We start from the raw sequence: 114,801 nt of genomic DNA, 5'->3' as shown, positions 1-114,801 counted from the left end.
TTTATGGAGGACGTTTTACCCCTAAACTATTTGATAGTATATTTTAAAGGTATATATGTGTCACGTGGACACATTACTATTTATAATAATGTAATATCTTTTACATCCACGTGAATATATATATACCTTATAAATATACTATTAAACAGCACAGGAATAAAAGTGTTCTTTTCAAAGTTTTGTTCCGTAACAATAATTTTGATCAAACTTTTTCCCCTATTGTTTATAAATGCATAATTATTATAACATTAATTCTACTAGTAACACTACACCTAACTGTCTCTACTGACTATGAATACGCCAAATGACCATCAAATTTTAAGTAGACTGACCCGCCCTATGCGTAGTTGAAAGACGCGTTTATATATTATATCGTGACAATCAATTTTTCGAGTAACTAAACTAACCCACCCTGTGCGCGGTCAAAAAACACGTTTATATATTATACCTAAAGATAAATTTGAAAAATATGATTTTTTTTCTATATATACGCAATGTAAGGAGGGGCATTTTTAAAACAAAACATAAAATACAAATCGATAAACAGAAAGCAGATGTGTAAGATGATTGACTACCGACTAAACAAATGTAGCAAATACACGTTAAAACGTGTTTGGTTAAATGACCAATTGACTACATTAATGTATAATACCAATTGCAACTTGTCTAAATAATTGACCGTTTACACTTTATACATAAAATTTCTTTTCGGAGTTTTTCAATTATTTAACCAAAATAGGAAGTGCTAAAACATTTTTACGAGACACACTGACTGACTCAATAGTATCAGTTTCGACACTTCAATCCAAACATATAACGACTTGTTTACAAAATTAGGTTCAACACCAAAAGGTTTTACTTGGCTAACACAATGTTTGGCTCTTGCTACACAGAGTCGGGATAAAGCATCCAAATCAAGGTAAAACAAAAGCAAAATCTCGAGTCCACGACGAAAAACAGAAGTCGGAAATATAGCTGGAGTGAGAGAAAGATAAGACTATGAAAGAGAACAATGGAAAGAAGAGATGTCATCTTCCATCGATTTCGGTCCTTTATCAATAGCATTGGGAAGAAAGGGTATGGAATTCAACCTTTAGGCTCTTCTATCTGCATAATCGTTGGAGTCATTGTCATCTCTGTAATTTTCACCTGCATCAACTGGGCTATTAACATCAGAAGCTTCTGCTTGGTTGCTGGTAGTGTCGTTGCCGAAGCTGAAGCTGTTGCTAGCAGCAGCATCAGTGCTTCCACTGGCATAGTTATCACCACTTGTGCCAAAGCCAAAATTGCTTTCTCCGCTTCCATAACTGCTGGCGATGTTAGCATCAACACCACCTGCGCTGCCATAATTGCCACTGCTACCATAACCAGAGGCACCATAATTGCCACCACCAGACCCATAATTGCCACCACCACCACCATAACCACCAGACCCATAATTGCCGCCGCCACCATAACCACCACCGCCTCCAAAGTTACCGCCACCGTAACCGCCACCGTATCCTCTTGTCCTGTCATTCGCTACATTTACTCTAATCCTACGACCATCAAGCTCCTGAAAGATGCATAGAAAAAGTTGTCATAATCCAACCAGCAAACAGAAATACATGGGATGCATACAGGCACATCCAAACGTAAACCCTCTCCCGTCCCCACAAACATACCTATCATTTGCTTATTTAAGCACAATATCTGGATAAAACCAGTGCCAGATACCATAAAAGAACATTCCTTTGAAGTTGGTTCACATGATGTGAACCCAAATAAAAAGGGAACACGGGTCTTTTCATTCATGGAGTAGCAGAGTGAAGAGATACCTGTCCGTCCAAAGCCTGGATGGCAGCACTGGCATCCTCAGAAGTATTGAAAGTAACGAAGCCAAATCCCCTAGATCTCCCAGACTCACGATCGTAAATGATTCTTGCTGCAATATGCATTGGAATTTTTTCAGTAATTCCAGATAGAACTAGTGCCCGGACACATGCCTTTGTATACAGATATGTCATATGTTCACACAGCTAAATATGAATGAGCAAGCATTCACGGAATACAGCTAGAACAAGTGCCCGGACACATGCCTTTGTGTACAGATATGTCATATGTTCACACAGCTAAATATGAATGAGCAAGCATTCACGGAATACAGCTAGAACAAGTGCCCGGACACATGCCTTTGTGTACAGATATGTCATATGTTCACACAGCTAAATATGAATGAGCAAGCATTCACGGAATACAGCTTCAAACAGTAAAAAATAGTGAAGTAACTCTTCCATTACTCTAAGTGACTTCACTTACTAAATCCAACCAGTAATACAACTACTTTTGATAAGTCCCAATCAGCAACACAATTGTCACTCCATCATTAAGACCCTCATTTGGACACAAAATGAGTGTGTCTTTCATCCTAACATAACATCTGGAAATTCATATTGAGAAATATCAACTAAAAAGTATTCCCTACTTTATCATATACTTTTCCTGACAATTACTCAAACTCTGCCCAGACAATCTTTATTATGTGCAAGTATAATCTCCATAATAACAAAAACATGCACTAGGGACCAGCGAATGTGATCATGAGAAAGCACACCAGCAGTGTCCAGTTTTAACCGCAAGGATTCTAAATGAAAATTCGTAAACTTAAACAAGTATGAGAAAGGATTTCTAGTAAAAAATAACATTTAGCTTTAAATTAGACAAACCTTCAACGACTTCTCCATACTTGCTGAAAGCTTCTTGGAGAGAGTTGTCATTCGTGTTCCATGAGATTCCTACATTGCCAAACTAGAGAAGGTCGGCAGAAAATCGAAGAAATGTAATGAATACTGTTCTAGCATAAGAGTAACTGCATGCACCTCCAACAAAAAGTTTTGAAGACATGCATCTAATAAGTTGAAAAATTGAAGGCTTGGATGCAGATATTTCGTGATTGATGTGCTGCTTGCTAACAGCCTGCCGAAGAATGCTCCCAGCTTTGTTAAAGAAAGCCATTCCTGAAAAGCGGAAGAACACCACATATCAGTTAATTAATGAAAAAAATGTGATTATCATGATTAAAATTTTGATCAAGGAACATTTTGTTTGTCAACTTACACTCTAAAACCAAATTTTAAATATTGCACAACTACTAAGCTACATAAGAACATGTTTCGATATAATAGTCAACTACTTCAAGTTTAAGAGGGAGTGGGAAGCAAAACAACAGAATCCAAGTAAACTTTAATTCTCTTCGAGACTGGTCAAGTCCATTCCCAAATGAGCGGAGAGAGCCAGGAGACGGATGAAAAACATTTTCAGCAGCAATTTTTAGAGCCAAACGTAACATTAAGATTTAACAGTTTCACAAACCACTGCTTTAACCTTAGTTACTTTGTGCAAATGAGAAAGAGTACAAAACACCAAGACAAAAGTAAAATATGAATGGGCTAAATTTTTCTTGTTTACTAATTTAGGGCTGTAAAACCCTAGTGATAATTAATCCACAGGTTATACACAACTTATCAAGAATAATACTCCAAGCTCTGGAACCCAAGGGCATCACATGTAGTCAATAAAGAGAATTAAGAACCATGAGGTTCCACATTCAAATCAAAGAGACGGCAAAACTACTAGGTCACTGTGGAATTAGCATGTTATTGCAGGATTAGTAAAAGTGTGCCTAAGCAAACCTAGACACCATGGTTATATATATTCCACGTTCTACACTAGGGATGATAATTACTCCAGGTTCTACACAACTTATCACGACTAATACTCAAAGTTCAGGCATCCAAGGGTGTCGCATGTGGTCAAAGCGAAATGAGAACCATGAAGTTTCATGTTCAAATCAAAGAGGAGACCGAAACACTAGGTAACCATGGAATTACCAGCTTATTCTGGGATTAGTATAGGTGTGAGCAAGCTACAACCTACCTTAGACACCATGGTTACATATCACATTATACACCATATTATCATGTACATTTTCTTCCATAAACCAGACTACTAACACTCGAAAAGATAATTATACAATCAAAAAAATTTCTAAAACCATTATTACATGAAAGTCAACACTAACGCATACCAGCTCGTAAAAAAACCTGCCTAAGCAAAACAAACTAGTAAAAATCACATCGAACATACAAATAGCTTGAGTATCTTCCCTCAATCATACAGAATAAATATAATCATAGCAAACAAATCGACAGTTCCTATATTCAACACTAAAAATCAGTGGAAATGAGATTAGGGTTTCTTACAAAAGCGAAAAGTATAATAAATCATGTAAAAATACACAGCAAAGGATAAGTAAGAGAGTGAACCTACGAGCTTAAGCTCAGTTTCGCCAGAAAAAGAGACGGAGATGGAAAAACGCTGTGTGTTTTCAACTTTCTACTTTTGGCCGGAGAAGACTGCCGTAATTTGAAAGTAGGGCGGAAATGATCAATAAATAGGGCGGTTAGTGTATGGGCTCAGTGTGACCCGCTAGATAGGAATTGGGCCTGTAGGTTTGAAATCTGGATGGACTAGTAGTATCCTATCAGGCCCAAAATGATTTTTTTTTCTTTTCGAGAAGTTACACATTTAGCCGATTAGTCAAAATTATATTCATATTCGCGCTAACTAAGGGAAAAAGGACAAATATACAATTCAAACTATTGTAAATGGTATGTAAATATCCTTCGTCGTACTTTTCTTACATTGGTGCCCTTGCCGTTCAAAAACGAGAGCATATAAATTAACAGACATGCACGTGTCATAATCTTGTCTACCAATCCGATACTTATTAAATATAAAATCGAGTGATATCATTGTGCCACGTGTCTCTATTTCGTCTTCCGTTAGATTGAAGGCATATATGCTCTAGTTTTTAGACGACGGTCACACCAACGTTCCGAAAATATGACAGAGGGTATATATACCATTTACGATAGTTTGGAGGTATAATTGTCATTTTCCCTCGCTAATATACATGTGTGTGTGTGTTTTTTATACAACTCTAGCTATTTAGGGGGAGGGTATCTTTTTATATTGTGATAGTATGAGGTAACAATATTTTTTAAATAATTTAGAATGTTAAATCTAAACCATATAAATACTTAGTAAAAAAAATTAAAAATTAAAATGGTAACCGGTTATTATCATCAATTAATGTCATTTAATAGTGTAAAAAAAGCTTACACAGTCAGTGAATATTAGTTAAACTCACTGAAAATTAAGATGGTAAAAAACTATTATATATAAGTGTTACTCGAGCATAACTTTTTTTAAAAGATATATCGCTAATGAATATTAGTTAAATTCATTATAAATTATTGAAATTACGTGAATTTTGTAATATTTTAATTTTGGATTTTATGTACACTTGGATGGATCAGATCTTTTTTTAGTTAATTCCTCATGAAATGACATTTGCTAAGTTTACGTAATTGTTTTGGCAAAGTTTGTCACGTCTGTTAATTAATTCTATACACGTCGAGATTGAAAGTGAAAAATCAATTAATCTAGGGAAAATACCCAAATACCCTCTCAAACTATGCCCAAAATCTCAGAGACATACTTATACGATATTAAGGTTCTATTACCCCTGAACTTATTTTATATGTAATTTTCTACCCCTTTTTAGCCTATGTGGCACTAGTTCGAAAAAAAAGTCACGTAAGCTAAAAAGGGGTAAAAAATTATTAATAAAATAAATTCAGGGAGGTAATAGGACCTTAGTATAGTATAAGTGTGTCTCTGAGATTTCGGGCATAAGTTGAGGGGGTACTTGGACATTATCCCATTAATCTACTATATTAAGGCTGAAAAAATGATTTATAACACCAAAGATCTTTTCCACTATTTTTTGTGTATTTATCAATATTCGAAAACTTTTAATCATATTCTATAGATTTTTAGTTCAAATAAATTATATTAACAATATGATACAATAATAAAATAAATTAATAAATGTAGGATAACTAAAAAATAAATAAATAACAATAATACAAAAATTAAAGAATGATACAATACTGATATAATAATTATGAAAAGAGAACTAGGTAGCGCTCGACCTACTAATAACTACTTAATTTTTATCATAAATCTTCGATATCAAATTCTTCTTATCTTCAATAAGTCATATTATATTCTATCATTTTTTTCTAATTGGACATCGATCTATACGTCTTCTCTTCACGTATTTAAATCGTCTCAATTCTAACTCTCTCATTTTTTATCAATAATTTATTCATTCAATCTTATAATTTTATGAAGTAAAAAAAATATATCAGATTTTATAAATAAAATATATAAATATTTCCAAAAAGCCACATTAACAAATTACTTTATCTTCATATTTTTTATATAACTATTTATGATTTTTTATCATTACAAAACTTTTAAATATACATAAATTTATCATATTTATAATTCTTTATCATTACAAACTTTTAAATATACATAAATAAGTTTATCATAGTTTAGGTTTAGAGATAAACAAATTCTAATTATTCATTGCTTGACATGACAATCTAGAAATTATACTAATCCTTTATTCTTTTCTTTTGGGAGTATATATGCTCTTAACTTTTTATACAATTATTGTTTGCTAATCCAATTTAATTAATTTTTTTTGGTCAAATTCAAATTAAAAAACAAAAACAAAAAGGGATTCCACTACTAAATAGGAAAGTTTAGGCAGGGAGAATAATTTTTTTTTTCAAATTCTCCTTTCACTTCAACTAAAAAATAAGATTTTGTTTTACTTATATATGTTAACAATCTTTTTTAAAAAAAATACTTTTTCTTGTACTAGTTTCAATCAAAATTTAGAATTTTAGAAAATTTAATAAAATATATTTCTAATTAACTTTTTCAAAAGAGCATGTCATTGTCATTTCAAAATCAAATAAATATGAAATAAAGAAAGTAAATACATATAAATATAAATTGTGGTGCATATAAAGTTTTTCATTCTTAATCATAGATTTCGAGTTCAAGCTTTAAATAAGAAGAAAATCTTATTGGAAGCGATACACTTGAATGGGGTGCATGAGGGTAAAATTTTTCCGTACCAGGTGTTTACACCAAGTTAATACATGTGTTTAAATTTATAGTTCATTTTACTTTATTAAATCACGTAATAATGAAACTTGCATTGATTTGATGTAAACACCCGATGCAAGTAAAATTTTCTCCGCTTTGCATTATTCGATTTGAAATTAGTCAAAACTCCAATACGACGTTCGGAAAAATCCTACGTGGCAGCCACGGTTTGCTTTTTAAGTCAATGTAAGCATTCCGCGTATGGAACGCGTAACCGCGTTACTCCTCTAATGGAAGAGAGAGAAAAATGGGCCCTTTTTATTCTTTTGTTTTTTTAATTTTTTTTTTTCTAAAAAATAAAAATAAAAATTGATAAGTCATTTTCTATGGAAAAAAAAATATGAAAAGATCTAAAACACACGTGGCATGCAATGAGTGGTTTCATAGATGATATATGGACCTAATGGTTTGCACTATTTTGTTTTCTTTTATGTTTGACTTGCTTCTTAAGTTACTATTTTACCCCTTTCGTATTAGTTTATCGTATAGTTTTTTATTCTTTAATGCATATTTTTACTGGTTACAGTTGCTTTGTATCTTGCTACTTTATCTTCTCTATTTTTTCAATTATGTGTCGATTACTCACTTTTTTAAGTGAAGGGTCTTTTGAAAATAATTTTTTTATCTTACAAAGGTCTTTAATATTTACTGGTTTTGCTCTTTTCAAAACCTACTTGTAAGACTATTTTCAGTATACTGCAACTGTCGTCGTTGATATTAATGTGTTTTTTATTCTTTTTTTCTCGGTGTATGCATAATGCCTCACTGATCTTGATTAACTCCATTAAAACATTCTTTACTAATGACTATTCGATTTCTAACATTTGAATAATGAATTTTTAATCAAAACCGAAGGAGTAGTTACAATTTTAATACAACATTTATCGATTCATCTAATGATAATATTCTTTTATGAAGAGCAGCTCAAATCAATTTGTAAGTACGAACTTAACTGACTTTTACATCTTAAATATTTATATATTTATTTTAGAAAAATATGATGGATTATTTTATTTAGAAAATCGGAAGTCACATTTGATATGATAACTTGATAAGCACAAAAGAGTAGAGAATATTGGAACTAATGAAAAAATATCAAGTTTGTTAAAGAGATACTTATATAAATATAATATAGAATTTTATAATAAATGTATAAGATCAATATAGATTATAATGAAACTGTCTCAACGATATTTCTTTATCTATCTTCAAATGGGATAACAAATGAGATCATTTTTATCTAATCTCATATATATATATATATATTATAAAGTATTTATCGATTCAACATTTATTTTCGTATGATATTATTTAATCTCTATTGAGGGGTAAAGAGGGAAAAACGGACACATCGAAATAAATAAATCAATCACTATCCGTATTATAATGTAAGGAGAGAGAAAACTTTTTTCTATTTTTATTATTTATTCTTCTTTTTTTTAATTCAAATTCATTTATTTTTTTGAAAATTATACTTTAAATTATATTTACAATGAAATGAAATCTGTAGTTTTTGGTATAAAAGCAGCAATCTTCTCATAATTCCAAAATCCAAACAGAGCTGAAGAGATTTTCAAAAAAAACTAAATTGTGTGAAATTCTAGAATCATCTTCTCTGTGATTAGTAGAAGAAGAAAAATGGCGGATCAGCTGACGGATGACCAGATCTCTGAGTTCAAAGAGGCTTTCAGTTTGTTCGACAAGGACGGAGATGGTTTGGCGCCTTTTTTTTTCTCTTTAAATGTGTATATTTTTTTGTGTTTTTGATGCTTATAGGTGTATGTAGAATCTGTTTGTTGTAGATCTGATGTTTGATTTGAAATTTTGAATGAACTGGTTGATTTTGTTTTGGTGACAGGTTGATATTTGAGAATATTCAGTTAGTAAATAGAGGAAAATTGATTTTGTAGCTTGTTGAAACGTTAAATATGAATTAGAAAATATGGAAGCTATGTAGTTTGATGTTACGTTGGTGAATTACTGTTTTTTGCTTATTATTTAAGATTTTTTCCTGTATCCTGTTTTTTTTTTTTTCCTTTTTGGTGAATAGAGTTATTTGATATTCGTATCCGAAGGTTTATCCGTTTAGTTAGGTTGAGAACCACAAAGTATCAAGGTGCTTGGTTGATAGACTTACCTAAAGTGGTTGAGAGAATCGAGGTTCAAATTCCAAGTGATTTCCTTCCATAGAGTTACTTGATACTTGTTGCTGGTAGTTGTGGGAGTTGAGAGGTATTTTATGGAATACGTCCAGATGTGTGTAGGTTGGTTGGGATATCACGGTTATAGAGTTACCCCGTACTTGTGTTGATGGGAGGTAGTGGAATCAGTGAACTTGTAAATTGGATTATACATGGATTGAGAAGTGATAAGTTAATTTGATGAAAAATTTGGCCTGTATAACTCTTAACTGGCTTCGATTTGTGTTAAATGCTAACAAAATCCTCCTTTTTTTGTAAATCTGTAGTAACTTTATCTGAACTCATTGATTGGGACGAACAATTAGATGAATGATTGTTGTCATTAGTTATTAGTGAAATGCATTTTCTGTTTTCTTCTGTGGATAGGAGCTTTACTGATGTTAGGGTCACAACGTGTAGTTTGTTTAGTTTTCGTTCAGTAAGCTAATCGTGAAGCTTTGTATATAGGTTGCATCACGACTAAGGAGCTTGGGACTGTGATGAGGTCGTTGGGACAGAACCCTACTGAAGCTGAGCTCCAGGACATGATAAACGAGGTGGATGCAGATGGTAATGGAACCATCGACTTCCCAGAGTTTCTAAACCTTATGGCCAGGAAGATGAAGGATACTGACTCTGAGGAGGAGTTGAAAGAGGCATTCAGAGTTTTCGACAAGGATCAAAATGGCTTCATCTCCGCTGCTGAGCTTCGTCATGTGATGACTAACCTTGGAGAGAAGCTTACTGATGAAGAAGTCGATGAGATGATTAGGGAAGCTGATGTTGATGGTGATGGACAAATCAACTATGAGGAGTTTGTTAAGGTCATGATGGCCAAGTAATTCCATTATCCTCTTGTTACATTTGAAGTTTAGACTTGTCAAAAATGTGAAAAAATCCAAAAATAATTCATTGGGTAGGCTCTTGTCTAGTATAATGTTAGTCTTACCATCTCGATGTATTGAACCTTCATTGAATGTAATGTTTTATTGTATGAGTGGTGTGATCTCTACTTATTTTCTTTAAGTTTGTGTACTTTCTTTGATCCTCTTAGAGCCTGTTTGGCTCAGCTTAAAAACTGGTCAAACTGACTTAAAAAGCTGGTTTTTGACTTATTTAGCTGTTTGACAATACTCAAAATAACTTATTTTAAGTTAAAAAAAACTTATTTTAAACCAAAAGTTAAAAGCTGGGGTAGGGATGTTTTTTTTTTTAGCTTATAAGCTGTTTTTAATTGACCACATTTTTATCTTTTTGCTCTTAATATTTTTATACAATCTCCAAATTACCCACATATAACCCTAACATTTCTTTCTTCCATTTTTTCCTTTTCACGTTTGACATAACAACTTCAGCACTTTTATCCAAACGCATAACTGCTTTCAAAAGTACTTTTTTAAAGCTGTTTTTATTAAGCCTATCCAAACGGGCCCTTAGTCAATGAATGCAATTCGTCATCGTGTATTGACTAGCTTAGTACACAAAGTAGTAAAATGCAGTTTAACTTTACTGTTGTTTTAAGGTTCTGTTGGTATCAACCGTTACAACGTTTAATAACATATCCATTTATACAAAGGACTATGTATATTGCACATTAGAGACTGATGATTGATCATATAAAAAAACAAGAAAGAAAACAACTGAAATTATCAATTTCATTTATCAGGGCACAATACAAATTTAATTCTGCAGGATTGATTCTCCCATCTATCAAACAAAAGCAATAAAGAACAAAGGATTTTAGTCATATTATCCATTCAAAAACAAGTTTATAATCTCTTCAAGCTTTTCTTTCTCGCGTCGATCTTCTTTTTGTCTGCAGGGAGTTTCGCCAATCCAGTTTCCTTCTTCATAGTCAGTGATGGTGGTGCTGCTGACCCACTAACCGCTGTATCCGCAGTTAGTGGCTGGTCAAGATTGTTTCCTCCTTTTACAATGTTAGCTGTAGGGGACAACGGAGAAGGCTGTTGGAGAGGTGCGACTCCAGATACCACAGTCTTCTGATCAACGTTACACAGTGAAGTATGTGTCTGGCCAACATTTAGGGCTGTCGTTGATTCGGAAATAGCTCCTGTTTTTAACTTAGTCTTTGGTTTAGCATGAATACTGGTATAAAGCCTGCATGTTTAAACACCGAGGGAGCATTAGACGGACAGGTCAGGAAGTGCATTCAAAGTGCTAAACAATACTTGAAACTACAAAGGTAGCCTATTTTTTCATCTATTAAGAGTGGATGACGCAGGCATAAGTTGAACCTTCGACCACATAAACTATGCTAGTCAGCCAGAGTGGCTTAAGTCTGTATTAAAACGTAGTCATTGGATTTACGAGCAGGAATTCCAGGTTTTTACATCTACAAAGAGGAAATGAGCATGAGTCGGTTCACTTGGATCTTCTCGTTTTGGTTAATACTAGATAGATGTATGATCGTCTACCAATTTGATTTCTATTGCAACCCTTCTAAAATGTACTGTAGCATTTACACTTAATGCACAAAAACATGTTTTCACCATAAATATAAAGACAGTTATATGTAGGATAATCAAGCAAAACAGTACCAAACAAATGCAACAAAACTCAGGCATGGTGATGCCAAATAATTATCGAGGTGGCATAAAGTGAAGCTAGTCGGGCTAACTCACCTTGCATGTCTAGCATACTCATCATAATTATCAAGAAGCATCTTGCCAGCTTGCTCATTTAGCGCAGATTCTGGAAATGGCTCGATTAGTAAACATCTTACCACCTGTTACAAAACCATCAAGGAAAGGATAATGTCAATTCAAACTTGTATCTCCGTATCTCCAGAGGTGACTCAATTTTTACTTGAAAGAAAACAGAAATTTACCATGAGAACATGTCGTAGGCCCAAACTAGGACTCCAATCTTTTTTCAAAGCATTTACACAAATCTCGCCATTGGAAGCAATGTTGGGATGAAAAATCTTGGTCAGAAAATAACCTAGAAAAAAAACAAAAATGTAAATTATGCACTCAGCCGTAATTGCTTAGCAATTGGCATTGAGAGATCTCCCAGAGATGCCGAAAGTTGCAACGCTTCAAGTGGTAACTGCTCTTAAACTTTTCCATGAGAATTGACTAAGGAATTGCAGCTTATCCCAGAGAGCAATATGCTCACAAAGATAATGTCAAGAAATTTATAGAATTTAATCAACAGCTGGAGAGTTCATGTAGAACCAAGGTATCCCAGAAAGTAAAGTTACTTGACCTATTTTAATGAGTAGAAAGTGAAAAAAAGTTCCTACAACGAAATAAACGGGGAAAATTCAACTTAGGCTCTTGAATCGTGATCAATACAGAACCAACTGATTGAAACATAAAAAAAAACCCGATACAAGGACTACAAAACACGTTACACTGGTAAAACTTGAAAACATTGCAATGTTGAGACAAACCTTTGGGTGGGGAATGAGGGAAATCATGTGTCAAAATCAACTTCATGCGGAATACCCCATTCTCATAAGGAGTCCCAGCTGCAAGGTAGATGAGGAGAAATTAGAACAAGTGTCATGTCTCAAGAACTGAAATATATACAACAAACACAACATACCTGGACCCTCAATATCAGCAAATATGGTTGAAAAATCATCATCATTTACACCTACTTTGATGCCCTCAGGAGGGGAATCATCAAGATTTTTCAATTCCTTCGCCAATTGTTTTATCACGTTTGGTGGCAGATTTTCATTAGTTGCCTATGCCAAAAAAAAACAACCAAATTTTGGACAAAATCAATTGACAAATGACAAATAAGCATACCAAATTACTTATCACAAGATAAGGAAACAGAAAAAAAGAAGTAATTCATTTGGATCCAGGAAGAAAATGACATAGAGAAACCTAGTAATAGCAACACTTTGAATTCAATGAAATACCATAGCCAAATATAAGTTGATGTCCTAGGAGCAGTTGGCAACTTTGCTGATGAGTTATCAGTGAAGCACGTACTTTTAGCTGGTAGTTATATGTTGATAAAATCAAGCTTCTGAAAGAATCCTGCTAAAGGGCCAGAAAAAGATCATCAGAATACAATCCTTCAATTGTCCAATCAATCACAAGAAACAGGCAAGTAAAGAAGGCCATCTTCAAGAAAATTGTGTCAATCCACCAGATGTGGATAATATGTCAGAGAATCACAAAATTGTCAATACAAGTACAAGTCCATAGACTCCTCTTCTCCATATTAGTCCATACAATAAGCCAAATGTCTAAGCAAGTCTCTGATACTCACATACAGCTCTACTTTTCTGAACTTACACTAACTACTTGGTGCATATTTACCCTCACAGGGTAGGGGTAAGGCTGCGTACACACCACCCTCCCTCGTTCCCAGTTGTGTCAACCTAATTGGTAGCACTAGGGCATGGTTTTTTGGTTAACAAGCTCCAAAGAATGCAACTCTTGATTTTTAATACTGTTCCACTACATAAATAAAATTCCCTTCATAATCGGACATCAAAATCATGAAATATGGTAGCTTGACTAGTTTCAGTGTTAAGTCAAACGTAAAGACATCACGCAGTGATACTTATAAGAGAAATGTTAGATGCCAAAGTATCTACATCCTCACTTCGTAAAAGAGTGGTCTAAAACTACTTGATCTCAAACATCAACAGAAACAATGGTAGTTCTGAAGCTAACAGTGCTACAAAGAATGATTAGTCGAAGAATATGAGCGCCCAGACAAAAGATTAGTCAAGTGGACCATTGATATCTAGAATGGAAAAAATCATAGTCGATCACATATTCCCCAATCTGGTAAATTCCAAAGTGGATATTGTTAAACACTAAAGCTCACTTTGGTACTTCAACTTAGTACACAAGAATCACCAGTATGGTAATCAGAGACTGACAGAACTAACAAAATTATTAGGATTTTTGCTGCCTGACCCTTAAAACAATAGACATCCCTTAAACAGCAGGAACACACCAGTTCATATAATCTCCCTCAAAGAAGGTGCTCCAGTTAAATAACTATCACAAACATTAAGATTACAAGAATGATTACTTCAAATGAGCAAACAACATAATAGCAGACATTAAGAGAACTAACAGCACATCCAGAGAAAGATAAGATTGGGATCCTAAGCCAATAGTTGGACACCATGGAACCGGTAATCAAAAGGAGCAATTTTGAGCTGAAAAACCCATCAAAATTAACCAGTGCCAAAATCATGTATGCACAAGGTTGTCTAACCACGTTGACACTAATCCACCAACCTTTCTCAAAATTCAACTCCAAATATAATACTTCATAAAACAAACTAAAACCCTAGAAATAAGACATTTCAAATGCTTACTGGTGTGGGTGATTGAAGACTCAAAAGGATCTTGCACTTTGGTGATTTCATTAAAGGGGGATAAAAACACAAAAATTGCTCATCACAACCAAAGTCAAGACTTGAAACAGACACTTATCTGTAACCACTTTAAAATCAAATTCAAAATCGAACACCCAATCTTCCTATTTACACATATCACAATGCAGCAAAATAAACATTGAAGAATCAGTAAAACACACACAACACAAACACAAACACAAACACAATTGGAATCTTCACCAACTGAAAACCTAATCAGACAAGCAAAGAGATCCTAAACCTGAACAATCAAAACTCAAAACACAAAATCCAACCATGAAAGCAATCAACTTTTACACACAACCCTTTTACAATTAACATCAAATGAAGCACCGATCTGAATCAAAACTCCACGAAATCACAACCCCATTTCTAAAAATCAAATCTTTATTACTCCCAAGTCAAGAAATCAGGCACCCACAATCAAGATTGATGAAAAACAGCCATCTAGATAGTGCTGGAAACAAAATTCAAGAAATTTAAAGGAACCCCAGATGGCAAAAACTCACCTTTAAGCCTCTAGAGAGAGAAAAACGAAAGGAACAGCAGTGGGTAAAGTGGATTAGAGGAGTAAGGCGTCTATTTGCTTTCCCTTTCTCTAACTTGGAACAACACCCACAAAAAATCCAGAAAGTGATGCCTTTTTAATATATCATTTCATGAATTTTGGATTACAGAGACATTGATTGATGTATATGTATGTATACGTTACACACCAACAAAGTCCAGAGAGGAAAGTACAGAATATAAGAAAGAAATAATGAGAAAAAACATTTGTCTATACATTTAATTTTCGAAAAAAATTAACCTAAATAACACCTCACTCAAAATCGTCGGGCTATTCGTGTAAAGATCTCTTTTTGTTTTAAGAGGATATAAACTCGTGAATGAAGGTGGAAAAACATCATTTAAGTTTGACCTAAAAGTATCGTCTTAACTTGAATTTGCTGAAAGAAATACAACGGAAGAAGATAAAAATATATAATTTGAGGTTTTATTATCGTTCTCAATGGTTTTACTACGATGAGGAAAACATTCATAGAGTTCGATACAGTGAAACTGAGTTTTGATCTAGTTTCATAGATAAGTTAGGTTTCACATGATGTTCATAGTTTTAAATTTATACGTGAATCAGAAATAATGTGTAAAATGTAAATAATTTATGTAACTTCGACATCTCTTGGCCAAAGAAACCGCAAGATGAAAATCTTAGTAGAGAGAAGTAGAAATATAAAGTAGCGAGAACTGAGGGGGAAAATTCATTCTTTTACTGCATTTTCTTGTTTGGGGATTCAAATTTATAGAGCTCAACCAGCTTCCTGAATAAGTTATGTTTTACGTGATGTTTGACTAGATTTATAGTTTTTAAAAATTTATAATTGAATCGACATACAATATCTATAATGAAATTAATCTATATAACTTATGACATCTCTTGGTCAAGAAAATCTCACGATGACAAAATCTTAATAGAGTGAATATGGATATGAAATAGCAGAAATAACGAGCAAAAGACAACGAAGGTTGACAATAAAAACGTAAGATAGAATCTTCAATCCTTTAAAAAACGTAATTATCATAATTCGATATGAAAATAAACTATCACATTAATTGCTAATAATCCTTTTATAACTACCCTTGATTATACTGAATTTTAAGTTAAAATTTTAACAAATAAATTGAAAATCAATAGCAATTATTTGTCAATTCAATAAGGATATCTAAAATAGTTGGTATGGTCATTATGTCACAATCTATTTGACAAAAGTGCCTCAATGTTCCAATTGTAGGTCCATCTATATGAACAAATAATTGGGTAGCTTGTATTTAAATTATTTTTTTTTGCTAAAAATATCTCTCAATATATTTTTATAACAATTTAATTCAATATGAAAAAGATGTAATTGAATGTCTAACTTATACACGATTGACGAGACTTATAATTTTTATAAATTTAGAATATATTAAATAATGTTCAGATCAACTTATATATACATTGACTAATACAATAATAATTCAGTTATCAAGCTTATATAACATCAACAATATCACCAAATTCAAATAACATATTTAATTTTAAATATATAAAAACAGATATAGTTAAGTTCATTAAATTAAAAAATAATTAATTCCAATTAACTATGATAGGAAAAGTTTTACAATCATTGAGAAAGAGAACTAATGTCTAATTAATTAATCAATAATAAGGATAAGGATGTAATATTAATTAAGTCCTTTGGTAGTTGACTCATACAAAAAGCTAGCTGGTTAAATTCCATAAAAAAAAATAAAAATTAGAGATTATATTTATTTGAATTAAATATTATAATAATTATACTATCATCCGTTTTGTTCGTCTTACCTACCGTTTAGATAATTAAATATATTTTTTTCAAATAATATTTAGATATTTTGAATTTTATATATTTGTTATACACTTTTTAATATGTATACTTTATTTTCAAACGTTGTACTCGAATTTACATCGAACGTATTTAATTTATTTTTGTAATCTGAATCGAGTCAAATAAAGAAAAATAAATAAAGAATAATTTAATATTATAAAATAAAGTAGGTATTTATTTAATATATTAAATTAATGAATTAAAGGGGCCATACTATAAATACTGTTTAGAAATTCAAATTTTGCCGACACTTTTGGGCTATTTATTGACCGTTGGAAAGTCCAATTCAAAAACTAGCCGTTGCCCTCTGCCAGCATTATATTATTATTTTGCATTTAAAAAAAAATAAAAAAATCAAAAATTTTATGAGGAAACGTTAAATGATTATCGAAAGTTTTTTTTTTGAGTAAACTGAAATTGTATGAGAAAACGATTAGATTATTGTCTAAATTTTTGTAAATAGTAGTGCAGAACAATCTAATGTATTGTTTGAAAGAATGAGTAATGTATAAAGAAAACGACACATGATAAGTAGTGTCACCCGAAAGGGTAATTACTCCAATGTTATATTTGTACGAATTTAGATGATAGAAACGAAATCTAAGTGGTGGTGTTGATAAAAAGGTTTATCAGGCGTTGAAATATGTATGTGGTCGGATTGTATTATGTATTTAGTTGTTTTCTGTTGAGGGTTTGTGACGATGATTTCTCTATTTCTATGAGGTGAGGATAAGACTGGTGTATATAAATCCTCTCCAAATTTCATCAATGTGATTTCGCTGATTAGTTAAGGTCTTTTAGAATTATATATATATTTTTTTGAAGTGTGGTGGTCAAATTGAAAATACTATGTATTCTTGATTAAAAGTTTTGAATTTGAGCCTTGAAATAAAATCACCTTTGATAAGACGTATTTTATCCCCAAAATAGGTCTTCCGAATACGAATATGAATACAAGGACTTTAAAGTGAATAACGAATACCGAATAAAAAGAATAGAAAAATAATTATAATTCTGTTAGAGATCTAATTTGCCCTTATACTATATGAAATTGAACAAATATGCCACGTGTTATACAATAGGTATGACCTCGCTCAGGGTCGTGACAATTAGGAGCTCCAACTTGAAGTATAACTAACTAGAGATAATTTATATTAAGTTCAGAAGTAAGAAAGTAAATTTGATTTTTTTACTCGAATCATCTCATACATGGAGTTAGCCATTTCATATTAAAACTTCATTAATATCGTGATAAATACAAAACGATTTGCTAATAATAAGATTAAAAATTAACCAAAAGCATATCTAATTGTTCCTTTTGAATGGTGTAAGCATATATTAGGACTTCTTCAATAAAATAAAATAAAATTTTAAAAAGGAAAAGTTTATAAAATTAATTTGAAGCATCTAATCTCTTCCAAATAAATATTAGGATTTTGTTAGTTGTTAAAGAGACAATGTGACAAGAGCTTTATTTCATTTCAACTATTAATGGCATCATTTGCTTAAAAAAAAATTAAAAACAGAAAGTAGGTTGATTAGGGAAATAATAAGGCATTAATTTTTAATTACCATTAATCTGCATAGAGATTCCATGTTTCAAATATATTTAAATAACCATCAAACTTTTGCATCCATATTTGGTTTCTATTTCAAATTCAAGTGCACTCATAATTATAAAGATTAATTAAATTAGACTATTATTTGCTTATACTATTCGATATTTACGTTAAATTATAATCTTAACAATTTTAAAATTAAAGAGAATATACTTCACTTAATTATGACTAAATGATAAACATGTGTTGTGAGATATACTTGAATTTGTTGGTTTGATTTAAATACTTTTTTTAAAGAATAAATAAAAGAAATTAGTGACATCAAATAACCTGGTAAAATAAATTTAGATAGGAGTAAAATTGATGTCACATTTCTTGTTGCTTATATATAAGCTTCAACAAGAAAAGGTACAATCTATCCAATAATTGGTTTTTCTTTAACAAAATCATTAAAGTCAGGATAAAATCATACACGATTAATAATATAAATTATCGAGTTTATTACAATGGACACCCAATAGGACAACAATAACATTACGATCACTACTTTCAATTATGGTTACCATAAACTGAGTCAAACTATAAAGGGTATTAACAGTAAAAATATTTTTGAGTCAAACTATACATGAATGACATTTTTGTTCCTTTCACATAGTTTAAGAACATTTTTTACTCTTTTCCCTTATAATAATATTGGTTGTTCGAATTCTTTTGTATTGAGTCAAAAAACTATTTTTCAACGAACCTTTTAAAGTAATATACCATTAGTTTCAAAGTAAAGATTATATTTTTGGCTAAATGATAATTGTATTGTGAAAATTTATTGGTTTGATCTAAATACCGATTAGGCGATAAATTCTAACCCCTTATATATCAACAATAACAATTATTACACCTCAATCTCAAACAAGTTAAGATTAACTCTATGAATCATCCTTTCAACATTTAAGCTCATATCATATCATCGTCGTCATTATAATAAACAAAATAATTTGGTAAAATCAATTTCTATAAGCTCACAGCTTGTAAGAGATTGCATCAAACAAAGTACTCAAATTCTTAAAATTTCATAAAGAGATCAATTGAAAAATTGAGGATGGGAAGTACAAAGAGCTAAATTTGTAAAGTTGAAACCATAAATAGAGAAAACTCTTTTCTTCTTGTCCTCCAGTTCACTTTGTAGCTTGTTGCTAATCCTTATAATAAAAAATAAATAAAATAAACTTCAGTTGAACACTGATTTTACCCCACTTTGTTGCTAATGGTTTGATAAAGAGACTGAAATTGTGTGTTCCATTTATCAATAGCTGTATACTTCTTCATCCCCTTTGACCTGAAATAGCAAATATCCAAGGAAGTTCAATATATTAGAGAAGGAAAGAAAAAGGGGAACACGCGGTTTAAGTTATATACACTGGCAGTGGTTTAACGTGGGATAAGTAAGTTTAGTACAATCTTTTGCTAGGTTATTGATTGATGGTTATCAGAGAGATTTATATGTAACTACATTTCGTGTGATGTGATGTGATGTGCATAGAACTTAAACTCAACGAGAGGAAAAAAGACAGTGGATGAACCTGTCGCAATGCTCCAACAATTTGTTTACTTGGTCAATATGACCTTGTATCCGGTTATCCAATATCAGTGACACCAATAACGTTTCCACTTCACCTTCCGGTACGTTAATCTCCTGAATGTAGATGAACATGGCAAATTTCAGTTCAACAGAGGAGTTCTCGGATACATATGAGCAGTAACACACGAATAAAGAATCGACTACACAAATGGGAGGGGGGGAACGGAAGCTGGATAGAAAAAGGCATGAGGATTACTCGTACCTTCGATATAAAAGGAATCCTGATCCGTGTGTATGGTTTAATGAGTTTCAGCAACACTTGAGTCCTTATATTCTTCAACAAGTCCTCGATATAATTTCTAATGAATGGATCATCCATGATAGTTTTTCTATTGCTCTGCAAAAATCCAAATTTTTAGATCTGTTTTTCTTTCTAGACTAGATGTGATAACTAATTAAAGGGCCCTAATCCTCACCTTAAGGATTTTCTCAAACTCCAATATCTCATTTCGTTGATATGCAGCAATCAAATTAGTCATGGCCAAGATTTCTGGGTCATTTTTGTACCTGGAATACGCTCTTGCAAAGTCAGAATATGATACAAAATAAGGATAATAAACTACATGCTGAATGGAGGTTTACATACGGTTTTGCCTCCTGCCCATCAAACGGATTAACTTGTGATTCCATAAGCATGTTGGCCAGCACTAAGTATCTGCAATGTTTTTTTTAAAAAAAATTTGAGCTCACACAACTTTTGAAGGTGGTGAAAAAAAACTTCTGACTGTAAAAATGCTGAAATCTCAGAGCAAAATCATATCCTAAAACTTAGGTGGTGCAAGCTCTCTTTTAAACTTTTTAAGACGATAAATATTGAAATTCCTAGAGAGGCCTTAAAACTATTGGGCGCACCCTGAAAATTGAAGCTCCGACAGATTTTTACATGTTCAAGAGCTAATTTTCACTAGCAAATTGAATAAACCCATGATTGCATTAGTGATGAGCACTTCTAGTGATGCTCAAACTAGTAGTTTCTATCTCATACTTGTATAATTCACCACTTTAGTATAACTGAAGTTCTTATTGCCTATTAGTTATTCAACCAATTAACAAATATAATTTATTGCAGAAGCTCTAGTCACCCCATGGAGAGGTCTTCCTGAAACAGAATAAGAGAAACAACTATAAAGCAACTTTTAACTTACTTCAGGCACTGTATGCGCCGTTGATTACCAGCTTCATCGTAATTCTTAAAAGCTTCAAAGAAGTCAGTCGCTGCCTCTGCCCACTGTCTTTGTGCCATATGCATTTTCCCACCACACTCACGGATTATTCCCATTATTCTAGGATGGGGGATAGCTGATTTGATTGTAAGAGCCTTCCCATACAATTCCTATCATTAAGCATTTTACCAGACATGTCAAAGGAAATTAAACCTAAGAGCCACTACTTGTAAAAAATACTTTACAAAAAAGAAGAAGCTAAACAATAGAGCATAAATGGATAAAAATATACTTAAAGCTCTTGGAAACAAATGTTTAAGTATCTCCAACAATATTAATATAATCACCAGCACAAAGTGCAATGTAATCGCACAAGTAGGATTTGGAGAAGGTAGAGTGTATGCAGACCTTACCCCTACATTGTGTAGGTAGAGAGGCTATTTTATTAGACCTCAGCTCAAGGCAAGCATTTGTGTAGGTAGAGAGGCTGTTTTATTAGACCCTCAGCTCAAGGCAAGCATTTGAGTAGGTAGAGAGGCTGTTTTTATTAGACCTCAGCTCAAGGCAAGCATTTGTGTAGGTGGAGAGGCTGTTTTAATTAGACCCTCGGCTCAAGGCAAGCACACATAGCATATATGCAAACATAATTAAGTAATTTAATAATGTATATTAGCTATGACAGCCTGTGCTGACATTTTAGTTTCAGAATAATTTTGTCATGTGCTGAAACATTTTAAAATAATACTTTAAAAATCAGAATTGTAAAAATCATGTGTTTTACAAGAATATCATGATACATGTTGGATATTCAGTATTGTAAGATATCAATGGATCCACAGAATCAATAGGTACAACCACAAGATACCTATGGTTAATGATTCTAATGATATCATAGTGTACCTATCACCTATAGAAAAAATATTGCTTTGGATAAAGCAGTTGGCAAGAGATACTAAAAAAAACCACCAATTTAATCACGTAGATTAATTAAAGACAAGAGATGAAGCTAAAGGATCTCTTATTGGTTGGACTAAAGGTTACAAAGGAAAGAGGTTAACCCACTTTACAATGTAAAGTTATCAGATAAAGTCCAACTCCCGACATCCCCACACCCCCATCCCCCAAAAAAACAACTTAAGCACTTAAAATCCTAGACACCTATTGATTGTTTGATCAATAGTAGCACTAGTAAGAATCAAATAGTAGTGTTTGCTCTAAAGATTCTGATAAGTGGTTGGAAGTTCGTGAAACCAGAAATTGCTAAAGATGGAAAGTAACTTGACATACACATACTAAATTATGTCAAAGATAGGGTTTCCTCAAATATAAGATTTCGTGGGAAAAAAAGAGATACCTATATTATATCTATTATTATCAAAGGCCACACAATATATTAGTTTGAGTACCACCACATATGGCTGAACTGTTCTGCAAAAGTATACACACTTCAAATCCTAGAGTACAGATATGAAGTGATATAATAGTCTTCAGCATTTAGAAGAAGAAAATGTGCTTTTACAAAATTTAATGACAACCAAGTCATCTGTATGTGAAAAGCACTTCAAACAAGTTGCTACAGTTATGTTCATCTAGAATCTTCAATTATACAAATGGCATATTAATTTGTAAGTTATGATATGTTTGTGAAAAATTCAATAGATATCTCCCTCGAATTATCAAATAAAAGTGAATAGGAACTGGAGTTACTCAAAGTGACTTACCTTCAGCTTTTTGTTGTTCTTTGTCTCAGTGTACATTTGAATTTCAATAGCATAAACCTCCAAGAGCTGAGTCCCTTTCTTTTGATCATCGGTACCATCAGCTTTTTGACAAGATCTGTGAAGCTCCTTCATAATCTTCCGTGAATAAAATAAAAGGAATCATAGAAAAGAGTCAACCATGATAGCTTTGTAATATGTGAAAAACTAAGGATGCATATACAAACACACCATACCTTGTTCATTTTACCATACTCACCCATGTCAAACCAGATCTTGCAAAGCTTAAGATTTGTCTTAAACCACAATCGCTGCATATTAATAATTATTTCTTTAGCAAAACATCCATGAATAGCAAACCAACCTTCACCCTGGAAAGGGAGCAGATATATGTTGTAAACAAATAATGTCTTATCTTACTTCATTTTTAGCCTCTTCAAGGGCTTTCAGTGTGGTTTCGTAGAACTCCCTCAACAACCCAACATTCTGACTAGCTGAGCCAGAGACAAAATCCATTATGTTGTTGATGCACTTCTCGCTGTAATTTCGCGTTACCGCTGATATAATATAAGTAAGCATTTCTCTGTAAGAGTCCATCATCTGCTTAAACCTCCCTAAACGATAATAAATTTTGACTGTCTGCTTAAGAGCTTTAAAACCCCTAATCAAGACACAAGAAGGAAGATCATAAGCCATGAACCAATTGAAATCATAGTGTAAAAGCAGTTCAATGTTGAAATTGGGACTGATAAAGATAATGCAATATCCTAAAAACAAATTCAAATTAAAGAAGAGAAATACACTGATACTAATCAAATGGAATATATGCCAAAAAAGGAGCCAAGACCTAGAAGATTGTTAGCAAAAATGCTATGTCGTGTCTTACAACTCACTACAAACATCGCCATATTATGTTTCAAACCATACGCTTTGGTAAGAATGGACCTTAGGTCTAAGTCAATTTTAGAAGCTAGCTCATGAGTTGAGAAACACCCTAGAATATATAAGAAGACCAGATACCCACCCCAAAAACAACGTGAGAAATCAACACTCCCGCACACCCAGGTTTAGACATCTGAAGCATGGACATTATAAGATGGGGCCATGGACAACCAATGAATTGGGATGGGACAAACTTCGATATCATGATAAGAAAATGGACCTTGGGTCTCTCCATCAACCCCAAAGCTAGCTGCTAAGGTGAGGATTGCCTTAAGACTAAAAGGAGACTAGATACCCATCCCACAACCAATGTGGGACTCAACAAGCTTAGTATAGTTTATCCAAAAGATATTAAAATCATATCACATAGGAACACATAAAATGTTTTACTAGATTCAAACTCCCTTTTCTAGCTGATTTGATATGATAAGGCTCGAGTTACTAAAAGACGCGGAAGACATCATGACATAATTATATAAACGTTACTCGATGCATCCTCTATTTGACTACTTCATAAAATAGTAGATATCTAAAGTAAATCCACAAAATTGAAGATAGGAAAATGGGTAGCATGGAAGAGATCTAATAAGTAATTAAAAGTTGTTAAAAGGACTACCAAATCCTTTTCGTTGCACCATTAATAGGTAGTTCTCTAACAACTTTATTTACAAGGTCAACAGTCAACTAATAAGAGGATTTATGTCAGTTGACTCTATCAACCTACAAAGTTGACTGTTGTTTCAGCACTTTATTCAGTACTCAAGTCCTTTGTTTACTTGGTTACTTTCAGTTAGAATATTATCTAAGGCAGTTTCTTTTTGGCCTCTTAGGCTTTTCGTTTTGCATCTGATAGTTGTTTTGGCATGTAGCATCCCACTATAAATAGCTTGGGCAGCAAGCGTTAGAGAAACTATCACAACCCAACAAGTTTCGATGTCCAGCCAGTGAGCTCAGTTCAAAAGCATGATTTTTCTTGGGGCTCAAATGTTAAGTAGTCAATGGGTTAGATAGGCCTACAAACTTTTCCATCTATTAAACAGATTTTGTATGTAGCATAGTTTATGTATGGGAAACCAACCAACAACACCGATTTCTAAAAGAAAATTAGTACGACCATTGGAATGAACTTTATACTCATAGGCTGTAAATTACCATTCTGCCTTCTCAGGTTCCATTCGTACCACCTCTGCGAATCCCTCAAGTGCACCCTCTGGATCCGTTTCAACCATACCTGGAAATCAGGGCAATAGAGAAGAAGCTCTAAATTTAGAAAGCAGGAACGAATCTACAATCAATGTAATATATGTCGTACTAAAAATGACAAAATAATGTATCACATAAAGAAAAGTTTCAATTTACATAATCAGAAGTGGATACTGAGTTAGCCAGCACATACATGACACAACTGTGCCCCAATCACACGTATAGTAATGACAATTTCATCCTCGTTATGACTTATGATGTTATCTGTAGAACTCAGTTTCTTCACCGAAGTTCTAAAAAACATTTGTTGAATTCTTCACCGAAGTTCTAAAAAAACATTTGTTGATGAAATTCATTTCAAACCTCTGCTGGAATCAAGAGAAATCAAGGGAATGGAAAGTTGCATAATTTTCCTTTTTAAGCAATAGATTTGCAAGGAGAAAGAGGAAATAATGTAGAGGAATCCAATATTTGTTGGACCAACTTCTTTAATTGAATAAAAAGAGTTAAAGTTAAAATCTCATAAAAAGCAAACTCAAGTTACTTCACGACCCAGAGATTAAGGAGGCTTCTCAAAAGTTTAAGGGAATGATCAAGTCAAGAGAAACATTAAAAATATTGTGCAGGAAAGTCTTAACGACTATAACGCAACTATTTGGAATCCCAAGAATTAGAAAACTTCCATTTACATGTAGCTTAAACTCCTTTATAAGAAGGCCTTGTACATGTTATTAACCACTCAATTCAATTAGAAGTTCTCTCCTTTTCTTCTTGTTTTTTTATATAGCAAAATTGTTAAGTAGAGAAACTAAGAAAAAAGTTGATAGGAAGTGACCTACCCACTTCTATAGTTGAGCACCGATGGAGTGAATAAATTTAGGAAGTAAAAATAATTTCATTTGGAAAGATGGAATGTAATGGTGTTAAGTAAGTACAGAGTAGTATGATTCCGTTAAAAAGTTAAGATAGATTGTATTTCAGATTTTTCATTTTGGTATAAAGAAGTTTGGGTAGATTATACTGAAACAGTCTCACAGTTTTTGGATCTCTATTTATGTGTTACAAAATGATGCCTAGTTTTGTGTAAATACTGCTTCCATATTGTTACCTTTATCAAAAATAAAAAAGGAGAAGTAAGAATGGAGTAGCAATGGGGTCGGAAAACAGTAAACCCTTGTGACACTTCATTTGTTTAAATGACTATGGAGATAAAGCATTGATGAGGACAGGTGATAAAGGAAAAGTATGAGGAAAAAGATTTTTCAGTACAAGAACAGTAAATACTATCCAAGTATCTATGGTCCAGGACAACCTAATTGAATCTAAGTAAAAGCTAACCAAATTAAAAGTTAAACAATTAATGGAGAGACACTCATGTGTTCTGATTCAACTTTAAGCTATCTATTTCACATGTACCCTGTTTTCACAACACTATCACTAGTGGACAGGGGCGAAGCCAGGTGGGGTCAAGGGCGGTGAAAAACTATATTGTATATGGTTAAAATTATATTTCATGTATATATACTAGATGTTGGATAATGTATTTACTTATGTGTTTCTGAACACCCTTAGTGAAAATCTTGCTACGGCATTGATATTAGCCTCCGAATTTCTTAAGATGGATAACCAGACAGTAACTCAATCAACAACATTAGCTTGTGAATTATAGATAGACCATTGATCATCATCAACATCAACAACAACAACAACAACATACTCAGTGGAATCCACAAGTGAGGTCTAGGTAGGGTAGGACGTAAGCAGACCTTACCCCTATCTCCCTACCTTTGTGAGGGTAGAGGGGTTATTTCCTATAGACCATTGATCAATGTTTCAAAACAACAGATCACCCATCAAATTAGACCAGAAAACCAAACTAATGTGGGATGTTTTTAGCTGATAAATTTCGAAATTACCTTTTGAATTATAATACTGATTCTCAATATCAACATCCTGCTCCTCCTGATCCTCGTCAGAATACTCAAATCCGTAATCCTCCATATCAGCATCTAACACATACAAATAATATCAGTATATACGTAAAGAAAACCAAAACCCATGTCTCAAAATTTCATCTTTTTTCTATATATACACCAAAAAATTTACTTTTTTCATAAAAGAAACTGATCAAAATTTGCAGAAATTTGGGTAATATAACGTAAAAAACTCCAATCAAATTAAAACTTTTCAATGTAGAATTGAAATTCTGACCTGAACCCATGTTTCGTAGAAGAAGTACAGAGCCCTTTGATTTGCTTCGTTAGGGATTCGTTTATCACTGTGAGAGAATCCGAGTGAATGAAGCTTCGGGGGATTTTGTGTTCCTTTATATTACTTCTTCTTTCTTTTTTTTTGCCCAAAGGCTATATATAGTACTAATTTTTTTATATAAAAAATAATAATTTTTTTTATTTAAGTTGCACTTTGATATTTATATTGGATTAGTAATATTTTGATCTAAAAAAATAAATTATAATTATGATAGTGTAATTGAAAATATAAAATATTGAGACTTGAATACAAAGATAATTATCGAAAGAGGGTAGTATAAGTAATTGTTAACACATGAAAATATTGAATAATTGTAATAATTATCGACGTCGTTGTTATTATTATTATTATAGAAAGATGATAGCAATAGATAATAGAAGTAATAATTACCGACGTCGTTATTATTATTATTATTATTATTACAGAACGATTATAGCAATAGACAATAGGAGCAGTAATAACAATTGTTGCCAAAGCTAGACTGAGAGGGTGATGGAAGAGATGACGGAGATGGGCTGATACGAGAGTTATTGCGTGTTATATGTACTGTGTATTTAATTTTGTATTTTTTTAATTTCTTCAAACCTACTAAATAGTTATAATAAAAAATGCAATATATATATATATACACACAAAATCTAAACTATCAAAATTAAAGTATTCATGAATCGCAAATAAACGAGACTTTGATGGGTCTGAATAGTTTAAATAATTAGGCTATACTAAGGTCTTAATATTTATTTAATGTTTTATAATAAAAAAAGTGACAAATTATTTTTATTTAATCAACTTTCATTACTAAATATTGTCATCTATTATTCTTAACTATATCATTTACAATTATTAAAATTACTATCACAAATCAGTTAGTCATCACGATTACGATATCACACACCACTGTTATATATCACCATTTGTCATCATCGTCGTCAATTATAATTATCAGTTTTTATTGTTAAGTTATCACTATTTTTAATAAATAATATCATTTTCAATCGACGAAGCACAATAAACAGACATGTATAATTATATTACTTTAATTTAAAAACAAGTTTTATGTGTATTTAGAATTTGGTGAAACAAGTTTGGCTTAATTATTTAGTATCTAGAGTTTAATACAACATTTTAACTTTTAAATTCATATTTCTAAAATTGTGTACACATCTTTACTATTTAGATGTGTATTTAAATGTTTGATTTTTCTTTTTACTAACAAGTATTATAAACAAGGCTTTTGCAATAATATAAATGAAAAGAGGAGTCGAAATAAAAAGACATAATAGATAGATATACACTTTAATTTGATTTTAAATTACATTTATATCCTTTAATTTCGAGTGTGCACAATAGACACTTAAATTTGTATAAAGTTGAACAAATATACACGCGTGTGCGACATAGCATCTTACATGTAATTTTTTGTCTTACTTGATGTCCTACGTGTGATGTGTCACGTATGACTCATGTGTCTTCTTTTCAAATTTATACAAGTTTAATTAATTACTTACTTGTATATATCCAAAATTAAAGGGCATAAATATGTATTATGGCAAATAAAAATTATACTTGTCACCATTATTAGAAAATATTGCTCTTTTAAATGGGGTAAATATGATTGCATCAAGCTTAAAAGTTGGGTATTCTATATTAGCTCGGGTAGACTAAAAACTGACAAGCGTTGCACCTTGAACTTAAGAATTGAGTATGATGTATCAGTGTATTGTCATGATCATATATTAGCTCAATTTTAAGGCGAAACAAAATATTTCTTAGGGCAAAAGAACATATCATTCTCTCGACTTGGACCCAAAAATTAGAACATACCTTCAGGAAAGGAGTTATTGGAATTAAATCAAATTCAATTAGTAGTTGATAATAAAATAAACAACAAATTAAATATTCAAGTAAAACTAATAAAGAGAACTAGAAAATAGTTTTTTTAATTAATAATCTAGTTGATCAACAGCAAATAATATGTCTGTGGTTATCGACATAATGAAATGAAATTTTTAATGTTTCAGAATTAGATGACGTTGAAATGACGATTGTATGGGGACCTTGAATTTTTATGTAAATTGTCACTATCTGATTCAATTTTTGACTATATTAACTCATAAATTATAAATTTCTTCTGCGTTTATCATGTATCTGGTCAAATAATATTCAATTATTCATTTTGGTTCATTAATAACAAATACAATCAATCAAAATATATATATATATATATATATATATATATATATATATATATATATAATTTACTAAACTATCCCTATTTAGTAAATATTTTTTGAGGACTGAATAACATTAAAAAGATGAAGGATAAGGAATTGTTTGGTACACATAAAATGAGATAAAATGAATATATGAAAATTGAACTCGAGATATTTCATTTTGTTCCGCATATCAAACAACTTCTAAGGGTATAAATGGAAAAAAATATACTTATAACTTTTTTTGTCTTAAATTTTGAAGGTGATATGAATTTTGAAACAAATTTTTTAATGGTCAAAATGACACTTATTTTGACGCGGAAGGACTAAATATAAAATTTATTGAAAAACTTCTTAAATAAACAAATATACTCTTATTTATTGTATCTTTAAAAAAAAAAAACATTATCAGAGAGAAAACTGCAAAATAGATGAATTTTTTTGAAGCTGATGATCTGAAGCATTTCGGTTAAAGTTTCATTCTTTTTCTCCATAATGGAAGGTACTAAATTCTTCTCTCTCTGGTTAGTTGAAACCCTTTAATTTTTGTGTACTGTTTGACTTTGGGTTTAGTTTTTTTGACTGAAAATGGACTTCATGTTGTTGAAGTAACAAATGTCAATCTCTGTTTTTTTATTTATTCTTTTTTTTTTGGTGATTTTTTTGATGGTTAATGGTTGGTAATCTCTTGTATTTTTAGTTTGTGGAAATGGGTTTGGACTGAATGTTTTTTTTTTTTGTGAGGAAGGAATAAAAGTTGCATCTTGGAATCGGGATATTTCTGATTTTTTGTGATGGTTAACGGTTGGTGGTTGTTATTTTTATGAGTTCTCTGATTTTGGGTTTCTGGGGTTTAATGAATAGAGTCCCTGCGTGGAGGGAGCTGAGTTTTTCTGCCTCTCTATACGTGTAAGGCAGCGGTAAGGTCTGCGTACCCTCTAAGCTATCCATAATCCACTTGTAGGATTCATTGGGTATTTTGTTGTTGTAGACTCCATGTAGGAAAGGAACAAAAGCTTATTTTTGAATTGGGATCTTTTGAACCTCATGGCAAGCCGGCTTGAGTCCCACGTTGGTTTTAATGAGGTGCTGATGCGGGGCTTGTAAGCTTTGGGTTCACCCACCTTAATAACTAGCTTTTGAACGTCATAGCAAGGTATGAGACTTGAGTCCCACGTCGGTTTTAATGGGGTGCTGATGTGGGGCTTATAAGCCTTGGGCTCTCACACCTTAATAACTAGCTTTTGAACCTCATAGCAAGATATGAGACTTGAGTACCACGTCGGTTAATGGGGTGTTGATGTGGGGTTAATATAGCCTTGGGATCTCCCACCTTAATAGCTATCTTTTGGGGGAGTGGTTCTCGCCCTTCATGCTCAGCGTGCCTTGGACAGTGATGCTGATATTGTATTGCTGACTCGGGGCTAGAAATGATCGACGGCTGCATAGCATGGTGGTTTGTTAAGATCTTATTGCAATGCATGGGACTTAAGTTCCCTTGTCTGTTTAATGGGGAGTTGATACGGGGCTTATATAGCCTTGTGCCCTCCCACCTTAATAACTAGCTTTTGTTGGGTAATAATTGGTGTCTTTTGTAGCTTTACAGTGGTATGGTACAGAAATTATGGTTAGATCCACTTTTTGAAAGAGAAATTATATCGTGACCATTGTCTGAAGATGAGTTTTCATCTTACTCTCAGAGTATGTAGCTCTTGGAACTTTTTTTGCTTCAGAAAAAGGAGAAATTTGTTGAATTGTTCTTCTGGAAAAAGGAGCGCAGTGATTACAGAGAATTTGTGAAACAGACCCAATTAAAATTTTCTCCTCCCACTGTCCTGACCCTAGTCATGGTTCCATCCTACGTCCTCAATCGTCTTAGTGTACGCCACAAGTACACCTTTAGTCTCCAATCATCTCCATAGAACCTCCTTTGGGGCTACTCCACGAGTCTCACAAGGTGAATGACTTTTGTAGTTGATAAACCCCACATGAATCCGAACTGGTTCCTCAAAAATAGGCACACCCCTTCTCACCCTCATATAACACCACCCTCTCTCACACTTTCATAGTATGGCTTAGCAGCTTGATACTCATATTATTTACTTCATGCTGAAATAAGTAATTTTAGTTGATGTAATTGAATTTTTTAGCCTTCTCATTGTTTTGTGCTTTTCATCTTTAATATTGATGTTTTTGCTTTAGACTTTTTTTTGTTTGAATGAATAATTGATAATTGTTCATATTTTTGTCTGTTCAATAACATCTCTTGCATTCGTAACTATAATAACCTTCTTTGTCTCTTATTGAAATTGAGCCTATTATTGTCTTGAAACAGGCAAGGAGTGTGTATAGTATAAATTATATCGAATGCATCGACTTTTTAAGTATTGTTAGTAGATTCTTATCAGTAAAATCCTGTAAATAGGCTATACCATCAGCTTCTGATTATTTGCACTAAATTGACAGGTGGATCCCCAGATCGAGAATCCGTGGAATCTGGGACAAAAAAATCTAGTATTTCTTCAGGTGGGAGAGTCCAAGATCGCAAAGAATTTCTCCGTAGGTTTGTAGATAGCAAAAGCCTGATTGAAAACCTTAAGACATGGTATGAAGAGTTACGAGAGGAACCTCCCTTTGATGTTCCTTTTGAATTGATAGATCTTCAAAAGTTTGATTATGCTTTGGAAGGAGTTCCATTTCAGCAGCTGATTCGAATGCCTAGAGCGATCTATGACTCGGCTTCTGGTGCTGTAGAAGCAACTGCTTATCTTGCCCTTGAAGATTTCCTACATGCAAGTGTGAAGAGTTTATGGGAGTCATTTTGGGGTCAGGATGAACCTCTGCCTTTCTGTGTTTCTAGTATCTACAATTCAAACTTGAGATTTTACCAGGCTGAGAAAGCCATCGCTAAAGGGAGAGTTGGAGGTCTTTGTGCTACAGCTATAATGCTAAAGAACCCAAAGCATCCACAAGGGAAGTGGGATGATGTTTTGCAACTTGCTATTCTAAGGCCTGATATAGGAAACCGTGCTACAGTAGAGAATGACTGTAAGCCTTCTCTCTCAGTTTTAGGTGAAGCTTTATTCTTTACAGTACGTGTATTGCTTGCAAGAAGCTTCAGCAGATACAATATTCCTCTCAGTTTGAATTCTGTTTTTGTTCTTTTAGTTGACTCTCAATATGGTGGAGTCATGAAAGTTGAAGGAGATATAACCAAGTTGGAAATGGATGTGAATGATGTTTATGGTTGTGCTGCTGAATGGATAAAAAATAATGCTTTAATTACAATCTCCCCCGTTGATAGAATCTGGACCAAATTTGGGAATGCTAATTGGGGAGATATTGGTGCTTTACAGGTACTTTTTGCTACTTTCCACTCGATCACTCAGTATGCTGGAATGTCAACGAACTCGGTTGAAGATTTGGCTGCTGACCACAGTTCTCGTCTTCAAGCTAGAAGAATTGAAAGGCAATTGTGGGATAGCAGGTCGAATGGAAATGGTTCATTTCGCCTCGAGCAGCATAGTGCTTCACATGAAATTGTAGAAGTGCATGAAGAATCCGTTGGGTTGGTATCTGAAAAGTCTATAAATCTTGAAGTTGGTTCTGTCTTGCTGTTAGAAGACTCAAACTGGCAGAAGGGTTATCAGATCAACGAAGTCCTGACTGACGGAGAGATTACATATTATATTGCATCTCCTGTTGAAGATCCAGGTAAGGCTTTATTTCTGTATGTAGGTTCGCATCCTTCTCAGCTGGAACCAGCATGGGAAGATATGAAGCTATGGTATCAAGTTCAGAGGCAAACTAAGATATTAAAAATTATGAAGCAAAATGGATTATCTAGCAAATATCTGCCTCAATTGAGTGCTTCTGGCCGGATAGTTCACCCTGGCCAATGCAGAAGACGAAATGGTGGTAATTGTGATTACTCATGGTGTGGAACCCCCATTCTAGTGACTACCTCAGTGGGCATAACAGTTGCTGATATGGTGAGAGTTGGCCAATTTGGTAAAGATGAGGCTATCAGGTGTTGCCATGACTGCCTGTCTGCCCTTTCAGCAGCTGCCTCAGCTGGCATTCGGCATGGTGACCTCAGGCCTGAGAATGTTATTTTTGTTACCCCTGGTGTCGGGCAACCTTATTTTGTTCTTGTTGGTTGGGGACATGCTCTTTTAGAAGAGAGGGATCGTCCTGCAATAAATCTCCATTTCTCCTCTACGTATGCCCTTCAAGAAGGGAAACTATGTTCAGCTTCCGATGCTGAGAGTCTGGTTTACATGCTCTACTTTTCATCTGGCGGTGATATGCCTGATCTTGATTCAGTTGAAGGAGCACTGCAATGGAGGGAAACCTCTTGGTCAAGAAGGCTAATCCACCAAAAGCTTGGAGATATTTCTACAGTCTTGAAAGCATTTGCAGATTATGTTGACAGCCTTTGTGGAACGCCCTATCGTATGGACTATGACATCTGGCTTAGAAGGTTAGAGAGACATATTCATGGAAAGGAAATTGAAACATCAAATTAGAAATTTGCTTTCGTTCAGCGCTGAAGGCCTGCCTAGGACGCAACCTCTTAGATTATCTGAAGATAAGTCTACCAGTAACCAATTGAATTAATTTTTGGCACTGAACTGTGTAATTGTTTTGCCTATGGATATGGACTTGAACACTGTTCAAGAAAGCATTCTATATCTGTAAATGGAACGTATAATTCATCACCTTAATGAGACTCCAAATTGCCAATGAATCTTTATTCTTTGTTCATTGGCATTGCTATTTCTTGCTTATAGTGAATTTCTTATTGTTCATCATTCATACTGATTGAAGTATGAGCAAAACGTACTAGAACAATTTATAGTATGAAGATAATATTTTAAAAAACATATTATGTATGTTTAGTTGCTATGATTTCTGCAATGTTTTCTTCTTCTTTGTACTTGAATTGGCTACATTTGAGCCAAGGATTTTTTTCAAAACACCACATCACTACCCACCAAGTAGAGGTAAGGTCTATATACGCTCTACCTTCTCACCGGTAGAATGTGTTGTTAAATATTCAACAAGATGTATTGGAAATGTATCAATACACACATTTCTTTTCCATCAGTCTTGGATTGAGTTTACTTTCATGGCATGTACAATGAACATGCCGTTTTAGTGAAATTCTTCACTCAATTGAAAGCAAATATATAGCAAAATGACGAGAGATAAGGATCCCCCACAATTGAGGGAAAAAACAGCAGCATATGTCAAAGATAAAAATTGCTAAATACCGAGAATTCCCCATATAAGAAAGCAACCTATCCTCTTTGATCTACGAAATTTACGCGTACAGATTACAGTCAACAGTGAAAACAATATCAGATCTCTTTCATCACTAAAAACAATTGTCATACAGGTGCCAAATTCCGAACATGACAGAGCCACAGCAGACTATTTGATTCAGTTGATAAAAGTAGTAAATAGAGAGAGCAAGCAGAGTTGTATTTGCGCCACTAGTCTGCGTCCATCTCTTCAAGTGCAGCTTTAGCTGCATCCTTGGCTTCCTCTAACAGATCAGCGGGAACCTATAGCAACATCAGATATATCAGCATGAGTTCCTAACCGGATTCGTCATTATGAACGCAGACAAAATAAAGATGGAAAATTATTTTTTTTTGGGGGGGATATCTAAGCTAAAATAAAGATAATATTTGCTTTAATATCTCCGTACTTGCGTGGCAGGTCCAAGGTAAACTAAGAAAATGCAGAAAGAATAATAGCATTTAACATAGAAAACCAGTTTCTATTACCTTCTGGTGCTGCCGGTTAGACTCATCACACACCCAACTCATTTCCAGTTCAAATGCCTTGTCCTTTGCCTCATCATGAACTCCGTAAATTCTGGTTAACAGATAAAACTTATAGTCAAAAAGCTGAACAATACAACCATGCAGCACCAACTACTATAAATTATCTGGACAAAACTAAAAATTTATGAATCTACAGATAAGCATAGAGTTACCACTCATTCAAGACCTAAATTGGTGCTCCCAAATGTTAAAGACAATTGAATTTTGACTTGCAACTAAACAATCTCATTGTGGCACTGAGATTGTGATTGGCTGCCAAAAAATATTGAAACAACCGAAGGTTGAGGAGAATTGGAACATGTTTCTAACTGATTTACAGACATTTCTCAACGTCAAAAAACAACATATACACACATGACACAACTAGTTCTTGTCTTTGCATCAGTGTCAAATGTCAACAACAAATATTACCGTGAATTGAATTGGAACTTCAATGAGAACAATTACTTACATTTTGGCTACCTCAATAACCCCTTGCCGACACGTCATTTCAGAGAGCTTCAACTTCTCAATTTCACTGCCAAGATTTTGTTTCAAAATCACATTACTGTGGATAATAAAAATGTGGTGCCAGAGATAACCAAATAAGCACTTGATTGAATAACACTCGGTTTGATCACTATTCTTTTAACCTTACATGTAAAAAATAGCTTAGTTCCTTCCAACATCACCAGGACGTAATATTACTATCAGATCTGAAGCGACAAATCAATTTCACTGCCAAGATTATGTTTCAAAATCACAGTAGTGTTTTATTCTTTTCAAAGCCATATTAATATAGTTGAAAGGGAAAAAACAAATAACATGGATTGCTTTTATTAAAAAAGAACATTGAAGGCTTCAAAGCTGTTGTAAGTTCCAAGAATCAGCAATTCACACAAATAGTCACATGATATACTTTGACAGAGCACGAAATATAAATTACCATGAACCTGACACTCTTTCTCATGTCTTGCTTAATAAGCCAAACAGAGAAAATCGATGATATATCCTAAGCATGTTTGACCAGTTTAATGATGTAAAGATGATCACCAATGGTGTCAACTGACTTCCTATGATGACCAAGTTATTCTCATTGTTAATGGTGTTTTTATGATGGTAGAAAATCAAGGAAATTCCCCTAGTAGTCAGAACCTCATGGGGTCCAAATAAGATGTCCCCAAATTTTAATTACAACACCCTGACAAACTTTGAAAAGAAAAGATATATGAATCCTTTAAGCATCGCTTTTAGACGGAGGAGGTGTTTGTCACCATAACACTCTGGGTAAATCGGCATGAACATCGAAAGCACAATTAATGTATCATCGAAATCAAAATATATACTATGCATCATAATGAAATCAAAGAACCTTCTTTAAAGACAATTTTTTAATTCTAGCTTCCAGCCCAATCATTCCTGTTAGTAGTAACTTCCTGTAATGTTTCTCGATCTGTAAGTTTTACTTCTAAACATAAATTTATCAGTGTCTAAAACCAAAGCAGTTATTAATCAGATTACCTTTTTGTATAACAAAAAATTGTCATTCTCTTAGAAGAAAAGGGAGTATATCGTAACGAACTTGGTCACTTTCTCATGGATATAATGGAAAAAGCTCCAAATCTAGAAAAGCCAACTACACAACCCCAAGAATAACATTCATGGCACTATGGAAAGGCTGACAAAAATTTTAACTTGGATTTTTTGTGCAATCCTTTTTGATAGTTGTAAGTAAATGCAAATTCAAATATTCAATTTCATCATAAAGCCATGTCAATTGTTCAAATCTGAAATTTAGGATGTCCAGAAGAGATTTACACACTTACGTTTTAGCAGCCTGTCTGCCCTTCCCAATAGCAGCACCGAAGTACCTCTACAACAAATAACAGAACACATCAACCACTAAAGAGAGTCCAATTATTAAGGGTCAGTGCAAAGCAAGGAAACAGAGATTATAAGAAAATATAATAGCACGCTGCATGGTGCACAATGTAGCAGTTAAATAATGATTCAACTCACATGGGAGACACCAGATGGCTCAACCATATAGAGTTGAGGTCCATCTCTATCATAGCCTCCAAGGATTACCCCAGATCCGAAAGGCCTACAACAAGTAATACTCCAGTTCAGGTACAGAAAGCAAGTTAAAGAAAGAAGATGAGGGTATCAAAACAGCAACAGATGTTCCAACAAACCTGAGCCACCAGTAAAGTGTGCATAAATGTACATAACTAGCAACACGTTCTGCAAGTTCTTTCACTGGAATCGGTTCACCATATACACTACAAATGACAAACCCAGTCAATGGAAGAGTCAAAAATCGGGGTGGTGGTATATGGTGATGTGCAACAACCATTTTTAAATGTTGAGCGGGGTAAAAAGTTCTTTAATCATGAATACTACACTATAGGAGACAGATGTAGAAACAAAATTCACACATCAAAATGCAAGATCCCACACACATGTTTTCAGATAAGGTGCAAGAAGCAAACCTTTCAAAGCTGGTTGCTTCAGACTTTGCACGGGCAACAATTTGCCTCCCATCAGCAGCCAGCCCTGCAACAGCCTGTACGTAAAGAAGAATCAGCAAATAGAATGAATCATCACTCAAGGATCATCCAACAGACCATTGGTTCAGAACGTTACCAGTTCCATAGGTCCTTTTCAACTTCAATTGGTAATTTATGATGTTTCTAAAAGTTTATACGCCTAACAACTTACTAAACAGTAGCATCATTCAGCTCTTATCAGTTATCACTACAAACCATCTTAACTTAATTTTCACAAACAAACGCCATTCAAAAAGAAAAATGTGACGGACTTAACCTTTCCTCAGTATTAGCCCAATGCTAAAGAACATAAGACACAAAAACCTTTCATCTTCTTAGCCAAACACTTACAAAGTAAAACCAGAACCATCATCAAACAAATATAGTAGGAGAGTTGAATAACATCTAACTTAAGAGAACCTCAATTTGTCTTCAAAGTTAAATAATTACTTATTGGAATGAAAAGAACCCAAATTGAGCTAAATGGATGTAGAGGATTCATACAGCAGACCGAGTCCAAAAGTAATAAAGCCTCACAGTTTAACTCCTTTTGTTTATTTCAAATTAAGACAGTGTTCAAGCAAGCCTACTCACACTTCAACTAACCCACAGATACTTATTATCAAACTATATTCACCAAGTCTTCTGCAAAATGAGAAGAATTGAGCTAATGTCACCCTTAGGAGCTCACACATAGTATAGTAGCTGTTGTACTAGTAGTTGCATTGTCAGTCAAAAAAATTGCTCATCTCCTCCTCCAATATGAAAATTTTAAAACAACATTTTCAATCAACTAATGCAAATATCACATGGAACATTAGCTAATAAATCAGTGACACTAGCATCAGTAGTTTGAGCATGAACAATTACCATGCCAGAATGACGATGAACAGAGTGAATCCGACGATTAGATCCCGGCAACATCATTTTCGACGCAATCAGCTTCTCAACTCCCTGCAATTTCAAAATTCCCCAAAATAAATTAACTAAAAATTAAACCCTAAACACAAAAACCCTAACATCAACAACACTAGCAAACAAGCAAAATACCAATACGATTCCATCCTTGCATTTGATTCCAACAACAGTACCACTATTATCAACAGCTTTTCCGGCGTACTCGATCTGAAAAACTCTGCCGTCCGGCGAGAATGTCGTCACCGATAGGTCATAACCAGTTCCAATGCTGCTCATTTTCTACGTTTCGATCCTCTTCGCTGTTTCCTCTATAGATTTCAATTTTGAGTTCAAAGATTTCTGGAGAATGAAACGACGGAATATACAGAAGAAGAAAATGGAGTTTTCTTTTTTGACAAGACACAAAAGAGAGGAATTAATTTTGTTAAAATTCCTTATTGGGGAATAGAATTTCACCTTTGGGAATTATACAACTAGAAAATTTGAGGGGAATTAATTTCGTTAAAATTTCTTATTGGGGAACAGAATCCAAATATTTTCACCTATGCGGAACTATACACACAAGTAATAAAACGATATTGACAATTTACTCATTGAATTTTTTATTTTTTATTATTCATTTTTAACTTTTATTTTTATTTTTTCCCTCAAAATATGTTTTTTATATTGTTCATTTTCAATCATTATTTTTTTTTCTCACTCGTATTCAAAGTCCACCTTAGAGTTTTGACTAAATTTGGATTATGTACTATATGACCCATTTGGGAGTGGCACTCTCAACAGAATTTTCTTCATCAGCTCGAACTCGAAATCTCTGATTAAGGGTAAAACACTTTTACTAGTGCATCACAACCCATATGCATGGTTTATTTTGTTGTGATTTCATGTAATTATTTGTTGTTGTTTTTTTAATTTCGTATTTGTTTTATAGAAATCTCAAACATTTAAATCTGCATGGTTTTTTGTGATAATACCAAATGATTGATGAAAAAATCATGGGATATGAACATAATGAGATAGTTACTAATGATATCGACCGTGTTTAACTATATTAAAGAGTAATATATTGTGATTCATATTCAGAATTATCTTTTTATCGAACTAAAGTTCGATCGATAAATGTTGTATTATTTTAAGAATAGTGTTGTATGGTATATTATACTTTTAGCTTATTTAATAAGATTGTATAAATAATTGCGACAGTTTTGATCGTTTTCATAACTTATGAGGTTTTTGTGTTTTTAACAAATAATATAACTTAACAAACTCAAATTATATATCCAAACAAAACTAATTCAACTTCATCTCGAGTAATTTCATATTACGATTTTATCTCACATAACCAAATGGATACGTAAGATGTAATGAATAATGTTATTGCTATCAAAATATAATTTCATATGGTTCGAAAAAATAGATAAAAAGGATATTAACCCTAATCCATGTCTAAGTGTGTTTTTGCAGTGTGATTAGATTGTTGATGCACAATGATGGTCCATTTGATATGGGCTAAAAGTCCAAAAATAAGTGTTGGTTATCCCACTAATCCTTTAGAAATATAATTAAATAATTCGGGGGAAGTGTATGGATGGATATTTAAAAGACGATTTTTTTTGTTTTTGTTAATAAGGAGTTTTAAATTTGAGATTCTCAAGCTCAAACTTATGAGTCATCTCGAAAGGTAGCATTTGTCTATTTTTAATTTATTTTTTTTTTGAGTATATTCACTTTAAGATAATTATAGATATATGAATCTGAATTAATTTTCACAAATAATTATAACTAAAGTTCAATATTTTTTACTAAACTTTAAGTATATGATTGTAGTTCAATCATTTTTGTCTGAACTTCAATCATATTAAACTTTAAATTCACATTTTGTAAACCTTAACTTCAAACACAATAAAAGCTGAAGTAAAAATATAATAAGACAAATTATAGCTATTACTGATATTTTCTTTTATATTTTTTCACCTGCACAATTTTCATTCAAAATATTAATAAGGTAATACGAGATTTCTCGATCTTTCAAAAAAAAAAAGTGGCGGAGAGGGGAAGCCAAGACATAGTTGATGAGAGTGTTTAGAATAAAACAAATTATATAAAACTACAACAAATAAAAACTGCGTTAATTTAATGTCAAATAATAATAAACTAAACACAAGAAATAAAATAAAATGACAAAAAATAAACTATATGATAAGCACCTCTATTTTGTCTTGGAGTAAACGTAAACACACATTATCTCAAAATGATTACATTAAGGATAAGATGTCCTTTTTATTTAAACTTATAAGATGTGATACTGATAAATATAAATTACACTTGACCAAAACTTAAATATACAGAAATTTTATTTCGACTAAAATAAAATTTATCAAATAATTTAATTTTTAAAATATTAAACTGTATTTTAAAATTTGATGTTCAAATTTGAAACAAGATAAATATAACGTCTTTATAAAAATTCATGAATAATAATAAAAAGGATATTAATTAATTATTCAAAGTTGAAATGATCGACGATAATGATATTCCATAGATTATTAACTTCTTAATTCTTTTAAGTAAATATAAATGTATATTTCTATAAACTAAATATATTCTTCTCTTTACTCTTATTTTGCCATATATATACTTTACTTGGAAAATATTATAGAAATTATCTATCAGTCAATCAAATAGCTTATATTATGATACTAAGCACAGATTTTGCTCATCAATTTTGATAAATTATTTTGAAAATTCCAACATTTCCTTTTCAATAATTTGTCATACATATGAATTTCTCTTCACTTGCTTAGTATTAATTAATTCTTAAAGGATAAGGTAGTTATGAGTTGTGACAATTGACTAGTTAACAATTTTATCTTATAACAAAAGAAAAATAATATTCCTAAACATGGTTTTAATTATTATAAAAAGAAAATCACAAATCGTATAATCTAAACAAGAATATTAAATAATTTTTTTCTCATTTGTAATAATCTTGATAGACATAATTATCTGATATATATTATTGATAGAAGATGAAATTTAATCGAAACATACGTAAGCTAATATTTTTTAAAAGAATACTATTTATTTTCTCATAATTATATTTATGTATCTCATGTTAGATGTTGTTCCTAGAGTGTACATAATATACTTCAAATGCTATATTCTTTTATTTTAAGTGGATAAATAATATTAGTTGAGAAGAAAGTGGATAAAATTTCTATATGTTAGGTATTTGTTGGACATGATTTATGAATGAAGTGGACTTAGAAATTACAATGTTTTGTGTTTATAATAAAATGTTATCATAAAATCTTTCTATTTTAGTTTTTTTTTATATAAAAAAGGAAATTACTATTATTTTATAATAAAATAAAAATTACAAAGGTAATAACATCAATATGGTCACTTTTGTAACGTAAAAAATAACATGTGAATTATTTTTATAACATATTAGGAGATATGTGAATCGCATTTATAATAAAAAGTATATCAATATTAAATGTTAAAATTAAAAATTATAACAAATTATTTTATTTTTTCTTTTGAATTTTTGAGAATTTCAATAAATACGAATTTGAATTAGTCAGATCAGCGTAAATGTCATCGTAAAGAGAGATAAGAGGATTTTTTTCTCTTACTCTGTCACTCCAAGAGAACACAAAATGTATACGTGACAAATCTTTTGCTTTACTTTTTCATCTTCTCTTCTTCAAGCAAACTCTCTTTGTTCATCTTCAACAATCCCCACTATCTTGGTTTATATATATATATACAGTTATATATACACAGAAATATACAAAAATATCTAAGTCAGTACCCATAACAAGATGTGCAGTAGTGAACAGAGTGAGCTCACGGTGTAACAAACTCAATTTGTGAGTTTGTTCTTCTCTGTAATCTTTTAATACGTCAGAATCACGGATACCCAGAAGGGTATTTTGTGTGGTGGATCATTTTCAGGTAATAAAAAAGTGATCTTGATTGAAGTTTCTTTCAGAAATTTTGAGTTTTGATTACTGTAGAGTGTTGATTTTTTTGTTCAGTTTTATGAGTTTATGGTTGTGGGTATTTTGTGATTGGGGCAGAAATTTTGTTTATCAGTGGAAAGATGAATACTTTTTTGAACTTTAGAGCTGGTTTTATCCTTGTTATTCGGATATAAATTGTTTGAACGGTAAATGAACAACAACATATCCAGTGTAGTTTTAGCAGGTGTTTGGGGATGGTGACATGTATGGAGACCTTACTTAAGAGCGGAGCTGGGTAGGGCAGCCCTTTAGCGGAAAATCACAGTGTTTATACATGGTTAATAGTATTTGTTATGTGTAAATAGTGGATGTTGAACCTCATTCAGCTTATTCGTGTGTTTACTTCTTAATATGTTGAACCAGTTTATAGTGAAAATTTGGGCTCCTCCATTGACCTTACCCCTTCCTTTACAGGTAGAGAGACCGTTTTGATAGACCCTTGATTCTAATAATGTCTATGTTCGGGAAGAAGTAAACACATAAAGAATTCAAAGAATTTAATATTTATAGTAATTTACCATAGTCCATATATATACATAAAACTAATTTCAACCTTGAATATACCGTGTAATCCAATGAAGGGGGTTTGGATGAACCCCTTACTCCCACTTGGCTCTGCTCTTGTCCATGCTGTATAATATGTACATTACTTAATTCTATTTTATTTATTTAATATTATGAGATTAAAAGTAATTATACACTAGTGTTTTCAAAACAAAGAACAATTTAGAAGATAGTTTAAGCTAGTTACATTAAATGAGGTGAATGAATAGATCAAATTTTATGTTCCTCTTCTAAACATGTTTTTTGTTTTTGTTTTAAATGCCAAATTTTACTGGAAACAAAGGAGAGATAACAAGTAATGGATGGTTAATTAACAAGTAATTACTGAGACACTATGTATATTGTTAATATAAAATAGAACAGGAATTACAGCATAAAAAATGCAAATTCTACTGATATGGAAAGAAGCAATGGCTGCTAAGCTCCTGACTATTAATGCACAGTTCTCGACCCTTTCTATCGTAACATGCATTTCCATCCGTGTCGCAATTTTTTTAATAGGCTATGTACTCAGTGCACTGAGAACTGCCTTTGGTCCCCAAACTTACTAACTCAGTTCAACCTTGCGGCCGCCCAACAACTTATAAGTGCTAGTGACTGGCTGATTTCCAGGATTATAAGCAAATGACTTATATGTGACCTCAAGAAGAAAAGATTATAATCTAATGACTTATATGTGGCCTCGAGAAGAAAAAACTCATTTTTCTGTTGACTTTCTGCCTTTCCAAACAAAGCCTAGACTTTGAAATACCTTCATGTTTCTTTTTTCTTTACTCTAGTTTCCAAACACGGCTAAATTCACTGTTTTGTGGGGAGGGCAAATCAGAATTGTCCTTTGTGGATAGTGGTTGCATTCTCATGACCAATCCCAAGTTGCATTCTTCACTTGTGGGTTCTGTGTTTGTTTGCAAGTGGCTTTGTTTATGCAAAAGTGCAAATAAATTAGTCATGATATGTTATGCTTTTACTTTATGCATATGGCTTGTTTCCTCTCGATACAATGTATTTGGGAGGCCTTAATGTAGTAGTTAAAAAGTTAGTTGGTAAAAACATCTCTGATATTTTTATATCATGGATCTACTGTTTGTCAAATTTGGCCTTGGCTATTAATCTCAACTATTTTTGCTTGACACTAGAATATAGTGGTATGATCACTTTGCTATTCGGTCATAATTAAAGTTAAGGGCGCCAAGTTAAAAATAAAATAAAATATGAAAGGAGCAGAAGTGTAAAACTAGTAATCGGACTAGATTGCCTTTCATTTTAAGTTCAATAATTTGGTATATCGTTATTTTGTCCAAAGCTTGTCCAGTGATTGGATGCTTTTGGAACTAATTTATGAGTCAAATAGACATAATATCTGCACTACAAGTTAAAAAAGTTGTATTCCTTGATTCTATCACTATCGTGCTAGTATAAGCAGAAAAATCTGTCAAGCTGCTCTTATTGTTATTGGTTCAGACAATCATCTTTTCGGTTCTGTCACCATGCTGACATTAGGTTGTTGTAAAAGGAAGCAACTTTACAGCTTTATACTTCCATTAATGATCAAAATCTAACTGAATTTGCTCCTCTTTCAGAGCTTAAATAGGCTACAGGACTACAGCAACAACGAATAGACCAAGAAGGAAGATGGAGTCAAGGCATTCCATTCATCACGTACTGCTTCTAGTTTTGTTTGGTTTGTCTGCCCTGTGCCAATGCTCTGCTACTGGGGTTGAAGCAAACCAGACAGCAGTACTGCTTGTGAATGCATCCGAAGCATCAGCAAGGAGAATACCTGATACCCTTTTTGGTATATTCTTTGAGGTGAGTTTAATATTTGGGTGCTCAATTTGTGGTGCAAGTGAGAAGCATTTACCTTCCAGTTTACAGTATGTAACCCATCTCATATATTTTGTGTTTAATTTGTTTGTCCTGTATTTTTTGTTCAAACTCTATATATACCTGATAACTATTGCAGCACATGATTCACATAAACTTCTGATTTTTGGAACTACCTCTAGGATATATTTTTACTAGTTCATTTTTCCAAGCTGAAATTCACATTCTCATTCCTCATAAAGGTTTCCTGTTTGAACTAAAGGAGGAAAAAGGATGATAAAATAAAGGACATTCTATAGTTTACGTCTGTCAATAATATGAGACCAGAGAATGGACATTTGATAAGTGCCGCTGATGCCTAATCTTATGAATCATCAACATCTTCCGAATATCTGTCTGGAAAAGAGTGATCATACCTTGACATTTTACAGATGAATTGGACTTAATTTTCCATGATATTGGATACAGGCTATTAACTTTAGTTCATGACCTGAATATTGTATTTCAGGAGATCAATCATGCTGGTGCTGGTGGATTGTGGGCTGAGCTTGTCAACAATAGAGGTCAGTTTGATTTTATGGTTGCGTTAGAAAAGGAAGTCTCTAAAAAGAAATGAATACATGCATTGCTTCCTAGTGATTGACTATTAATTGGTTTTTTTTGGCCTAAAAAAAGGAAGGAAAAGAAAGCAAGACTCATATATTGGAAAGGATGAAGTAGTGACATTTGAGTTGCTCAAGCAGAAAAATGGGGACAACCATAGCATGATTTTATGCCGTCTCGTCTCTTGGATAGTCATTATTAAATTTTCTTCATAGATGAATCTTAACTTGGGATGTTTTATGTTTGGTATGCTACTATGGTCCGAGAGGTTGTTTTTTGACTGATAAGAGTACTATGATGAATATATTTAAGGCAAATAATGCGAGATGCTATCTCTATTCTTCTAATAATAGTTTTGCTTCCTATATATTCTTGAGTTCTATTTTATTTAAGCGCTAGTTTTCTTGAAACCTCAGGTTTTGAAGGTGGAGGCCCAAACGTACCTTCAAATATTGATCCTTGGTCTATCATTGGAGATGAGTCCAAAGTGATTGTATCAACAGACCGTTCATCATGCTTTGATCGGAATAAAATTGCAGTTCAAGTGCAGGTGCTCTGTGACCATACAGGTGCCAATATCTGTCCAGATGGAGGAGTTGGCATCTACAACCCGGGATTCTGGGGCATGGTATGTTGCTCTTTAATGCTCGACCGAACATTCTTTATGTGTTTCTTGCTTCCTCTCTCAAGGATTCACCTTTCAATATTCCGCAATACCAAAAGCACACTAGATTTTCTTCATTTGTTTTTTTAAGTTCAATCTAACTAGATATAGATCTACTCTTCCTTCTTTGTGTATTTCGGTTCATGTTCTTTATTTATCATCCTCATTTTATGTTTTCTTGCAGAATATTGAGCAGGGAAAGAGTTACAAACTAGTGCTTTATGTTCGTTCCGAAGAATCAGTCAATGTATCTGTCGCTTTAACTGGTTCAAATGGATTGCAAAAGCTGGCTGCTGCCAACATTGTGTAAGTTGATGTCTAGCCGGCTTTATTTTTCATGCTTTTACAAAGTTTGCTTCTTGCACTCAATTCATTCAAGTTGCCCTTTGCAGAGCTGCTGATGTTTCAAGTTGGACGAAGGTGGAAATTTTGTTAGAAGCAACAGGAACAGATCCCAATTCAAGACTGGAATTGAGATCATCTAAGAAAGGTGTTATTTGGTTTGATCAAGTCTCATTAATGCCTACTGACACATACAAGGTGAGTGGTTTAGAGCTTTCTTGTAGGCATTTAGAAAAGACTCATAGTTAATCAAGGAGAGGGTGGTTTCAGTGCAGCTGGCTGACTTAATGACATGTTTCCTGAGCCAAGGCTTCTAAAGGGCTCATAAATTCTCTTCTTGTTTATTACTTACAAAATGTGTAGCCAGTTTCAGCTCTATATCTTTAGAAATAGATACAAAAATATAATTTTAATCTGTGCAGTATGGTTAAATGCATCTGTTGTGATATCGCTAGGTTTTGTATCAAACAATAAACTATACCATAATCCCAAATAAACTGCTATATGAATCCTCTAAATCAATTTTTGAGGACGTTATTAGTTTGTATATTGGGAAACATAAGTACTTATTGACCATATAAGCATTATTAACTAATAATATGTAAAATTTGTTAATGTAGATAAAGTTTAAAAAATATTGCGACTTCTTTTTTCTTCTCATTACTTGTCTGTACATATCCAACAATTCTGTATTACTCTAACTATCCTTTTTTGGCCAAGGAGCATGATTTTATTTCCAATTATTTTCTTTCTCATTTTTCATTTTTGTAGGGGCATTAGATGTATTCATTTAATGAATTTTATTCTTGGCAGGGGCATGGCTTCAGGAAAGATCTCTTTGGAATGCTTAAGGATTTAAAGCCAGCATTCATTAGATTTCCAGGTATTCTCCAATATATTTCAAATTTTTCCTTGAGGATCATGCAACTTTACCAACTGATGGACTGGGACATCTTTTAGTATTTTATACCTGCTATATTATAAACTTTTTCATACGATCCCTTCTTGATGAGGAAGAAGAGTATCAGTATAGAGAGAAAATTCATGAGTAAATTGAAAAAAAACAGTATGATAAAAAGAATGGTTTGCACAAAGAAGCGTAAGAAAGCCACAGGAGGCCAGCTACTACTTAAAGATGGAAAGAAGCTGAAATAGAACTGTGTTATGTTTACTGGAAATTATGCTCTCAGGAGTTCATCTCCCATATCATCTCAGCAGTGAAAGTTCTTAGATCAGACTTGAAATACTTTATCTAAACAGTTAGATCTAAGAACTTCACCCTTGAGGAAATACGAGAGACGAGGTTATCAAAAGAGATAATATGGGAGATGAACATCTAGATATAGGATTCATATCAGAAACTGTTTAAACTTTGAAGTTTATTCATTTTTTAATTTCCAATTCATTGAGCAAGTAATAAAAGTATCTTTTTGTCAGAGTTCTACTTGTAATTACTCAGCATAGTAACATGTTTCATACCCAGGTGCAGGGGCAGGATGGAACTTAACTTGAAAGTCAAACTTGCTATTTATCTATTCTTTTCTTATTTGCTTTGATTCTTTGAAGAAGTCAAATCTCCTCTTTCTTATCTGTTTACTTTCTATTTGAGCACTTTTAGAATTTCAAACAACTAGTTTATACAGTGTTGGCTAGGCAAAGAGAATAAATATTAGAAATGTAGTAAAAAGTCTTCATCAATTAGAGGAATTATTCTTCCAAGGGTCTGCCGTGTGTCCTCTTTTACCGGTTTCTTTCATTTTTTCCTGTGTGTCCCCCCTATCGGTCGGTATGTACTATTTGAGCTTCTCAATGGTCAATTGTCCAATGTTGATAAACCTTCACATTATCTATCTGTAGGTGGATGTTTTGTTGAAGGTGACTGGTTAAGAAATGCATTTCGGTGGAAAGAAACTATTGGACAATGGGAAGAGAGGCCCGGACATTTCGGTGATGTTTGGAATTACTGGACTGATGATGGACTTGGACATTTTGAGTTCCTGCAGGTAATATTCTATGTTGCCCAACTTTGTTGCAAATGTATTTGAAACACCTGGGTGGTCAGTCATGCTTAACACACACAAGTACCAAAACTACAACAACAGTTGCATGCACTTGATGTAAACAATTGTATAGTTCTGATTTTGAATGAATCCCCTCCGTTTTCTGCAGCTTGCCGAAGACTTAGATTCACTGCCCGTGTGGGTTTTCAACAATGGTAGTTCCTGCACCGCCACAATTGCACTATTCTCTCTCTTTTGCCTCTCTTTTGTCCGTTTAATTGATTTTAACTTCTTCCTTTTGTGCTTCTTAATTTTCAGGAGTCAGTCACCATGATCAAGTTGACACTTCCAGTATTTTACCTTTTGTGCAAGTAGGTTTATTGAATTTTTAGCTCATTGAATATGATCTAGCGCTTTAATGTGATAAGTGTTCTTTAAGTTATATTTAGTTTCATGAATGTTTCTCTTTTTTGTCCGCTGCGAGTTGGTCTTTTTCTTCACAAAATCTTAGGGAATAAAAATTCAGATCACTGAAAGCTTCATTTTTAATGGCCATAATATTCCTAACTGAGGCTTGTGCATTAGTAGATTATGTTAACATTCATGAATCATGGTGTTAGCGGTTCAAGTTACCAAAGTAATCAACGTTTCGAAAGCAACTAAGGAGAGGGCAATCATTTTTATCTTGGGGTAAATTGGTCAAGAAAATAAAATTAGCAGTGGATATCGCCCAACACTCTATTGATTCACTCTCTTTAGCAACAATTTGTCTTCATTCGTTCCTTGTTACATTACATTCTTACAAATATATTTTGTCTCTATCCAGGAGATATTAGATGGTCTTGAGTTTGCAAGAGGTGATCCTACTTCAACATGGGGTTCTATTCGAGCCAAAATGGGACATCCAGAGCCTTTTGATTTGAGATATGTGGCTATCGGAAATGAGGATTGTGGAAAAACACAATACCGTGGTATGCTTGCTTTACTCTATTTGGCAGATGATATATTGTTCTTTGATTCACAGGAAACTTATTTTAGCGCACTAAGGATTTATGTGTTGCATAACTGTCTGGTGTACATTTTGATTTATTGTGTCCTCATAAAGTTGCACATCTCATCACCTTTGCCATAATTTGACCCGGGAATTAAACCTGACATCCATTACGTATGACATGAAGTGTCTCTCTTCCCCGTTCCTCTGGATGAGTGTCGGGTGCATAAGGAAGCTGTAGATTGGTGTCTTTGTATGAATTTAAAGTTTGATGATGCAGATTAAAGATCTTCATTGTTCTACTGTACCTCTGGCCCTTCATGCCCCGTTCTGTCTGTCTTGTGTAATCAGTGGTTTTGCGAAAACTTTTGTCAGATCTCTTTAGGTGTCAGAAAAAAATCAAAATATCTCTTGAAAGTTTCTGCTTATTGATATCTGAGGCTATTCCATAGAGACTCCAGTGACATTATTTTCTTTTATTCGTCCAGATACATGATTCCAAAACTGCACATCGATCCGAGTGAAAAGATATAATGACTGATTTCTATTACTTGTGATTCAGGAAATTACCTCAAGTTCTATACGGCCATCAAAGATAAATATCCAGATATTAAAATAATCTCAAACTGTGATGGTTCTACGAGACCACTGGATCACCCAGCTGATTTATATGATTTTCATGTAAGATCTTGATGCTTTTCCAAGTAACTCTCACACTAAACATGTGTATCAAAAGCTTTAGCTTTGGTTTCCTTGTCTTTGCATGAGCTTTAACTTTGTGATGTTTCTATGGATAGATTTATAGCAGCGCAAGTTCTGTATTTTCTAATGCTCGCCATTTTGATAGTGCACCACGCAGAGGACCAAAGGTCGGAAAAGCTTCCTTTTGATGATTAATGAGTGGAATTATAAAGTGGTTATTATGTATAACATATATCTCTGCAGGCTTTTGTGAGTGAGTATGCCGTGACTGGAAATGATGCTGGAAAAGGTAGTCTTTTAGCAGCATTGGGTGAAGCTGGGTTCCTCATTGGGGTAGAAAAGAACAGGTACCTGTGTAGCATTTGTCTAATTGTCAACTCTTTAATTTCAATTTCCTACATGGCACGTTGAAGGCCACGAGATTAAAGAACATTTTGGTACATTCGACATATCTGTAGTTTTGTGCCAAGTCAAAACCAGAAAATTGGAACTGAGGGAGTAAATGATTTTTCCTCGACTAGTGACGCGTCGAAAGGGTGATATGTGATTTCACTTGCCGAAGTCTCTGTTGATTAACACCCTTCTCTTTTTCTATGCAAAATATCTGATCTTTACTTGAAAATGTTCTAATCTACGCCATCCATCATCCAGTATACCACACAATACCTATATTTGATTGTATGACGGATAACTTTGATCACAGAGATCAGGCATTGACTAAGTGAATCACCTTAAACTAATAGACTATCCATCTTCTTTCCTTTACTATGTTCCCTTTGCATGACGTAACTTGAAATCATCCTCTGTGCAGCGAAGCAATTGAAATGGCAAGTTACGCACCCCTATTTGTTAATGACAATGACCGGAGGTATATCTCATTGCTTCTGCTCTTTTCTTTTTCAGAAATTTTTCTTATTATATACTATTGACCAAAAATGCTCATTCATGTAGGTGGAACCCAGATGCAATTGTCTTCACCTCTTCACAGATGTATGGAACGCCTAGTTATTGGATGCAGCACTTCTTCAAAGAGTCAAATGGCGCTACTCTTCTGAGTTCGTCATTACAAGCTAATCCTTCAAATTCACTTATAGCATCTGCCATCACTTGGCGAAATTCACTTGATAACAATGATTATTTGAGAATAAAGGTGCGGATATATATTTTCTTGTTTTCTTTCATCATTCTTGGAGGGGGTTAAGTTTTGCTAGATTCTTATGTCAGCTTCATCATAGATAGTTATCATTAGCACTTCAAGACTTTTGACTGGTCGAGGTTCACTCTTAACAAGTAGAACTTTGTGACAGCATAATTTCATCTCCGAATTCCTAAGATGCATGATCTTCCTTACCATTTTGCATACACACACACACGATTCTCCGTCTTTAATTGGTTCATTACTCATATGTTGAGATACTTTCCACAGGTCGTGAACTTTGGAACCACTGCGGTTATAACTAAAATCTCTCTCACTGGATTGGGGCAGAACTCGTTAGAGACGTTATTTGGGGCTGTAATGACCGAGTTAACATCCAACAATGTGATGGATGAAAATTCCTTCAGAGAGCCTAATAAGGTATAATCATCCTACCAAGTTTTGTTGGTTTGGCATAAGCTGTTTCACATTTAGCAGTTAATAGGTCTGTTGCTCGGACTCTTCAAAATACTATAGGAGTCTGTCAGATTCTCCAAAAATAGTGCATTTTTTGAGGATCCGACACGAGCTCAACAACAGCCCGAACAACATAGGCCAAAAATAAGTTCATACTCAATAACTATCAGAAGAAACTTAATTGCTCATTTCCTTTTCTTTTTTCAAATGAACTTTTTTTCTTACTTTGCCTCATCAATACAATGGAACATGTCAAGAATCTATAAAGAACTTACGCACGCTCAGTTTTTACACCAAACCACTACCATTGTTAAGTTGCAAATCGTAGTTACATGTCATGTACTTACTGGTTATGTATAAACACCTGGTGCGGCTAAATTTTATCGGTCAGACAAGAATTTAAATTTTTGCATATATTTTTGTGGTTGCTTTTATTTACTCTAATTTTTTTTTCTTTCAATTTATGTAGGTAATACCTGTTAAAACACAAGTTGAGAAAGTTAGTGACAACATGGATGTTGTACTAGCTCCAAGATCTCTGAATTCAATTGACTTTTTATTAAGAAAATCAATAAACAACAATGTTGATACTGCTTCTGTCCTTAAATCTTCATGCTAAGTAGCTCAATGTATCAATTTAATTTAAGAATATAATGTGGTTACTAATTTATAAATAATATCATTTTCATGGTAATTAGTTCTTGAAACCTCATATTAGATGCTTTTGATTTTTTGAATTTTTTTTTAATTGTTTGCGCTTTATTACAAATGTACTTTATTTATATCAACTAAATATATACATTTGTTTAATTATATATATTAGTCGTCACCCTTCTACAAAGTAATTTTGTCTTCACCAAAATTAATAAAAAAATGATAATTCCAAGTCTTTTTTATTTTTAGTTTTATGCTCAATTTGTTAAGAATTTACTACCAACAAAATTCTTTTATAGTGCACTTTTAACAAACTATGACATTAAAAAAGTAAGTCCACAAAGGGATTGATAGGATTAAAAATATAGATTAACATACTTTGTTTCTATTTATTTATTTATTTATTATTTAATATATCTGTTAAAAAATATTAACTGATATAGTGAGTTTATCATTTATAATTGATAGAATTTCAAATCAGTTTACTTATTAAAGTGATTCTATCTTTTTCAAAAACATTAACTCTCAAAACAAATTTGAGAATATAATAGGTAAAATATATTATCTTTTTTTTTAATTTATCAAAAATAATAAGTGAAAATAGATAAATAAAAAATCAAAATTGGACAAATAAAAAAAAGGAAAGAGGAGTAATATGGTAGTAATTAATTGAATTTTCCATTTAAATGTTAAGCAGACCAACCATATATTGCAAATTATTGATTAATAATAATTGTCTATCAAAGAAATATTGAAACATTGAGAGGAAAGATGATTAAAGTGTATAATTGAAATTAGATAAATGCATTAATTATGACAGCTAGGACAGAAGGTCACAATAATTTACCTTAATTACACATGATAAAACATTAACTAAATTCAAATATTAAATAATTAAGGCTAACACATTTCTAATGTCATGTATTATAAAAAAAATTAGAGATAAAAGACTTGTATCAACTTGTGATTTATCATGGTTTAATTCTAAATAAATTTTAAAATAATAATAGTTATTCATCACTAATCATGATTAAGTGATAGAACTTATATAATGCATTTGTTAGTCCAATTAATATTCACCTAAAACTAACATAACAAAAATTACTTTTTTTTGGTTCCACTTTATGTGATAGTAATACTATTATTATTACTTAAATGATTAGTTTTAGTGATATTCTTAAAAATATCTTAAAAAATATTTTTTATATTTGAATTTATAAAATGAAACAAAGATAATATATCAAATTTCAAACACCACTCTTTCTAATATTATGCACTCTATATCTATAATGATAATTACTTGTTTATTTTTCTTCTTATTAAGAATTTGTGTGGAGATAATTAAGCAAATATAATTATAACCTTCACTAATTAAACATGTACTATTAGAGTGGTCACACCATTTTCTAATTATACTCATAATTAAAGTATTATTTTGATATATTTTGAATGGAAAAGTTTAATGATTTCACACTTTCACTTGAGTTTTTACAAGTCAAAAATAACTCAAATTAATGTATTTCCAAAAATTTGGAGCAAATTATGCTACTCAACTTCCATTTTTGGCTCTTATTTTCTTTGGAAAAAATTTAAATAATTTCACATTATTCTATGAGTAAAAAATTGACAAAAATTAATATATTCCTAACTATGAGAGGAAATTATGTTAACTCAATTTCTATTTTTGTTTTTTATTTCCCTTAATGATCTTTACGTAAATAGTTATTCAAATTTATAATTTATCCTTTTTTATCGATATACATATATAGGTTATACGTTAATTACATACATATTATAAAAAAAGAAAATTTAATTTAATTTATTTATCTTACTCTTTAAAAAATATTTTTCCTTTTCTTTTTGACAATATTTGGATTTTAACTTTTCACTTGATATATATTTTTATGTATTTTAATTATCTTTAATCCGAACTCACAAGATTCAGAAGCAATATTTATTTTTTTAAAACTTTATATCAAATATATTAGTGAATTATTTTCAATTTTAAAGAGTTGAGTGGACGATTATTTAGGTTAATTATCCTTTTATTATTTTTCCTTCATTTCATAATTTATGTATATGACAAAATTGGACCCCTCACTCACAAGAGTGGCAATGGCACTTACCAAGAATAACCAGAATTTCTGCTGATTTTGCCTTTTTCTTCAAAGCCCAATATATATAGTATTCCACCACTTCTCACCCAAAAAGCCAAAATTACTAGTCATCACTTTCACACACCCCACCCCCACCTCAAAATACCCACCCCCACCAAAAAAAATTTGATAAAAATACTTGAACAAGCAAAAAGATTGAAACTTTATGCAAAATGGACCAAGAATTGCATAGAAATTTAGTTAGTGGAAATGGTGGGTTTGAACCAAGATACTTTAGAGGTTTAAGTACCCCTTTTTCATTTTCTTTAACAAGATTGGCCTCTTGTTTCAATCTTCACAATCAAAGTTTTGATGATTATGGTGATGGGGTTTCTTATTGTGATTATGGGTATTCAAGACCTATTGTGTTTCTTGATGTGATATGGAATTTGGCATTTGTTTTGGTTTCTTGTTTTGTGTTATTGACTACTCTTGGAGAAAAGCCTTCTACTCCATTGAGGCTTTGGATTGGTGGTTATGCACTTCAGTGCCTCTTGCATGTTGGTTTTATTTGGGTTGAGTTTCAAAGAAGGAGTTTTGATGATTTTGATGCTGGGAATTTTGATGGGGCTTCTTCTTTTTCACTGCTTCACAGCAGGTACACTCCAGGACTTCAATTTTTGTGATTTTTAGGGTTTGCTTCTTAGTATTGTTATTAATTTTTGCTTAATTTATGCAGTTACTTTTTAATCTGACTGGATGGTTTATGTAGCTTTCTGATTAGGGAGGTTTTTAGAGAGGTTTCTCGAGTTCTCTAAATGAATTATCACCAAGTATTTCATAACATATCACAATTATCAATTGTTCACTTTCCTCTTGAATGATGGTGATTCCATGTAGGAGAATGGAACGACCCATAGTTGAGGTGTGTTTTGATGAATAGTTAATAGTTCATGTTGAGGTGTGTTTTGATAAATAGTTGGTCATACTTCGGGTTGAGAACTTGAAAAATCAGGATACTTTAGGTGTGTTATGGTTATTAATTTTTTTTTTTGGAATATAAACTTTGTTTGTAGTTGGCTTGTTGCATGTTACTCATTACCAAGGAATATGTTCTTTCTCTTTTCCTTTTCTTCTCATAGCATTTTTATTGTTTATTGCCATATTCTTTGGTTTGTGTTAGAATTTTTTTTTGTCTTTTTTTCTATTTGCAGTAAGTTTTTGGTTTCTCTTTGAGGTTGGGATGATTGGGATGAGTGGGAGTAGGGTGGATAGTCCATAATTGATGGAATCCTAAGAAATCCATCTACCTAGTTTGACTAGTATTATATTATTGTATTTGTCCTTTTCTCCCTCTTTGGGTTTCTGATTTCAATCAATCTTTGTCCTAAAACTTGGTCATCATAGACTCATAGTGTTCCTAGTTTACTGACTTGCAAAGAATAACAACAGGGACAGCAACATAGCATGCCTTTAACAAAGATGTGTAGCATTTTGTTACTCAAAAAGTATAAGTTTTTATTGCAAGATTCTTATGAACAATCACAAAAAAGATCCCATCTTTTTGGTGGTACATATTACATGTATATCTTGGGTGATGTCTATCTAGGAGTAATTGTATCAAAAGACAGAAATTTAACAGTGCTTCGCTTCATTTTAATGATCCACTTGAAATAAGTGTAGCCTCTAGTATTGTGTGTAAATTCTTTTAAAGCAATGAATTTATTTGATAAATGAAGTCTAGCTTCTAGTTCTTGGATATGTAAAAGTTAATCACCTTAACATGGCTTTTGTATAAAAGTTGTCTGCTTTACGGGTAGATTGAAAACCAAATCTAGTAGCAATTTATTTTCAGATGTCCTTAAACTAGAGTTGTTTCTCTATGCTTTGTGGTGCCATGAGACAATTCACGGAGTGATGGTCGTGGGGTGGAGCCATTCTGTTCATGTCACTGGAAGTGTAAAGCTCCTATAGCAGTCTATGTACTGGCTTTGTTGGATCTCTTCTGAGCAATGTCCAGATATTTGAAGTGAAGACAAGCATGTAGATTATATAAGCATGTATTGAGAAGTTTTATGGGCTTTAGTTGGTCTTCCTAAGAAATCATACTTATTTCTTAAGAGTATCAAATGAGAGTAACTGCATTTAGTATTTTCGCATCTTTCTGATTCATCTCTGTAGTAAAGCAATGTCCATCCGCTCCGAAAAGTTTTAGCTAATATAGGAGAGGTCAGGATTCATCACACATGCACAAAAATAACTTAAGATCCTCTAGGGACCTTTTCTCAAATGATCAAGTTTGCTGGAGATATCCCATAGTTAATAGCTTGTTTGTCCATTTATGGATAAGTGGGACTTAGATCCTCTAGTTTTAGAATCCCTAATTTGCCTCTGAAAACAAATTATTTGTAGGAGTGAGCTGGATCTCAATAAAGCACAACTTAATATAGTGGATTCATATAGCCGACTTAGACTAGTTTAGGATTGAGACATAGTTGATTTGTTGATATATCTCATCAACGGTAAGTCGATAACTCTAACAAATGCATTTAAGGGACTTCTTTCTTTAACTTCGCTAAGAAGATATCATTGTACTTGCGTAAAATAGTGTTCATGTATAGTTATGTCAACAAACCTCAAGAACTCAACTAGTCAAAGTAGCATGGTGAAATTGGAGGCTTCACCTCCCCTCTCTTCACTCCCCTGATCTTTTGATATTTCTTCTGAGTAAGTTGATCTAATCACTGGACTGCACTATTGCCCTTATGTTAGCATCTTGATTAAATTGAGTCTTTGTATCTTCTTGTGTTTGCGTTGTAGCAGACACCAACCTCCTTCATAGACTTGTTTAAATTGACCAGGTCTTGAACATCTTAGGAATTGATAGTTTCCATAGAGTTGATATGTTGTGCTGGACCGCATTAGTGGAGTGTTACTCGTAATATGAACATTTGGGTCCCAACCTTTCAAGGACTAATACTGAATTAAAATTCAGGTCTCGGTTGTTTACATGACATATCAATACGCCCAAGCTTGTGTTGTTTGCTCCAACAACCATTCCATCTCACCTCAAAAATAAAAACGATTAAGAAGTTAAAAGAATAAGAAATCAATTAGTTTGTTGTACTTAAAGCTCAAGGAAGGGAAAGAAATGAGAAATTCTTTCCTTTCTCAAAATTACGTATGGTTCAATTTCAATGCCTACTTCACATCCTAGCCCCTTTCAGTCCAGTCATACAGATATTATTCTCTGTCTTAGTCCTGGAACTCGAGACTAAAGCGCTTAATACTTTGATAGAACTTTGGTAATTTGAGTGTGATGATGTTATCATTCTTAAATGATGAAGGTTATGAATTTAAACTTTACATTGTGTTATTTTTCTAGCAGCATCATGAAGAGGTTGGAATCAGTCAATACTGTGATTTCATCAATCTGGTGGGTATTTGGCTTTTATTGGATTGTTATGGGTGGCCAGGAACTTCTGCAAGATTCACCTCGCCTTTACTGGTATGAGCTATGCTTCTAGAATTTGAAGTTTTACCTTCATAATAACGACTGTGAGCCATGATTTCCCCTTTTTCCCATCCCCGCAAAGCAAATGAAAAAGAAAAAAGGAAAATTGAGAAAATATACGGAACTATCTCTCTGCCTCCATGAGGGAGGGGTGAGGTCTGCATACTCTCTAGACCTATCCCAATCCCCCCACCCCCAACCTGTGGAGTTACATTGGGTATGTTGTTGTTGGGAAAATATACGAGGTGTGAGCTTGAATAAATGGAAGGTTCCTTAGATATATGCAGCTGAAGAAATTAAGTGGTGATCGTTAATTCGGTGTATGGGTACTATACTAGTTTTATTGGCCTTTCTTTATAACATATGAATGTGTATGTGGTATGTTTAATAGCTTAAATAAAACTATTCTTAATTTTGCAGGTTATCAGTTGTTTTCCTAGCATTTGATGTGTTCTTTATGATCTTTTGCATTGCGATGGGAATTGTAGTCTTCTTCGCATTCTTTTGCTTTTTTCCATTTATCGCAACAGTTGCATATGCCATGAGACTTGGAGATGGAGCATCTGAAAATGATATCAAGACTCTTCCCAAGTATAGATATGGCCAACTAAATACTTCAGGGAACCTTGTAAAAATGAAGACAGGAGAAGATCACTCAATATCACAGCTCAATAGTAGTGCCTCTGTACCTGAGCTTGCTCTTAAACCAGATGATTCTGTAAGCATGACCTCCCACTTTATCCTCCATTATAATCTTTTTTCCTCACTGTTCTTGAGTCGAGGGTCTATCGGAATCAACCTCTCTACCTCACACAAGGTAGAGGTAAGGTCTGCGTACACCCCACTTGTGGGAATCACATTGAGTATGTTATAAGTACACTCTGTAAACTATTATTAGAAACAGAGGAAGAATCAAAATTTGGAAACTGGAAACATAAACATTGAGAGGAGAGAAAAGTTCCATTGTAATCGAGGGAATCTTTTGAAGTAACTGAAAATGGAAATTCTACAATGAGTTGGTTCGAGATCATTGAATGAAGGAATCTGGATTTTCTCAGATATATTTGGCGCGGGCACTACAGTGTGTAGTTTTCTCTAAACGTAAACATGCGAGTTTCTTTATGTTCTGAATTCATCTAAAAAGTTCTTGCATATCCTGTGCATCAGACTGTTATTCTCCCTTTTACCAATTTCTCATCATGCTTCCGAAACAAAACCCCAAAATTTTAGCTTCTGATATCAACTGTTGTTTCTGTGTCATAGTAGTCTAACCTACCATCTCCTGCTTTATTCAAACTTCTAACTGGCGATATAAGCAGAGCTTGCACAAGGATAATCGTCGTCATATATCAAAACTTCCTTTATATCATCTTTTTACCATAGAGGCTAACTTTTTATGTGAATATTGTTTTGTCTACGCAGGAATGCTGCATCTGCCTTTACAAATATGTAGAAGGGGCAGAGCTGTGTGTTCTTCCCTGCAATCATCATTTTCACAATGGATGCATTAGCAAATGGCTAAGGATCAATGCAACCTGTCCCCTCTGCAAATTCAATATTCTTAGGGGTGACACTCTAGTCTGACTATTTGTCCGTCAGACTTGAGTTGGGACTATACTGAGAAATGTAACTTTTTTTTTCTCATGGCCTGCTTGTCTTTTGGCAAAATGTATGTAAAATTAGCCATATTTAATGCTTGTCTCACCCTCAGCTATTACACCCGGTAGCCTTTGTATATTTGATTAGTTAGCTTCTCTTTACAGCCTACTTAAGCAGACTCTTCATTGTTTTGCGAGTTTCATAGCTAAATCGCTGTGTGTTCACAGAAAAGAATATTATGACAAGTTATGTGAAAATCATGCTCAAAAAAATCCCCAGAAAGTTTCAGAAATAGTGAAGGTTAGATAACAGCAACACTCAATCTAGCCATTGATGTGGCTGATATGTGGGCACTTGAAAGCAAATAATGTCAACCACAAACTGGATGACATTTTGTGCTTTGATTTGACCAAAAATGCACTGAAGTAGTAAGTGGAGTTGCTCCTTTTTGCTTTTTATTCTCCACATCAGTCAAATTTATCAAAATTTCTTAATATGACAGATTCCACTTTGGTCTCTTTTTCTTAAATCATTTTCACACATGTGCATATTATATAGGCCTGGACTAAAGTTGTTAGCTTATATAACTTGAGGATCCACAGATTTGTTACTGTCAGCCCATAATTGAATAACTGGACTTGGAGTTAAGATATATCCTGCAAAATGCAATATGCATCAAGAACCAGAAGACAATCTGCCCCTCTATCCTTCCCTGCTTAAATAACTAGGTTTTGGTGCGCGCACTGTGTTCTTACCACTAGACCAATGTTCTTGGGACAGTTAGTACCAATTTCCACATCGATCGATGTGTATAACAGGATATTCCAATGTCTAATACCCTCAGATCACCAAACCTGTTGGAGACTTATTGACACATTACAGACTGCATGAAAATTCAGCTTCTTTTGTCCCCTTAGTTTAGTGGTGACAATGAGAAGGATAAACAGAAAAGAGAGAGTACTCATTTTATCCATAGAACTTTTCAACAAGCTAAAACATCATAAACTTAGGAACAGAAGGGAGTGGAGACCATCAAGCTGAAGCCATCTTTCAGCTAGAACCTCCAATCGATCATACATAGCCTCCAAAACAAAGCAGAAGGCTCAGGCAGCAAAAGAGAACTCCACAACAGCAAATGAAGAATGACTGTAACATTACGAATCAACATAAAAGATAGTTCAAAACCTAATATATTCCATCAAAAAACAAGAAACAAATCGGGAAAAAATCTAATCAATTTCATAAGGTATCAGGTACAGGTTGAAGAAAATGATCTCAGAGATTACAGTATTTCGATATTATAAAGACTACGAGAAAAAACGAGACACTTGCAAGGCATTTCAGGTTAAGTTTAGACATTCTTGTTCTTCTTCATCTTTGAAGGTGGCCATCGTCCTTTCTTCCTTAGGTGGCGCTTCCTAACGAGTCTCTTCCTCCGTAGTCTAAGCTTTTTTGCCAATTTCATCTTCATCTTCTGTTCAAGCTTCTCTTGAAGCTTAGACTCCAGAGGGAGATTCTCAACAGGCACACTTTCCTCCTTTTTTTCTGGTGAAGGCTCAGGATTATCTGAACCGACACTATCAATGTCTGCAGCCGCTGTAGCAATCAATGCACCTCTCCTTTGGAAGATAAAAGGTGCTTGAATATAACCATTGGCATAAGACTTAGGTGTCAGGGTAAAGTGATTGTTGCAGAACCTGGAGGCTAATACAAAATAGATCACAACATTCAGAACCTTTTAGAGTGTGGTCATATGAACAACCAAGAAGGCAATTGAGCACACAATTCGTATCATTTATTCGAAATGGCAGAAAAAAGAGGGAGACTTCAAAATTTTAGAGTCCACTATTTTAATTTGTCGAATCAAGAGATCAATGAATATCCTATGTTTAGAATAGTCAAGTGCAGTGTGTGCACAGAAATGAATATACTAATGATGGAATACCACAAAGAACAGTGAATAAATAGAAAAGGGATAAACTTGATCAACCGGAATCACATAGAAGGCACATATTAACCTCAAATCGTGAAGGACGAATTAAAATCAAATATAATGAAAATGAAGGTCCTGATCCACCTCCCCCCCACCCTGCCAGCTCCCCAATCAACTTCCTCAACTCCAAATTAGTTGGGTTCAGCTACACGAATCCTCTGTACCCATTTGCTCTATTCAGGTTCATTTCAATTAAGCCAAATCAAGGGTTCTCTAAACAAAACATGATAACAGAAGCTTCACATGTTCCTTTTTGGCACCCAAATGGGGATAAAAAACCTGCTTGAACACCTAAATTCAAACCCTCTAGCGAAAAGAACAGAAATTTCTACAACTTATACCAAGTAACCAAAGAACAACACATAGTCTAGTCCAAAGGAATTACACTAACTCAAAGCAAAACCCAGAACTCGAAATCCCTTAACAAAGTTTTAACAATTACCCCGAAATAAAATCTCAAACAATACAAAGACCACACTTGCAGAGTACTCACTCGAGAATGCTAAGCAGGCAAGCAACACAAACATGATAACAAAAGCCTCACATGTTCCTTTTTGACACCCAAATGGGAAAAAAGATCCAGCTTGAACACCTAAATTCAAACCCTCTAGCAAAAAGAACAGAAATTTCTACAACATACACCAAGTAACCAAAGGACAACACAGAGTCTACTACAATGGAATTAAACTAATTTAAAGCAAAACCCAGAACTCAAAATCCCTTAACAATGTCTCATGAATAACCCCCGAACTCAAAATCTCAAATCACACAGCAGTCCCTCATACAGAGCATCCATTCGAGAATATTGAGCAACAATGCTAACATCAACGAGCAACGAAAACATGACAACAAAAACCTCACATTTTCCTTTTTGATACCCAAATCAGCAAAAAAGATAGCCATCCCAAACCACACACATAAAATTCCAAAACTTTCAGAATTCAAAAAAACCCAAAACCCAGCTCAAACACCTTAAATTGAAAACCCCATAAAAAAAGAACCAAATTTCAATACCATATACCGATTAACCAAAGTGACCCAGAACTCCAAATCATTATAAAAACTCTTTTCAAGAACTACCCCCAAATCAAAATCCCAAACAACACACAGATTATTACAGTTAGAGAGTAATCCTTCAAAGAATATTAAGCAACAATACTTACATAACGAAGCAGGGAATGCAGAAGCTTGTGAAGTAGAGGAAGATTGAGATGAGAGGAGAACAGAGGGAGTTGTTGCAGTGAAGATAAGGAGAGCCATCTCTCCAGTTTTGAGTTTGGTTTTTCTGGATAAGAAGACTATTTTACAGCAACATATATAGAAGAATAAACAAATTTGTAATACCCATGACTCAATATGGCACCCGTCTCAAATTATTTATCGTAATTTTAAAAGATAGATAGATTTATCGAAACAACTCCTAATTAATATCTTTTAAAAAGAACTGTATATAAAAATAATACTACAAATAATTTGAAATAGGGATAAAGGATTGATATTTAGTTGAGGTATAGGAGAAATATGTTATTTAGATATTTGTGTTAGTAAAAGATAACAATATATCGTAAAATTAATTATATGTGTGGAGATTAACTCAAATATTATGATTATATATAAAAACAATCTACTCATACTTAAATCGTGATGTTATATGATATTTGAAAAAAGAAAATACTATCGAGAGTTTTTATATTTTCTAATTTCAAATTCGAAATATCTAATTATTATGCCACCCACACCTCTTGGGTGGCAAATTATGTAATCCTCAATATGTCATATTGTGCATGAAAAGTTTGCAAGACAAAATCAGCCTTACATCAACCAAAATCAACACACAACCCAAAAACACTTCATACAAAGCTAAGCAAATGTGTTTAAAAAGGGAAAACGGGGAACAATAGAATATAAGATACATCACAAGTGTAGTTGAAAACAAGAGACGCTACGCTACTTCATCGTGCTGGAATACGAAAACGCGTAAAAAAATGGCAAAGCAGATATAAGAGGGAAATATCTAAATGAACATGTTCAGCTCAGGCCTACTGTAGACATTGTTTTCATCGTCTTCCAGAATAGGATAAGAAGCTACAAGGGCATCTTGGGCGCCGATATAGAGGGAGTTGTATATCTTCCAGTAAACTTCTCGAACCTTCCTTGCTGGATGGAACAATCCCTGGAGACAATAGTTGAGGACTACGGCTGCTCCTAGTGCGACCCTCATTCCTTCGATGGCTTCCATGACTGCGTTGATCACATGTGGAGACGTCTCGAAAATGTTTGGCCAGACATAGTTCAAAAGGTGGACAAGTGCATCCTCACATCCAAGACCAGCAACACCAAGAGCCATGTGCTTCACAGCAGAGGCAGCAGTCTGCCTGTGTACTAGATCTCTGTCCATAAGAGCATCTTCCAGTAATGGAGTTACAGCATATATATAATCCTTGCCCATTTCTCCAATGTACTCGAAAAGGAAGGAGAGGGATTTCAAGACACCATTCTGGACATTAAGCTCAGGCACGCGATATTCGTTCATCAAGGCAGGCAAGACTGTAAAGGGAGAACAGGTTTCTGCAACAATAGCAATAGCGACAGTGGTACAGACACGGTTCTGACGTTCCTGCACCTTAAGATTGTTCAACAATGTTGCAAGCACATCCTGAGGTCCAATCGCTTTAGCAATATACCCAAATGTATTCACTGTGGCTCGACGGATACCTTTCTTGTGTGCTTTAAGCATCTCAAGAAGCTCAAAACAAATTCTCATCCACTCCCTTGCAGGAACAAATTCAGCACCACGGTCTGCAATTCGACCAACTAGGTCGATACAATTCTCCTGGACTTTCTCATGACGATTCTTCAAAATAGGGGTCAACCGAGGAAGCAAGTCCTTAATTGGAGGAGTCATTTTAGTCATACCAATAACATTCACAATAGCCTTGAGAGCCCCCAGTATAGATCCTAAAACCTCTGGGTATTCTTCTCCCAAGTACTCGTACAAGACAACACCAAGATGGCCCATTAATTGTTCTTCCCCACACTGCTTCATAACTACTGCAATTCTGGATATCAGATCTGCAGCTTGCTGTCTCACCTTGGCACTCTTGTTGTTCAGTCGCCATTTTATAGTACCACAAATTTGAGGAAGGTATGGCTTAACTCTCTGGCCAAGGGCATTTACAACAGCACCAAATCCGTTAAGCATCACATTGGCATCATCACTGGTTTGCTCTTGGAAGGCATAAAGGATACCATCAATTAACAGCTCTTCTAGTCGAGAATCAATATCAGATGCACCAAGATTTGCAACCACCTTCTCAATAGTCTCCATGACCATTCTCCTGTATGGTTCACTCTCATCTTTCAAGTCTTCAACAATTCTCCCAACTATATCAGCAACACCAACTTTGTTTGCTATCTCCACAGTGGTTTCAACTAGTTGCTTGTAGTTTCTGCGGTCCAAAGCCATTCTTCTAACCCAAAAGTTTCTGAAGAATTCCGGAAGAATGTCTTGTCGAATGTAATCTGGCTCCACACCTTCTGTACTGACGCACTGCTTCACCACTTTCAGCACAATTTTTTTCATCTCCTCGTCAGGTGATTGAAACTCACGAATAAGGACAACCATAACTTCTTTGGTATAGTAACTGGCATATACAGCATCCATAAGAGGAATGATGAAACCTATAGCCTTTAAAAAGGCAGCCAAAACCTTGCCACGATGTGATCTAATACCCTTCCATAAGGGCTTCAAAACAGAATCAAAACTCTCAATACCATATGGTGCAGCAGCTTCAGCAAGAGCAGCCAGAGAAAGAGCTGTAATGGTCCTAACCTTCTGGTTCTCATCATTAAGACCATGTTCAATAATTTCCACCAGAGACCTCAAATGTGGAAGAACAGCACAACCAATAAGAATAGCAATCTGCTGAACAATCTTAATACCTGTATGACGAGCCTGCCAAGATTTCTTACTCTGACAAACTGCTTTCAAGAATGGCAGCAGAGCAGGAATACCAAGCGCAGATGCAACAACGCTGAAAGCTCGAGCAGTTGTGTTCCTGACATATTCATCAATGTTGTCAATATCTGGACGCATGGCAGCAATCATAGTCGCCAAACCAGCTGCCTTACTAAGATTAGATATGATTTCCCTCCCTTCGACACGAGCATAATAATCTTCATCAATCAACAGAGGTTCAATCACGACAAGAATCTTGTGGACATATGGGCGAACCAATTCATCCAACTTATACAGTACCCTGTCAATAACCTTAACAAGCAAATGCCTTTCTTGGTCTTCCAGTGTAGGCTGCATGAGCAATGGCAGAATCCGATTGAATAAGGGCCCAGCACCAAATTCTCTGGCCTTATCAGTGAGCTGTCTCAAAGCAGTTTTCCTCTGAGGTGGAGTCCCATTTTTAACCTTGAGCAAAAGCTTCATAATTTTTCGCTCCTTCTGTTCATCGGGAGACAACTCCTCTTCATCTTCCTCATTCAACAAAGAACCAAAATATTGGTAATCCTCGGGCTTCATAAATGGCAAACCACCTGGCATTTCTTTTGGTACATCAAACTGTTGACCCCGATTTTCCTCTGGAATAGCATACAGAGGAGTCCCTATAGGAGTTGGTGTGGCAAGAAGCTTCCTGGCAGGTGTTCTAATGGGAACATAGGACGCTGGAGGATCCAAAATCTTATAACCTTCCTGAGGAAACATAGAGTCAAGCTCCTCATCAGTTAAGGGTCGATTTCTCTCTTCAATGTCCTTCTCCCACCTCATCAAATTGTATTGTTCAGGAGTAACCGGGCCACGCAAATTAATGGCACCAGGGGTTGGTGTAGCTAGTTCAACACCCCCAACAGGAGTAACACCCGGTGTATAAGCTGCTGCCGGGGTAGCACCTGACATGGGAGTTGCACTTCCCATAGTCGCTGGAGTCTCATCCCATCTTGACCTCTGTCTTTTAGGCGTGGGGGTAGCAAGACCTGCAAGCTTTGGTGTAGCATCCCAAGACATACCAGCTGGGGTTGCACCTGGAGTAGCACCACCAGCAGGGGTAGCATCAGAATCAGCAACCCTACCAGGTGTAGGTGTCTCATCCCATCTATTCTTCTTGACAGAGGGTGTTGCATCACCGACCCTGCCGGGGGTGGGAGTTGCATCCCACCTTCCAATCCCAGGTGTCGAGTCCGGCTGGTCCCAATCTGAACCAGCTTTCGCCTTCTTCGCACCACCCTCATCCTGCGATTGGTCCCACCTATTCCTCCTCTTCTGAGCTGGCTTCTCAACCTCCTCCTTCTTATCTGCTGCTTTTTCCTGTTCTTCCTTCTTCTTCTTCGCAATCTCCTTCATCAACTCTTCCTTCTGCCTTTTCAAGGCCTCCTCCCTCATAACATCCGCATAAGTCCTCACTTCCGGCCCAGGAGTCTTATCCAAAAAAGGATCATTCCTCTCAGGAGAAATGACCCTATTCAACCTCCTCCTCCTATAATCATCCTCCCTATCAATAATCTTACTCGGCTTATTAAACCCACTGGGCTCATCCTCTTCCCCTGCACCCCGTGGAACCTCCTTAAAAAACTGTTTTGGCGCAGTGAAAGACGCCATCTTTCTAGCAACCTCATTCTCCGTATCAAAAGTATCATCATCATCATTCACCGGAATAGATTTCTCATAACCCTCAAATTTATTCGAACTATAGAATTCAGTATCAAAAGTCACCGTATTCATAGAAGCGAGCTGTTGCTCCATCTTCTTCCTCTCCTCTTGCGTTTTCTGAATCTCATCATCCATTTCTACAATATGCTTCAATCAACTATCCCCCACAACACTCGAAAACTTCAAAATCCCTAACCTAACCCTAACTGAAGATATATACCACCAAACAAGCTGGAAAATTGAACAAAATATCAAATCAATATCAAATCTAATAACAATATAACCAAATCTAGAGATTTCAATTTCAATATACAGAACGGAAAAGAAGAATACCTGAAGTGTTCGTCGCCGGCGATGTGAAGTGAGGTTTTAGGGAATTTGGGGGAAAAAGCAAAATGCGATTATATATTTATTGAATATAAAAAGTTTTCGAGGGTCGGTTCAAGATATGGACTATCCGGCCCAAAACCAATAAAAGGAAATTGAAAATAAAAAGAAAATGATAAACTTATTTATTTTTTACTTCAATTTAATAATTAATTTTGATTTTAAATTTTAAAAAATAAACTCAATTGAACTAATTATGTAGGTGCTTGTTCAAAATTTATAGTTATAGGTATTAATTTTATATAAAATATTACGAACTTCTGATTTCGCAATTTAAGTTTCTATATTTATTTTAGTTTTGATAAATTTTAAATCCGAACTGAGATTCAATCAGCTGAAGGAACAAGTTTGTCTCGCTATCTATTTCATGTGTTTAGTAAATCATCTTTTGAATCTTTTTATTATTGAAAGTCAATCACAACAGTAAAAGATTGTAGTAAAGAAATGACTAGCATAGCGAGATTTAATTATGCTCGTATAGTCGTGTTCGCTTATTGTAGACCCAAATTCAATGTTTCTATTGACTATAGGTCCCAAAATGGACTACAAACCAAATACCAATGAAGTGAATTCATCCCTCATTTTGATTACTTCTTTGCTCGATTGCAATGCCTCGACTCAAGTTTCTTGCTATGAGATTTAATGAGGTGACGAGAACTGAAATCAAGGTTCCTTGCTACGATCCATTGATGTTAGTATGGATTAAGATCCTTACACATTCAAAGGCATTATTGCCAAGTGATATAGTTTTGAAGTAAAATTGCTAAATAAGCCTGAAAATGCATTGCACTATAAACTTGAAGTGTTCACAAGACTTGTCTCTCTTACAATCACCACAGGTATATCCATGGCTGAGTTTTCTTTCTTCTGAAATTAAAAGCTCTTTAACGTTACGCGAAAAACACAAGATATACATAACACATACTTTCATAACGAATGCAGGACAAATCTGTAGTCCTTCTATAGCGAGAACTTCTGAAGCTGAATGAAGAAGTTGCAAGAGGAATGCAACATATTGGCTTCTCTTGTATAGCCAACAATGAACGATAGAAGAAGAATCGGATGAAACTTTTAACGTTGTGGATCATCACAAGTACTTTACCAGTAGGAAGATGGCAACGGCTAGAATAACGATGAATATGATCAATAGGCACAACCAAGTACAGCCACCTTTGGTGCGCTTATTCAAAAATGCCAATTTCCTTTGCACCCTCTGTTTAGAAGGACAATGAAAATCACATTAGCTTGGGCGCGACAAAATCAGAGAGTTTCACTTCTAAAAGACACAACGCAGACAAAAGCAAAAAGTCGATTTGAAGCATATTGAAAACAAGCAATACCTGAAGACGGGAGTTTGTTGTATCAACATGGTAATCTAAGTTATCCTGCATATCAGATAAACGTTAACACTGCTAAACATGGTAACCCCGTGGTGATAAAGATGTATTCAAGGTCAAATACTGAAAGTTTTTACAGTTACAACACCTACCAGTAGTGCAGTATGTAGGTTGAGCTCTTCATTGATTGCTAAGGCGACATGTTTAGTGCTTACTACTGTCTCCTCCAATTTATCAAGATCCTCGTCCTGCTCTGTTTTAAATATAAATCAAAAGACAACCACATCAACTACGTTTTTCAAAAGAAACAAGAAAGAGCATGTCGATTCCTAGTGTATGAGGGACATACCTTTTATAACTTGTCGTTGAAAACCTACAAGATCCTGGTTGTCAAGACCAGTCGCCCTACTGATAACATCAGGTCGCTTAGTTTCTGGGCCGAGCAAGCTATCCCTATTTGCAAGGTTATTCATGTTGAGTGTAGATGCCATCTGATTAGCTTTCGTAATCATATTATCAAGCATGTCATGACGACGTTTCATCTCCTTTTTTGATCTGTTTACAAGTAAAGAATCATTTCAATCTATCACAGCTTGCAACAATTGTTAGACAATACACAGAGAAGAATTTTCATTATGTGGTAACAAGCTTCAAGACATTAATTACATCCACCTTTTACACATTCAAAAACATTCTTGCCAACTGAATAACTAACACGAAATGTTGCCAAGGATCACAAATGTTGAAGTAAATATTTGAAGCAGCATGAAAACCTTAATTTGCCATCTTTCGGTTTAACAGTGAGTACTTTAGAAAGAAATCATATTAAATTGAAAGCCAATTTTATATACTATCATTAAAACCCACATAGAAGTCTTTATGCAGTTTTCTTACAAAGGCTGCTTGCTTGGAAGCGTTTGCAGTAGGGACTGGAGAGTATCAAGCCTTGTCCTTAATATAGTGATCTTCCGCCGAGCTGCAGATAAATGGCGTTGTGATTCAGGTCCGGAAGAGGGCAAAGAGCTCTTCGCAGAAATCATAGAACTGACTTCATCCGCAAGTTTGGATGCTTCATTAAATTCACGCATCCATGAGTCAGCTGACGATGCCATTCTAACCTGAGAAGTCAAAATTGCAACTTAGGGAAAAAAAAAAGAAATGAAAAATAAACATCACTTCTGATTCTTATCCAAATTATAAAAAGGATACCTAATAAGCTCTATGACCAAATTAAATGTCCAAGTCTGACTCGATATACAATTCGTAATTGTATGTTGGTGGCTATTTTGTTATTAAGGAATAGATAGGAACAAAAAAGAGAAAGGTTGTTTTTTGGAATAATAAAGGTGGGTTCCACATAACTATTTCTTTGAGGTAAAATCAAACAACAAACACACCTCAGTCCCAAATTCTTTGAGGTAAAATCAACAACAAACACACCTCAGTCCCAAATAATTTGGGGGTCTTACGGTTACAAATAATGGTGAAAAATCCTTTTCCAGAAGACGCGCATCGTTTTAGGATGATTTTTACTGATAAAGGAAGATATTCAGTTTGGGACAAGGGAGTAGGTCATTTGAAGTTCAATTTGGAACTGCTTTCCATAAGGAGTTCATTTTCAAATATCTTTTGTTGTTAGTTCCGAGGTGTAAAAGACAAGTTATGACAAATGCAAGGAAAATCAAAGCTACAAACATCTTCACAAATAATATCTGAGACTTTTATAAACATGCAATATACGATCAGCACCCATACCAAAACGCTTCAGAGATATTACACTACAGCCAAAACCCAAAAGTAAAGAACGCATGGAAAGAGGAAGACAAGCATAAGGGGGAAGAACAAGCTTGGAACTAACCATAGACATCAAAAGGCAGAGACGAGGAACAAAAATATTGTACAACAAGGTTCTGAGTGTAAAATAAGGCTTGTTGATGCAACTAAAAATAATTTAAACATAGCATATAGGTGGAAGAGACAACATACTCGGTGTAATCCCATAGGTGGAAGAAACAACAGAAAATAAAGCTTCATGATGGTTGGTCAACACTCGCACATAACTCAGGCCAAAAGTATAGTTATAAAAAAGATAACTCTTAAGGTTAAGTCCACGTAATATAAAGTGAATATTAAAAGTTAAATTTATTAATTGTAAAAAGTGAAAGTCAAGTAAAAGTACAAAACTCTCAAACCAGAAAAAGTAATGTTGATGGATGGAACTAGGAGTTAGGACGCCATATATATTCCTGATTTGAAAGTACAAAAATAAAATAAAAAATGAGTGTTGAAACAGAAAGGAACAGTAGAAATATAAGTCCAAACTGGGACGTGGTATAACGGATAAGCCATTATTCCTAGTCATCGAGAAAAGCAGATATGCTATACACCTTAGGAACTGTTTTACAACGTATTTCATACCTAATGTAGACAAGCAAAAACGTTTCATGCAAATAAATATTCACATGAATATGTCATCTCCGCATGAAGCATATGAAAAGCAGAACAAACACATTTTGGAGGACTTACAAACAAACTTAGTATAAAGAGGGAAGGGGGGGGGGGGGGAATCTGACCTTTCACCAAAATGATGTCAACGTTAGGGATTTAAACTAACTCGCTGAATAACCTCAATATTGCCTGGTCTTGTTTGCAGCACATACCTGAGATAAATTAAATAGAGATAAATACTCAGAAGTGAAAAAACTAGAGTAAAAATATGAGGCATTAATTCTGAATAAGTAAATGTAGTAATGATCTTGATATTGCTTGTTATAAAGAAGCATATTAAGCCTTGACTTGTTTGCACTGTACGTACAAGAATGAAGCAAAACAAACCAAAGTGAAGAAGAACATCCCTTGCCAGGAAAGGGAAGTTAAGCATACTACTCTTGACTTCACAGAAATATGCCATCAGGACCTCAAATGCATTTGAACGGAAGGCAAATCATTTTGCCGAGTTCATGTCCACTATGATTGACATTGATTATTTCCTGTATATCTAGTTCTCATAGGATCAGTATCACGGTCTTCAAATGTTTCACTTCTACAGCTAGAAAAGGTTCTTCTATTTCTTTTGGGAGTATTCAGATAAAGCTTACTTTTCTCAAATACGGCTAGAAAAGCTTGCACTTCAGATAGAGGCTTACTTTGAAGCCAAAATCAATTGACCACTCTGGTGTCTTTCTTAAAAGATGATATTGAGAATTCATATATCCGAACAAGATTAGTTTGAAATTCAAGCATAGTTGCTTTGTTATATTCCACGCATAAGTGATATAAGCCTAAGACAACTCTTTTTTTGTTAAGAGGAAAATTGAGGACCTATTTACCATAAATGACATGATATTTAAGATATATCATAAGAAACTCTTACTTTACTACTCTGTTAGATGTTTCAGATGTTCTATAAACTCTTTCTGCAAGGACCAAAGAAGCGACAATTGATCTGAGTAACAGGAAGAAAACCCATTGATGATTCATCATGAAAACTAAGTAATTAGCAGCTAATTCCCAAATCAATCTACCTCCAAACTATACCAAATCATTAACACCACTGGCTCTACTGATAATCATATTTTAGCACCATTACAATTAAAACTGTCAAATAAGAATAACCCAATTAAAACAAAAGCTTAAAGTTCCGAAATTCTTAATCTTTTATGACAATACTATTCCTGGGGTTTATTACAACCCAATAGCAACAGGAAAAGGACGAAAACCCATCAATGATTCATCATATAAAACTGAGGAACTTAGCAACTAATTCAATCTAGCTCCAAACTATACCAAGTCATTAACACCATTGGCTCTACTAAAAATCAACTTTTAGCACCATTACAAATAATACTGGCAAATTAGCAAAACCCAATTAAGACAAGAGTTAAACGTTCCGGAAAGCTTTAACCTTTTCGCCTTACTAGGGGTTACCAAAAGCAACATAAACAAGAAAGGGACAAAAACCGATCAATGATTCATCATGAAAACTGACCAATTCAGCTATACCAAATCAGTAACGTCATTGTCTCTACTAAGCATCAAGTTTTAGCACCATTACAATTAATACAGCCAAATTAGCTAAACCCAATCAAGACAAAAGCTAAACATTCAGAAAAGCTTAAATCTTTTCGCCAATACTCTTACTCAGGGATAACTAAAAACCAACAGAAACAAGAAAATGACCAAAATCCATCATGAAAACTGACCAAATCAGCTATACAAAATCATTAACACCATTAGCTCCACTAAGCATCAACTTTTAGCATCATTACAACTAATACAGCCAAATTAGCAAAACCCAATCAAGAAAAAGCTAAACATTCCAAAAAGCTCAAATCTTTTCGCCAATACACTTACTGATGGTTAACGAAAAAACAACAGAAACAAGAAAATGACCAAAATCCATCATGAAAACTGACCAATTCAGCTATACCAAATCATTAAACACCATTGGCTCAACCAAGAATCAACTTTTAGCACCATTACAGTAAATACTACCAAAATAGCAAAAACCCATCAAGACAAAAGCTAAAAGTTCCATCTTTTCGCCAACCCACTTACTGGGGGTTAACCATAACCAACATAAACAAGAAAATAACCACAAACCCATCAATGATTCGTCGCAAAAACTGAGCAATTTACATTCAAATCAAAAGGGGTTCTTCGAAAAGTGAAGAAAAACCAAAAGGGTGTTAAAGATTTACCTTCAAATATGAACTGAAGATTCAACAATTTGATAATAATTGTTGGATCAAAAAACCATATATATATGACCTTTTCTCCTGTACGTTTTTACAAAATTGTTATCCGGGGAAAAGGTCAAACGGAATATAGGGAAGAAAGGAAGCTGAATCAATTGTCCATTTGCAAATTAATTACTACAAAATTTTAGCTCTATGATGTTCCCATAGTGTGGGCCGTTGGATCTCGTGCAATTCGTTTGATTGGGAACAAACAAATTGAAGGTATAATGCTGACAGCTTATACTAACATGGACTACCATACAAGTTTTATAAGATATGCATTGGCTTAATCCGGTCCGCGTTTGGACATGATTTTGAAATTATAATCGTAAATTTGATTAATTTTAATTTAAAATTATGATCATAAATTTGAACATAATTTGAAATTATGATCGTAAATTTGATTAATTCTAATTTGAAATTAGGATCGTAAATTTGATTAATTCTAAGTTGAATTTAATTTGATATATAATTTGAAGGTTGTTAAGTTATACTTGCAACATCTTATATGAATTGTTTTGCCAAGTTAGTTTTATATTAATTATTCATATCACAAAAAAGAAAGACATTAATATATTGGAAAAATATAACTTAAAAGACTTCAAATTAAATTTGGACTTTAGAATATTCAAATTCGTAATTTGAAATTATGTTTAAAACGTAAGTCATTTTTTATTTGTCATGTTATATTTTGGCGAAAGTCATTTTAATTAATTTGTTAAGTTAAAGTAGATTATATTAATTCAATATTTTACGAAAAATACTATACATAACTTTTTATATAACAACATAATGAAAAATTATATCTTAAAATATTAGTCAAAGTATGAAAAATGTGACAATAGTGAACGGAAATAGTAAAAGCGAATAAATAAAATAAAAATTATTTACTATTTCTTAGTATGCCAGTGGAAAAAAATTTCATATATATATATATATATATATATTCCACCGTTTTTACAGCCAATTAAAACTAATCTTTTTATTTTTATAATGTAATAGAATGATTTATGTAAACTTTATTTTTATACTTCGATTTTATTGAAGGCGTTATTGTTATTAAAACTTTTTAACTCTTATACAATTTTATTAAATGAAATAGTTTATAAATAATAGGAAAAAGTGTTTGATATATTTCTCAATTTTATCATTTAAAGTTGATATACTTTATCGTTATGAAAATTGAAAGTGACGATATATACTCTTAATGTCATTCACTCACACATATCTTTTTCCTCTTACGGAAGTGGGTTAGAAGTGGAAAAATTAATTTTAATTTAATTTTCTAATTATTTTTTTGAAAAAAATATAATCACTGCGGGGGTATATTTGATCTACCACCCCCCACATACTTCCTTTCGACTTTTTTTGTTTCAATAACCAGTCGCGGAGTCAGAATTAACAAGGGGTTCAAGATTTGAAAAGTTAGATACTCGTAGTAGTCAAGGTAGATTTGACATCTATTATATATACATATAAAATTATTTTAATCATATGTAAATAATATATTTTTTATCGAAGGGGGTTCAGATGAATTCCTTTACTCTAACATGACTCCGCCACTACCAGCAACTAATTTAAATTTATTATTTTGATGGTCAAATTTATCCATGATTCACTAATTTTCTTATCAAATTTATTATTCATGCCACACTTATTATTTTTATTTTTAGCAATACAAAAACTTCCACAAAATAATGAAATTTAATAGGGCAACTTTCACATATAGCAAACAAAAAATTCATATTTGTATGCTATATCAAACTTTGCATAATTGCGCTCCATAGCAAACATAAAACTGTATAATTTGCTATACATATACAATTGTATAATTCGCTGGTCTAAATTGTATAATTCGCTGGCCTATTTCGTTGCAATTGTATAATTTGTTTTGCATACAGTTGAATCGAATTAAAATGTATGTATATTGCATAATTATAAGTGTATAACAAGAAAATATATGTTTTTCTCGCTTTACACAAAAACAGAAACACAATATATACACTTCTGTTGTATAAAGCTAGAGAAAATTGTATTTCACTGCAATTGTATAATTCGCAATTGTATAATTCGTTGGCCTTTTTCTCTGTAATATTTGAAGTAAAATGTTTGTAAATTGTATAATTAAGTGTATAACACGAAGATATACATTTTTGCATGTGTATATACAATTTTCTTTCGCTTTATACAAAACAGAAACAGAATTATACACTTTTGTGTATAAAGCGAGAGAGGCGAGCGAGAATGGAGAGTGGCGAGCGAGATTTTTGGGAGAGAGACACTGACAAATTTTAGCTAATGTTTGCTATGGAGCACAATTAAATCAAACCCTAGCTATTCCATTTAATTTAGGTTATTAATTTGCTATTATATACAATTTTCCCAATTTAAAAAACAAATTCAAATAACGATAATTAAAGAAGTCAAAAATGTTTTTTATATGAAAAAAAAATTAAAAATATACTTTGATTATTCGACAAGGCTATTAAAAGTTTAGAGATAAATAAAAAAGTGAAGGGTGGAGATTTATTGGGATAAATTACATGTTTGCACCTTCTTCTTTGTTTCACCAAAACCCTTGGTTCGCTTAGGCTCAAGCTCTTCCATTTATTCACAGGTAACAATTCTTGTTTTGGGGATTTTTAGTAATTTTTTTTCCTCTCTGCTGTATTTATTTTTATTTTTCTAAAATTTATCATGAGTTTCTCTAGTTATGTTTGTTTGTGTTTGATTTTTCTATGCATTATTGGACATGAATGTAATGCTATTTGAGAATGGGGAAAAAAGAAGTAGTGTTTGAAGTTGAAAGTTGAAAAAAAGTTCAAATTTTGTGAGAGGTATTTGTTGCTTGAAGTTGAAAAATGGTGTTTGGAAGTTGAATTAGTTTGAAAGAAGTTCAAATTTTGTGAGTTGTATTTAAAGTTTGAAGTTGGAAGTGGTGTTTGAAAGTTGAAATTGTGTTTTCACATGAAGAAAAGTTCAAATTCTGTGAGGAGTATTTGGAGTTTGAAGTTGAAAAATGGTGAGTTGAATTTGTTTGGAAAAAGTTCAAATTTTTTTGAGTTGTATTTAAGTTTGAAGTTGGAGGTGGTGTTTGGAAGTTGAAATTGTGTTTTCACTTGAAGAAAAGTTCAAATTGTGTGAGTAGTATTTGGAGTTTGAAGTTGAAAAATGGTGTTTGGAAGTTGAATTTGTTTGAAAAAAGTTCAACTTTTGTGAGTTGTTTTTAAAGTTTGAAGTGGTGTCTGGAAGTTGAAATTGTGTTTTCACTTGAAGAAAAGTTCAAAATATGTGAGTAGCATTTGAAGTTTGAAGTTGGAAAATGGTGTCGGGAAGTTGAATTTGTGTTTTATTTTTTCTGTGTGTTTGAATCTTTGAGACCATATCAATGCATATTCAGCTCCGGGGACACTCTACCTCTGCAGACCTCACTGTGTGGGATTAAGTAGTATTTTTTTTGTTGTTGTTGTTGAAATGCCTTCTATAGCGGAGCTAGTATTTGAGGCTCATCAGTTTTGGGATTCTTGTTTTTTTTTCAAGATACTAGGTTCTGAATGAATAAATTGTACACAAGGAGTTCCTAAGAAAAATACGGAATTTGGACCAAAGCTACTACACTCTAGCTCCGTTCTTGCTTCTAAAGCACGGTGTATCATAGGTTTAGATAGAAGAATGAGAAACCGGAGATGGAACAACTTGTCTTCAGTTGTCTAAATAAAAAAAAACTTGTCTTCAGTTCTAACGGCATTGAGTGATAGTTGGATAAGTTGTTTTTTAGTGCTTAACTTGATCTCACTGAGTGAAGTGCAATGAGAGAATATTCAGGAAATGGATGGGATGTGAAATTAGCTTATAGTATTTTGGAAAGATATTAACTTTTTAGAATTCCTGCGAACAGTAAAACAAAATCTCCACTTTTCTATCCATTTCTCAAACCAGCAAAGGCATTAAAAAAAAGAATGGAAAACTACTCGAAGATTTATCACAAGAAGCTCATTTCAATTTTGTGATTGCTCTCTGATTTGTTATCTCGGAAGGGGAGCCTTGGTGTAACTGGTAAAGTTGCCACATGTGACCAGGAGTTCACGGGTTTGAGTTGTGGAAACAACTTCTTGTAGAAATGCAGGGTAAGGCCGGGTACAACAGACCCCTGTGGTCCGGCCCTTCTCTAGACCCCAGGCATAGCGGGAGCTTGTGCACCAGAAAGCCCTCTCTGATTTGTTTTCTCGATTTGTGGCTAATGTTTCATGCATGAGTATTTTTAAAAATAGAGCAACACACCTATTGTTTAAGTAGTAATCTTGAATTTTCTTCATGCAGGACTCGAGCTGAAAATATATTGAGTGCAATCGTCCTTCCAATTCTAGAGATTTGACACAGGCAAATTTTTACCAGTACAGCTTTGTAATTCAATCTATTGCTTCCAGAAGGAAATAGAATCCATTGCCATTTGAAAGCTTGCTTGATGCTGGGGAACTAGAAGAGGATACAGGTAGTGGTGATGTTCTCTATTTTTCTCTGCGAAGTATTGTAAATTGCTACTTTCAAGTCACACAGATAAGGCAAAAAATCAGAGAGGTTCTTAAGATTCTCAAATGCTGGTTTTCCACTCAATTCGTTTCAGTTCAATATAGTCTGAAAATTCATTTATCCAACACTCTCTCAAAACCAAAGGTTTATGGATGGAATGGTAGGCCTCTATGATCTGTACACTCTAATGATCCAAGCAGTCAATTGGAACATTTCAGACTCCCAAAAGAAATAGGTACCAAGTACATGCATTTTCTGATATGTTACAAGGAGTTGTGCACACTGATTCTCCCACGGTGTTTGACTATATGCCCGAGACATCAGAATAATTGTTTATCTTTTCTTTTTCCCCTTTCGACAGTTAGTTTACAAAATTCTCATCTATAAGGTACCTTGTTCACTTGTTTGAGTCGATATTGGTGATCAGACATATGCACTATTATTGTTATGATTTCCCGATGTTTTTCTGTTTTTGGTATCAAGCGAACCCTCTAAAGCATATTAAGAAAATTGAAATTAAATGACGTGATCATTGATTGGTCCTAGCCTTCTAGCTATTAAGAGTTGCATTGGATGTTTTAAAAAGTGTACTATAATTATAGGTTTTTGAGAATGACTCTGTAGTTTATCTTAATTTGTTGCACTGCTTTGTTGCTTGGGAATTTACTAGGAGTATGCTCGTATTCCGTTTAATGTATCTGTTACGTCTATTTTTTTCTCCTTGTTTACCTTTAGATTGGGATACACTGAAAGATTAAACTGTTACTTTTTCTTATTTTATTACATGCCAAAATTTAGTTCTTATGCCAAGTAACCAATAGAAGACTAGTGAGGTGTTTAGGAATTGAGCTACCATTGAGTAATAATGAACATTCTGATTAGTATATATCACCAATGACTTTTCGTGTAGAGTCGTCCTTTCAGAAGCACCTTGAGTGATATTTAGGAACTTGTAAAACTTTAGATTTTGAAATAACAAGGTAACTTTATTTATATCTAATTCTGGGATTCGATAGAAAATTAGTTGTTACATTCAAGTGTGTTATATGAAGTTGAAGATATTTGTGGTTTTCATCCCCACGTAATGATAAAAACGAGGCATAATACATAATAAACAAACACTCAAACTTGGCCTTAGATGGCAAGTGAATACTTCAACTTTGAGTATGCACATCTTGACACCTCAATTGTCTCCACTGTGTCAGTTAAACTCTTCAACTTACAAAACGATCATCTAGACACCTCCAAAATTTATGCATCACCTTAACGGTCGGAGTCCATGAGACATTGAAAGACATGATTCCAGATAAACATTTTTTTTATTCCCTATAACATTTCCCAAAGTTATGAAATCGGGAAAAGCACACACTAACTCATTTCAGACTGGAAAGGCCTAATTGATAGAAAAAAGGAAGACGAAAAGGGGTTATTTCAACCTTCGGGGTGGCCAGTGGTTTGGTCTTGGGACTTCCATGTTGGAGATCTCAAGTTCAAAACCCTTGCCAGCAAAAGTAAGGGATTTGCCTCTTGGGTTGAGCTCGTCGCACCGGCTTGCCTAGTGCGGGTTACTTCTCCTGTGTGGTTTGCAAGCTATTGCACAGGAGAGGAGTTTTTACCTTGTGCTCACCCAAAGGGTAGGGGGGTGGGGGTTATGCAGTAAATTGCTTAAAAATTTGTAACTCTTTTCCGCTTTCACTACTTTGTCCAAATATAACAAAACTAAACAATAAGAGTGGAATGAGGAAATAACGTTTAATCCAGCTAAAAAAGTCTTCAAGAAACATAAAATTGCAGTACAACCTAGCTTTATCCAGTATACAGCAAAACTGCAATGTCAAATTTCCAAGGCCTTTAAATGATATTACAATGTATTACACTATACAATTATTGCAAATTCCAAATGACAACTTAAGATGTACTGGAAAGGGTTCTCTTTGAGATATTAAGTTGTTCATATTTCTCAAAGTTGACTGTAAGCAAGACGTGTCTCGATTTGCAAGTCATTCCCTTCTTAAAACACGTAAGATATGTACCCTCTCATATAGTAATCAAACTATTCATTATTTCCCCCAAAAATTGTCTAAAGTTAACTGCCTTTACACAAAAATGTTCTATGAACTTGTCTTGGCCCTCTCAGGAAATTCTTGTCTCTGGACTTAAACAATTTTCTTTATCATTGGATACATTCTAAACTTGCTCTGCCAAGCAAGCTGTTGTCTGTCTTGTGTTTCATGGTTATATTTATTGATTTGCAGGATTGAAACTACACGAACTGTTAGCCATTAGCTATGAGCAATGCATGCGTTTCGAGATTCAGCAGCATTCAGAAAACAGCTGTCCCATTTCCTGGCAGAAGCTATCATGGCATTGTTTTCTTGAGGAACTTCTCAACTTTGACAGCACCATGTATCTCTCCAAGCATTCCTCTCAGTTATCCTCCACCATCAGTAGTTTCAGTGGCCTGCCTAACCCAATCAGATGCTCCACAACGTTCTGAGGAGTGGTTTGCCCTTCGCAAAGACAAATTAACTACAAGCACCTTCAGCACTGCTTTAGGACTCTGGAAAGGAAATCGACGATATGAGCTTTGGCATGAGAAGGTATTTGCTCCAGAAGTCCAATTACTACCATCTCCTAGCAGGAGTGCCATGGATTGGGGTGTTCTCATGGAAGCAGTAGCCATAGAACGCTATAAAAGCATCACTGGTCGTGATGTGAGCTCACTCGGGTTCGCAGTCCATTCGGATGAGCGATTGGATTGGGTTGGTGCCTCCCCGGATGGTCTTCTTGGAAGCTTGCCTGGAGGTGGGATCCTGGAAGTAAAATGCCCATACAACAAAGGTAAACCAGAAAAGGGCCTCCCGTGGTCAACTATGCCATTCTACTACATGCCTCAGGTGCAAGGGCAAATGGAAATCATGGACAGAGATTGGGTTGATGTGTATTGTTGGACACCAAACGGGAGCGCAATATTCCGTGTCTACCGAGAGCGGAGTTACTGGGAGTTAATGCATGGAATTTTATGGGAATTTTGGTGGGATAATGTGGTTCCTGCTAGAGAAGCTCTTATAATGGGAAATGAAGAGGGTGCCACAGCCTATAAACCAACATCAACACACAAAAAAACAGGACTTGTCATTTCAAGAAGCTTGAAGTTGGCAGGTGAGTCAAAGATGTTGTGCAGGGATATTGCTGGTCATATTGAATTTTTTCGCTAGTGTGACCAACGAGCATTCAACGTGCAAGTTGATGACTTTTTTTTTGGTGAAGGATCGCCTTATCCCCAATGTGGGATTTTTCTAGGCGAATCTTTGATCAAGTCAAGCTCCAATGCAAGTACTGGACACTAGGTGGGAAACCAAGTGAAAACATGCGAAGTTGTACGCTTGTTTTCTAGAGCTTGGCATGTTGATAGCTAGTCTATATGGTCGAAGTTGGGACAGTTACAACAACATACACCACATTGTGTTGGAGTTCCACTTGTTAAAGTTTTGAAATGCAGCTCGGTAGATGTTCTACTCGAGTTGTTTCATGTTTTACGTAGGGGTATTTTCGTCCAGATGCTATTTTACGAAGATGCCTGAAGAAACCATGTAACGTTATTCGAGCATTTCGAATAGATTTTTCTGCATTTTTTCAAGGCTTTAGAAAGTAGATACATACTTCTGAATTATATTTGAAATGTAGCTAAACTTTTGATTGTTGTTGACTCAAAAACTGGCCATGCAGCCACATTTTTATCTAGTTGATATCAAAATTGACTTGCTGATGCATTATTGAAATTTTCATATTTGCAATGTGATGCTTTCTCTAATCCTTATTATATTTCTTTGCATGATTTTAGATATGCTTTATTCGAATTGAACGTCAACAAATTTTCTGTCATGATAGGGTAAAATTTGCATACACTCTATACTGACTCTCTCGGAGCGGATTTGCTTATTAAGTAAATAGAAAGAGTGAAATCTATTTTCACTAGGTTGCTTACGATAGACCAAAGAAAAGTACTAATAAAGTATAACAATCTACTTCTCGCCCTCCTTTCTCATAATGGAATATATCAATATTCGAGCTTCAGCCTTCGGCTTCTCCTGATTCTACATGGTGAAACTACCTTCCCCTATCCCCGTGATAGGGGTGAGCACCCATCTATTGGGCGTAGAAGGTTGAAGGTTACCGGGAGGATGATAATATTGGGAAGCGAGCCTTTTCTGATTCTACATGAACGTGAAATGCTTTATGCATCAAATTGTTGACCTAGAAATGAAAGTGATTTTTCATCATCATGTCCCATGCATTTTTTTAAACCAACATTCAACTAGTTGTCTGACTTTCTTTTTGGCGGTGATTGGTGAGGTTGAGTTTCTCTATCTGTACTTTACTTTTCGAGAGCTAAATTACGTGAATTATAACTAATATTAAATTTATGTAATTTAGTATACTTCCAAAGATTAATCAAACTTGATTCTTAAAAATAACGTGACAACTATTTTGAGACGTACAAAAATGGTTAGAATCTATGTTTTGTGTTCTCACTAAATCATGTAATCATATCATCATTTATATTATAATATAATATAAAGTTTCACCGATCCCTAAGCAAATAAAAGTTAAAAGAAAAAGCAAAAGAGAATCTAATTGGATATAAAGATGTTTTAGAGGGCAATTATTTTAATTTTGCACGCTTAAACTTTAAAAGGTACAATTACAACTATTTAATGATATAAAGAAATTATAAATTTTTTATATATATAAAAATTAACACTTTATTTGAACTTACACAACTTTTTAAATAAAATAACGATAAAATTAAACTCGTAAACTTTAAATTTCGATTTAACTCGACTTTTTATGCTTTAAAATTTAGGGGAATAAAAATTTAAAAGTGAGGCTTACATTTTTCTTGGGACATTTCTTTTAACACTTTATGCTTTTCTTGAAACAAAAGGATACCTTGAGCAATTATATTTTATCCTCTTTTTTTCTTTTGAAAGTGATATATAATAATAGAAAATAATTATTATAGAAAAGAAAGAAGAAAATAAAGTATTTGTATAATTTACTTTATCTCATTATATGATACTGTTTGAATTTTAAAAATTAAATAATATAATTTTAATCATAAATTCAAACATGAAATTTTTACGATTTAAGACAGAATACTTATATTTTAATAGAAACAAAATAATGAAATATGATGATGATGATTTTTGTGTTTTTATGTTCTCATTGAATCATTTTAGAAAGATTCATGTAATAATTGTTGTATGATAAAAAATTATTATTATATATTTCACAGATCCCAATGCAAAAAAAGAAAAAGTAAAAGAGGTTTATTTTTTTAATTGATAACATTTGATTCGACTTTAAAAAATTTATCTAATTATTCTTTAAAAAATTAGCTTATTTTTTTTTTTACGTAAAATGGAACGGTAGGAGTATTAATTTTGCATGCTTAACTATTAAAGGCCAAATAAAGAAAAGAAAAGTTACTATTACATCAATATATTAAAATTGAGTTTATTTGTATTACGAGAAATCTTAATAGTTTGACTTGCATTTTGTTGATTGATTATTTGAATCTTTTTTTTGATCGAGAGAATTTTATTTTTTTATTTTTTTCTACATACCTTGATTTTATTTTATTATTTAATATAATATCAAATCAGGAATTTGGATGTCGAAATATTTATAAAATTACCAATCGAAATTATTTGCTTTTTGAAACATTAGTACAATTAACTCAATTACAATTAACTCAATTGCCTTGTGCAAATCATGAATATTAAATTACTAACAATATAAAATAAGAAATATATAAAAGGTCTTTATATATATATATATATACATATATATATATATATATATATATATATATATATATATTAGTAATTATTTTTTTCTCCAACATTAATTTATGTTTGAAGAAGACCAATGTAAGCCACAACACAAATTGATTTTGACTTTAAATTGTTCACAAATGAATATGAGGCATAAAATTTCCATTAAAAATGTAGCATATTAATTTGACTCATTCACTTAGACTATAGTTTATTAATTATTTTTTTGTTTGAATTTACTTGAGAAAATGCAAGGATGGTGACAAGATGACTTATAAAAGTTTTGGTCATTTAATAAACTATAGAATAGAGTTTCTAAATATATTTTTTCGATTAAAATAAAATATAGAGATAAAGATTGTCATTTTCATTTGGTCACCATAATTTTCCAATAAAATATCTCAATACGTATATTATATATCAGTTTGATTGATTTTTTCATGTTTAATTTTAATTTTGATGTGTTGGAAAATTGTTATTTAGACGAATCTATTCATGAGGGATGTTAATTAGTTTATTAATTTATTTTTAAAATCTTACTTATATGTTAGTAACTTATTTTGATATTTGTATTTAATTTATACCTATAATAAAATTATTGTTTTTATAGGTAGATCACCTCTAGATATGTTGTGTTTGAAGTAAATTCAAAACAACAAATGTCAAATAAAATGTTAAAATTATATACTATGAGTGAAGTTTATGTATATTTGTGTCAAATTGATTAAAATTAATTTCTTAACAAATTCTTATGATAATTTGCATATTATTATTATTATTATTATTATTATTATTATTCCATAAACATGTCACCATCTAGTCTCTAACCCCACAAAACAAAAGAAAAATAAATGCATCTTCAAACTTTTTTGACAAGTCACTAGGAAGTTTCCTAGAAAGATAGAATTATCTTCTCATTTTTTTCATTATTTATTCCTTTAAAAAACATAGTCTTTCGTCTTAATTTATATGACATAGTTTAAATTTTTTTAAAAATTAACTTTTTTTTAATTTTAAACGTATATTCAAATATACGATCTTTAAGTTTTCTAGAATAATAGTATACATATTTAAAACACTAAGTCACAAAAACTTCAACGAAAACACATAAATCACAATAATTTTTTTTTAATTATCAAAATTTAAACGGTATCATATAAATTTCTCGTTACGAAAAACTTAACAAGAAAATATAGTGGACCAAGAAAAAGTTGGTATGGGGCTGGTTTGCATTAAAGGAAACTTTGAGGGCCCACTTTAGTTTCTTTGAAAGGGTTATTATATTGGCCCCTACTATTGATTTAAGAAAAAAAAAATAGTTTGATATTTTTTAATTGGTGACAATATTTTTTTTTTTATATATATATATATATAGCCTAATTTCATGCTTTAATCCTTTTCAACTAAAATTTGAAAATACATGTTATTTTCATCATTTAAGTTTTAAGTTCATTGACTTTTTCAAAAATATTTAATTCTCGATAGCAAATTGAATATGATAATTGAAAAAATGTCAAACAATGGTTGATAACTCTGTTATATTTTTTTGTATCCTTTGTATATCAACTAAAATTATGATAGAATATATCTGGCCACACAAAGCGTATATAAGTTATCTAGTTGTACGATAAGTCTAGTGGACGGACGTGAAAAACGAGATCGATATGATTCAAATATGTGAAAAGAAGGAGTACAAATATCTTAACGAGGAGTTGAGAGCCAGTGGAACAGTTTAAAGAGAATAAGAGGTGATTAAAGATAGGATATGACACATTTCGCTCATCGGTAACATGATTCTTAGAAGGAAATATATCGAGGTCAAGAAATATGATAAACGTTTTGTAAGTGGTCGACCATTTCTTTTCTTTTACGAGGGTAGAGTAGTGTTCTAGTTCGGAGCACCCCTCTGTTTTCATATTATTATTATTTTAACATTATTTTATTCTTCATTTCTATTGTTGTTATTACTTCTTTTACTTTAATTATCTTTACCGTCAGTACTTTTTCTTCTCTTCAATTTTCATCATTTCTTTATAAATACATATATTATTATTCAATCAAATATCTATCGATATTAACCTCTCTACTCGTAATAAGGACAATATTGTCATTATTTATTTTTCTTAGATAGAGGAGACAGCTAGATTGAATTTGAAATTGGACAATTTAAAATAATATTTGGCGGTCTTCATGTAGAGTTTACTTATTTTATTTTTTTTATTCATTTTTCGCAATTTTCAAGTCAATTAATGGCCCACTAATATTCTAATTTGTTGATTGAATTGTGTGATACATAATTTACTCTCATTACGCATTAGATTTCTCTTTGTTTTTTAGTTCCTTTAAATATAAAAACTATATATTGTATTTTGAATCGATTTGACAAGATATTTAGTGATAACGACATATTACTAAATAATTTTCGAAGTTTTAAAATATTAAAATCCTATACCTATTAGTCTTTAGATAATAATCTAATGTAAATTTAATTGAATTTATAGTTATAAATCATATTTGTTAAACTATGAGTTGTATAAGATAAAACCTCGTCTTATGATGGCTTAGTTAAGTAATTAACGATTAATATTCACTGATACTTAATATTTACACTATGTTTGGATCATTGTTACCTGTTGTATTGTATTGTATCGTTATTATACCTACAATGTTTGTTTTGATTGTTACTTAAAATGTATTGTATTGTATCGTTAAATTTCGTCGTTACGTAATAATGAAAACCCCTATTTTATGGAATAACCAATTTTGTGTGTTACCGTTGTTACTTAATTTTTTTTCCCAATTATATATTTACATAATATTTCAAAAAATATTATTTTACCCTTTATCTTAATTCTTTAAATCTAGTCAAACCTCTTACCCTAGAATAATTATGATTTTTTAGTAAATTTATAAATTACAATACAGTATGATACGATCAAACTAAATAATTAAAATGTTATTAAACAATAACAAACAATACAGTCTAGCCAAACATTATATCTACCATACAATACAGTATAGTACAATACAATACATTATGAAACAATGGGTGACAATGATCAAAACAAAGTGTTAAAGTCTTAATTAATTTATATTTATTATAGGGAAAATGATCAAAAATGTTCTTAAACTATGTGAAAAGAACAAAAATGTTCTTCGTTTATAGTTTGATTAAAAAATGCTCTTACCATCAATACTATGATTTAAAAAACGAAAGACCTTTTTATTCTTTTCACGTTATTTTTATTTTCGTTTATTTCATCTCGATAACCAAATAAACCCCCAAAGATTATTAAAAGAATTTGAATCTTAATTCTTTAGAATGACATTATGATTTATGAGCCAACTTCAATACATATAAAAATCGATCAGATAAATGAATTTCGAATATTATAAAGTAAAAAAATAACAAATAATATTTTTTACGTCATGTTTTATATTGATTACTTCTTTGCCTACCGTCATTGCTTGCGCCCTTAATTACTCAACCTTCTAGAAATGTTGTCTTTGTCTTTATTATTAATATTATTGATGATAATTATAATAATAATCATAAGTAATATTTAATATCTATATTGAAAATCGATTTATCTGAATTTAAATTAAATATTTTTATTCTAATAACATTATTTTCATATATGACTTAATCGAAAGGATAATATGTTTTCATTTTTGGACGACAGAAATATCAATACTCCAAAAGTATAATAACATTAATAAATATTTATATTTCATTTACGATAATTTTATGCCTATCAAATATGCTAATGTAAATTCATTAATAATATTGTTTAAAATTAAAAAAAAAATGTGGGGGACCCACATGGAAAAATAGAAAATGGCTAGATTATAAAATTTATCGCAAGGTTGCTATCTGTATAAATTGGGCCCACGAGGAATAGATAAGTGGGCCCAGCGGCCCACCAGGCCCACGTGAGAGCAAAGCTAGATTAGGTAGCATCTTAGACGACGTGTCCCCCTTTATTGACTACTTATCGTCTCGTAAAAACATCGCTAGTATATGCGCTAATTATTTAAATTTGATATCAAATAAATATATTTACGCATGGATATATTCGATACGTCAATGTCCTGTCAAAATCAACATCAAATTATACGTAAACGCACCAAATACATCAATATAGTTTATGTTGGATACATGGAAATTGATAGTAAATATATTTATTGAAATTAGTACGTTAATTTACGTATTTGATATCAGATATACAAATACAAAAAGTAAAGGAACGAAAGAGATAGATAGGTCTATATTCGCTGGATATAGTGTATCTAGAGGTAGATAAATATGGTAGAGATGTCTAATCGATCAAATAGAAATGTTTGTTTATGAAAAACTACTTAATTACACAAACATCTTTAACCTAATTGAAATTTACAATTTTCTCTCTCCTCATTTTACATTGTCTTCAAAATAAATATAATTAATTTTGATCAATTCGTTGAAATTCTTTATTTTGCATCAGTAAATTATAAGTATATATCTCCGTTCAATTTTTGAAAAAATTAATCTACAGTATGAATAATTTTAAAATTCAAATTCATCTCCATTATTGTTTTAATTAATATTGAACACTATGTCATATTATTCACATCCGAGCAAGTCTTGGACACACATTGATATTTGAATCTCACATTAATACATAATGAAGTAATTTGTCTTTTTATATTTAAAAATCTTATATTGGTATCGAATTATTATTTCATATTACACCTCGCATAATATGTAAATTCTTATATAACTTATAAAAATATTACTCAAAAATAATAAATAACAATCAATTATGTATAAATTAATCAGTAAATTCATTTTAGCAGTCAATCATGATTCTACAATTAAAACATTTTCGCTATTATTATGTACATATATGAACAACAATCCCTTCAAGACTTTCTTAAAGATCAATTCACATCATGTAAATTTGAATTAAACACGTAAAACTTTTCACTGACAATTAATCTCATTTTCCACATAATTTTTTTAATAAGTATCTTCATTTTCATTTTCATTTCTGATTTCAAACCCAACCTAATGAACTAGTAAATTGCCAATATTATTTAGATGCAAAGTGTATTTAATAGTTTTAGCTTGCAACTCAAATCGTTACACTGAATTATACCATTTTTCTTTATATACACTTTAATTAATAATAAATCATTCGATTCATTTTACCAGTCAAACACAATCCTATTGTCAAAGTATTTTCGTCATTTATTGTATACCTATTTGAACTACAATCTCTTTGAATTTTTTTAAATTGAATTCACACTACGCAGATTGACTAAACGCTTAAAATTTTTTTCTGATAATTAATTACATTTTTCACATATTTTTTTCTTTATATATAAATACAATAATACTAAGTAATTTTAATTCATCGGTTCAATTTGATCATTCAATTCGCTTTACAGATGAGACATAATTCTATGTCAAAGTATCTTTATTATTTATTGCGTATTTATCTGAACGACAATCACTTTGAAATTTCTTAAGATCGATTCACACTACACAAATTGCTAAACAGATAAAAATGTTCACTTACGATCAGTTACGTTTTCCACATAAATTTTACACTAATATCATCATTCTCATTTCTGATATCTCAACTGACCTAATGATCTAGTGAATATATTGGCAACATTATTTAGAGTTAAATGTATTTAAAGTGTTAACTTACAACTTAAATCTTTACGGTGAATCATTTTTCTTTATATATATTTTTAAAAATGCAATAATACTACACATTTTAATTCGTTAGTTAGCTCGGCCTGATCATTCAATTCGCTTTAGCAGTCAAGCATGAATCTACAGTTAAAATATCTTACAATTATTGCATTCATATCTAAACGACAACTATTTCGAGACTTTCTTAAGATCAATTCACACGTAAATTAACTAAACGCGTAAAATTAATCACATTTTTTACGTAACTTTGTTGCACTAATCATCATTCTAATTTTTCTTAGTATCTCACCCAACCTAATGATCTTGAGTCGCCAAAATTATTTAGATGCAAAATGTATTTAATAGAGATAGCTTGCAGAATCATTACACTAAATTATAACAATATAAAAAGAATTATATTTTAAAAAATATAATAATATTAACTCGGCTTGGTCATTCAATTTACTTCAACAGTCAAACATAAATTTACAGTTAAAACATCTTACAATTATTGCGTTCATACCCGAACGACAACTATTTCGAGACTTTCTTAAGATCAATTCACACGTAAATTGACTAAACGCGTAAAATTAATCACATTTTCCACATAATTTCCTTGCACTAATATCATCATTCTCATTTTTTTTATATCTCACCCAACCTAATGATCTTGAATTGCCAACATTAGTTAGATGCAAAATGTATTTAATAATGTTAACTTGCAACTCGAAACATTACACTAAATTATAATAATATTTTAAAAAACCATATTTTAAAAAAAAATATAATAATATTACACATTTTAAATGGAGCAATAAATAGAAAAAAAAGGTGCAAAACCTTAAACGGCATAGCAGCAAATATCTGAATGTTAAAGCCGATGTTGGGAGCCGCGTTTAACGCGTCGGCTTCTAAAGCCGATAACGCGCCTCCACCGTCTAAAATTACTCATAAAACCAATAAGTACTATTTTTTGGATTTTCTAAAAAAGCAAAAAGTTATTTTATTCATCCATGCGGTTTGCACTTTACCCCAAATATCATATTAACGACATATATAGTTTGAATTGATACGAAGTTTTATTTTTTATAATTGAATATTTATTTGATTATATATTATAGCATGTTATATGATTAAAATTATCATCAAAATATATTTTTAAACTTAAAATTATATCTTTAAAGTATCATTTTCAGTTGAAAAAATTCTTTCAGCATTTAAAAGTGAATAATTTTCATCCTTATACTTGAGTTTATCTGAAAATTAACACATGCACAAAAATGAAGTCATTCTGTTGTAATTATTATTCTTAGATACACCAAAATCTTACAACTTTTCGGTAATTGAATTTTAGCATTTTGCAAAATCTTTTAATTGGATAGTTTTTTTTCATATAATTTCATATTAATAGGGAAAATGCACAAGTACCCCCTCAACATATGTCCGATATCCCAGAGACACACTTATACTATATTAAGATCCTATTATCCCCTGAACTTATTTTCGGCCTACGTGGCACTAGCGTGAAAGAAAAAGTCTATCAGCGTTAGACCCACAAGATAGTGCCACGTAGGTCAAAAAGGGATAGAAAATTATTAATAAAATAAGTTCAGGGGGTAATAGGAGCTTTATATATATAAGTGTGTCTCCGAGTTTTCGGACATAGGTTGAGGGGGTGTACTTGTGCATTATCTCTTAAAAATATTATTAGTTGAATATGTTTTTTCTCAATTGAATATGCTAGAATTGACCTTTTTGGAGACTTTCGTTTCTAATAATATAGAATGATATTCAAATACAAGAAAAATCAATGTTTTGAACACTTCAATATCAAATTGGCCCAGAAATTTATCGATCTAAATACAGTTTGGCTATGAAAAAGAAATGATAATTAAGCTACAACTTCTTTCCGTTACTAATGAGAAGAAAAAAAACCATGTATCCTCACAACTTTCAAACATTTATTGTTCTAGTAAGTAATAGTGTCTAAGATGATTTATACTCTTTTTAGAAACTTCTCATAGCATGTAATGAAATGAAATTATGTAGAAAAACTTTTGTTAATAATCATGTAACCTACTCATATTTTTACGACATCTAATAAAATAATGAAAATTTTTCACTTTTAAATACTTAAAGGATATTTTCTGCTAGAGTGATACTTTTAAGTTTGAGGCATGATTTAAAAAATATTTTTGGCTAAAAACACTTTTAATTATGTATATTTTATATTTGTTCTCTTTCGAAAATTGTGTTTCTATCTTTCTAAGATAGTGATGAAGTTTACGTATATTTTATACCTCTCTAAATTATATTTATGAGATTTCACTGATTATGATATTGTTATATATTAGTATAAATTTTAAATAATTTCGTTTACTATAAACTGAGCGTTTTAGTATTAAATATAAAGCTATGTCATTTTTATCGCAATATTTATGTGATTATAAAAACTTCTAAATAAAACTTAAGCTCTCATTGGATCACACTCCAATAGTCAAAACAAAATGCTAAAGTAATTTTGTAGTATTTGAGTCATTACTGTCCGTACATATCTGCTGACGCGTGTCCCCAAAAAACGCGCTTCCTTCTTCCTTCTTCCCTATTTAATCTCCATTTTTCTTCACCATTATTTTCTCTCTAAACACCTCTTTCTTCTTCACTTTTTTTTTCATTCTAAAATCCTCAAAAACATCATCTGGGTCTTTCTAAAACATGCTGTAAACATCAATTTTGACCTAAAAAACAGTTAATTTGGTTAATTTTTGAGCTCTGGAGAAGCAAAAATGGCGTCTTCTGATAATTTCATGACAATGGAACAATGGGGTTTTCGTTCTGCGTTTAACGATTCATGGTTTACTGATATCTTCGCTAAAGAAACTGAAACTTTAACGAAAGTTCTGCAGAAATCGTATACCGGCGAAGGGAATGAGGATGTTATGCCTACTGGAGAAATGGGTTCCCCGTTTTTAACTGCGAGTGCATCTGGGCCGACGTTTTCCGGTGGGTCGGAGAACGATGCTGCTTCAACTGGAGCTTCCGGTTCGATGAAACGGCGGAGTGGTGGTGGTGGTGGAGTTAGCAAAAAAATCGTGAAGCGTAAGCCACGCGCTTCGAAGCGCGCGTCGACTACATACATAACGGCGGACGTTGATAGTTTCCGGCAGATGGTGCAGCAGGTGACCGGAGCTAGAATCTCCGGTAACGGGACCGGGAACGGACAGTTTTCGGTTTCTTCTATTTTGAAGCCGGAGCCGAGGAGACAGGTTGACCGGGTACAGCCGGTGAGCTGTTTGCCTACTTTGGACACGTCAGCTTTTCTACTGGACCCCACTTCATCGTTCATGCACCCACCACCGGCGGTGGCCGGGAGGGTCGCCGCCGTACATCAGCCGTCTGCGGTGGTGGTTGACGGTGGCTATGGTTTTGACTCTTTTTGTGACTTTCCTACCCTTGAATCAGGAATGTAATGCTAATGAAGTTAGTAGTATTATTAGGGACTTTGTTGTAATTTCACCTTTATAGTTTAGGGGAAGGGTAAAATGGGAAAATCAGATCTGTTTATAGTTTGATGTTTAGCTTGGGGGATACACAACGTTTTGATGTTGGAATTAATTATTCCCGTTATTATTAAATGTTTTTTTCCAAAAAAAAATTGGTTTAATTTTTGGTTAAAGAAAGTAGAATGTGAATTAATTGGTTAATTGTTTATGTAATTCTATGAAGTTTTCTTTTTTAGTTTTCAATTTTCTATTTTAGTTCCATTTTCATTTTCTTTGTTTGTGATTTCTCTTGGTTATAAGGTGTATTTGGAGTAGAGATTCAAAGTTGTGGATATATATTAAATTGTCCGAGCGTAATATAGTGGTGTTGGTTTTGATTCGACAAAGGTAGAATGTCTAGATCTAATGTAGTTGTGTTGGTTTTGAATCGACCAAAGATATAATATTTGATCGAAGGCCCTGTAAGCAGATGACAAGCGTTCGTTTTGACTTGTGAGCGGATTAATCTAAGAAGATAGAGACTAGTGTTGTGTTGTTTGTTGTAGTAATAGAGTTTTATTATGTATACTTGCTTTTGATCTTCTTTATCGCATGTATTTATTGTATTTTAGTTATTGCATTGTGTTGTTCTTGTGGCTCGTATTGTTCTCTTGATTAGCTCTTATGCTATTTTTACTATTTTTTTCTTTTTTATACCTATTTTGAATTATAATATATTTGAGTTGAGAATTTTCTGAAAATAGTCTTTCTGTCTCAACAAGGTAAAGCTAAAGTTTACGTAGAGTCAATCCTCTTAGAGTTAGGGTCATAATTAATTTTAAACTTGTGGTGTTCCTATTAGAAATTTTTTCGATTCAAGAAATAATTTCGATACTTTTCCCATTTGATATTAGGAGTTCCATTATTCAGATAATGGTAATGGTTTATTGTTGATTTTAGGGTTTGAATTTGCATACAAATCATTCATTAAAAGGGAAACTTACATAAATGTTCTATAATAAAAAAAATATTTATCATTTATATCAATAACATTTTTTTCATTTGAGTTAATTTATTTATAATACAAGTTTAATATATATTACAAAGAATAATTTATTATCCACATATAATACAAGTTTTAATGATGGATAATATATTTATCACACATTTTAATATACTTATAATACAATGTGACTATTTTTAACCAAACAAACACAAATATATTTCAAAAACAACTAATTCAAATATATTGCATAAATAATTCACTTTTAATACATATTACAGATTTATCACAATATTGATGATAATAAACAAAAAGTATCACTAAAATCTTATTTTTAAAATGTTTTAATTTATGTAATTTTTCCTTAAAAATATGTGAATTTTGTCCGAGGGAAAAGGAATGCATAAATTACAAATATAAATAAAAGAAAATGTATTTCTCTTAAATTAAAATTGTTTTCGGTCCATTTAGAGAGATCAAAGTTATAAATTGATATATATGATATCCGATTATTATAGTAGATAAGTATTTAAAAACCCTCGTGAATCTTTTGAAAATTCAAATTCTTTGAAAACAAATAGTAACAATTTAAATACAAAAAATAGTACACTAAAGTTGCCCCACTTGTATTAATTGTAAAAAAGAAAATACTAATTATCTGATCTATAAAATTATTTATTTATGCTTCATATGGAGAATAATATATATTTGAATATTTGCTACTATGCCTTGGCAGCTTGTATAGAGAATAATGTTATATTTATAATGCATATATATTTTATTTTATTTTCTTCTTGGAGAATTAAAAACAAGAACTATAGCAGCAAACGTTTACTCAAATTATGTTAGAAAAAAATTAAAATAATAATAATAATATGACTTAATTAGAATAGGTTGACTTTAGGTCTATGATAGATCATAATATATTATTTTAATGAGTTATCTAGTGTGATCTATATCCGTGTTATTCATTTAGTAGCCTTAATTATTTTAGAGTATCAAAGCTCAATGATATTTGATCATACTTACGATCAAAAGAAAGAAAATATTTATCTCTCCAGTCCTACTGAAGAAGTCGCTATGATATACATGATCCATGCATAATATCATAAAATCGATACAATTTTTTTAGGGAACTTCGGATGAGACATTATTTGACCTTCTTTCAGGAGTTGTAGGGCTTCTGGTCCTGATCGAATCAGAGATTCCGACAACCCGGGGAATCGGCAGAAAGAGAAGGGTCGGATACTGTAATCTGCCCAAAAATCCTGACTTTTTCAAAACCCTAGAAAGGGCAAAGACTAATTAATATCGTAGTTACATCGATTGAAATTCAAAAAGTTCTTACTACGAAGTTCGGAGCTTTGAGATTTCATATGATTTTACTTGCGAATTCACAGAACTCAATAATTTTAATCAAACTCATATTTACATTAAGGTTTACTTAATATATAACAAAAATAATTTTAACTATTATTTATTTTTAAATTACGTTTTATAGAATTCAGAATTTATAAGCTTAAAATATTCGTTAACTATTTGCAATTGGAATTAGAATATAATGTCTTTAGTGTTAGACTTGGTCATGGAGCTAACAACCAATTAGTCACATAAAATAAGAATTACCTTATTCTATAGTTTGAGACTTCTAAAGTGTTGAAATATATATATTTTATTATTTTTTATTCTTGATTTGGGAAGTATCTATATATTTTTATTCCTATATGTTATTGGAAAATTAAATAATGATTATTGAATATTAGTTATAGCTGAAAATGCTTACCCTAGTCAAAAGGTTACTGCATAGAGACAGGAATAATATTCTGACATGTTAAGTTTCTTGCATGCCAAGGTTGACTTTAACCATGGTTAAGATATTTTATCGTTTGTTAAAAATCTCAAATTTAAATTTATAAAAATAAAAGATATATTAGAATTACTGTGTTTAGAGATCGATGATTTTGTAATGCGTAAATATAAAATTAATCAGATCCTAATATGAGTATCGAATACTGATTAAGAAAAAAAAAGACTTAATGTGTAAGTTTCATGATATTTTTTTAGCATATTCTTTATCTAAGAAAAATTAATTGTTTATTAAATATTTGTAGATTGAAAATTGAAGTATATTGCCTTTACTGTTAGACTTGGTCATGTAGCTGACCTTACAAGTCTTTTGTGGAAAAAAAGAATTTGGTTCGTTTTATTTTATGTGATATTTTTTGATTTGGTATGGTAATGTTCAAGAAAAATAGACTTTTAAAATTTTTATAATCTGAAACAATCATTAGGTATTCGTGTGATTGAGATTCATTTCATTTAGGATAAAAAATATTTTTTAAAGTTAAATCGTTTTTCATTATAGTAATATAATTTTTTTTTTAAACGGATCAAAACAAAAACGCATCACATAAAACATAATAAAGAGATATATATATATATATATGGGGGTGACATAGGCATGAAGTAATATTGATATTTTCAAACTATAACGATTATTGAATCAATAAGTTATATCAGAATTAATTATATATTTATATGAGAAATAGTTACACAAAAATTAATTAGACAATAACTATCTTTAACACCCAACTAATCCCAACAATCAACATTTTTATATTGAAATTGATAGGTATTTAAAAGAAATTTTACCGTCCATTTTGATTGATGTATAAATATTGAATTTAATTGATGTTTTCAATAAAATCAAATAGTCAAATATAGGTTGCTGTACTTGATAGTACTGTCCTATATACTTCGAAAAATTGACCCATCCTTCTTTAAATTAATATTTTTATATATAAATAACACGTCAAATTTATTATTTTCTTAATCGATATATCTATATTATACAATAATTACATAGATATATACATAGTGTACAAGTACGATTCTAACTTTTTTTTGAAATTACAATAATGTATATGATCAAAATCTCAGACACAGACCTTCACTAAAATAAGGTAAGGTTTTATTACCCCTCACTAAAAAAAGTTCAAGAGGGTAACGAAATCTTAATTTAGTTAAGATGCGTTTCTGAAATTTCAATCATAATTTAGAGAGATATTTATATATTTTCCGAATATAAATACAATTTAAATATTTATCGCGTCGCGATTTTACGTGGTGGTATAGTTAGGAAAGAAAAATAGAAATAAATTTGGGCTGTTTGTTGACTTAGAAAGACTTTTAGGCCCACTTTTGGAGTTGTTTGTTAGAAGAGCAATGACGTGTCCTTTTTAGTCAATTTTCAATCGCTATCTAATTATTAAAATTGAATTATTATTGTTATTTTTGTAAATTTGAAGCATCATGTCATGCTTATTACAAGTTGATATAATAATTTGTGTTTTTTGAAAAAAATATATATATCATTTGTGTGATGGATAACTCTTTATAAAAATGGTCCTTCCTTCCATTTGATCTATTTATTCTGATTTCGAATTTTATACTTTATGACGTATCGTTTTATATATATTCATAAAAGTTCAATTTGTAAATTTCTTCTTTATTTTTTTTTTCTCGATTCTATGTCCACACATCACATGCCAAACTTTGCACGTAACTGGAAATTAATCGATTTGTTGATTTTGACCCATTCAAATTTAACAAGTTACCTCTCTATCATTTTCCAAAAACACTCTCTCCCCAGCTTATTTCGAAAACCAGGAAGGCTAAGCAGACCACATCACAGAAACAAGATTTAGTTGAGACAGAAAGGGACACATCAAATGTTTAGACCTTCTCTCTTACATAACAATCCAATCTGGTATACAACGACAGATAAAGACGGTAAGATAAACAGGACGCGCAGATAAAAAGGAGCAGCAACTCAAAATCTTTAAAACTTCCAAAGAAAGCACTGCTCAGAAGATTTGGAAAGTAATCCTAGTTTGTAAGCTCCATGATAGCAGAGACAATATCACCCTCTGCGGCCTTGAGAGCTTTGACGGCTTTGGGTCTGGAAACTCCTGCTTGAGTCATCACCAGCTCAATATCCTTTGGTTCTACGCCAGTTTCATCAACGTCCTCGTCATCCTGAGCAACAGTTGATGGCTCTGGCTTCGATATAACGTTGCTTAGATTAGGAGCCTTAAACTGCTCTGCAGCTTGAGACTGCAACTGTGAGCTCAAGTCCTCAATCTTTGCTTCACCAAATATGACATATGTGTCTGAATTTGGGCTCTTGAAAACATCTGGTTTTGAGATGACAAATAGTATCTGAATGGGAAAAAAAAAACAAAAGAAACAGAAGAAAGTTATTCTAAGCAACTTACATATATTTTAAAAATAGAGAATAAAAGGAAAAGGGAAGCGAGCATAATAACGTCAACTTACATTTTTGCTCTTCTTGACAGTTACACGGCTGACACCTGGGATTGGCTTCATTCCTAGCTTTAGCATAGCTTTTCGGCTCTTCTTCTCACTCCTGCTCTGCTTCGACCTGCCACTACCATCTCCAAGTTCTGGCCACAACAATAAGCATTTAAGTATTGACACAATAATCAGGGAATAAGCAACTCTCATGGCCTTTCTGTTGCATCTGAACAGAGAAAAACATGCAGCACTCCAATATATAGACAAATGATACATACAAGATTAAATCTTGGTTCTTGATAATCCTTTTTATAAACTACAGGATGCTTACAGGCGACCATGATAACTAATGTTAGATTCTGTTTACTGATACATTCTCTTTTACATGGGTTTAGCTTGACCAAACCTTTGTGGAGGACATTTGGTACAGGGAGGCACCCCTAGCCAATCTTCTGATACATATTGACCCTTTTAGGTTGTGGTTATCTCAAATCCTCTGACATTAGAACTTATGATCCAACACCAGTGTTTATTCAATAAGATTTATAACTTATGCATTATCAAATATGTAAATAACATATGATTATTTCAATTGACATGTCGCGTGACTGTATCTGTGGAAAATAACACTTGAGTATAAAAATGTACGAATTTTAGATCACTTATATCCAAAATATGGGGGGTTAGAAGGCTATCAAGTTAAGTTCATAACATCTCAGAAAGTTATTCAGAGTAAAAGAAACATTTTGATAATCAACTGAATTGGAAAGCAATAATATCAGGTTGTATCTCAAATATTATCTATCTTTAGGGGATAGACAAATAATCTCATGTCTGCTGATTGGATCAGACGGTTCAACGGATTTGTTGTCCCAGACAAGATGCCATGTCCATCTGACATAAATCTAAATCAATGCCTGACGGGAATTAACCAGGAAGTGTTAAACTTAAAAATCATGAATAATTCACTTCCCTTCAATTTGATAAATAGATGTACCTAAGTACCTAACTTAACTTACAAGCAATTAGAACAAAAACAAGCTTTAGCAAATCATAGGCTCAGTTTCTCTACTTCTGCATTGGCGCTGTTACTCTAAGAATTGCCCAGAAAAATAGTTTGATCAACTCGAAAACTGCCTTCCAAAGAATTTCTGATGACAAAAGTGTTCCCCGCAATGGTGTTTATGGACCAGCTAAAGAGAGATTTAGCAGTCTGCTAAAATCAAGGAGGGGATACTTAAAATACTTATAAGAAATGGCACTAAAGTAACTTACGCAGGATTTTATGCAAGAGGTGTGGGTCCATTATCACAACTCCACATGGGTTAGGGTCTAGGATTATGTTGGTTTTAAGACCATTTCCTGTCTCATATTGATATTATTAAATTTTTTTCAAGTTGTAGTCCTGTCAGAAAAATACTCTCAGATAAATAAGAAAAACTTTTGTGGAAGTGTATCAGATGAAATTCCTTTATAAAGGGTGTCTCGCTGTGGCTGGCACTGATACCATTCTAATATGAACTGTCAAAATAAACAAACCATATCAGGACTCGGAATTGTCAATAATTATTGTACACTTACCTTCAGCGTCGTCGTCATCTTTCTCATCGTCATCGTCGTCGTCATCATCTTCTTCATCCTCGATGATTGGTACCTCAGACTACAAGAGAAGGGAGTAAAAACTCTATAAGCTTACACAAGGATCAAAAAACTGTCACCCTCTTGAAAGAAGCTGCTTTTAAGACAAACATTGAGAACACACTTAAAGTTGATAACTTCAATAACGCACATGGACCACAGAAGCTTAATTTCGTCCATTTTCCTTCTTTCTTTATGCATCTGTTAATAAATTTTATAACCCTACTTATTGTGCTAGTAATCTCAAAAGATTCAAACTTTGATTTTTTTTTAAAACAAAGATACAAATTTCACTGAAGAAAGTGTTGGACAAGCAAATTAGTAGTTGTTTTCCAAATCTTTCTTACATAACCCATTTCTGAAAAATTAAACAGCCTCCCAATGCGTCTGTAAGTTATAATACCCAGAAAAGTAACTTAATATACTAATACATAAACAAAACAACTAAGCTTTAGCCCCCAAGAAAAATGGGGTCGGCCTGCGAGAGCTTGATCACATTGCCCGTCCAACCCAGATAAAAGAGGACGATAGCAGTATGCTGACAGCTACGCTGAAAAATAATGGAGAGGCCATCTAAAATAATGGCAGAAAATCAGGAACCACTAGTCTTTTTACATATCTTTATTTCTTTTCAATTTGCAAGCAAACAAACACCTTGCCAATTGCACCCAGAACACTCAGAAACCTATGAACAAACCTCAAACTTCTACTACAAAAATATCAATAAACCCAGTGTATCCACTAGCCGAGTCCGTGGCTTGAAAGGTAGAGTAGCTATTCCCGATAGTCATTGACAAAACAATACTAAAGGGAACACAGTAGCTACAACAAACTAACACAGCAATCAGCATACAACAAAACAATAAAAAAATAATCCAAAACGAATAACAATAAACTACTAAAGTAATACTAATATTAACAGATCTTTGCTCAAAAGTTCAATTTTATCTTGCCAATTCGTCTGGTCACTCAACATACACAGTAGCAACACAACCATTCAGTATAACAACAGCAACACACAGTGTACACTCAGCATAATAAAAACATCACAAAACACGACATAAATCTCAGGCAAAAAAACGAACCTTCCAAACTAAAAATCGAACAATTACTGATCATTTTAACAAAAAAAACTACTCTACCTAACGATTAAATCAACAGAAAAACATATTTAAAAAAAAACAGAACTTTGTATCTACAGTTCAAGTCCTCTATATGAGGAGAGGGACAAGGAAAATTACTTCAAGCTTCTGTTGTTCGAGATGAGCGGCTAAGAGCTCTTCTTGAGATTGAGCAGTCATGGCTGAGAAAATTTGTGAGAGAGACGCAGAAATTTGGTTTTGGGGAAAAGAGAGATGTAAAACCCTAAACGGCGAGAAGTAAGCCTTTTTACTTTGAGATCTGAACACCTAGCCCAACCCTTTGCTACTCGGTGACCCGACCCGACCCGATTCGAGTATATCTATGGTTTTTGATTGAAATTATTCGTCATTTTAATGGAATCGTTTAGTAGAGTGTATTGAAAAGAGAAAAATTCAAAAATGACAAATATAATGGTTACAATAACGTCTTATAGTTATTGTTTTGATAAATTATGTTTCATAACTATAGTTTTGTTTGCTGTGGATATTGTCATTTGTATATTTCATGTGATTTGTATATTTCGATTTCTCATTTGTATATTTTACTTGTGAATATACAAATGTCGTATTTATACATTTAGATTAATTATTTTTTAGAATTATATGTATATTTTGCTTAATAATATACAAACATGGTGATTTACTGTAGTTTTTTTCATAAATTATATACTAATAGTTAGAGTGAGCATATATAAATTATGAATTTATATAATTAGGAATTGAATTATGCAAATACAGTTAACTAAATTATGCAAATTAAACGAATAACAAGATTTGAAGAAACTGTAGCTGTGAATCACAATTTTTCAAAACAATAGATATAACATCTAATATCGTTTAAATGTTTGTTATTTTACACAAATTTTTCTTTAAAAAAACGATACATGTATTAGCTTCGTGTATTATTGGGATTTGTGTTGGTACAATGTATACAAATGTATATTTTGTAATTATTTCTTATGTAATATTTAGTTTGGTATATTAAAAAAATATGTATTGCTTTGTTTATAAAAAAATATTGTTCATAAAAAATACCTTTATACTTAGTAATCGTATGTGGTTTGCCTAATGCGTATATATCTTTTTTTTTTTGATTTGCAAGTAAATGCACACTAAATGTGTTACTGCAAGTGCTTATTCAAAGAGCAATGGTTACGTTTTTATCGGGAATTTAAAAGGAAAAATGTAATAAATGCTTTGATGAATAATTGTGTATTTTATCATTTTAATGCACGCATAAAGATTTTTAGACGTATTATTTGGTAGGATCAAGGATGTAATAAGAATAGTATTAAATATAGTATATTAATAATGCTTATATTAAAGTGATAGCATTATTTCTTACCGTATTTAATTTTATTATTAGAAATAACATGCATTTTATTATTTTTTTGAAAAAAATATTAATAAAAATAACTTGAATGAAAATGATGTGGAAAAAAGTTTTTAAATATATCTTTAATCATGTTAATGTTAATGTATGTATCATAATCTCTCATATTATTATTAGCATGTTGATTAGTTATGCATACCATAATGCTATAATTATACATAGATTTAAAATAGTACCAAATAAAATAATAATAATATAAAAAAAAACTATTGCTTTTTAATAACACAAACGACTTTATATAGCAGGGGCGAATCCAATTTAGGCGAAAAGGTGTCAATCGATTCTCGTTCATCGAAATTTTTACTATATATTAATACCTTGAATAAGGGTTTATTTTTAAAAAAATGATACTATTTGATAGTAATGATTAGATGTTGTGTTGGTTAATTGTATGGTTTAAGTTTTTGGACTCGTTGGTTCAATCCTCTATCAAAGTTTTTTGCAAAATGTTTTAATCGTACTTGCTGAAGATTTTGCTACGCCACTGATTGCATATACATCTTCATGGAACAGAGGTAAAATCACACATATATCACCTTTTTCTTAATTATAGATCTTGATGTTTGTAAGTATTCATCTAAAATGCAATGACGATTGCATTGATTAAGCATGAAATCTCTCGAACGTTGAGTTTCTTGTCATTTACAAAAAGAAAGAATTCATTTACATTTCAAATTGACAGAAGTATTGGAAATACACATAAATTTTGATAACATTTGTTAGTTTCGTTCGTGAATCATTGAAAATCTTAAAAACACCTCTATATCTGATTAACTAAACCTATATATACCCTCGTTCTATCACATAAGAGTATTAGACTCTTAATCAAATTTCGATAGGAGTGTTAACAATACTCATAAATTTAACGAGAATTTAAGTGTTCATGTTGCAAAATTTAAAATATATTTGAATTCAGTTAGTCAAGTAAAAAAATATTTTTAAGTCTAGTTAATAATTCGGGATGAGATTAATATTTAATCGATTCATTCATTTCCTAATTGTCTTGAAAAAAAGGACACAAATAAGTACTCACTCTCAACGTCTGCACCATTTTTGTATCGCCATTTTTTCTCTCTCCTCACGCTATATGTAATCTCAGCACTTTTTGCTGTAATCAGTGAGGAGGAATCGAGAATTTCTAGGGTTTCGGTTTTGATTTTGATTTTTCACGTATTTGGGTGTGGTGCAGTGTGTGTAAAATATCTAGGGTTTTCATTGTGCCCTAAGTCATCGTCGGCGTCGAATTTCTGAGAAAAAATGGCTGGAAAAAACGTGATCTCCGATGACGAAGGTTGATTTTTGATTCTTTTTTTGGTTATATTAGCTGGGAATTTTAGTAAGTTGTTAAATGCATGTGTTTTTAGAAATATAATGTTTTGTGTGCAGATGAAGTCGGAATGGAGGAAGAGGAGAGGGATGATGAGCCAGTTGATGGGGATGGAGTGGATGAGCGGGAAGACGAGGATGAAGACGAGGAAGAAGAAGGTATTTGCCCCAATTTAATATGGTTGAAGTTTTCACACACATATATATGGTTGTATGTATTTTTGTGGATTGTTTATCGGAAACAACCTCTCTATCTTTACGAGGTGTAGGGTTGGGGTAAGATGCATACACCCATCCTTTCTAGACCCAACTTGTGGAATTTATGTATTTGCTGAGTGTTTATGGGAAACAACATTTCTATCTTTACGGGGTGTAGGGGTGAGGTAAGGTGCGTAAACCTTCCCTCCCCCAGACTCCACTTGTGGGGTTAGACCGGTCATGTTCTTGTATGGTTATATGTATTTGTCGAGAGTCTATTAGAAACAACCTATCTATCTCAATGAGCTAGGGGTAAGGTGTAGGTACACTCTAACCTCTCCAGAGGCCATTTGTGGAATTACACTGGGTATGTTAGTTATGTGATTCTATGTATTTGTTGTAATTTGGGTATTCTGGTGCTTGTATTTGGGCAGAAGGTCAGGATGAATATGAGAAAGATGGGTTTATAGTGGATGATGTAGAGGAAGAAGAGGATGAGGATGAAGATGATAGAGCTGACAGTGATGATGAGAGGCAAAAGAAGAAGAAAAGGAAGAAAAGGTGAGTTTGTTTTTCCGGATATTGCATAACTTTTCTCGTGCATGGCAGCCTTATATATTGATGTTTCAGGGAGTCAGAGAGGAATTACGTGCTTGATGAAGATGATTATGAACTTCTACAGGAAAGCAATATTGCGGTGCCTCGTCCAAAACTTGTGAGTTGTGATTTTTGCTTACTGAATTAACTCAGAAGCAAACACATATATATGCATTTCTTATGTAGGGTATTGATATTGTCAGTCAATGTTTTACACTTTCTGATTTTCACCCTGGCTGATTAGGAGAGCAAAAAGTTCAAGCGGCTAAAAAAAGCTCAGAGGGATATGGAGGATGAGGGTTCTGTTTTTTATGAGGAGGAGGAGTTTGGTGAAACTGGCAGGCGAGGGCGTACAGCTGAGCAGAAGCTTGAGCGTAGCTTATTTGGTGATGATGAAGGTAAACATCATTTTAGTTGTCTTCTTTATTGGGTATTTCTCGTGTTGTTGTTAACTGACCTCCCTGAGATATTTCCAGGGCAACCACTTGAGGATATTGCTGAGGAGGAAGAAAGGCTGGAGGAAGAAGAGGATGCTGACATTGGTGAGGAAGATGAAATGGCAGACTTCATCGTTGATGAAGAAGAAGTTGATGAACATGGTGCTCCTATTAGGTATAGCATTTGAGATATATGTGACTGTAGGATTCAATCTTGATGTTTTATATAGCTTTCTGATTTATGTCACATTGTCTTTATGGCTCCACAGAAGGAAAAAGGTAAACAAAAAGAAGTCCAGGCAGGCAGCAGGAGTTTCGTCCTCTGCTCTCCAGGAAGCCCATGACATATTTGGTGATGTTGACGAACTTTTAATGCGTCGAAAACAAGATCGGGCCAAATCCAGCATGCATGTTGAATCCGGTGAATGGAGTGAAAGGAGACTTGAAGACGAATTTGATCCTACTATTCTAGCTGAGAAATATATGACTGAGAAGGATGAGCACATTCGGAAAATAGATGTCCCTGAAAGAATGCAGGTGCAACACCGAGATTTTTCTGTGATTGGATCATACATCTTAGTGATCTTACTTTCTTTGTCATTGGATTTGACATCTTAGTTTTCTTGTCTGGGTAGGTTTTGTTGTTTTTCTTGTTTACTATGCTACTTTCTTAACAGTGGAGTCTCTTAATAATTCTTTGTAGATATCCGAGGAAAGCACTGGTCCTGTAACACCTGAAACCATCAGTATGGAAGAGAGTATCTGGATCTACAATCAGCTTGTTGCTGGTGTTGTGCCTCTTTTTAAGAAGAAAGATGGTGGTACATCTGATGAAGAGAAAGAGCTACCAATAGATAAAGATGACATTATGCGTTTTCTGGATTTGATGCATGCGCAGAAGTTCGATGTGAGTGCTAAACATTTACTAGGACTTAAATTTTTTCTATGCATGACATATGAGACTCTGCAAATTTTTGCTTTGTTATTAGGTCCCGTTCATTGCCATGTACCGCAAGGAGGAATGCATGAGCTTATTTAAGGACCCAGAAGAGGACGGAACTAGTGATGATGGTCCTAAAAATTCTGACAAAAAACCTTCAGTAAGATGGCATAAGGTGATACTTGTTCTCAAACTATTATGTATTGTCCCATTTTTAGAACCTTGGGAATATGAAATGTTTATTGAAAGAGATTATGCTGCAGGTGCTTTGGGCAATCCAAGATTTAGACAGGAAGTGGCGCCTCCTTCAGAAGCGGAAGTCTGCACTTGAGTTGTACTATAAGAAGCGTTTTCAGGAAGAGTCGCGTAGGGTGTATGATGAAACACGTCTAAAGTTGAATCAGCAGCTCTTTGAATCCATTACTAATTCACTCCAAGCGTCTGAGTCTGAAAGAGAGGTTGACGATGTTGACTCAAAATTTAACTTGCACTTCCCACCTGGAGAGGTCGGTGTGGATGAAGGACAATATAAGAGGCCAAAAAGGAAATCACAATACAGTATATGCAGCAAATCCGGCTTATGGGAAGTGGCGAGCAAGTTGGGATACAGCGCCGAGCAATTTGGTAGACATATGTCTCTAGAAAAAATGGTAAGTGTTGTCTTATAGGTTTTAAATCTGCCAAATGCTGAAGAAAGTAAAATTGCATTTATCGTAACTATTGTCTTAATCAAGGAATCCCAGGAGGGTCACCATATTACTGATTACACTTAAGCATTTGAAACTCAGTTTTAGGACATCATGACTTTTGGACTCTCAATTTGCTTGTTGACATACAATTTGAAATGAGATGTGTACAATTAAGTAGACTGTACAAAATGATGTCCCTGGCTTATTATATGCGTCGTCTCGTACAGAGATATGGATCCCATTTGTGAGAGGATAACTTGCTAAAATCTTAATGATCAACCTAGTTAAGACCTTTGAATTGCACAATGCTGAAAATTATATTTTCAGCACTTAAATATTTTCCAAATAGCCAATGTTGTTCCGTTTGCTTTCTCGTTATTATTGCTGTAGTTGGGTTTATTTCTTTGAAGTTCAGCTCTTATAGTCTATTTTGCTGAGGGAGTTTTGGGTAATATTTTACTAGTTGGAACCAGGAAATCACAGTGAAGGCGTGACCTTTCTTGCAGGGGGATGAGCTGGAGGATGCTAGGGAACCTCCAGAAGAGATGGCATCGAACTTCACCTGTGCAATGTTTGAAACACCTCAAGCTGTGCTTAAAGGCGCTAGACACATGGTATGAGGACATTTATGTTATATTTATTTGCAACAATTTTGTTGCCATGTCGGACTGTAATAGCTGACTCTTAGTGATCATCATATTTAGGCAGCAGTAGAGATCAGCTGTGAACCAAGTGTCCGTAAACATGTGCGTACTACCTATATGAACCACGCCGTAGTATCAACGAGTCCTACTCCTGAGGGGAATACGGTGATTGATTCCTTCCATCAATTTGCTGGAGTCAAGTGGTTACGGGATAAACCTCTCTCCGAATTTGTGGATGCACAGTGGCTTCTCATCCAGAAGGCTGAAGAGGAGAAACTCCTCCAAGTTACTATCAAGCTGCCTGAAGTTCATCTTAACCAGCTGACAACTGACTCGAAAGATCATTATCTCAGTGACGGTGTGAGTAAATCTGCCCAGTTATGGAACGAACAGAGAAAGTTAATACTCGAGGATGCAATCTTCAATTTTCTTCTGCCTTCAATGGAAAAGGAAGCAAGATCCTTGCTAACAAGTAAAGCAAAGAGTTGTCTTCTCATGGAATATGGTAATGTTTTGTGGAATAAAGTGTCAGTTGGACCATATCAACGCAGAGAGAATGATATTAGCTCTGATGAAGAGCCTGCACCCAGGGTCATGGCTTGTTGTTGGGGCCATGGTAAGCCAGCAACCACTTTTGTGATGTTGGATTCGTCGGGAGAGGTTTTGGATATTCTGTATGCTGGATCTCTTAGCCTTCGTGGCCAGAATGTTAATGATGAGCAGCGGAAGAAGAATGATCAGCAGCGACTGTTAAAATTCATGATGGACCACCAACCACATGTGGTGGTGCTGGGAGCTGTAAATTTGTCTTGTACACGGCTTAAGGAGGATATTTATGAGGTATGCAGCAATGAATTTTATTTGATTCCTTACTAATATGATTAGGGATAAACTCAAGAGCACTCTGGTAGGATATATAGTGCCCGTTTCAGGCATATAAAAAATCTTTTTATCACCCTAACTTTTTTTACTATGGTGGCTAAAGTATCTCTTGACTGTTCCTGTGCTTCAGATTATTTTCAAGATGGTGGAGGATAATCCAAGAGATGTTGGTCATGAGATGGATAATCTGAACATAATATATGGAGACGAATCCCTTCCGCATCTCTATGAGAATTCCCGCATTTCTGCTGACCAGCTTCCTACGCAGTCAGGTAATCACTCTCCTGTGAGCTTAAATGCAACTGTTAGGAGGTAGCTGTACTTATCATCTCCCTGGTTTTAGGTATTGTGAGGCGCGCTGTGGCATTGGGACGTTATCTTCAAAATCCTCTAGCAATGGTAGCAACATTATGTGGACCAGGGAGGGAAATTTTATCTTGGAAGCTGAATACTTTAGAGAGCTTTCTCACACCAGACGAGAAGTATGAGGTGGTTGAGCAGGTTATGGTGGATGTAACTAACCAGGTGGGTGTTGATCTTAATTTGGCTATAAGTCATGAATGGCTTTTTGCCCCACTGCAATTTATTTCGGGGCTGGGTCCCAGAAAGGCAGCATCTCTTCAAAGATCCATGGTAAGACAGCAGACAATCTTTACGAGGAAGGATCTCTTAACTGAACATCATCTTGGTAAAAAGGTATTTATCAATGCAGTTGGCTTCTTGCGAGTACGGCGCAGTGGATACACTGCAAATAGCAATACATATATTGATTTGTTGGATGATACAAGGATCCATCCAGAATCCTATACTCTTGCACAAGAGTTGGCAAAAGATATTTATCTTAAAGACATGGGTGAAGAAGCTAATGATGATGATGAAGTGCTTGAAATGGCAATAGAGCATGTTAAAGAGAAGCCACATTTGTTGAGGTTGGTTAATGCTTATGAATATGCTAATGAACATAACCGTTTTGATAAAAGGGAAACCCTTAATGGTATTAAGTTGGAGCTAATGCAAGGGTTTCAAGATTGGCGTAGACAGTATGTCGAGCCAAGCCAGGATGAAGAGTTCTATATGATTTCTGGTGAGTCTGAGGATACGCTTTCTGAGGGAAGAATCGTGCAGGCAACAGTTCGTCGGGTTCAACCTCAGAAAGCTATCTGTTCTTTGGAGTGTGGATTGACTGGTATTCTTTCCAAGGAAGACTCTTCAGATGATTGGAGAGATGTCAATGATTTGACTGAAAAAATGCGTGAAGGTGATATCCTAACTTGCAGAATCAAGTCAATCCAAAAAAATAGGTACCAGGTTTTCCTGAGTTGTAAAGAGAATGATATGAGAAATAATAGGTATCAGAATAATCAGAACTTGGATCCATACTACCATGAAGATCGCACTAGCTTACAGACTGAAAAGGAAAAAGCTCGTAAAGAAAAGGAGCTTGCAAAGAAGCATTTCAAGCCAAGGATGATAGTTCATCCTCGATTCAAAAATATAACAGCTGATGAAGCTATGGAGGTATGTTGTATCTTCATAGATGTGTGTAAATTTGGTGCATAGTTCTTATGTTGTGACATCTTAATAATATGAATTTAAGCGTCTTTAACAAATCTAGCTTTTGATGCCTAAGCTTATTTTCATACTCTCTTCATATGTTGTGCAGTTCCTCTCTGACAAAGAACCGGGTGAAAGCATTGTACGTCCCAGCTCACGTGGACCATCATATTTGACTTTAACTCTCAAAGTGTATGATGGAGTGTATGCTCACAAGGATATTGTGGAAGGTGGAAAGGAACATAAGGATATAACAAGCTTGCTGCGCATCGGGAAAACACTGAAAATAGGAGAGGATACTTTTGAAGATTTAGATGAGGTACTTCACTTGTCTGTCCAGTCATTTTATAGTAACGGGAGTTGTTCCTGATCTACAGTTTTTACTTTTTAGCATCTCTTTCCTTTGGTTTTGTGGGAGGGAGAATGCAGAGTATAGGGAACATATGTTCCCCGATGTCAATATGAATTTCGTGATCAACAATCTTCATGGGTCATCCAACCGGTGAAAAAAGTTGAATAGGCACCCAAGTCTGTGGCCTAGTGGTCAATGAAATGGGTTTGAGAACCATGAAGTCTGTTATGGATCTAGTTACGGGACGCTGCAAGATAAAATCTGAAGTTCTCTTTTTTCTACCTATGGTCCTGGTTCCTTAAGAGAGAAATAGCTTAAATACAACATTGGTGATTAACCACCCACCTAATAACAAGGAAATGACTTCCTACTACTAATGAAATGAGAAGGTGGAGGAATAACTCCTTACTGCTAATAACTACTACAAAGAAAACAACCGCTATAGGGAAAACACTGTTACAGAGGACCTATTACAGAGAAAACAGAAACATAATTAATAGCTACTAATTTAATCAACTTTCTGATTAAATTTTCCATGGATAAAACTGTTGTAGACTGAAAGGGTGCTAACATTACTCCCCCCTTCAAATCGCGTTTGTCCTCAAGTGCTAAGTGTCAAAATAATTCTTCATTGCCGTAGCCAAATCTGGAGGATTATGCAACTCAACCTCAGTTGCTATATAATCATTAAGTGTGACTGCGTAAGTGTACCAGCCCGCGAAATTAATTGCTCAAATGTTTCTTGGTAATCTGCCACAGACCCGATCTGGTGAGCTAGCGAATTCTCCCAATTTCTGACTTCTGATTGGTGGCCCAAACCAAAGGTTACAATGACGTTTGAAGTCATCCCAAGACAGTTGAGGCAGATCTGTCTCTAATTGAAGAAACCTAAGTTGTGCATTGCCCTCCAAATGAAAAGAAGCAAGTCCGACCTTTTCTTCTTCCAGAGTTTGTTGGTGTCTTCACACCTTTTCAACCATTCCAAAGGGTCCTCTTGGCCATTAAATCGTGGGAATCTAGTTTTGTATCCTGACCCTCCTGCCACTCTGTTTTTACCCTTCCAACCGCGATTCTGACTGATATGTTTAATGGGATCAGAATCGACCTTAGAATTTACGAAATCCTGTGTGAGTGCTTCCAAGCGAGCATTTGTTGCTTCATGTCTGGCTAAATTGGCTGCACGTTCTTCTTGGAACTAATTCACTAATTGTGCTAGTTGATGTTGAATTTGATCTCCCATAACACCTGTTTCTGATACCAAGTTGTTATGGATCTAGTTTCGGGACGCTGCAAGATAAAATCTTGAGTTTTCTTTTTTCTACCTATGGTGCTGGTTTATTAAAGAGAGAACCTGCGATCTCTTGAGTTAGAAGTACTCAAAACTTGACTAATTTTCTGCTTTTCACTTCCTTTGAATTCAAATAACTTAAATGCAACATTGGTGATTGACAATCCACCTAATAACAATAAAATTGCTGAAATGAGAAAGTGGAGGAATAACCTCCTTACTGCTGATAACTACTACAAAGAAAACAACTGCTACTACACTGTTACAGAGGACCTATTACAGAGAAACATAATTAATAGCTACTGATTTAATCAACTTTCTGATTAAATTTTCCATGCATAAAACTGTTGGTAGACTAAAAGGGTGCTATGTTTATTTTACATTTTGTGGTCCTTGCAAATTTTCATGGGGCGCTTGTTTGATTACTTTTATTTCCCCTGGACAGACAATACATTTGTGAATTGTGCATATGTTCTTTTTAGTTTCTTGGAAACACTAACAATCTCGTTGATTTTATGTTGTGTTTTTCAGGTAATGGATCGGTATGTTGATCCATTAGTAGCTCATTTGAAGGCAATGCTAAATTACCGTAAGTTTAAGACGGGAACAAAGGCAGAAGTTGATGAGCTTTTGAAAATTGAGAAATCTGAGTACCCTATGAGGATTGTCTATAGCTTTGGTATTTCTCATGAACACCCCGGGACATTCATTTTGACTTATATACGAAGTTCCAACCCACACCATGAGTATGTTGGTTTGTACCCGAAAGGATTTAAATTCCGTAAGAGGATGTTTGAAGAAATTGATCGCCTTGTGGCATATTTTCAAAGGCATATTGATGATCCCCATGATTCCGGTCCATCAATACGATCAGTTGCAGCAATGGTGCCTATGCGCAGCCCTGCAAGTGGGGGTTCCTCAGGATTTGGTAGCGGGTGGGGTGGTTCATCCAATGATAGTGGTCGAAGAGGTGGTCAGTCTGGGGACAGAGATAGGTCTTACGGTTCAGGTTCTAGAGCAGGTAAAAACTGTTCCTCCGCATTCTTTCTCCTCTTCTCTCTCCTCTTAGTTGCATGATGGAAGGTTGTTCTTCAATCTTCATCATGCTCTGAAATTGCTGAAACCCTTTAATGGGTTATCTAACTGGTGACTTTCCTAGTTACTTTTTTTTTGTGAGATGAATTGGGCTGGATTTGCAGCCAGGAGGAGTTGCCCTTATTTTATGCACCTCCTCCCAGCATTGGCTTATCTGTATCTTCAAGTTGTGGCGGTGTGCCATGGGTTGTGGTGGTCTCTCTTGTGGACGAGCATTGTCTCAACTTGCCAGCCCTACTTCGTGGGCATGGTATTTGACTTTCCCCCCCTAAAAACCTCAGCGTAGGTTAGTCCCTCACCAGCTCAACTTAGAGAATGCTGAGATACCTGTTGTGACTTTTATTTGAACTAAGAGAGATTAAGAAAGCTCTCTTGAGGCTAAGAGAACATTAGTGTGTATCTTACTGTGTACATCTATAATGTGTTTCGTTCCATTGGTGTCTTTCTACTGTTGCTTTCAGTTGTTAATATCAAGGTTGATAAAAGAGGAGAAAGACCACGTACTTGTTATTAACGGTACAGCACTTTTGGTTTTGCAGGTAGAAATGACTACAGAAATCGAAACAATCAGGATGATCAAAGTGGATTGCCACCAAGGCCCTACGGTGGTGGTGGTCGGGGACGTGGTCGTGGTCGGGGACGTGGTAGAGGAAATAATGATAATAATGACGGACAGGATTCGGATTATGGCTCTCAAAAGTGGAGTTCTAAGGAAGGTGGAGGAGGAGGTTGGGGTGAAAACCAAAATTCACCTGCCAGGGAGTCTTGGGGTGGTGGTGCTGGAGGTGGTAGTGGAGACGGAGGTAGTTGGGGTGCCAGTCCTAGTGGTGGTTGGGGTGCTAGCCCTAGTGGTGGCGACAGCTGGGGAAAGGACACTGGTGGTGAGGCCGAGGATTCTGGGTGGGGTGGCAGTAAAAAGTCCGGTGGCAGCGGAGGGTGGTGATCATGTAATGGCTTTTGGATATACTACCAGTCTTGGCTTGTTTTCTTTGGCAAGCATAGATAGTTCAAACTTGCATCCTTTTAACTGAATTTGTTAAGCACTATCTATTATCATCTCTGTTTTACCTATTCCCTCGCGAAATTTTAGTGCATCGGGTTGCCCTGCTTGTTATACCTATGTTTTGTTGCGACTCCATTTTCAACCACAATCTTTGGCTAATTAAAGTTGAAAATAACATTAATTTGGTCACGGGTGCGTACACAAGGAACATTAATGTGTCCGTGATTGGCTCATTGCATGCCTTTAAATCACTAGTTTTTTTGTGTGGTTGTCACCATCATACATTCATTATTTCACATTTCTTGTTTCTTCATTCATACTAAACAAAAATAAAATTAGTTGTTAATAATTTGAATAATGAAATTTACTTAAATAATAATAATAATAATAAAAACTTTATGTTTTATTGGTTCACCTA

General features: G+C 33.4%; 15 protein-coding genes across 28 annotated transcripts; 7 read left to right on the top strand and 8 right to left on the bottom strand.

The window, feature by feature from the left end:
- Window positions 1-688: 688 nt before the first annotated feature.
- On the bottom strand, window positions 689-4,446 carry LOC101254436 (glycine-rich RNA-binding protein 2, mitochondrial). Of its 2 annotated transcripts, none has more exons than XM_010313872.4 (5): window positions 4,309-4,446; window positions 2,859-2,996; window positions 2,706-2,774; window positions 1,818-1,924; window positions 689-1,555 (listed from the first exon to the last, which is right to left on the bottom strand). In XM_010313872.4, exons 2-5 carry the CDS (start codon window positions 2,992-2,994, stop codon window positions 1,094-1,096), a joined length of 774 nt encoding a protein of 257 aa, XP_010312174.1. In that variant the 5' UTR covers window positions 2,995-2,996; window positions 4,309-4,446; the 3' UTR covers window positions 689-1,093. The 2 variants fall into 2 exon arrangements, with proteins under 2 accessions (XP_010312174.1, XP_004249342.1); XM_004249294.4 differs by having other exon boundaries at window positions 4,305-4,427.
- Window positions 4,447-8,586: 4,140 nt separating this feature from the next.
- Window positions 8,587-10,300, top strand: CaM2 (calmodulin 2). The gene is made up of 2 exons (NM_001324487.1): window positions 8,587-8,785; window positions 9,720-10,300. Exons 1-2 carry the CDS (start codon window positions 8,710-8,712, stop codon window positions 10,091-10,093), a joined length of 450 nt encoding a protein of 149 aa, NP_001311416.1. The 5' UTR covers window positions 8,587-8,709; the 3' UTR covers window positions 10,094-10,300.
- A 584-nt stretch (window positions 10,301-10,884) lies between these two features.
- On the bottom strand, window positions 10,885-15,582 carry LOC101254146 (ubiquitin-conjugating enzyme E2 22). 3 transcript variants are annotated; one of them, XM_004249293.5, is made up of 7 exons: window positions 15,141-15,582; window positions 13,147-13,267; window positions 12,822-12,966; window positions 12,667-12,744; window positions 12,100-12,212; window positions 11,894-11,997; window positions 10,885-11,369 (listed from the first exon to the last, which is right to left on the bottom strand). In XM_004249293.5, the coding sequence occupies exons 2-7, from the start codon at window positions 13,147-13,149 to the stop codon at window positions 11,021-11,023; spliced, it is 792 nt and encodes a 263-aa protein (XP_004249341.1). In that variant the 5' UTR covers window positions 13,150-13,267; window positions 15,141-15,582; the 3' UTR covers window positions 10,885-11,020. The 3 variants fall into 3 exon arrangements, with proteins under 3 accessions (XP_004249341.1, XP_010312172.1, XP_069146604.1); XM_010313870.4 differs by having other exon boundaries at window positions 13,147-13,270; window positions 15,141-15,463; XM_069290503.1 differs by lacking the exon at window positions 15,141-15,582 and adding an exon at window positions 15,053-15,107 and having other exon boundaries at window positions 13,147-13,270.
- A 4,004-nt stretch (window positions 15,583-19,586) lies between these two features.
- On the bottom strand, window positions 19,587-27,615 carry LOC101253844 (COP9 signalosome complex subunit 2). Of its 2 annotated transcripts, XM_004249292.5 has the most exons (12): window positions 27,469-27,615; window positions 27,174-27,266; window positions 25,207-25,285; window positions 23,533-23,773; window positions 23,349-23,423; window positions 23,116-23,250; window positions 21,377-21,564; window positions 20,818-20,886; window positions 20,648-20,738; window positions 20,434-20,568; window positions 20,173-20,285; window positions 19,587-19,928 (listed from the first exon to the last, which is right to left on the bottom strand). In XM_004249292.5, exons 1-12 carry the CDS (start codon window positions 27,476-27,478, stop codon window positions 19,838-19,840), a joined length of 1,320 nt encoding a protein of 439 aa, XP_004249340.1. In that variant the 5' UTR covers window positions 27,479-27,615; the 3' UTR covers window positions 19,587-19,837. The 2 variants fall into 2 exon arrangements, with proteins under 2 accessions (XP_004249340.1, XP_069146602.1); XM_069290501.1 differs by lacking the exons at window positions 27,174-27,266; window positions 27,469-27,615 and adding an exon at window positions 26,097-26,420.
- A 2,490-nt stretch (window positions 27,616-30,105) lies between these two features.
- On the top strand, window positions 30,106-34,523 carry LOC101262676 (uncharacterized). 5 transcript variants are annotated; one of them, XM_010313868.4, is made up of 2 exons: window positions 30,106-30,243; window positions 32,208-34,523. In XM_010313868.4, the coding sequence occupies exons 1-2, from the start codon at window positions 30,237-30,239 to the stop codon at window positions 34,268-34,270; spliced, it is 2,070 nt and encodes a 689-aa protein (XP_010312170.1). In that variant the 5' UTR covers window positions 30,106-30,236; the 3' UTR covers window positions 34,271-34,523. The 5 variants fall into 5 exon arrangements, with proteins under 5 accessions (XP_010312170.1, XP_025888912.1, XP_025888910.1 ...); XM_026033127.2 differs by having other exon boundaries at window positions 30,125-30,265; XM_026033125.2 differs by lacking the exon at window positions 30,106-30,243 and adding an exon at window positions 30,359-30,661.
- Window positions 34,524-34,991: 468 nt separating this feature from the next.
- LOC101253544 (proteasome subunit alpha type-3) lies at window positions 34,992-39,576 on the bottom strand. Its single transcript, XM_004249291.5, has 9 exons — window positions 39,175-39,576; window positions 38,995-39,078; window positions 38,068-38,141; window positions 37,771-37,857; window positions 37,595-37,679; window positions 37,402-37,448; window positions 36,048-36,113; window positions 35,537-35,627; window positions 34,992-35,311 (listed from the first exon to the last, which is right to left on the bottom strand). Exons 1-9 carry the CDS (start codon window positions 39,316-39,318, stop codon window positions 35,240-35,242), a joined length of 750 nt encoding a protein of 249 aa, XP_004249339.1. The 5' UTR covers window positions 39,319-39,576; the 3' UTR covers window positions 34,992-35,239.
- A 3,125-nt stretch (window positions 39,577-42,701) lies between these two features.
- On the top strand, window positions 42,702-53,084 carry LOC543517 (alpha-L-arabinofuranosidase). The gene is made up of 18 exons (NM_001246996.2): window positions 42,702-43,002; window positions 45,215-45,443; window positions 45,967-46,021; window positions 46,478-46,689; window positions 46,910-47,031; window positions 47,118-47,265; window positions 47,881-47,950; window positions 48,925-49,070; window positions 49,237-49,282; window positions 49,386-49,438; window positions 49,894-50,038; window positions 50,621-50,739; window positions 50,856-50,927; window positions 51,004-51,107; window positions 51,572-51,628; window positions 51,712-51,910; window positions 52,187-52,336; window positions 52,842-53,084. Exons 2-18 carry the CDS (start codon window positions 45,267-45,269, stop codon window positions 52,989-52,991), a joined length of 2,025 nt encoding a protein of 674 aa, NP_001233925.2. The 5' UTR covers window positions 42,702-43,002; window positions 45,215-45,266; the 3' UTR covers window positions 52,992-53,084.
- A 2,045-nt stretch (window positions 53,085-55,129) lies between these two features.
- LOC101253241 (RING finger superfamily protein) lies at window positions 55,130-60,403 on the top strand. 2 transcript variants are annotated; one of them, NM_001329954.1, is made up of 4 exons: window positions 55,130-55,780; window positions 58,511-58,630; window positions 59,057-59,354; window positions 60,059-60,390. In NM_001329954.1, the coding sequence occupies exons 1-4, from the start codon at window positions 55,356-55,358 to the stop codon at window positions 60,218-60,220; spliced, it is 1,005 nt and encodes a 334-aa protein (NP_001316883.1). In that variant the 5' UTR covers window positions 55,130-55,355; the 3' UTR covers window positions 60,221-60,390. The 2 variants fall into 2 exon arrangements, with proteins under 2 accessions (NP_001316883.1, XP_010312169.1); XM_010313867.3 differs by having other exon boundaries at window positions 55,136-55,780; window positions 58,508-58,630; window positions 60,059-60,403.
- A 1,049-nt stretch (window positions 60,404-61,452) lies between these two features.
- LOC101252938 (plastid-specific 50S ribosomal protein 5-like) lies at window positions 61,453-63,518 on the bottom strand. The gene is made up of 2 exons (NM_001329952.1): window positions 63,392-63,518; window positions 61,453-61,939 (listed from the first exon to the last, which is right to left on the bottom strand). Exons 1-2 carry the CDS (start codon window positions 63,486-63,488, stop codon window positions 61,587-61,589), a joined length of 450 nt encoding a protein of 149 aa, NP_001316881.1. The 5' UTR covers window positions 63,489-63,518; the 3' UTR covers window positions 61,453-61,586.
- Window positions 63,519-64,055: 537 nt separating this feature from the next.
- On the bottom strand, window positions 64,056-68,360 carry LOC101252641 (uncharacterized). The gene is made up of 2 exons (XM_004249288.5): window positions 68,221-68,360; window positions 64,056-68,118 (listed from the first exon to the last, which is right to left on the bottom strand). Exon 2 carries the CDS (start codon window positions 68,020-68,022, stop codon window positions 64,243-64,245), a length of 3,780 nt encoding a protein of 1,259 aa, XP_004249336.1. The 5' UTR covers window positions 68,023-68,118; window positions 68,221-68,360; the 3' UTR covers window positions 64,056-64,242.
- Window positions 68,361-69,021: 661 nt separating this feature from the next.
- On the bottom strand, window positions 69,022-74,643 carry LOC101252340 (syntaxin-51). The gene is made up of 7 exons (XM_004249287.5): window positions 74,312-74,643; window positions 72,185-72,271; window positions 70,506-70,729; window positions 69,961-70,166; window positions 69,764-69,864; window positions 69,615-69,659; window positions 69,022-69,487 (listed from the first exon to the last, which is right to left on the bottom strand). The coding sequence occupies exons 3-7, from the start codon at window positions 70,721-70,723 to the stop codon at window positions 69,362-69,364; spliced, it is 696 nt and encodes a 231-aa protein (XP_004249335.1). The 5' UTR covers window positions 70,724-70,729; window positions 72,185-72,271; window positions 74,312-74,643; the 3' UTR covers window positions 69,022-69,361.
- A 2,186-nt stretch (window positions 74,644-76,829) lies between these two features.
- On the top strand, window positions 76,830-82,662 carry LOC101251830 (YqaJ-like viral recombinase domain-containing protein). 4 transcript variants are annotated; one of them, XM_004249285.5, is made up of 4 exons: window positions 76,830-76,967; window positions 78,671-78,842; window positions 81,136-82,042; window positions 82,151-82,662. In XM_004249285.5, exons 3-4 carry the CDS (start codon window positions 81,169-81,171, stop codon window positions 82,228-82,230), a joined length of 954 nt encoding a protein of 317 aa, XP_004249333.1. In that variant the 5' UTR covers window positions 76,830-76,967; window positions 78,671-78,842; window positions 81,136-81,168; the 3' UTR covers window positions 82,231-82,662. The 4 variants fall into 4 exon arrangements, with proteins under 4 accessions (XP_004249333.1, XP_069145766.1, NP_001316884.1 ...); XM_069289665.1 differs by having other exon boundaries at window positions 78,671-79,115; NM_001329955.1 differs by having other exon boundaries at window positions 76,882-76,967; window positions 78,671-79,115; window positions 81,136-82,630.
- Window positions 82,663-92,879: 10,217 nt separating this feature from the next.
- Window positions 92,880-94,058, top strand: LOC101251527 (calmodulin-binding protein 25). The gene has a single exon (XM_004249284.5). The coding sequence runs from the start codon at window positions 93,190-93,192 to the stop codon at window positions 93,871-93,873; it is 684 nt and encodes a 227-aa protein (XP_004249332.1). The 5' UTR covers window positions 92,880-93,189; the 3' UTR covers window positions 93,874-94,058.
- A 4,518-nt stretch (window positions 94,059-98,576) lies between these two features.
- LOC101251235 (nascent polypeptide-associated complex subunit alpha-like protein 1) lies at window positions 98,577-102,282 on the bottom strand. Its single transcript, XM_004249283.4, has 4 exons — window positions 102,085-102,282; window positions 100,787-100,865; window positions 99,227-99,354; window positions 98,577-99,109 (listed from the first exon to the last, which is right to left on the bottom strand). The coding sequence occupies exons 1-4, from the start codon at window positions 102,142-102,144 to the stop codon at window positions 98,777-98,779; spliced, it is 600 nt and encodes a 199-aa protein (XP_004249331.1). The 5' UTR covers window positions 102,145-102,282; the 3' UTR covers window positions 98,577-98,776.
- A 1,917-nt stretch (window positions 102,283-104,199) lies between these two features.
- LOC101250941 (transcription elongation factor SPT6 homolog) lies at window positions 104,200-114,451 on the top strand. Of its 2 annotated transcripts, none has more exons than XM_004249282.5 (17): window positions 104,200-104,669; window positions 104,765-104,863; window positions 105,337-105,463; window positions 105,533-105,617; window positions 105,744-105,897; window positions 105,976-106,111; window positions 106,206-106,473; window positions 106,640-106,843; window positions 106,926-107,051; window positions 107,140-107,526; window positions 108,072-108,179; window positions 108,270-109,049; window positions 109,222-109,363; window positions 109,435-110,609; window positions 110,755-110,964; window positions 112,817-113,306; window positions 113,920-114,451. In XM_004249282.5, exons 1-17 carry the CDS (start codon window positions 104,636-104,638, stop codon window positions 114,321-114,323), a joined length of 4,929 nt encoding a protein of 1,642 aa, XP_004249330.1. In that variant the 5' UTR covers window positions 104,200-104,635; the 3' UTR covers window positions 114,324-114,451. The 2 variants fall into 2 exon arrangements, with proteins under 2 accessions (XP_004249330.1, XP_010312166.1); XM_010313864.4 differs by having other exon boundaries at window positions 104,359-104,669; window positions 105,340-105,463.
- The last annotated feature ends 350 nt before the right edge of the window (window positions 114,452-114,801 follow it).

Source organism: Solanum lycopersicum, chromosome 10 (genome assembly GCF_036512215.1).
Source record: "Solanum lycopersicum chromosome 10, SLM_r2.1".
Lineage (NCBI taxonomy): Eukaryota > Viridiplantae > Streptophyta > Magnoliopsida > Solanales > Solanaceae > Solanum > Solanum lycopersicum.
Note: the sequence above shows the minus strand (reverse complement) of the source record. Positions and strands in the feature narration are given on the sequence as shown.

Excerpts from the sequence above, each read along its gene's own strand:
- LOC101254436 (XM_010313872.4), bottom strand. The coding sequence starts at position 2,994 with ATGGCTTTCTTTAACAAAGCTGGGAGCATTCTTCGGCAGGCTGTTAGC. Across the intron at positions 1,925-2,705 it reads GTATGGAGAAGTCGTTGAAG|CAAGAATCATTTACGATCGT; the intron begins GTTTGTCTAATT and ends TGCATATTGCAG. Across the intron at positions 1,556-1,817 it reads TCCAGGCTTTGGACGGACAG|GAGCTTGATGGTCGTAGGAT; the intron begins GTATCTCTTCAC and ends TGCATCTTTCAG.
- CaM2 (NM_001324487.1), top strand. The coding sequence starts at position 8,710 with ATGGCGGATCAGCTGACGGATGACCAGATCTCTGAGTTCAAAGAGGCT. Across the intron at positions 8,786-9,719 it reads GTTCGACAAGGACGGAGATG|GTTGCATCACGACTAAGGAG; the intron begins GTTTGGCGCCTT and ends CTTTGTATATAG.
- LOC101254146 (XM_004249293.5), bottom strand. Across the intron at positions 12,213-12,666 it reads CCCTCATTCCCCACCCAAAG|GTTATTTTCTGACCAAGATT; the intron begins GTTTGTCTCAAC and ends TTTTTTTTCTAG. Across the intron at positions 11,370-11,893 it reads GAGTATGCTAGACATGCAAG|GCTTTATACCAGTATTCATG; the intron begins GTGAGTTAGCCC and ends TTAAACATGCAG.
- LOC101253844 (XM_004249292.5), bottom strand. Across the intron at positions 23,774-25,206 it reads GAACCTGAGAAGGCAGAATG|GGGTTTTAAAGCTCTTAAGC; the intron begins GTAATTTACAGC and ends TGTCTTGATTAG. Across the intron at positions 20,286-20,433 it reads GGATTCCTTTTATATCGAAG|GAGATTAACGTACCGGAAGG; the intron begins GTACGAGTAATC and ends ATCTACATTCAG.
- LOC101253544 (XM_004249291.5), bottom strand. The coding sequence starts at position 39,318 with ATGAGCAGCATTGGAACTGGTTATGACCTATCGGTGACGACATTCTCG. Across the intron at positions 36,114-37,401 it reads GGCAGACAGGCTGCTAAAAC|TGAAATTGAGAAGTTGAAGC; the intron begins GTAAGTGTGTAA and ends AAATCTTGGCAG. Across the intron at positions 35,312-35,536 it reads CTAACCGGCAGCACCAGAAG|GTTCCCGCTGATCTGTTAGA; the intron begins GTAATAGAAACT and ends ATGTTGCTATAG.
- LOC543517 (NM_001246996.2), top strand. The coding sequence starts at position 45,267 with ATGGAGTCAAGGCATTCCATTCATCACGTACTGCTTCTAGTTTTGTTT. Across the intron at positions 49,439-49,893 it reads GTATTTTACCTTTTGTGCAA|GAGATATTAGATGGTCTTGA; the intron begins GTAGGTTTATTG and ends GTCTCTATCCAG. Across the intron at positions 50,740-50,855 it reads CTGATTTATATGATTTTCAT|ATTTATAGCAGCGCAAGTTC; the intron begins GTAAGATCTTGA and ends TTCTATGGATAG.
- LOC101253241 (XM_010313867.3), top strand. The coding sequence starts at position 55,356 with ATGGACCAAGAATTGCATAGAAATTTAGTTAGTGGAAATGGTGGGTTT. Across the intron at positions 58,631-59,056 it reads GATTCACCTCGCCTTTACTG|GTTATCAGTTGTTTTCCTAG; the intron begins GTATGAGCTATG and ends TTAATTTTGCAG. Across the intron at positions 59,355-60,058 it reads CTCTTAAACCAGATGATTCT|GAATGCTGCATCTGCCTTTA; the intron begins GTAAGCATGACC and ends TTGTCTACGCAG.
- LOC101252938 (NM_001329952.1), bottom strand. The coding sequence starts at position 63,488 with ATGGCTCTCCTTATCTTCACTGCAACAACTCCCTCTGTTCTCCTCTCA. Across the intron at positions 61,940-63,391 it reads TGCATTCCCTGCTTCGTTAT|CCTCCAGGTTCTGCAACAAT; the intron begins GTAAGTATTGTT and ends ATTTTGTATTAG.
- LOC101252641 (XM_004249288.5), bottom strand. The coding sequence starts at position 68,022 with ATGGATGATGAGATTCAGAAAACGCAAGAGGAGAGGAAGAAGATGGAG.
- LOC101252340 (XM_004249287.5), bottom strand. The coding sequence starts at position 70,723 with ATGGCATCGTCAGCTGACTCATGGATGCGTGAATTTAATGAAGCATCC. Across the intron at positions 69,865-69,960 it reads TCAACGACAAGTTATAAAAG|AGCAGGACGAGGATCTTGAT; the intron begins GTATGTCCCTCA and ends TATTTAAAACAG. Across the intron at positions 69,660-69,763 it reads ACCTACATACTGCACTACTG|GATAACTTAGATTACCATGT; the intron begins GTAGGTGTTGTA and ends TCTGATATGCAG.
- LOC101251830 (XM_004249285.5), top strand. The coding sequence starts at position 81,169 with ATGAGCAATGCATGCGTTTCGAGATTCAGCAGCATTCAGAAAACAGCT. Across the intron at positions 82,043-82,150 it reads AAGAAGCTTGAAGTTGGCAG|GATCGCCTTATCCCCAATGT; the intron begins GTGAGTCAAAGA and ends TTTTTGGTGAAG.
- LOC101251527 (XM_004249284.5), top strand. The coding sequence starts at position 93,190 with ATGGCGTCTTCTGATAATTTCATGACAATGGAACAATGGGGTTTTCGT.
- LOC101251235 (XM_004249283.4), bottom strand. The coding sequence starts at position 102,144 with ATGACTGCTCAATCTCAAGAAGAGCTCTTAGCCGCTCATCTCGAACAA. Across the intron at positions 100,866-102,084 it reads TCGAACAACAGAAGCTTGAA|TCTGAGGTACCAATCATCGA; the intron begins GTAATTTTCCTT and ends CTTCTCTTGTAG. Across the intron at positions 99,355-100,786 it reads AGATGACGACGACGCTGAAG|AACTTGGAGATGGTAGTGGC; the intron begins GTAAGTGTACAA and ends TGTTGTGGCCAG.
- LOC101250941 (XM_004249282.5), top strand. The coding sequence starts at position 104,636 with ATGGCTGGAAAAAACGTGATCTCCGATGACGAAG. Across the intron at positions 104,864-105,336 it reads TGAAGACGAGGAAGAAGAAG|AAGGTCAGGATGAATATGAG; the intron begins GTATTTGCCCCA and ends GTATTTGGGCAG. Across the intron at positions 110,965-112,816 it reads CTTTTGAAGATTTAGATGAG|GTAATGGATCGGTATGTTGA; the intron begins GTACTTCACTTG and ends TGTGTTTTTCAG.